The sequence below is a fragment of the Dendrobates tinctorius genome, unplaced genomic scaffold (genome assembly GCF_039654945.1).
Source record: "Dendrobates tinctorius isolate UK_male_01 unplaced genomic scaffold, ASM3965494v1 ptg000156l, whole genome shotgun sequence".
Lineage (NCBI taxonomy): Eukaryota > Metazoa > Chordata > Amphibia > Anura > Dendrobatidae > Dendrobates > Dendrobates tinctorius.
Window position 1 is genome coordinate 21,540,644 of NW_027361823.1, and position 144,179 is coordinate 21,684,822.

At 44.8% G+C, this 144,179-nt stretch overlaps 2 protein-coding genes across 2 annotated transcripts; one reads left to right on the forward strand and one right to left on the reverse strand.

Moving 5' to 3' along the window:
• Positions 1 to 25,298: 25,298 nt before the first annotated feature.
• On the reverse strand, positions 25,299 to 48,403 carry DNTTIP2 (deoxynucleotidyltransferase terminal interacting protein 2). The gene is made up of 7 exons (XM_073548251.1): positions 48,198 to 48,403; positions 33,283 to 35,201; positions 32,421 to 32,556; positions 32,090 to 32,185; positions 29,469 to 29,633; positions 27,589 to 27,698; positions 25,299 to 26,504 (listed from the first exon to the last, which is right to left on the reverse strand). Exons 1-7 carry the CDS (start codon positions 48,258 to 48,260, stop codon positions 26,411 to 26,413), a joined length of 2,583 nt encoding a protein of 860 aa, XP_073404352.1. The 5' UTR covers positions 48,261 to 48,403; the 3' UTR covers positions 25,299 to 26,410.
• A 47-nt stretch (positions 48,404 to 48,450) lies between these two features.
• On the forward strand, positions 48,451 to 77,095 carry TFAM (transcription factor A, mitochondrial). The gene is made up of 7 exons (XM_073548252.1): positions 48,451 to 48,676; positions 55,144 to 55,301; positions 56,730 to 56,800; positions 63,939 to 64,088; positions 65,190 to 65,285; positions 71,199 to 71,255; positions 76,488 to 77,095. Exons 1-7 carry the CDS (start codon positions 48,600 to 48,602, stop codon positions 76,734 to 76,736), a joined length of 858 nt encoding a protein of 285 aa, XP_073404353.1. The 5' UTR covers positions 48,451 to 48,599; the 3' UTR covers positions 76,737 to 77,095.
• Positions 77,096 to 144,179: the final 67,084 nt, after the last annotated feature.

Consider the following 144,179-nt stretch of genomic DNA (forward strand, 5'->3'; position numbering starts at 1 on the left):
GGAGACGAGGATGAAGGATGGACCGCAAACACTGTGCGTGGCAGGAATGACCCCAGCGTAGGATCTCCCCTGAGCGCCAGTCGATGACTGGCTCGTGCAGCCGGAGCCAGGGTAATCCTCAGAGGACAGCGTGGGACAAATTAGGCAGGACATAGAAGGCAATTCTTTCAACATGAAGCGCTCCAATTTGTAGGTCTACTTCGGCCGTAACCATGGTGACGAGCTCGGGAAGAGGTTTTCCATCGACGGAGGTGATAGCACGCGGATCTTTTAAGATGACCACCGGAATCCGGAGTTTATCCACCTCATCTTGCCGGATAAAATTACCCGCCGCGCCCGAGTCCACATACGCCTCCACAGATCTGCGCTCCCGACCTGAAATAATTAAAGCTGAAAGGGTAAGAGGCAGAGAGGAATTATGATCACCTAGGGAGACCCCTCTTACCTGACCTAGGTGGAGGCGTTTCCCGGTCTCTCCGGACAGGTGCGCACAAAGTGATTGGCTCCACCGCAGTACAGGCAGAGCCCGTTCGTCATCCTCTCCCTGCGACGCTGCTCAGTCAACCTAATCCGATCTACCTGCATAGGCTCGGGACCGGTACTAGTAGGGGGAGCTGAGGGGCGTGGAATGGGCGCTTGATACAGCCTGAAGGGTCTGCGTTCCCTAACCGATTCTCGAGCGCGTTCCAGGAACCGCAGGTCTATGCGCGTGGCCAGAGATATGAGATCCTCCAGGGTGGTTGGGGCAAGAGCTCAAAGTGTAGTCTGCACTGATTTAAAAATCCCCGACAAAGTTTAGGATCTCCGCCATACCGGGGGGGCGGAGACGAGGCTGCGTCCCTGGGTGGGGTAGCGACGGCCGCGGCAAACTGCAAGGCAAGCAGTCGGTCGTCAACGGACGCCATATAACCCAAAATGTGGGACTGGGCATCGCACTGCTGCGCGAGCTCCTGCTGAAGGCTGACTAGGAAGGGGGCGTGTCCTGGGTCTGAGGTTTGCAGAGCAGACAACTGGGTGTCCATGGACTTCATGAAGGACATTATCCGGGTCTGATTTTCCCGCAGGAACAGCAGTTCCCTCTGCGTGGCGGCCGCGGCACCGGCGGGGTCCATGGCCTGAGGATACTGTAACGGACAGGGAAGGACAATGTCCGAGAGTGGACCCTCTGGGTCGCAGATCTGGAGCCCCTGGGTCGAGTGTGCCAGGTGAAGACCGACCCCTATACAGGGATCGTTAGGGGCAAAACCGCAGAGGACAGAGCCGGTACCAGGAGGGACGGCTCGGGGACACGGAGCGACAGCGCAACCAAGATTACTGGACAGAGCAGGGTTATAGGATGAGGAGGCGGCAGGCAGCCGCTACTAGTGGGGATACAGGAGGAGGCACAGGAGCAGAGGAAGGGCACACAAGGAGGAAACAGATGGAAGCACAAGGACTGTAGCATACGAGACCTAGAGAGCGGGGAGAGGAGAGACAAGGAGGAGGCGACACAGAACTGAGACCAGCAGGGGGACAGAAGGAGGACCAAAACTAGATCCCTAACACGACAGAGGGGGCCAGAACAGAGTGTAAAGAAACACAATCCTCAGGCGTCCTCACTACGGAGAGAACGCCTGAAATATCATAGGACCCGGAAGTGGGCGGTGCGCACCGCCCTCAGCGCCGCCCACCGCTGACAGAAGAGAGAGCGCTGGCGCGCGCCCGCGACCTAAGGAGAGGGCGCTGGGACGTCGGAGGACGAAGGGGCACGGCCGCGAGCGCCACAACAACCTTGTTTCCAGTAGGGAGGGCGCCCCCATCTGTAAATGAGGCTGTGATAACAAGAGCCCCCACAGTGCCTGACCCCCATACTCTGCTGAATGACTGGAGGCCGGAACATAAGGTCTTTACAGTGATGTCAGTAATGTCTTCTTCAGCATCCTGGTACATCCAGATAGCCAGGTTTGGTTTGTATTCACATATAAGGGGAGCAGGTATACATTCACTGGAATCCCACAAGGGTACTGTGAATCACCTACTATTGTTTTCCAGGTAAAATCGGCTAACCTAGCTCAATGTGAGTCACCAGAAGGTAGCCAGATGCTCTTATATGTGGATGACATGCTATTGGTAAAAAAAAAAAAAAAAAAAAAAAAAAATTGGTAACAAAAGGGGTTATCTTTAAAGATGACCTATATGTATAAACTGCCCAGTAACCTCCTAAGATATGTCATAGTATTGAGCCATGGCATAAGCTATGTCTCAACAGGAGGGATGGTAGAGATCATATCTTACGTATTTATGATGTATGGCTTTACTAACTATTAACATTTTTGTTTAATCTGCAATACTTGTGCAAAAATAATTCCTAAGGGAACCTGAGACCAGAGAGAGGACAATGTCCTCACCGTGAATACTTATTCCAACACATTTGTATGGATTTTATTGAACAAGTGTGAGGGAAAAAGTCCAGACTTGTTATTATGGATGCATTCAGCATTAATGGTACCAAAGGCCCTTCTAAAGGAAGTCATACCCAGATTTGGGGTTCCAGAAAATATATAGTAAACTAAGTAATGTTATTATTACCTAAAACATTGCCAATTGAGTTGGGAAACCGCTGTGCCTGTCATCCTCAGTCAGCCGGACTGGTTGAAGGACACAGTGGGATCTTGAAAAATAGGTTGACAAAGACCATGCAGGAAACAGGAAAAATTGGTTGTACTGTTTCCTATTGGTTGTACTAAATATGTATGTCACACGGACATCGGTAGTGCTGACAGCCTTTGAAGTCATATACCGGAGACTTTTCTCTTACCTCAGCTAAAAACTCTTTAGAAGGATAGATGAGGAAGTTGATTGTACATTAGCAGAATATATGGCTAAGATATTAACTCACAAAGAAGTTTCTACTCGTAGTTTTGTTCCAGGAAACCCACTAACAAAACCTGAGATCGTGAAACCTGCAGACTGGGTCCTTGTGAAGGTGATAAAGAAGAAACACCAGCACCATCCTAAGTGGGAAGGTCCTTACCAAGTCCTGTGGACTACTCCTACTGCGGTCAAGATTGCTGAGCGCAGCTCCTAGATCCATCTCTCACACTGTAAACTTGTCAGACAGATAGGGACAGAGTAGGATCTGACTTGCTTGTCAAAGTCCAGCTACAAAGGGAGGTTTTCCACAAGGGAAAGCTTGTCTCAACTGGTGAAGTCTCCCATTCATCCCCCTACCCGGACAAGACTGTCAGATCTAGGATGTGTACATCAGGGTTAGTCACATGTATATTCTTCGTGACCATAGTGATGGCAGATTGGAGGGTAATAGACAGAGGAAAGTCCAGGGTGGTAGAATTGTTTCAGATTTAAGACTTTGAATCTTACTTTTGAAATTGGGCAGGAGGCCGCCATGTTAGTGGATTTCTGTCTGTTGTGTAAATGATACAGAGATAGGGAACAAGCTGTGAAACTAGCAGAGTCCGATAAGTATATTTGTGTTATGAGCTCTAATAGCAGAGGGGATGAATGCGTGTGACTGGAGTAAAGCAGCAAGGACAATTGTAGCCCGAGACTATAGGTATAAGCATTATGGCTACATAGATTTAAAGCCATTAGGAAAAAGGAGATCCCCTTACACAAATAAGAATAATTGTAGTCAGCTACTGAGAACTTTTAAAAAACCCTAAGATGAGGGATCAAAGGTTATAGGAGCTGATATATCAGGAGCAGACCCAATAGGACATTTCTACATAGAAGTTCAGAATAATAGCATACATAGACCCAAGGAAGGTATGCCAGAGAGAACCATAACAGAGTCCATAGGGTTCAAAGTTAGATTGTCTAACCTAACTTATGAAGATAAACTAGCTTTAGAGAGAGGCTGTGAGAAGAATGAATGGTTAGAATGACTTAAATACATTGAAGAAAGCTTAAAAAAAAATTAAGTTACATAGTAAAACTTAGGTCTCCTCAGAAAGGGAAGAAAATGTAAAATGTTATCATTTTTATATCCTCCACTTGAGAAACCGGATATCCCACCACAGGTGATTGCTAATCCTGGTAACTATACTTGTTTTAGTCTTCCAGGGCATGGGCACGACTTCGGAGAGCTCCAAGGCGACTCTTGTAGAGAATGGATCATTGTCTCCCACAGGGCCAAGTACTCAGCCATATGGTCAGACCAGACTACCCTGAGAGCGGATGTATGGTGGTTATGCGGTGATAAAAGCATAAGAGCCAGACTACCACATGGTTCCCGAGGGGATTGTGCGGTGGTCCAGCCAATTATGCCGTTCCACCTGTTGTCAACAGGGATATGGCCAAAGGTACGTAGTGGGAAGAGACAGAAGCGTGAAACTCCACAAGGATCCTTCCATTCTAGTATCTACAGAGATGACATTGGAGTTCCCAGGGGAGTGACCAACGAGTACAAGGCTAGGGACCAGGTAGCAGCCGGGTGGGAATCCATAATTTGGTGGGTGATTATAAAAAGAATGTAGATTGGATAAACTGCTTATACTATAACCAGCAGAGATTTGTTAATTATACCCGAGATGCAGTTAAAGGGATAGCTGAGCAATTAGGACCAACACCTCTCATGGCTTGGTAGAATAGGATGGCATTAGACAAGTTCTTAGCAGAAAAGGGAGGTGTAAATAAAATGTTTGGAGGATTTTTGTTGCACCCTTTATCCCTAATACAGATTCTGATGGAAGTATCTCCAAAGCTCTTGATGGACTGACTGCCCAGTCTAATGAATTAGCTGAGAACTCTGGATATGACAACATATTCACTTCCTGGACTGAAGGATGGTTTGGGAAATGGTCCGGATTATTCACTTCTGCTTTGACATCTCTTACTATCGTGTCCGGAGTGCTGATTGTTTGTGGATGCTGTATATTCTATGCATTAGAGGACTTGTTCAAAGACTGATTGACTCTGCCATAACAAAAATTATGTATCAAGGAATGGAGACCTTGGAATCCAATGAAAGAATGAAAATTTTGGACTTAATGATAAATATACTGAACATATTACTCTTCCTAGATTATATGAAGATCTTCTGTGAAATCTGATAAAAAGAAATCTGTCCCCAATGTGTACAGCTAGATGATTTTATTACAAGATGAGGGAATGTTATAATAATTGTAATAAAGTTCTTTTATGTGCGTGTATATATATATACACTCACTGGCCACTTTATTAGGTACACCTGTCCAACTGTGTGTTAAGACTTAATTTCTAATCAGCCAATCACATGGCGGCAACTCAGTGCATTTAGGCATGTAGACATGGTCAAGACAATCTCCTGCAGTTCAAACCGAGCATCAGTATGGGGAAGAAAGGTGATTTGAGTGCCTTTGAACGTGGCATGATTGTTGGTGCCAGAAGGGCTGGTCTGAGTATTTCAGAAACTGCTGATCTACTGGGATTTTCACGCACAACCATCTCTAGGGTTTACAGAGAATGGTCCGAAAAAGAAAAAAAATCCAGTGAGCGGCAGTTCTGTGGCCGGAAATGCCTTGTTGATGCTAAAGGTCAGAGGAGAATGGGCAGACTGGTTCGAGCTGATAGAAAGGCAACAGTGACTCAAATTGCCACCCGTTACAACCAAGGTAGGCAGAAGAGCATCTCTGAACGCACAGTGCGTCGAACTTTGAGGCAGATGGGCTACAGCAGCAGAAGACCACACTGGGTACCACTCCTCTCAGCTAAGAACAGGAAACTGAGGCTACAATTTGCACAAGCTCATCGAAATTGGACAGTAGAAGATTGGAAAAACGTTGCCTGGTCTGATGAGTCTCGATTTCTGCTGCGACATTCGGATGGTAGGGTCAGAATTTGGCGTAAACAACATGAAAGCATGGATCCATCCTGCCTTGTATCAACGGTTCAGGCTGGTGGTGGTGGTGTCATGGTGTGGGGAATTTTTTCTTGGCACTCTTTGGGCCCCTTGGTACCAATTGAGCATCGTTGCAACGCCACAGCCTACCTGAGTATTGTTGCGGACCATGTCCATCCCTTTATGACCACAATGTACCCAACATCTGATGGCTACTTTCAGCAGGATAATGCGCCATGTCATAAAGCTCGAATCATCTCAGATTGGTTTCTTGAACATGACAATGAGTTCACTGTACTCAAATGGCCTCCTCAGTCACCAGATCTCAATCCAATAGAGCATCTTTGGGATGTGGTGGAATGGGAGATTCGCATCAGGGATGTGCAGCCGACAAATCTGCGCCAACGGTGTGATGCCATCATGTCAATATGGTCCAAAATCTCTGAGGAATGCTTCCAGCACCTTGTTGAATCTCTGCCACGAAGAATTGAGGCCGTTCTGAAGGCAAAAGGGGGTCCAACCCCTTACTAGCATGGTGTACCTAATAAAGTGGCCAGTGAGTGTATATATATATATCTATATACATATGTGTATGTGTGTGAGTAGATATATATACATAGTATATACATGATTGCATAAGCCGTTTATTTTGCCTAGACTTTGAAACTCTTTTTAGCTTACGTATTGTGAATATATGGGTGTTACCTTTGGGTGTTACTTTTTGTGAACGTTAGCTGGTTTTCCTTCTCTTGCGTGACTTCTCTGGTAGCGCAGATAAGGATAGCTAACAGCTAAGCAAATTGTATGTGCCATTTCTGCAAACACAGTAGTTAGAACACCCTTTCGGCCCTGCTATTTAAACTCTTAAGAATATGTATTGAGTTAGACAGAGGACGGCCCACACCTGGTGTGGCCGTCATTCTCTCTCCATGCCGGCATGACCAAATAAAGAAGCATCTTATTCAGGTCTGGACAATTTCCAATTGGAACATAAAAAATCCCTGACAGTTCAACTTCATAAAGACAGCATAAATGTCACCACCATACTTGGAGACACAAGAACAGACGCTTCATTTCGAGCTTACAAGCTCTTAATCATTGCTTTTAAAAAAATTCTCTGCGGTTTGGAGAAACGCGCCGCATGTCCGTCTCCGTGGGTGAGCCGCGGGCATCTGTGCAAGCATAGTGGACATGGGATTTCTTGAAATCACATCCACAATGCTATAAGATCTGCACAAGTACGCAGCATCCAACCTGCAGCGTTTACTGACCGTGGGCACAAACCCTTACTAACAATGGACACTGTATTTCTTCTTTTAAATTTTATTCACTTCTGATGTATAAAAATGGATGCCATACGGATGACAAGACAGATGGAAAATCGTCTTTTTCTGGATGAAAATCATGATTTTTTCTATGGGAATGTAAATGTCGGAGGGAATGTCCTTCACTTCGAAAATACTTGCAGTTAACTGTAGTAATAGGCAAACACAGGCAACTATTGCTGTATGTAAAGTCATTGATTATTGTCTTCAGGGACCATGGATGGTGATTGAGTTCCTTTATTCTCTGGTAGATTTGTCTATATGATTATTAGGCTGGATAATTCCATAGCCAAAGTCATTGTGTTCAGTGAACCAACAATAAATTATGACAAATTTTACTTCAAATAATTTTGATGGTTGTAGTTTTTGTGGCACGCTGAAAATGTCTTCCAATACTTGAGGTACTGGATATACAAAATGATAGTGACTGTTTTCCTTATGTATAGTACGAATGTACAGATTAACAGACATTCACCAACTGGTATCTAAATCAATAACCATTAGATGCTACTGCGCAGCACCATCTAAATGGAGCCAAATTATTTTTTCTCTCTAGCAAAATGTCGCCTGCGGATGATGGTACTGTGCAAGCGCATCCGCCGGCGCCAGTTTGATTAAGATAATTTTTTCCCAACAAGATTATATCACAAAATCAAATTAGTTCAGGCATATTATCCACCTTATCATGCTACATCGCAGGCACCGGTGCCTGCCTGATGAATGATAATTTTTTTTTCGAACAATATTCTATGCAGTATGTAAAATAGGGGTCAGGTCACTGAAGGATCACTGACCTGTCATAAGCCCATACAGCTGCATATCTAAGCAGAGCACCACATAAAGACCCTCTCAGGCCGCCCCGAAGTACGAGAATCTCATTAACTGGAAACTACAAATACAGATTAAACAACCACAAGACGGATTTCATTAACCAAGATATAATTTTCATCAGTATAACAGTATAACTTTAAGTTAAGAAACTCATGAGATTTAGATGGTATTTTGCAGTTTTGCTGCTTGGTGGTACGTTGTTCTCCATGCTGGAGCTACAAACGGAAAATCAGTAAATATCCCCTGTACTTCAACAGGAATCGGCTCGTTCAGTTCCTCACTGCGCGGTGCTGGGATCCGCTGCCTCATGCTGTCATCCTTTTTCTTTTCTATTACAACAGGAGATGGTGCTTTTCCTGTCTCTATGTCTGTCCAGTTTAGACTTGAAAAGAAGGGGTGATTTCTGATTTTCCCATTTACCCCTAGCCGGACTGATTGGTCGTTGCAGAGGAGTCTTGACATAATGTCAACAGCAGCATGGTCAGTGAGGTCTTCATATGATGGTTCCTGGTTGATGACATTACTCTCAATCTCTTCATCGGTGTCTCCTTCAAATGGTGAGTGTTGGATCATCATGTTGTATAATATGACACCGAATGCGAACCAGTCTACACCGGCATTATAAAGGTCTCTCACGATCGTTTCTGGGGCGCCATACCCAGGTGTTCCACCGAAATTACTGGCATTAAATCTCTGATCAGACTCACATAGACATAGTCCAAAATCTGTAATTTTAATGTGGCCGTCGCCAGTCAGCAAGATGTTATCTGGTTTCATGTCCCGGTGAATGATGCCATTGGTGTGCAGAAATTGTAGGCCACAAACGATTTCTGCTGCCATAAATACGATAGAGTACATCAGAGGAATGGTACTATATATATATATATATATAGTCATGCAGATCCCCTCCACTGGCCAGCTCGGTGACAAAATAGGCATGGTTTTCAGTCTGAAATGCAGCATGGCAATGTGTTAGGAATCTGCTCTTGTGGGTAATCTTCAGGACATGGTGCTCTACAAGGCATGAGATTATTATTTTCTTCATTACAATTTTAAGGGCCACACTTTGTCTTCGTATCTTATCAGTGGCCAGCATAACCTTGCCATAACCCCCTTCTCCGAGTATACTGTGAAAGATAAACTTATCCCTGGTGAGAGGGACAGTGGTCTTTATGTTTGCTTCTGGGGCCGCTACATTCACCGGAGATGTCATCTTGAATAGCGGCTGGATCTTCCCGTTTCCTCTTTTTCCCAGTGCCTTCCTCTTCTGCTATACTCTCATTGCCTTTCGTGTTAATAATCCTGGTAGGACCCACAGTGGGGCTTTTCCTCTCTCTTGTACTCAGTCTTTTCAGAATGTTGTCAGCTCGATTTCTGATGTATACCACAAGCTTGCCACATTTGTTTTGTGCAGTTTTTAAGAAGAAAATATTCTTAGTGTCCTCATAGTCAGGTAATACTTGAGCAACCTGCCCAGATTTCTTGGGGTCCTTCTTCCTAACCTTTGCTGGAAGTTCCAGGTTATTTGCAAGGTCTTGTCCATCTGGTGTTGTCTGTTTCCTTTTCAGACTTGCTGTCTTTTTTCTCTTTCTTTTCCCTGTAAAGTCCATGTTGCGTCACGGAACAACAGGGCAATTATCCAAAAAATAGTATATAAAATTATCAAAATGCAATCCACATGTATATTGTAGTCAAAGCCAACCACAACTGAAGCTCAATGGCTGCCGTCAGTTGTTCATGGAACTTTGTGGAATGTGATATCAGTGGGAAAGTGAAAGCTGTGGGAAGGGGCGGGGCTTAGTCACCATTGACTATAATGGAGTCTGTTGAGTGGGTAATATTTATTGACCTGAAGCTGGAAATCAGTGACGCTTTAAGGGATAAATTACACCAGGAATAAGTAATAGTAGTTTTAAATTTGTTTTAATTTCTTTTATTTTTTGTTAGGTTATTTTGCGTAGGGCAGTGATGCACATTTTATCACTTCTTTTGTGCAAAATTTAGAGGAAAGTATATTAAATATAAGTACAAAAAATATTTCTGCTAATGTTACTAAAAACACAAAATTCTACTGCAGAGGGGCTAAGAAAATCTTCTTGTGAACAAATCTTGTGCAAATTACTCAGCTATTATGAGCTTCAAAAATGTAATTATGCCTAACTATGGTACATTGGGAAGTATATTATAAAAGGGAGACTCCTGTTTCACAGGTCTCTAATAGGCTACTTTCACACATCCGTTTTTTTAAATCCGGCATGATGCGGCGAAATTTGTGTAAACCGGATCCGGAATTGGATCCGGTTTTTTCACATAGAATGTAATGATCGCCGCATCATGCCGGATGGACATGCGGCGCCTCCGGGTTTTGCCGGATACGGCAAACATGCGCCGTCCGGCGTCTGCAAAAAACGTTGGCTGCAACGTTTTTTTGCAGCGCCGGACCAGCTTTTTCAACTGCGCATGCCCGGGCACTATGAGTTTTAACCCCACAAGTGCCCGGCGCGCATCTCTCTCTCTCTCCCCCTCCCCTTCTCTCTCTCCCTCTCTCTCCATACGCTCCATACCTTTCTTTGGCTGGCTCTCTCGTCCCCCTCTGTCTCTCTGGCTGCTCTCTCGTCCCCCGCTGTCTCTCTGTCTGCTCTCTCGTCCCCCGCTGTCTCTCTGGCTGCTCTCTCGTCCCCCGCTGTCTCTCTGGCTGCTCTCTCGCCTCCCGATCTCTCTCCGGCTGGCTCTCTCGACCCCCGGTGCTGCGGCTCCTTTAAATGTCCTCCAAGCCGCATCAGGGGCCGCATGTACATCCGGTGTCACCGCTGCAGGCCGGATCCGGCGGCCCGACCATTCGCCGCAGGCCGCCGGACCCTGACACCGGATGTCTGAAAGAGGCCTTATAGCTCCACATGGTGTATTCCACCTCTCTCAGGATCTTGTATGGTGAGTCTTCACAACTATGCTACAGTATGGAGATTTATGACCGCATAACTGCGCAGATGAGTTAATTAAAGCTTCATACAGGTCTTCACCCAGCGATTCTAAGCTTCTGAGTGGTAAGGTGACTAGTACAACTATTATACAAGATTAGACAATTTCTTAGTAGCTGGGCAGATATCAAGGCAATGGAAAAAACCAGATGTCTTGATTCTGCGCAGCAATTAGAAGTAGAATAACCGATACTAATCTAAGTAGTAAGTGTTTTATTCGTCAACGCGTTTCGAAGCACAAAGCTTCTTCATCAGGACAACCATGATCTTAGCTTTGCAGATCTGGCATTCTGCAGGCTGGAAAAGCTGGGCAACAACTATTATATAAAATGTATCTAGCATGCAGAAGCAAAGGAAAATATTGTCAGTGATCTAGAAAAACAGTTCATTTTTACAACCAAGGGGCTTGCTTTTTTGCGTGACGAGTTGTACTTTTGAACGACACCACTGATGTTAACATATAGTGTACTGGAAAACTCATCCCCCAAAAATATACAAACCTTTGGTTATATTAAAGGAAAAATGTAATAGTTACGGTTCTACAAAGAATAGAAGAAAAAAAACAAAACAAATACAACTTAACATGATAGGATTTTGAAATTGCACATTGACACACTGTAGCCCAAGGTAAGATATTGCCCAATTTCAGCTTCACATCATTTTGAAACTTGAAAGTGGTGGCCATTGGGGGACTTCTGGTTACCAAAAATATGATCTGCTATTTTATAATATTTTGTCTGTTGTCAGAGGGAGCTACAAGCGTATTATGAGTAGTCATTTACGGACCCTTATTCATCGCTTTGCAGAAGCACATGTCACTCCCCCATTTTCTTTCTCCTTGTTTAACCATGTGTTTATTTTGCCCGTTTAGTATTGTCCATTCAAATATCCAATCAACAATTAACCCTGTTCTGGCCAATTCTAATCTTACGTGTTAGGCCATGTTTAGTAAGTATTTTTATTTACCTATGTAGAGTTGAGCGAATATCTTCGGTTCCCCGCTTATTCGGCAAGCTATAGCGCTTGCGAAATAAGCTACAGCGGGAACCCGGCTTTCTGGATCGTGCCGGCTGAATAGCTGATCGCAGCTGCATGTGTCACGGCTGTGTCACTGTTATACCACATGCATGGAGAGCCTGTGTGCAGGACCGGCTTTAGACCAAGTGGGGCCCCAAATCCTCACATATTGCACCATCACACAGAAACATTTCAGTTGTATTTACACATAAGTAGATTAAATGCAAAAACAGCCAGCTCACCGTTTAGGATAAGGTGCTCGGAACTTCGACTTGATGAGACGCCAGTGAAGTGAAGAAAATGAAAAGTTCGTTCCAGCTCCAATTGGTATAAAAATTACCTCTTTATTTCTTGCATATAAAAATTACAAACAGCTTCTTGGACATCACAGCACAATGGAGGGCAAGGGACATGTTTCGACCGCAACTGCGGTCTTTGTCAAAGCTTCACATTACTGTGGTTACAAACATTATAAAGGCATCACACACCAATAAAAAAAAATCCCGAATTAATCATGTGATCCAAGGTCCTAATAAGACCAATATGTGTGCATACCCAAAACTAACAAAACAATTAAAATCAATAGCGCAGTTGAAAATACATTACAGCAAAATTCATCAAATAATTGTTGTACAACAATAAAGATAATTTGATCAATAATGAAACATGATTTCGTTTTTCTTATTAAATCCATCTGGAAATCTTGTTCCAAGATTAAAAATCCAGTATGCCTCACGGGTAAGCAAGGTTCTTTTGATTTCTCAATTCCTGTTACTCTGAATGCAGAAATATTTCGTGAATGATAATGTTTGGCAGCTGATGAAATATTGGAATTGCCACCTAAAACACTGGAAATATCATAGAGATGTTCATTAATGCGTATTTTTAATTTCCTAGAAGTACATCCTATATAGGATTTTTTACAAAAATCACAATCTTATACAGTGCCTACAAGTAGTATTCAACCCCCTGCAGATTTAGCAGGTTTGATAAGATGCAAATAAGTTAGAGCCTTCAAACTTCACACAAGAGCAGGATTTATTAACAGATGCATAAATCTTACAAACCAAAAAGTTATGTTGCTCAGTTAAATTTTAATAAATTTTAAACATACAAGTGTGGGTCAATTATTATTCAACCCCTAGGTTTAATATTTTGTGGAATAACCCTTGTTTGCAATTACAGCTAATAATCGTCTTTTATAAGACCTGATCAGGCTGGCACAGGTCTCTGGAGTTATCTTGGCCCACTCCTCCATGCAGATCTTCTCCAAGTTATCTAGGTTCTTTGGGTGTCTCATGTGGACTTTAATCTTGAGCTCCTTCCACAAGTTTTCAATTGGGTTAAGGTCAGGAGACTGACTAGGCCACTCCAACACCTTGATTTTTTGCCTCTTGAACCAGGCCTTGGTTTTCTTGGCTGTGTGCTTTGGGTCGTTGTCTTGTTGGAAGATGAAATGACGACCCATCTTAAGATCCTTGATGGAGGAGCAGAGGTTCTTGGCCAAAATCTCCAGGTAGGCCGTGCTATCCATCTTCCCATGGATGCGGACCAGATGGCCAGGCCCCTTGGCTGAGAAACAGCCCCACAGCATGATGCTGCCACCACCATGCTTGACTGTAGGGATGGTATTCTTGGGGTCGTATGCAGTGCCATCCAGTCTCCAAACGTCACATGTGTGGTTGGCACCAAAGATCTCGATCTTGGTCTCATCAGACCAGAGAACCTTGAACCAGTCTGTCTCAGAGTCCTCCAAGTGATCATGAGCAAACTGTAGACGAGCCTTGACATGACGCTTTGAAAGTAAAGGTACCTTACGGGCTCGTCTGGAATGGAGACCATTGCGGTGGAGTACGTTACTTATGGTATTGACTGAAACCAATGTCCCCACTGCCATGAGATCTTCCCGGAGCTCCTTCCTTGTTGTCCTTGGGTTAGCCTTGACTCTTCGGACAAGCCTGGCCTCGGCACGGGAGGAAACTTTCAAAGGCTGTCCAGGCCGTGGAAGGCTAACAGTAGTTCCATAAGCCTTCCACTTCCGGATGATGCTCCCAACAGTGGAGACAGGTAGGCCCAACTCCTTGGAAAGGGTTTTGTACCCCTTGCCAGCCTTGTGACCTTCCACTATCTTGTCTCTGATGGCCTTGGAATGCTCCTTTGTCTTTCCCATGTTGACCATGTATGAGTGCTGTTCACAAGTTTGGGGAGGGTCTTAAATAGTCATAAAAGGCTGGAAAAAGATAATTAATCCAAACATGTGAAGCTCATTGTTCTTTGTGCCTGAAATACTTCTTAATACTTTAGGGGAACCAAACAGAATTCTGGTGGTTTGAGGGGTTGAATAATAAATGACCCTCTGAATAAACTTTTCACAATTTAAAAAAAAATTAAACAAAGAAATAATATTCTCTGTTATGATTGAGTCACCGTAGGAGGCAAAAACAGAAATGCTAGCTAAGTCCTGAAAACCAGAGAAGTTGGCAACTATCAGATTGCAGACCCCTGAACCTATCAACACAACTAGCAGTAGCCGTGGGGGGTTCCTACGATGACCTAGACCCCTCGATCACAGCCGGAGAGATACATAGGCCTAAAAAAGGAAAGGGGAAATCTAACTGCCCCAGAGCAGACCCCAAAGCAATAGGCAGCCCCCCACATATAATGACGGTGAAGCAAGATGAAAACACTTACACAGACAGAAAGACAGGCTGAGCAAAGACGGGGCCCAAAAACGACCTAGATAGGAACGGATAGGAAGGCTGCTGTCTGCAATCTGCCAAAACCCTATCAGAGACAAAAGCCAACAAGCTGATATAAAAATGGCCCTGAAGCAACTAAGCTTCAAAAACTAAATCAGCACTCAGGTACTTTCAGAAGACAGAGCTCAAGGAACACTGCACACTCCAGCAGGGAGTGGCAGAATCCAAAAAGCAAGAAAAACAAAAACAAATCTTAGATGCAAAAAGGCAAAACAGAAAACTTAGCTTTAGGAGAGAAGGAATCAGACTGGTGTCCAAGAGTCCACAGAGAAATCACCCGCAGGGCAGAAAGGGCGTAGGCTGCCTTAAATCCAGTCAGTGACTCCACTCAGCCAATCATCTTCATTAGTCCCAGGTGCCTGATAATCAGGCTCACTACCTTCCTTCACTAGAATAGGGAGTTCACCAGGCCTCAGTGACGGAGGGGAAAATGAACTCACAACAGTACCCCCCCTTGAGGAGGGGTCACCGAACCCTCAACAACGCTACCAGGGCGATCAGGGTGAGCCCGATGAAAGGCATGCACCAATCTTTTGGCATGAATATCAGAGGCAGAGACCCAGGAATTATCCTCCTGACCATAACCCTTCCACTTAACCAAATACTGGAGTCTCCGTCTAGCCAGACGGGAATCCAGAATTTTCTCTACCTCATATTCCAAGTTACCTTCAACCAATACAGGGTCCGGAGGTGCCACCTCAGGCACAACTGGCTCAACAAACCTCTTCAACAAGGACTTATGGAACACATTATGGATCTTAAATGTGACAGGAAGAGCCAAACGAAAAGAGACCGGATTAATAATCTCCAAAATCTTGTAAGGTCCAATAAATCTAGGCTTAAACTTAGGAGAAGCCACCTTCATAGCAATATTTTTTGATGATAACCACACCATATCACCAATCTTAAACTGGGGACCAATGGTCCTATGTCGATTGGAAAACCGCTGGGCCTTTTCCTGGGAGAGAGATAACTTATCCACCACTTGGTCCCAGATCTGGTGCATTCTCTCCACCACAGTGTCAACACCTGGGCAGGCAGAAGGCTCCACCTGCCCTGAAGAAAATCGAGGGTGAAAACCAAAGTTACAAAAAAAAGGTGACATCAAAGTGGCAGAACTAGCTCTATTATTTAAAGCAAATTCGGCCAAGGGCAAAAATGAAACCCAATCATCCTGATCAGCGGAAATAAAACATCTCAAATACGACTCCAAGGTCTGGTTTGTTCTCTCTGTCTGCCCATTGGTCTGAGGGTGAAAAGCAGATGAGAAAGACAACTGAATTCCCAACTTGGAACAGAACGTCCTCCAAAATTTAGACACAAATTGAACTCCTCTGTCAGATACAATGTTCTCAGGAATCGCGTGCAAGCGAACCACCTGTTGGAAAAACAGAGGCACCAACTCAGAGGAAGATGGCAACTTAGGGAGTGGTACAAGATGAACCATCTTAGAGAACCTATCACAAATCACCCAAATAACAGTCATTCTTTGAGAGACCGGCATATCAGAGATGAAATCCATTGAAATATGGGTCCATGGCCTCCTGGGGACCGGCAAAGGCATCAACAACCCACTAGAGCGAGAACAAGATTTAGACCGGGAGCAAGTCCCACAGGACTGCACAAAATTCCTGACATCATGAGACAAGGTGGGCCACCAAAAAGAGCGACTCACCAGATCTCTAGTACCAAAAATACCTGGATGACCAGCCAATGCAGAGCAATGAACTTCAGACATCACTCTCTTCTTCCACTGGTCAGGAACATACAACTTTCCACTGGGGCAACGCTCAGGTTTGTCCTCCTGGAACTCTTGCAGAGCAAGTCTCAAATCGGGCGAGATGGCAGAAAGAACTACCCCTTCGCCTAAGATGGTGGCAGGCTTGGTCACCACAGGAGAAATCAGCAAAGAAACTCCTAGAGAGGGCGTCAGCCTTGACATTCTTAGTTCCAGGAAGGAAAGAGACCACAAAATCAAAACGTGTAAAAAACAAGGCCCACCTAGCCTGTCTAGGGTTCAAGCATTTAGCCGACTCTAGGTAAATCAAATTTTTGTGGTCAGTGAGGACCACAACTTGATGTTTGGCTCCCTCCAACCAATGTCTCCACTCCTCAAATGCCCATTTCATGGCCAACAGCTCCCGATTCCCCACATCATAGTTACGTTCAGATGAAGAGAACTTACGGGAAAAGAAAGCACAGGGATTCATTTTAGATGTTACCGGATCCTTTTGGGACAACACCGCTCCTGCACCAATCTCAGAAGCATCCACCTCTACCTGGAACGGGAGTGAGACATCAGGTTGCCGCAGAACCGGGGCGGAGGTAAATCTACGCTTCAGCTCCTGAAAGGAAGCAACCGCCTCTGGAGACCAATTCAACACATCCGCACCCTTCCTGGTCAGGTCAGTCAATGGTTTGGCAATACTAGAAAATTTTGCTATAAATTTCCGATAAAAATTAGCAAAACCCAAAAACTTCTGGAGGGCCTTCAAAGAAGTGGGCTGAACCCAATCATAAATGGCCTGTACCTTGGCGGGGTCCATTTCAATAGTTGACGGAGACAAAATAAATCCCAAAAAAGAAATTCTCTGTACTCCAAAAAGGCATTTTGATCCTTTGACATACAGAGAATTCTCTCTCAAGATCCGGAACACAGTCCGAATATGTTCCACATGAGAATCCCAATCCTTGGAGAAGATCAAAATATCATCCAGATAGATAATCAAAAATTTATCGACAAAGTCTCGGAAAATATCGTTCATGAAGCACTGGAAGACAGAAGGGGCATTAGTGAGCCCAAAAGGCATCACCAGGTACTCAAAATGTCCCTCCGGAGTATTAAACGCCGTCTTCCATTCATCCCCCTGCTTAATGCGGATAAGATTATACGCCCCCCTGAGGTCAAGCTTGGTAAACCAGCAAGCACCTCTGACTCTAGAGAATAGATCCGAAATCAGGGGTAACGGATACTGATATTTAATAGTAATGTTATTGAGGGCACGATAATCAATACAAGGCCTTAAAGAATCATCCTTCTTGGCCACAAAAAAAAAACCCGGCACCTAAGGGTGAAGAGGATGGTTTAATATGACCGTTCTCCAACGCCTCCTTAATATAGGACCGCATAGCCTCGTGCTCGGGTACAGATAAATTGAAGAGCCGACCCTTGGGAAATTTACACCCCGGGTTTAGTTCAATTGCACAGTCATAACTCCTATGAGGAGGCAAGGACGCAGACTCATTCTCACTAAATACATCATAGTAGTCCGCCAAATAGTCAGGAACCTCATGCGACTGAGGAGAGGTGGAAAAACCCGGAGCCTCACTAAAGGTACACCGGCAACCCCAACTCACCACAGACACAGACTTCCAATCCAAAACTGGATTATGAATCTGCAACCAGGGAAACCCCAGAACAACGGCATCATGCAGACCATGCAACACCAAAAATCTGCAATTTTCTTGGTGGTCTGGGGCGACCCGCATGACCAACTAGGTCCAAAACTGAGGTTTATTTTTAGCCAGAGGGGTAGCATCAATCCCCCTCAAAGGGATAGGCGTCTGCAGAGGTGTCAACGGAAATCCACAACGTTTAGCAAAATCCAAGTCCATTAGGTTTAGCGCTGCTTCCGAATCCACAAAAGCCTTGGCGGAAAATGTGGACAGGGAACAGATCAGAGTAATCGCCAAAAGAAACTTAGGCTGAACCCCACCAACAGAAAACGTGTGTGCAAAGCGTTTCTCACGTTTAGGACAAACAGAAATAACATGTGAGGCATCTCCACAGAAAAAACACAGCTTATTACGCCTTCTGAATTCCTGACGTTGCACCTTAGACAAAACTCTATCACATTGCATAGGTTCAGACGTCTGTTCAACTGGTGGCAACACCTCTCGTGTAATCCTGCGTTCACGTAAACGCCGATCAACCTGAATGGCTAAAGACATAGAATCGTCCAGACCAGAGGGAACAGGAAATCCCACCATAGTATCTTTTACGGCTTCTGACAAACCCTTCCGAAAGAGAGCAGCCAAGGCACTATCATTCCAGGCAGTAAGGACCGCCCACTTCCGGAACTTTTGACAGTACAACTCTGCAGATTCTCGACCCTGGTTCAATGCCAACAGGGTCTTTTCAGCCTGATCAATAGCATTAGGTTCGTCGTACAGCAACCCCAAGGCTTGAAAAAATGCGTTCACATTAGTCAGAATAGGGTCATCTGGTTTCAAAGAAAACGCCCAATCCTGGGGATCGCCGCGCAGCAAAGAGATGACAATTTTAACCTGCTGCGCGGGGCTCCCTGACGAGTTAGGCTTCAAAGCAAAAAATAATTTACAATTATTTTTGAAACTCAAAAATTTAGATCGATCCCCAAAAAATACATCAGGTGTGGGGATCTTTGGTTCAACAGCATGTGAACGAGCAAGATAGGCGGAAATTCCTCGCACTTCAGCAGCGAGCTGCTCCACACGATCAGACACTTGCTTTATCTCCATTGAGAGAAAAAAAAATTCCCCCTACGGCCTTAGAGATATAGAGGAAAGAATATACACACACCTTTTTTTTTTTTTTTTAAACACAATTCTTTCCTGCTATTGAGTACCCCAGGATCTGCGGTTTGGGCGGGTGATTCTGTTATGATTGAGTCACCGTAGGAGGCAAAAACAGAAATGCTAGCTAAGTCCTGAAAACCAGAGAAGTTGGCAACTATCAGATTGCAGACCCCTGAACCTATCAACACAACTAGCAGTAGCCGTGGGGGGTTCCTATGATGACCTAGACCCCTCGATCACAGCCGGAGAGATACATAGGCCTAAAGAAGGAAAGGGGAAATCTAACTGCCCCAGAGCAGACCCCAAAGCAATAGGCAGCCCCCCACATATAATGACGGTGAAGCAAGATGAAAACACTCACACAGACAGAAAGACAGGCTGAGCAAAGACGGGGCCCAAAAACTACCTAGATAGGAACGGATAGGAAGGCTGCTGTCTGCAATCTGCCAAAACCCTATCAGAGACAAAAGCCAACAAGCTGATATAAAAATGGCCCTGAAGCAACTAAGCTTCAAAAACTAAATCAGCACTCAGGTACTTTCAGAAGACAGAGCTCAAGGAACACTGCACACTCCAGCAGGGAGTGGCAGAATCCAAAAAGCAAGAAAAACAAAAACAAATCTTAGATGCAAAAAGGCAAAACAGAAAACTTAAGCTTTAGGAGAGCAGGAATCAGACTGGTGTCCAAGAGTCCACAGAGAAATCACCCGCAGGGCAGAAAGGGCGTAGGCTGCCTTAAATCCAGTCAGTGACTCCACTCAGCCAATCGTCTTCATTAGTCCCAGGTGCCTGATAATCAGGCTCACTACCTTCCTTCACTAGAATAGGGAGTTCACCAGGCCTCAGTGACGGAGGGGAAACTGAACTCACAACAATTCTTGTTTGCTGCAGTGCATTTCACGCTTCCAGGCTGATCTACAGTCCAAATGTCACAATGCCAAGTTAATTCCAAATGTGTAAACCTGCTAAATCTGCAGGGGGTTGAATACTACTTGTAGGCACTGTATATCACAAATTTGCTGTTGCAAGTAATAAAATTCTTAAATATATTGGAGTTGTTTTTAATCATTTGTTATCAATAAAGTCATCTGTTTTTATGATAGGAATGCACACTGCCAGTATATCAGTGGTCTGCTTTTTTTTTCTTTTTTTGTTATTAGGACCTTGGATCACATGATTAATTCAGGATTTTTTATTGGTGTGTGATGCCTTTATAATGTTTGTAACCACCGTAATGTGTAGCTTTGACAAAGACCGCAGTTGCAGTCGAAACATTTCGCTTGCCCTCCATTGTGCTGTGATGTCCAAGAAGCTGTTTGTAATTTTTATATGCAAGAAATAAAGAGGTAATTTTTATACCAATTGGAGCTGGAACGAACTTTTCATTTTCTTCACTTGTATTTACTGTACATATGTGGAGTTCAGGCCGCTAAACGAACGCTAGCGACAATATTGAAGTCATTTGACGCTTGTTTCCCGGCCTTTTTTAGGGTAGGTGCTCACGTTCAGTAATTGGCAGCGCTTTGGACGCAGCACATGTCCGCATTTGAATCCGCATGTGTTCATTGAACCGTGCGGATTCACAGCATCCAATACATTGAACGGGGGAAATTTATGTTGCGGAGGCTCGTGTCTCCACAACATAAATAGACATGTTGCAATCTGGAGAGACGCGCCGCACGCACATAGTGAATATGGGATTTCTTGAATCCACTATTTTCTTGAATCCACTATGCTGTAAGATCTGTGCGCTGCACAAGTACGCAGTGTCCAACCTACAGCGTTTACTGACTGTGTGCACATACCCATACTCCGGCTGAGGAAGAATGATTGGTACAGATAGTCCTCAATACAGTATAATGCACTTCCCATGGTCCTTGATAGAGTATAATGCAGCCCTAAAAACTGCAGCCCCCTCAGAGTATAATGCAGCCACACACTATAATGCACCCCCCAGAATATAAAACAGTCCCCCTCAGGGTATAATTCAGCCCCCCACAAACAGTATAATGCAGCCCCCATATACACAGTATAGTGCAGCAGACACACACAACACAGTATAGTGCAGTAGCCAGACAACACAGTATAGTGCAGTCCCCCACACACAAACTATAATGCATATATACACACACACACACACACAATACTTACCTATCCTCCTTCTACCCCCACTGCTCTGTGCTCTGGCTTCTGCAGAGCATCTCTTTAGCTGTCACACGCTCAGTCAGAGGCAGAGTGATGGGAGAGGGAGCGTCACATGACACTCTCGCCTCCATCACTACTTTCAACTGTATCGGTATCTATGCCAATAATTTGAATGCGCGATGGGTGGGGGCGGTGCCAGGCCCCTCTTACTCAGGGCCCCATAGCAGCAGCATAGTGTACCTCTATTAGCAGCACCCCACTGACTGGGGGCACCTGGAGAAGCGGGGGCCCTAGGCAGCTGCCTGGTCTGCCTGTGTGTTGGGTTCTCCATGCATGTTCGGTGACTGTAACGCATAAGTATTCAGACCCTTTGCTCAGTATTGTGTCAAGGTTGTGGACCGGGTTCTCTTCCCTGTCCTCGCAGGGTTAATTTGGTATGGCCTCCTTTTGGTTTGGGGAGGTCTATATGTACCAGCCTCCGCCTGGGGGTCCTTGTGAGTGGTACAGTCGTCCTTGGCTGTGTGGCTGACCCCCTGGTGTGCTTGCATACTGTTCTGTACAATTGCCTCTTAGGGTATGACCTGGTCTGTTTTCTCATTCTGTGCATTGCCTTGTGACTCTGTTCTGATTGTCTGTTTCCGGCTCTGAGCTTTGGCTTGATTATTCCTACTTGCCATCTGCCTGCCCCGTTTGTACTGCACCACTGTCTTAGGCTTCCAGACACTTTTCTACATCCTTACCACTCTGTCTCACCCCTCGGCGCTACATCGACCTCCTGGCTTGACTTCGGCACATTCTCATTACTCTTCGGCCTTGTCGGTCACCGCCACTATTCGGCGCCTGAATCGGACTTCGGCCACTCCCCTGGTGGTCACGTACTTCAGGTCCGGCGCAACGGCAGGTAAGTTCACGGCAGCTCTCCTCTCACACTCTGGGCGCAGACTCCTGCTTTAAGGCTGCAGCAGGGTTCTTGTTAAAATGATGCAACAAGTTTTTCACACCTGGATTTGGGGATCCTCTCCAGCTTCGTGAGGTTGGATGGTGAACTGTGGACAGCCATTTTCAGGTCTCTCCAGAGATGCTTAATTGGGTTTAGGTCAGGTCTCTGGCTGGGCCAGTCAAGAATGGTCAGAGTTGTTCTGAAGCCTCTTCTTTGTTATTTTAGCAGTGTGCTTAGGATCTTTGTCTTGTTGGAAGGTGAAACTTTATCCAAGTCTGAGGTTCCGAGCACTCTGGAAGAGGTTTTCATCAAGGATATCTCTATACTTGGCCGCATTCATGTTTCTGTCAACTGCAACCAGTTGTCCTGTCCCTGCAGCTGAAAAACACCCCCATAGCATGATGCTGCTGCCACCACCACGTTTCACTGTTGGTATTGTATTGGGCAGGTGGTGAGCAGTGCCTGGTTTTCTCCACACATACCAATTACAATTATCACCAAAAAGTTCTATCTTCGTCTCATCAGACCAGAGAATCTTATTTCTCATAGTTTGGGAGTCCTTCCTGTGTTTTTTAGCAAACTCTATGCAGGCTTTCATGTCTTACACTGACGAGAGGCTTCCATCGGGCCACTCTGCCGCAAAGGCCCAACTGGTAGAGGGCTGCAGTGATAATTGACATTGTGGAACCTCCTCCCATCTTCCTACTGCATCTTTGGAGCTCAGCCACACTGATCTTGGGGTTCTTCTTTACCTCTCTCACCAAGGCTCATCTTCCACAATTGCTCAGTTTGGCTGGACGGCCAGGTCTAGGAAGACTTCTGGTGGCCCTAAACTTCTTCCATTTAAGGAATATGGAGGCCACTGTGCTCTTAGGAAACTTGAGTACAGCACAATTTTTTTTTTTTTTTTTGTAACCTTGGCCAGATGTGTGACTTGCCACAATTCAGTCGCTGAGCTCCTTGGCCAGTTCCTTTGACCTAATCATTCTCATTTGGTCTGACATGCACTGTGAGGTCTTATATAGACAGGTGTGTGCCTTTACAAATCAAGTCCTATTAGTTTATTTAAACACAGCTGGACTCCAATGAAAGAGTAGAACCATCTCAAGGAGGATCACAAGTGTCTGAGCAAAGGGTCTGAATACTTATGACCATGTGATAGTTCAGTTTTTCTTTAATAAATTTGCAAAATTGTCTACATTTCTTGTTTTTTCCAGTCAAGATGGGGTGCAGAGTGTAAAGAGAATAAAAAACTTTTTTGCATTTACCAAATTGGTGCAAAGAAACTTAGAGTGAAACATTTAAAGGAGTCTGAATACTTTCCGTACTCACTGTATTATTCCATTACTTGCTCTGTTCCAGGTATTTTCTACTCCATTTGAGAGCAGCATGATGTAGGGGCAGAGACCCCGATTCCAGTGATGTGACACTTAGGGCACACTAGCGATTAAAATTCAGTCCGATTTTGACGCAGGAAAGTCGGGCGAGGGTAATGCAGTTGTCATACGTTCTTTTATGCGAGTATAATCCATTTACATGTGCTTTTACATAGAACACTTCTCTAAGGCTGGTTTCACACTTGCGTTTTTTTGCGCATGCGTTTTTTTCCCCCCTATATTTAACATGTGTGCACATTGTCATGCATTTGCACGCCTTTGTATGCGCATGCGTTTTTAGATAAAAAGCCAGCAAGTGATCTTCCAGGTACAGTATGGAATAGAATTAGTTACAATAGGATATATATATATACACACATACATACATATGCACAAACTGCTCAAAAAATAAAGGGAGCACTTAACAGAATATAACTCCCATCTGTGGACTTCGGGCACTCAGACCCATCCTCATTGAGTTGGTTTCTAACCGTTTTTGTGCAGACACATGCACATTTGTGGCCTGCTGGCATTCATTTTGCAGGGTTCTGGCAGTGCTCCTCCTGTTCTTCCTTTCGCAAAGGCTGAGGTAGCGGTCCTGCTGCTGGGTTGTTGCCCTCCTACGGCCCTCTCCACGTCTCCGGTGTACTGTCTTGTCTCCTGGTAGCGCTTCCAGGCTCTGGACACTACGCTGACAGACACAGCAAACCTTTTTGCCACAGCTCGTATTGATGTGCCATCCTGAATGAGCTGCACTACCTGAGCCACTTGTGTGGGTTGTAGAGTCCGTCTCATGCTACCACAAGTGTGAAAGCACAACCAACATTCAAAAGTGACCAAAACATCAGCCAGAAAGCATTGGTACTGAGATGTGGTCTGTGCGCCCCACCTGCAGGACCACTCCTTTATTGAGGGTGTCTTGATAATCGCTAATAATTTCCATCTGTTGTCTATTTCATTTGCACAACAGCATAAAAAAATTGATTGTCAATCAGTGTTGCTTCCTAAGTGGACAGTGTGATTTCACAGAAGTTTGATTTACTTGGAGACACACACACACTACCTAGAGATATAGCTAGATTAGCCCTTAATTCATTTGTTGGATTTTGTTAAATCTTTGAAGAACCCAACAGGATAGGAGCCATGGTTTACATACAGGAAACCCATGCAGAACAGTTAGATTTATAGATGTCAGTGATTAATACTGTTAGTAGTATGTCTGTGTAAAATTTGGGACCTGTAATAATAATCTTTATTTTTATATAGCGCTAACATATTCCGCAGCGCTTTACAGTTTGCACAAATCATCATCACATTCACAATCTGAATTCCCTATCAGTATGTCTTTAGAATGTGGGAGGAAACCGGAGTGCCCGGAGGAAACCCACGCAAACACGGGGAGAACATACAAACTCCTTGCAGATGTTGTCCTTGGTGGGATTCGAACCCAGGACCCCAGCGCTGCAAGGCTGCAGCACTAACCACTGAGCCACCGTGCTGCCCCATCTGTATTTAACAAAAGATTCTTTTCACGGGAAAAAAATTGAATGGGCTCCCATGCAATTTTCTGCACCAGAGAGGGAAAGCCAGTGACTGAGGGGAGATATTAATCGCCTAGATAGGGACCATGGTTATTGGCCCCCACCGGCTAAAAACATTTGCCCCCAACCACCCCAGAAAAGGCACATCTGTAAGATGCGCCAATTCCGGCACTTAGCCTCTCTTCCCACTGCCCTGTAGCAGTTGCATATGGGGTAATAAGGGGTTAATGTCACCTTTATATTGTAAGGTGACATTAAGTCTGGCTTAGTAATGGAAAGGCCACAGCATCGAGGCAATGGAAGTGCGGGGACTCCGGGCTTTCACAAAATGTCACCGGAGCCCCCACACTACTGAGTACCGCCAAACCTGCCGCACCATTCTGGGTCACATTATCGCACCCCCCCATCCGGATAAGCTGAATTTCATTTTCATTCTGAAAATTTGTGGTGTGTCTTATAGTCCGAAAAATATGGTAATTTATTTTTGTCCAACGACCTCCATCCTACCTGGTTATGTGGCCCTGTGACTGGGAAGGTCTCTTCACTATTATAGGAGATCCAAAAACAGCAGAGCAAAAGTCACTGAAGGGGATTCTGTATCTGGTCTGTGCATGCGTCTGATCAGGGGTGAACTCCCAGTATCATTTAAAATAGATTTTTGATCCTGTGTCTTTTGAAACCCCAGTATTCACGATTATGCTATATATTCCTGACAACTTGGTACCAAGAAAATTTTGAGATCACAGGGTCTCCGCTCACAGACCCTTATCATTAAAATTTGCACGCGTCTCAATTATTGGAAAGACTAAAAACCAGGTTGTTTTTTTTCCTCTAAAGCTATACTGCAAATGAGCGGTTTATTTAAGTTAGTGACACGGAGCAGATTCTTAAATCAATGGAAATATTGAATTTTTGCTAATCTGATCCAATATATAAAAATAGCAGTTTCTCATATTTATAGCAGACCTCACAAAAATTAGGGTCAATATATTTTTCCACAATGGGAGTGAAGTACAGATTTCTTCTCGCAGTCCTCAGGTTTAGTTGTAAGTGCAGTATACACACTGCCAGCCACTTACAGCAGGACAAACACTTGGCCAGGACACAGAAAGAAGGAAGGAAATTATGTCCGAAACTTTTTCTTCTTGCGAAACTTTTTGCCTTCTGCGCGGGCAGCCTTTTCTGCAATGATCTCCTTGTATTTCCTTTTATTATTTCTAAAAGTATGAAAAAAAAACCAAAAAGGTTAAAGATACCTATGCAGGTGCCAGATAACCAAAGTTTCTTTTACCCTACACCTTTAAGAGTTGTGCAGAAAACAAGAAAACCTTTTTATCGTGGTCTCAGACTGTGATAATTAAGAGGCTCTTTCCTGGCCCAGATGGATAAAATGAGAAGTTTCTATATTACAGGGACATTTAGGTTTTTCCTCTATTAACCTTCTGTCCAGATATATACTACAGTACACTATTCCTAACTAGTGAGGAGCGAACATGCTCGGATAAGGCGTTATCCGAGCATGCTCGGATGCTAACAGTGTCCTCAAACAATATGTTTGAGTTCCCGTGGCTGCATGTCTCGTGGGTGGTCAACAGGCGCAAAACATGCAGGGATTGCCCATTTCTTAGGCAATCCCTGCATGTGTTATGGCTGTATAATAACCGTGAGACATGCAGCCGCAGAGACTCAAACATTTTACAAGCACATCCATGCTCTGATAACACCTTATCTGAGCACGTTCGCTAACCACTATTCCCTACCAAAGTTAGTTGTCCTCTACTTTCAGTCAACGTCACATATACTGCCAATATTAGGCTGTGTGCACACGATGCAGATTTGCAGCGGATTTTACCGCGCAGAAACGTTGCATTTCTGCATTGTGATGTACAGTAGCCTTAAAATCAATGTAAAAAAAAAAAAACCGCTGTGCAGACGCTGCGGATTTTTCCACGGTACAAAATCCGCAGCATGTCACTTCTTTTGTGCGGTTTTCCATCTCCCCTGTCACCAAATCCGCAGGGAGAAAACCGCGATGGAAAACCCCACAAAAATCGCATGAAAAATGGAAGAAATCCGCAGGAAAAATGCAGGTCATTTGACCTGCGGATTTCTTCCATTCTGCACGGAAAATTCCGCAGGGCTCAAAACTCCGTCTGCACTCAGCCTTACAATGCAAGACATCTTGCCGGCAACGTGAACCAGAATCATAATAATGCCTTTACATATATCAAAGACTGATGTGACCCCCCCCCGTCAAAAAAGAAAGGATACAGATATTTCATTCTGTCAATTAATGATTACCTCCTAAACTCAGAATCTGCAAGAAGTTCTTCCACAATTGTCTTCTTCCTGTTCTTCTTGGGAATTCGGGAATGATAGAAATCTATTGGGTTGTCCACCACAGTACCAACCTATGGAGAAAATTGACAGAAAATAAAATGTGAGAAGCACTACAAACCACTAAGGAGCCATCTTATTCAACATTAGTAGTTGGGCTTTATAAAAGCTCTATGCAAAAGTAAACGTAAATTTACACTACTTGAACAACCCGTTCTTAAAATGCTGTAGTCTCCCATGTATTAAAAAAAAAAAAAAATATTACTCCCAGCTCCAGCATTGTTCCAACAATGTCAGACATCCTAGGACAGTGTAGGAACTGCAGTCCATTATTGTTATGCTGCTTGAGCGCTGTAGCGTAAATCAGGCAAGTGCCGGGTGACCTGACCGCCACGGGGTGGGAGATGATAAGGTTTCTTTTTTCCAATTTACACAGGGAATATTTAAGAAAGGGGTGCCGAAATAGTGGACAATCTCTTTAAGCCTATTTAGATTTTAAACAAATCGGCATTTTCTGCTTAAACTAAAAGGACTAAATAAAGGCTGTACTGCACAATCACAGGGGGATCACCCTCAGGACAGATACTTTATAATTATATAGAATAATTTTGTAGTAATCAGACAAGGGACAGCAGGCCCACCTGCATACATACACCGTGATGTACACGTGCTTCTCACAAAATCAGAATATCAAAAAGTTAATTTAGTTCTTCAACACAAAAAGTGAACCTCATTTGAAAATCAGAAATGTTGGCCTACTGAAATGTAAGTTCAGTAAATACACTCAACACTTGGTCGAGTCTCCTTTTGCATCAGTTACTGCATCAATGCGGTGTGGCATGGAGGCGATCAGCCTGTGGCACTGCTGAGGTGTTATGGAAGCCCAGGTTGCTTTAATAGCAGACTTCAACTCATCTGCATTGCTGGGCCTGGTGTCTCTCCTTCCTCTTAACAATACTCCATAGATTCTCTAAGGGGTTAAGGTCAGGCGAGTTTGCTGGCCCATCAAGCGCAGTGATACTGTTGTTTTTAAACCAGGTATTGGTACTTTTGGCAGTGTGGACAGGTGCCAAGTCCTGCAGGAGAATTACATTTCCATCTCCACAAAGTTTGTCAGCAGAGGGAAGCATGAAGTGCTCTAAAGTTATCTGGTAGACGGCTGCGCTGACTTTGGTCTTGATAAAACACAGTGGACCTACACCAGCAGATGACATGACTCCCAAAACCATCACTGATTGTGGATACTTCACACTAGACCTCAAGCAGCCTGGATTGTCCGTCTCTCCACTCTTCCTCCAGACTCTGGGACATTGATTTCCAAATGAAATGCAAAATTTATTTTCCTTGTGGAGTGTCTCAATGACTGCCTTCCAGACATCTGTAAAGTCAGCAGTCTTCCCCATGATTGTGGAGCCTACTGAAACAGACTAAGGGACCTTTTTAAATGTTTAGCAAGCCTTTGCATGTGTTTCAATTTTTCTAATTTACTGAGATAATGACTTTTGGGTTTTCATTGGCTGTAAGCCATAATCATCAACATTAACAGAGATAAACACTTGAAATAGATCACACTGTAATAACTCTATAATATACGAGTTTCACTTTCTGTATTGAAGAACTGAAAATTAACTTTTAGATATTCTAGTTTTGTGAGAAGCACATGTATTTTCTAGTGTATGCGGATGTCAATTATTTCTTTTAACGTAAGGCGTTTTTCCATCAAAACAACATTTGTGGTAATCACCCGTATACAAATATCTGAGGACATGATGCAAAGGATAGGATAATTGTAGCATATTTTATGTGACTGTCCACATAATATAGGTGAATTCACTTTTCCATACCTCAAAATATTTTGGAAATCCATCCCGATCGTTCTTTTTGTAGAAATGTTTAGAGTCCATCGCAGATCTCATTTTCAGAGCCTTCAGATCATTCTTCAGCTCATCTGTCAATTCTGGAGCTTTCATGTCAAACCAACCTCTTCCAGACGTTTTATCCCTTTCCTCCTACAAGTACAAGTGAAGGCAAGTATTCATAACGAGTAAATGTGCAAACTTATTGATTTGTTGATACCATAATATTCCCCTGCAGAAAAGAATATAACCGATGGGAAACCTTTTACAAGTGCAGCTAACAAGAAAAAAGAAAAAAACAAAACAGCCATTATTTTAAACACAATGTAAGTGAAGTGACAGGTGGGAGTTATACATAATATATATATATATATATATAAAAAATTATAACCCCTTAACGAGAACTGCATAATTATTTTATGGCAGCTGTTTAAACGAGAACCTCTGATGTGGCAAGTTTTTAGAAGACCGCTTCGGAAGATTGCGCTGCACCAACCTCAAGCCTGTCAATTACAGGGGATGTCCTCCGCTGCTCAGACAATCCCTTCTCAATCACTATAATTTCACCATATAAAATAATAACTGTTATACTCTCCTCTGGTGCGTGCGCTGTTCCAGTGGTGACGGCAGGACTTGCGTCACATCATCACTGGAACAGCGCACGCCCCGAAGGAGAATATAACGGTTATAATTTTACACAGGGGGAATAGTGATTTAGAAGGGATTGTCTGAGCAGTGCACAACCAGTGCAAACTATTGTTTAACTGTAGCGTTGATTGAGCACGCCAGCTTGAGTGCTCGGTACTCAAATTGAGAAGGTCGGACGCGCTCGACTCTAGTAGAGAGCATAATAGAAGTGAATGGCAAACGCAAACATTTTTACGGAGGATGAATAAATTCTCTCTGCGCCCAGCTCAGATAATTCACTTACGGGAAGCAGAGCACTCCGTGATACTCGGCACTGCTCGATACATGACTGAGCACCCAGATGCTCAATTTAGTACAGGGCAGTGCCGAGCACGCTCGATCATCGCTATTTAACACCCTACTGATCAGCTATTATCAGCTCCATTATACACATCAGAAATTAGAGAAATTATGTCCACCGAGCCGTCCCAGTACCCAAGTCACCCAACGGTCCCTCCTGCTCAGTCCCCCGGCCCTCCACGTCATCTTCCTGGAAAAAAAAAATGGAGGGCACATGCACGGCAATATGGAATAGGGAATTTTTTCCTATTGGATCCTTTTGATCACTGTGACAGACCTCATCACAGTGATCACAAAAAAAAAAAAAAAAAAAAAAAAAAAGTAAATCAAATCTTTTTTGGTCAATATTTTCCCCCCCATTCTTTGCAATTGGCTTTAGGACTGGAACTAGAATTGTGTTTTTTTCAAAACTTATTGTTTTTTTGTGATGGCTTGTGTTGCGTACAAATACTAGCTACTCACATTTTTTTTGGGTGTCCAACAGCCGCTACTAAACACGCGGGCCTGGGACGAGCACCCACACTATTAGGTTCATACCCGAGCACCCAATGCAAACTGGAGTAGAGAGCACTTGCGCATATCTAATGACGACGTATTCAATATGACGGCCTAATGTTATCAAATTCTGTGTTGGACCTGTGTGTTCAAAATGCTCACTATAACCCTGGATAAAATCGGTGAGGGGTGTGGTTTCCAAAATGGGGTCATTTGTGGGGGGTTTCCACTGTTTAGGCACATCAGGGGCTCTCCAAATAGGATACGGTAGCCTCTAATTATTCCAGCAAATTTTACAATCAAAAAGCCAAATGGTGCTCCTTCACTTCGGAACCCTGCCGTGTGCCCAAACAGTAGATTTCCCCCACAAATAGGGTATTGGCATACTCAGGAAAAATTGCACAACAAACTGTTGTCCATTTTCTCTTGTTACACTTGTGAAAATAAAAAGTTTGGGTCTAAAGTAATTTTATTATGAAACAAGTGAAACATTTATTTTTTTCTTCCACACTCCTGTGAAGCAACTGACGGGTTAATAAACTTCTTGAATGAGGTTTTGAACACCTAGAGGGGTGCAGTTTTTAGAACGGTGGCACTTTTGAAAATGTGGGAAATGTTATTTATGAACCATTTGTGTGCGCTCTCTCGGATTTAAGCGCACAAATATTAAAAGTTTACAAAACTTTTGCCAAATGTGAAGTACAATATGTCACAAAAAAATAAAAAAAAAATAAGAATCCATGGGGTCCGATGAAGCGTTCCAGAGTTAACCTTAAACTGACACTGGTCAGTCAGAATTGTAAAAATTGGCTCAGTCGTTAAGGAGTTTGCACAAGTCCTTATTTGTATAAATACATTGCTTTTATCATTAAAAAAAAAAAAAAAAAAATCACTGCATCTACATTGGTCTGATGGCATTTTTTCTAACGTACAGCAATGTGTCCGAACGAAACGGATGAGTGCTTCAGAGTCTTCCTGAGGATTTGTTGAAGACTGACCTCACTTTTGAACTTGGAATAACATGGATTAATTGAAGTGCTGGTAAACATAGATGTATACTGGGTGAGGGCGATAGCGTTGAAATAGAAGTAATAATCCTTACGCTCCAACCTTTGGGCATTACTCACCTTGTGCATTTTTTTCAGCTTGAAGCGAGATTCTTTATATGGCAAGACACATTCTTTTTTCTCAAAGTCGGGTGTTATGACACTTTTCTTAAGGAGCTAAACAGATAAACAGACTGAATTTAGGATTTCAATATATTTATGATCTACCCAATTCAGATGAAATAGAAGTCACAAGTGCCAATAAAGGATATTGTTGACATAAAAGTGAACAATGCATAAAATACACCATCAAGAATTCATCGTACAGATAAAGTAGAATACAATCTTTTTTTTTTTTTTTTTTTTTGCATTGTAGAGTCTCTTCTAGAGAGTCATAAAAATGTAAAAATACCTCATCTGTCTTATGTACTTTCTTCATTTTGCTGAGTAAACTTGGACCGGGATTTGGCTTTCCTGCATCAAAGTTGATATACAGACCTCCCATCTCTTTTATGTTGATTCCAGGATCTATACTGGTTGATAACACACTGCAAAAAAGACCAAATAAAAAAAACAAATTACTAACACAAAAAGGAAACTGCAAATAAGTATGGGAGTTTTGTGCATATTGCCCAAGTGTATTAATGAACCATGGTCACTTTACATAAACAGGCAGTGTGTGTAAAAAGCATTTGGGATTGGCGAGGACATAAATGAAAGTCGAGACCAGGTCATCAAGACAGTCTCCAAAACTAAAAGCTGCATACATCGTATGTATTCTTCTGGGAGGCCAGGGAGGCCCTGAATAGTTATTTCCCCTTTATAGGGGGTTTCCAGTTTCAGAAAACGCCTATTCCCTCAGTGTAGTTTGTTTAAAAAACAAAAAAAGTGCTGGATCCAGGAATATTGAGTAAATCACAGTCTCCACCGCTACTCCCAGTATCTGCTATTGGCTGCAGCACTGAGGTTACATCCGCAGCGCTGCAGCTAAAAAAACCGAGCCTAGCAGCCTCTGTCCAAGCTGCCGGCATGAGCCATTGAGCTCACTGACTTCAGCGCTGCAGACATTGACAGACACCGGGAGCAGTGGCGGAGACTCAGGACAAGACCCAGGGAGGGACAATAACGCCCTTTTTTTCCCCCAAACAACCTGCAGTTGGGGAAAAAGTGTTTCCCAGAATCTGAAATAAGTGGCTATTATGTTACATTTTTACATTTCTGAGTTTCAGCTTCACTTTAAGCACTGATACAAACAGAAAATTGTAAAAACTTACAATCCACTCTTCGGTCTGTTTAGTAATGTTTCCTCTTCATCCTCATCTTCTTCCTCCTCTTTATCAATAAAATCATCATCATCATCATCATCATCATCATCATCATCATCCTCCTCCTCCTCCTCCTCCAACCCAGGGACTTCCCCTTGTTCATCCTCCTCTTTCTCATCTTCTATGTAATACTTTTTACCGGCGTCCATTCCAGGAGCAGTGTCTATTACAAATAGCCCATCTCCCACGACATTGTGAAACTGATGTGATGACTTTTTGCATTTCTGTACATCAACAAATTCTTCAATGTCCTCCTCCATATTGTGCTCATCTTCCTCATTATCATCATCCTGATCGTCATCACTGTGCTCGGACTTCTCGCTTTCTTCACCATCAATGGACAAATGTATATTCATATTTTCAGCCATATCTTCACTTTCCTGCAAGTGCTGAGAGGTTTTATTTGCTTCTTCAGTTACATGGTTCTCATTCATGAAGTGGCTTTCTTCTATGGCCGACTCTTCATCTATTGAAGTTTCTGAGAGTCTAAGCACTTGGTCTGGAAGAATATTTTCTTCTGGATGAGTTTCTTTGGATCGCACTGAGGACACAGGACCGCTTTCCACGCACAAATCGACATTTATTTTGGAGGCTTCATCCACTTCTGGTTGGTCTACATCCAAAACTCGATTTACGGTATCACGACTTTGAGGCTGATCATTCTCAGACACAATCGCAATCTTATTTTCCAGCACTGCTGGCTGATTTCGTGAACTCCTACGCAGCGATGCTAAAACATTTTGGTCTTCCACAGAAGACTGGGCATCTGATTTTACAGTAGGTTTCTTGGGGCTCTGTTTCTTTAACGTCCTTTGACCTTGAGCATCATCTTTATTAGCGTCGCTAACAAACTCATCCTCATCCATCGTTGGCTGATATAGTGAACGCCTACAAGGGGAGGGAAAATCATTTTGATCTTCCACAGAAGACCAGGCATGTGATTTTACTATCTTAGGACTGGGTTTCATCAAAGTTTCTTGATCTGGAGGATCATCTTCATTATTTTCACTGATCATCTCAATCTCATCTCTCTGTACATTTGGTTTATTCCTCCTGCTTGAAAGGCTAGCGAGAGGCCGGAGAGAAAATCCAGAACTACAGGATTCAGCATCAGATGATGGCTCCCTTTGAGATGGATTCAAAGTTTCTTGATCTGGAGGATCATCTTCATTATTTTCACTGATCATCTCAATCTCACCTGTCTGTACATTTGGTTTATTCCTCCTGCTTGAACGGCTAGCAAGAGGCCTGAGAGAAAAGCCAGAACTACATGATTCAGCATCAGACGATTGCTCCCTTTGAGACGGATATCTTGCTCTAGAATTCCTCGTAGATCGGGATGCAATGATCTTCACTTCTGATAGAGAACAAGTGGATTCTTCATCCGAAACATCGGATGCAGAAAGCAAAAGTGACTTATGACCTCTTGTAGAGACTGTGCGTGAAGCAGTTCTGGGTTGCCTTCTCCTTCCTGTGGTAGAAACAGACGAACAATTCGATTCTCCTTCAGATAAATCTGAGTTTTCCTTGGATTCAATAATAGGTTCAGTGATCAATGCAGACCGCTGACTTCTCAGCTTTCTGGTGGAGTCTGTTAGTTGTCCAAGGTTTTGTCTACTACGAGATCTTGTTGTAGAAGCATTCGAGGCAGTAGACCCGGCTTCAGAAACCTCTGCATCTGACTGACCACTTCTGTGCCTACTTCTGGTGGTGATCTGTGTACTGTGTTTTATGGTTTCGCATGTTAAGGGGCTTTTACTGGTCTTCCCAGATATACTCTCATCTGTGCTATTTTCACCAGTCCGCCCATCTTTTCTAACAGATCTTCGGGTCTGAGTTGGGGAAGTCGGTGAATTAACTTCTGGTTTCTGCAAATAAAAAAAGAAGCCATTCTTATATAAATACTTCAGTAAAAGACTATGGATCATTTATTGGTGGTTTTAATAACTTTCCTTTTTAATCTTTTGATATTAGTTGCTGGTTTTGGCACCAATGTCTTCAAAATGGCACATGCGAATCAGGACTTGGTGCAAAGTCAAAAATAGTCTTCTAGTCTTTCAAACTAATTTTTGGGACGTTTAAGAGTAGAATGTCACGCATTTCACAAAAATACTGGCTTACTTAAAAGTACATTAAGGGGAGACACGAGTGAAGGCAGACAAAATTTTGCAATCGGGGCCTGCATGTTTCAGACCACGTGTGGCAAACTTTTATACCACAAGTTTGCAATGAACTCATGGCAAAATCTGCATGTATTATAGCTGCAAATCTCAACTTGTCTGGAGGAACTGGGAAAAAATTAAAGTCCCTTAACAGTCCTTTACCTGCTATAGCTTAAAAAGTTACCAATATTGAACAGAATATGCTGCATATTTGATAAATAGAAATAAAAAAAATGTATCTATTTGGGAGCAAATACAACTATTTCCAACATAAAAAGGAGTCCCATTGAGCAAACTTTTTAACATTTGCCGACACTTCTACTTGAGACTTGTTTTCAGGCTACTGCAGATTCAAGAAGCCAAATCAAGTTCCACCCTACAGGATTCACCAACGTCACAATAACCTATAATAAGTAATGCAGGACACCGAATGCAACAGCAGATATTGTAGACATGTTAAGCAACATTAAATTACATAGCTCATCAATAAACCCAGCAATGACCACGCTGCCACCTCACCGCCACCGGAGCTGATGCAACCCCCAACCTACTGTCTCCTTCCCCATCGTCCTGTAGAATGTAAGCCCGCAAGGGCAGGGTCCTCTTCCCTTTGTACCATTCTACCTTTGTTAGTTTATCTACTGCAAGAGATGTTTGTATTTTAATATAACCCCATCTCATGAACAGCACCATGGTATCAATGGTGGTATATAAATAATCATAACTAGACAACAAAAAGGGAAAGTGAGTGGGCCAAGCAGTATAGATATTACAAGTATAAAATAGAGGGCTGAAAATATACATGGCCGGCAATAGGATTAAACTTGGACATGCTGCGATTTATTGCTTGGGGGGGGAACCACATTGGACATTTGCACAGCTCCATAGAAGAACAACGGTCCAAAAATGCGATCCGACGTTTTGTTTGCTCGCTCTCGGACAGAAAATATGACGGTGTGAGCAAACCCTAATACAGGCACATATATATATATTACCATACTATGTATATCAATGTACATGGCTATATATATAATTCTTCTGAAAAAACGGTAAGGACAAGGGTCCAGCAATAGAGAATACATACAATATATAAACATATACATAATATAAAGTTTTGAACACAGCACTAAAGCTGCATTTACACTGCAAGATAATAGAGACTGAGCATTGTTAAAAATGCTTGTTTCAATATTATCTTTCTTTGCAAACAGGCTGCCAATCGCACGATAAAAACAATTTTTAGGGCAGAGCAAAAAAAAAAAAAAAAGATTCTCGGAGGTGCATTATCTGGGGCACAGCAAAGAATTATGGCACCCTTGGCGCACTGAGTAATCTAGAATAGATACTCCATGTGCATTGTTTAAGGTCCATTAACACAGATCGACCGTCAGCTCGATTTGACTGCCAATCGGAGGTCATTTAAATGCTTGTTTACACAGGCATACAAAAATAAACAGAGCGCACCGAGCGATCTATACTAGATCACTCAGGCCACATAGGCTGCCAAGTTGTTGGAAGTGCGAGTCTTGTTTACAAAAGATCATTTCACCTGATGAGCATTTCGCTTGTTCATTGGGGGATAGGCAACCTGTTTACATGGCAAGGTTTATTTATGTATTTATTTTTAACACTGTTCATGACCATCTTGCAATATAAATGCCCCCTTTACTTTGGCTTGCCTGTGTAAATAGGCATTCAAATGACTGCCGATCGGCAACGTTCATATCTATGGATCCCAAGGCATACTCAGATAAATATATTCTCCATTGAGGAATCATTGTTCTTTTTTTCAGAAGCATGAGATCTATACAGTCATATGACTCTGCATATGTATAAAGCTTAGAATATATCTGCCAGTATTACAGTGTTTTTTTGTGGTCAAGTGAGAAATAGGGCACGTTAGGAGTAAACCGACATTAAGCGGGGGCACCATACAGTATAGATTTAGTTTAGGATTTCACCATATGGCTATTGGTCCTATTAACAGTGATTACACTTGGTCCATCGTTCATATTTCATTTCATATTTCTCAACCTCACTAATTTATTGGTATCAATTTTGATTAGTATTTAATGCATAATTAATAAAATTATATTTTAGTCAATTAAAAAGCCTGTCAGTTTCTGCACCTACGGGACCCCTAGTGTTATTTCTGTATCGCTTGTTTTTACTCAACTCTGATGTCACATCCAAGACAAACTGCTCTAACTCTTTTGCACTAGTTATATAGAAATCTTCACCAATAGATCTGCATAGAAATTACTGAGAGGAGAAACATTTTGAATAACATTTTGTTTTTCACGATATTTATGTTTATCAAAACAAATAAGAAAAACAAACATCAAAATGTAAGTAAAAATAGGAAAAGCATTCACACACATTTTTTTGCACAGCGGGACATTCTTGTAATTCGTGCCGATTTTTCAGACGGTTGGATAAATGGTCAACCCCTTTTATATTCCCAGATACGGAATATTACCGACATCTTCCCATCTCATCCTAAAAGAAGACTTTAATAAGCTATATAGTTCCTTAAATGCGGAATTAGATAGATATTCGGGACTACACTGACCGGGTCGGATCGCTGGTGCATCGCTAAATGTAAAAGGGCCTATAGTGTAATCAGTGAGGATTATTTAGATCCTGGATATTAGTAACAGTAATTGAATTGTTGCTGTTGGTTTTTTATCTTCTTGTTGACTTATGAATTCCACTGATATTTGTCAAACTTCTTATAAGTGGGTAGAAATCCTTTGTGCTCCAGGGTTTATATTGTGTATAGTTCTCATCTGGTTTGTCTTTTTGTTTAAGAATTTTATGTAACATCATTATGGGACTTTATCCCATAGATACAGATATATTTTAAGATCTTGTCCTCATTGTAAGGCAGAATTGTTATTGACCATTTCATCTGATGGCTGGAAAGTTATTAAGATTGTACCAAGAGGGTATCCATGGAATGAAACTGGATATGGTCCTTTTTTATCAGGTACCCAGAGAGAACAGTCTTCAGATCAGATGTGCAATGTGTCCTTATTGGTAACTTATAGGCCTAAGGCTGGTTTCACATTTGCGTTTTTTAGCGCTGGAAAAAAACGCATATGTGCGCATGCGTTTTTTCCCCTATATTTAACATGGGTGCGCATACCTGCGCGCTTGTAAGCGCATGTATGCGATTTTCATGCGCTGCGTTTTTTTGGGGTGTGCGTTTGTATTTTCCAGACGCAGCATGTTGCATTTTTTGGCCCTGCAAAAAAGCGCATGCGCACATATGCGCACGTTTTGCGCTAAAAATGGCCATTATAGCCTATGGATGCGCATATGTGCGCACTGGCATGCTCATGTATGCGTTTTTTTGCACATGCGTTTTTTTTTGTTAACCATGGAATTTAGGGGTTTGGGTTAGAGTTAGGGTTAATTAAGGGGGTTTAGGGTTAGGGTTAGGGTCAGGGTTAGGGTTGGGGTTTGGGTCAGGGTTAAGTATGGTTTGGTTAAGGGTTAGGGTCAGGGTTAAGTATGGTTTTGTTAAGGGTTAGGGTTAGGGTCAGGGTTAAGTATGGTTTTGTTAAGGGTTAGGGTCAGGGTTAGGGTTAGGGTCAGGGTTAAGTATGGTTTGGTTAAGGGTTAGGGTCAGGGTTAGGGTCAGGGTTAAGTATGGTTTGGTTAAGGGTTAGGGTCAGGGTTAGGGTTAGGGTTAAGTATGGTTTGGTTAAGGGTTAGGGTCAGGGTTAGGGTTAAGTATGGTTTGGTTAAGGGTTAGGGTCAGGGTTAGGGTCAGGGTTAAGTATGGTATTGTTAAGGGTTAGGGTCAGGGTTAGGGTCAGGGTTAAGTATGGTTTTGTTAAGGGTTAGGGTCAGGGTTAAGTATGGTTTTGTTAAGGGTTAGGGTCAGGGTTAGGGTTAAGTATTGTTTTGTTAAGGGTTAGGGTCAGGGTTAGGGTTAGTTAGGGTTTGGGTTAGTGTTAAGTATGATTTGGTTAAGGGTTAGGGTCAGGGTTAGGGTTAGGGTCAGGGTCAGGGTTAGGGTCAGGGTTAAGTATGATTTGGTTAAGGGTTAGGGTCAGGGTTAGGGTTAGTAAAGTCATGGTTTGGGTTAGTGTGAGGGGCCACCTAATGTTGGAAAAAAACGCAAACGCGGTAAAAACGCACTAAAAACGCATACAAACGCTGCGTTTTTTTCATGCATGCTCATAAAAATGCTTGAAAAAAACGCAGCAGTTGTATGCTTTTGTATGCGTTTTTTTGCGGGAAAAACGCGCTGCAAAAAAAAGCAAGTGTGAAACTAGCCTAACTCTTACATATTACAACACATAGAGAGTGAAAATTCTATATCGCTGACATTGTCTTTTTTAGTCTTGAACACTAGGAGTAGGCACCACCCAGAGCAAACAGTCCTGAGGTGGGGAGATAAGCTAAGCTGTGAGCATGAGGATTGTTGTGGAATGTGGTTGTGGTTTTGAGATAAGAAGGGGCCACTAGGAGACCCTGAATGTGTCCCCGGACAGATGGGTTGTATTTTATGATAAACTTAATTCATAAAATGTGAAAATTTGGTACAAGAAAGGTGTAATGAGAGGAAATATTTAATTTGGCTAAAGTAGTAATACATTTATAAAAAACACTATTTCCAGAATTAACTCTCCTTGTGGGAAACCATGAGGTCACTTTTCTTGTTGATTCAGGAGCCACTAGAACCTTAGTACATCCAGAAGAGATACCTACTATTGGACTGTCTGCTGCCTGCATGATGGTAAAAGGAGCAAGTGGTAAGACACAGAGAACCATTGTCTACGCCTGTGGAGACACCGGGCCCTCAGCACAGGTAAAAGTGTAATTATACAAATTATATTATCAACTGTGTGGGAGGGATATGATGCAAGCCCTGAGCCTGAGAATAATTCCTACTGCTGCAGGACTATAGGTGAAATCCATGGCTGAGACAATGGCGCTCCAGGGGTATGGAGAATCCAGATATTATTACAGTCTAGATCTAATAACTGCGGGACCATCCTTTATTAATGAGTTCTTCATCAAGGAAGCAATAGATAAAGGTATACAAATGTAGATGTTCACACACCTGAAGAACTACACTGCACCATGTACTACAGGTATTTTATGGGTCCTGATGTAAAATATGAGAATTTACATGCTCTAGATTGTTCTTTGCACACCATATACTGGAAATATAAAGGGAACTGTGCCATCAGTTGTAAACTGTCAGAACAAATTAAATTGTTGTTTTTGCTTTTTAGAGGCACCGTGCCACATGTTTCCCTCTCCAGATGTAAAGGTAGACCATGGAAATTCCTTGGTGATTTTGTTGGAGTGTAAGGAAAGTAACGATGGGAGGATTTGGGTGATGGCTCACTTTACAATGCCAGACTGCAAGCATATTCACAAGTACTAAAGTGGAACACCATTTCTAAACCCAGTGTCCACCTGCAGCGAGGCAGGGGAACGAGTGAGAAATGCTGATCCTTTCCTAGAATTAGAGGAAGAATTGACCACATACCCAGAATCTTTGAGGTCCTCATGACCTGCAGATGTGGGATTGATAAAAGGGGTGATTATACCCTGTCCAACACATCCTTGTTTCCAGTAGAGAGGGCGCCCCCATCTGTAAAAGAGGCTGTGATTCCAAGAGCCCCCACAGTGCCAGACCCCCATACTCTGCTGAATAACTGGAGGCCGGAACATAAGGTCTTTACAGTGATGTCAGTAATGTCTTCTTCAGCATCCTGGTACATCCAGATAGCCAGGTTTGGTTTGTATTCACATATAAGGGGAGCAGGTATACATTCACCAGGATCCCCCAAGGGTACTGTGAATCACCTACTATTGTTTTCCAGGTAAAATAAGCTAACCTAGCTCAATGTGAGTAACCAGAAGGGAGCCAGATGCTCTTATATGTGGATGACATGCTATTGGCATTTAAAAAAAAATAAAAAATATTTAGTGACCTCCTAAGATATGTCACAGTATTGAGCCATGGCATAAGCTATGTCTCAACAGGAGGGATGGTAGAGATCATATCTTACGTATTTATGATGTATGGCTTTACTATTAAAAATTTTTGTTTAATCTGCATTACTTGTGCAAAAATAATTCCTAAGGGAATCTGAGACCAGAGAGAGGACACCCTGGATACTTATTCCAACACATTTGTATGGATTTTATTGAACAAGTGTGAGGGAAAAAGTACGGCCTTATAATTATGGATGCTTTCAGCAGGTGGATTGAAGCTGTCCACTCTGATGCATTAATGGTACCGAAGGCCCTTCTAAAGGAAATCATACCCAGATTTGGGGTTCTAGAAAATATATAGTAAAGTAATGTTATTATTACCTAAAACATTGTCAATTGAGTTGGGAAACCACTGTGCCTGGCATCCTCAGTCAGCCGGACTGGTTGAGAGACACAGTGGGATCTTGAAAAATAGGTTGACAAAGACCATGCAGGAAACAGGAAAAATTGGTTGTACTGTTTCCTATTGGTTGTACTAAATATGTATGTCACACGGACATCGGTAGTGCTGACAGCCTTTGAAATCATATACGGGAGACCTTTTCTGTTACCTCAGCTAAAATTCTTTAGAAGGATAGATGAGGAAATTGATTGTACATTAGCAGAATATATGGCTAAGATATTAACTCACAAAGAAGTTTCTACTCGTAGTTTTGTTCCAGGAAACCCACTAACAAAACCTGAGATCGTCAAACCTGCAGACTGGGTCCTTGTGAAAGTGATAAAGAAGAGACACCAGCACCATCATAAGTGGGAAGGTTCTTACCAAGTCCTATTGACTTCTCCTACTGCGGTCAAGATTGCTGAGCGCACCTCCTGGATCCATCTCTCATATTGTAAACTTGTCAGACAGGTAGGGACAGAGTAGGATCTGACTTGCTTGTCAAAGTCCAGCTACAAAGGGAGGTTTTCCATAAGGGAAAGCTTGTCTCAAACTGGTGAAGTCTCCCATTCATCCCCCTACCCGGACAAGACGGTCAGATCTAGGATGTGTACATCAGGGTTAGTCACATGTATATTCTTCGTGACCATAGTGATGGGAGATTGGAGGGGTAATAGACCCAGCAGGAGAGGAAAGTCCAGGGTGGTAGAATGGTTTCAGATTTAAGACTTTAAATCTTACTTTTGAAATCGGGCAGGAGGCCGCCATGTTAGTGGATTTCTGTCTGTTGTATAAATGATACAGAGATAGGGAACAAGCTGTGAAACTAGCAGAGTCTGATAAGTATGTTGTGTTATGAGCTCTAATATAGCAGAGGGGATGCATGTGTGTGACTGGAGTAAAGCAGCATGGATAATTGTAGCCCGAGACTATAGGTATAAGCCTTATGGCTACATAGATTTTAAAGCCTGATTCTCCATTAGGAAAAAGGAGATCCCCTTACACAAATAAGAATAATTGTAATCAGCTACTGAGAACTTTTAAAAAACCCTAAGATGAGGGATCAAAGGTTATAGGAGCTGATATGTCAGGAACAGACCCAATAGGACATTTCTACATAGAAGTTCAGAATAATAGCATACATAGACCCAAGGAAGGTATGCCAGAGAGAACCATAACAGAGTCGATAGAGTTCATAGTTAGATTGTCTAACCTAACTTATGAAGATAAACTAGCTTTAGAGAGAGGCTGTGAGAAGAAAGAATGGTTAGAATGGCTTAAATACATTGCAGAAAGCTTAAAAAATTAAGTTATATAGTAAAACTTATGTCTCCTCAGAAAGGGAAGGAAAATGTAAAATGTTATCATTTTTATATCCTCCACTTGAGAAACCGGATATCCCACCACAAGCGATTGCTAATCCTGGTAACTATACTTGTTTTAGTCTTCCAGGGCATGGGCACGACTTCGGAGAGCTCCAAGGCGACTCTTATAGAGAATGGATCATTGTCTCCCACAGGGCCAAGTACTCAGCCATATGGTCAGACCACACTACCCTGAGAGCGAATATATGGTGGTTATGCAGTGATAAAACCATGAGAGCCAGACTACCACATGGTTCCCGAGGGGATTGTGCGGTGGTCCAGCCAATCATGCCGTTCCACCTGTTGTCAACAGGGATAGGGCCAAAGGTACGTAGTGGAAGAGACAGAAGTGTGAAAGGATCCTTCCATTCTAGTATCTACAGAGATGCCATTGGAGTTCCCAGGGGAGTGACCAACGAGTACAAGGCTAGGATCCAGGTAGCAGCCGGGTGGGAATCCATAATTTGGTGGGCGATTATAAAAATAAATGTAGATTGGATAAACTACTTATACTATAACCAGCAGAGATTTATTAATTATACCCGAGATGCAGTTAAAGGGATAGCTGAGTAATTAGGACCAACTCCTCTCATGGCTTGGTAGAATAGGATGGCATTAGACAAGTTAGTAGCAGAAAAGGGAGGTGTATATAAAATGTTTGGAGGATTTTTTGTTGCACCCTTTATCCTTAATACAGATTCTGATGGGAGTATCTCCAAAGCTCTTGATGGACTGACTGCCCTGTCTAATGAATTAGCTGAGAACTCTGGACATGACGACATATTTACTTCCTGGACTGAAGGATGGTTTGGGAAATGGTCCGGATTATTCACTTCTGCGTTGACATCTCTTACCATCGTGTCCGGAGTGCTGATTGTTTGTGGATGCTGTGCTATTCTATGCATTAGAGGACTTGTTCAAAGACTGATTGACTCTGCCATAACAAAAACTATGCATCAAGGAATGGAGACCTCGGAATCCAAAGAAAGAATGAAAATTTTGGGACTTAATGATAAATATACTGAACATATTACTCTCCCTCTAGATTATATGAAGATCTTCTGTGAAATCTGACAAAAAGAAATCTGTTTCCAATGTGTACAGATAAATGATTTTATTACAAGATGAGGGAATGTTATAATAATTGTAATAAAGTTCTTTTATATGCATATATATATATATGTGTATGTGTGTGAGTATATATATATATATATATATACACAGTATATACACATGATTGCATAAGCCATTTAATTTGCCTAGACTTTGAAACTCTTTAACTTACGTATATATGGGTGTCACCTTTGGGTGTTACTTTTTGTGTACGTTAGCTGGTTTTCCTTGTCTTGCGTGACTTCTCTGGTAGCGCAGATAAGGATAGCTAACAGCTAAGCAAATTGTATGTGCCATTTCTGCAAATGCAATATGTTTCAACACCCTTTCGGCTTTGCTATTTAAACTCTTAAGAATATGTATTGAGTTAGACAGAGGACGTCCCACACCTGGTGAGGCCGTCATTCTCTCTCCATGCCGGCATGTCCAATAAAGAAGCATCTTACTTATTCAGGTCTGGACGATTTCTAATTGAAAAACAAAAATCCCTGACATATCCCTTTAAAAATACCCAGGTCATTAATTCAAAAACTACAATCGCTTATCGGGAAATTTATTTGGGCAAAGAAGAGGGCCAGAGTGGTTTATAAATCTATGGTTTGCAGTTATACCCGGGGAGGACTGGGTGTTCCCAATATTATGGCTTACCACAGGGCAGAAATACTTGAGAGTGTGGGGTCTGGTGGTCTCAGACGTCCTCACATAGATGGCTCCAAACTGAAAATTGTTTTGCATGGAGTGGCTCTACGAGACTTCTTTTGAAAGTTGAACTTTTAACGATGACTAATTTGAATCCAATTCTCCCAACTATGAAGTCATCACTGTTCGTATGGAGGCTCTGGGTGGGATCCGGTGACTTTCCATCTCGCAAAAAAAATTCCGTTAAAGCAGTGGAGGCCCATATCCCACACCTCAATTTGAGCAATTGGTATAGGTTGGGGGGGTCACTTCCTTAGCTGACTTATTTAATAACAAATGACTTATTTCCTTTGAATCCCTGGTGAAGACCCATAAATTAGAATGGAATTTTTTTTTTATCAATACCTCCTGGTCAGACACTTCATTGCTCCCCTCCAATTATTTAATAAGAAACCTAGTATATCTTTATTTAAGAAGTACTTTGATCGTAATGATACTATTTCAAGAGGCATGTCTATAATATATGGGGTTTTGACCTCATCTGCTCATGTGGAAAGCTGGCAGCATATTGCGAGATGGGAACGAGATCTTGGCCTTTCTTTTTCGATTGGGGATTGGCGGGAAGCCTCTAGTTCCGTACTTGAATCTTCACATTGCATAAATCATTTAGAATAATTGAAAAAGGTGCATATGAGATGGTATTTGACCCCAGATAGACTTGTTCATAGTTCTCAAAGTCAGTCTCCTTTGTGCTGGAAGGCATGTGCCTCTGTGGGGACTTTAGCTCATAACTTCTGGTATTGTCACCTGATTCAAGTGTTCTGGGTGAGTGTTTTTGATTTGATATCGGAGCTAATAAATGTCTAAACTGCCCCTTCCCCTGCAGCTCTAATTATGGGCACTGATTGCTTTCCCAGAGACCATAGGAATACGATGGTACATGTCCTTATTACTGCTAGACAATGTATTGCTGCTACGTGGAGAGCTCCGTTTCCTCCGTCCCCGTCTCAACTCTGGGATAAAATCAATACTCATTTTCATCTGGAGTTTCATCTTGCTCCAAACTATATATCCAGATCCAAAATCACCAAGTTATGGAAACACTGGCCCTCTTCGAAATATGCTATTCCTTTCCCTCCTTCCTCTATTTAAGACTTAGGAACTTTATATTGGTTTTACATGATTAGATATAATACCAGGGATTATCGGCCAGGTTTTTTCCCCCTCCCCTCACTAATGGCTCCCCTATATTCCCCTTCTTTAAATGTTAAACTGTACATGTTCTTTATCTCCTTATGCTGAGACCCGTGAACCTACATTATTTTGTATTGTCTGTTCGTTCTATTGTTCTTGTAATGTTTGATGTCCTTCAATTTGAAAAATGTAAAGATTGGAAAAAAAATAAATTTAGAATTAGAATATGCTCACAATTTTACCCCCCTTCCCCCATTCCTTTAGTCAGCCAAAACATGGCTCAATACACAACCTGAAGGTCAGCAGTAGAATGCTCATATGTTAGCTTCTCACGAACGGTGAGGGTACGTGAGAAAAACGTGGTAGCACTGCAGTTATTGGGGTGATGATTAAATAGATGCATTCTACATCAAAACCATGCTGTGGATAGTGATGGCCACGTGGTTTCCACTGAGTGGAATTTTTTTTCGGGCAAAAATCACAGGCTTAGCAACAACCAGTCCTCAGAACCACAGTTGCTGTGTACAGGTGCAGTTTTGTTCAGGACAGCCTTTTCCTGTTTGGTTTTTAAATTGCAATAAATGAAAAAGTGAAGTTTGTAATTTTACAACGACTTTAAATGGTGCTAAGTGAAAGGCAGCTGTAAAACCCTAAATAAAGTTCTGACTTAATTATGTTTTAAGTAGCATTATCATATTCTGCAGCACTTTACAGACATTATCTTTGCTGTCCCCATTAGGGCTCACTATATATATATATATATATATATATATATATTCTCAAGACCTGCAGATATTAGATAGATAGCTAGATCTATCTATCATTATGTCTTTAGAATGTGGAAGGAAAACCATGCATACATGGGGAGAACACACAGATGTTGTCCATAGTGGGATCTGAACCCAGGAACCAAGTGAGGCAAAGCAACATTGCTAACCATTGAGTCACCTTGCTGCCCTGCGTTTAAAGCACAACTCCAGCATTTTTTTTTCATGTCAGCGCTTGAATGATGCTTACTAATTTCCCTGCCTCTAGCCTTGTACTTACCAGCCACTGACTTCTATTTGTATTGCTCCGGTCGGTCTCCAACAGTTTGTGACCTACCGGATGGCTCACGTACTTGCTGTGTGATCCACAAGTCATAACTCAATGCTACTTCTGGTCTAAGAGAGCAAGAACGAGGCTCTCAGACTTGCATTGAGAGTTTGTGACTGTGACTTCTGGTCAGTTAGAAGTTGCAGTCATAAAATGGCACCGCAGGACTGGAGCGATGACGGGAACAGCTGAAGTGAGCGGCTGGTAAGATAAGACTAGAATGGGTCAACTTAGATTAGGAGCGCCATTCCAGTACTGAAAGGGGAAAAAAAACAAAAACACGCTGGAGTGGTACTTTTAAAGTGTAATTCCCAACACTGAAAGTCATACAGATCCACATGAGAGGCCAAATAGCGGATCCAATCCCAGCATCAGAGTACGAGCACCAGTTCACAAAATGAACGGAAGAGCACCGCACGTACCCAGTACACTGTAAAGATGCATGAGCGTCCGGAGTATCGAGTTACTGCAGCTTCATTCCCCCTGAAGAGAGTTTGGTAAACATAACAGGTCATCTCTAGCACATGATCACTGCAGATTTCACCCCTTTAATGGCAAGAAGTAAAAACCTTGGAGAAACTTGCAGTTTAGAGAGAATCGTGATCAGTAACCATTGCTAGGTAACTCCTATCCATAGAGACATGACCATGGATCACACTAGGGGGAGACCTCTGCGGAACCTACGTAGGTCTCGGGGGGTCCCCCCCCCTTAGTTTAGTCCTTTTAATGGATTAAGGATAAAATAACGACTTTATCTCCAATTAGATCTGCCGTAGTTATGCACACTGTCCAACCACCGGCATCCTGCGGTATGGCCGCACCAAGGGAGACATATGGCTCTACACGGCCATTCACCACGGCTGGACGTGGCCACACTCCCCGCCACATTACCTGCTCCTCCAGGCTCACAGCTCCCTCGTCCTGTCCACGCGTGCCTCGCCTGGTCGCCACCATCTTTCTTCGGTAGAAATCAAACTACGCATGCGCACATCTCTTATCCGGACGTGCATCCGTGAAAATACGCCGACCGGAAACATTTCCTTTGCAAGAGCGTTCCGTGGGTATTCACTCATACGAACCAATTCTACTAAAAGCAATCTAACAAGCCAAATGTCACACAAGCCCCGTTATCGCTGCACGTGCAATGCAGGCTCATCCTGTAACTATACATAGGCTGCGCTTATAGTCTATGCACTGCCCATATACGGCAAGCGGAAGTGACGTCCGTGGCTCAGGTGTTCCGGCATGCAGTGCGGCTGAGCGGGACTCCAGGAGCGTGTTTGTCCGTCAGTCATGGTGTCCGTGCTGTCCAGAGGCGTCGGTTTCCTTGCTAAATCCTTGGCCGGGCTCAGCTGCACACAGACTACCAGGTGTCGGCAGGGGGATGTGTGTGTCGGTGTTCATGGCTGGCTGCTGTGTGTGCAGCGCTCTAGTAGTGCACACTGTATCTGTTACTGGGTGTAGATGTGTGTCACACACACATAAGTATGGCAGCCACCTTGTGGGGTCATCCTGGGTTGGGAAACATGGCCGCTCTGCTGAAACAGCGCCACCCCTGACTGTGGGTTGTGTCTGGTATTACAACTCCACTGCATTGAGGTGAATGAAGCTTAGTCGTGATGCTGCCATGTCAAATGGTGGCGCTGTTTCTTACAGCTGCCATGTGTAACCTAATCCACGAAGACCCCTTTATTATCTGACTCTTGTGACATTAGAAAATAAAAATCCGACCCCTGATTGGCTGCTCCGGACGGCTGCACTGATCTCCCTTTGCACTACCACTAATAATTAACCTTCCACTCCTTTCCATCTCCGCTCTGCGAGCCACGCAGTAAAGAGACATGGAGCTCCATACTGGTAAAGGGTTATCCCCAACAATTGCACCTTGCTGATTGGTGGGTCCTGAGCGCTGGGACCCCTACTGACCCCTTATATGTATGTGCAGCCTCCACTCCATTCCTTGTCTATGGAACTGCAGATAAAAGCTGAGTGCTCCGCTATATCCGGCAGCTCCTGTGACCATTAATTGGGCGACCTCTGATCGATTCTTGGCAATAACCACATACACTGCTCCTTTCTTATGGTGCTCTGCAGAACCCTGTTCTTGGGATCAGTGGGGGGACTGGTGGTTGGACTTCCAGCAATCAGCACGTTCTCACCTATACTGTTATGTGATAACCTGCAACTCAGGGAATAAACCGTAAAATTGGTTTCTTAATCGGATGAGTCGCCCAATGAGCTAAAGGGGCTTATACACTTGGTTGAATCAAGACGTCAGTGATTTCAGGTCAGCATACCAACTGCAATAAAAAAAAAAAAAAAAAAAAAGGTAAACAACTCACCGCTCCAAATGGTTAGTGGATTAGTACACACCCACTGAGATATAATACTGGTGCACAGATCAGTAGGTCAGGTCCCACAATTGTAGAAAGAAGAGCAAAAGGTAGATCCAGTTCCAATGGAAGTATATTGAAAAATGCTTGAAAATGTCAAGTTTATTTCATGTTCAATTAAAATCACATGTATGTTGAAATCCAGATGCCTTCCCTGGAATCTGCCATAAGCAGGGGGCCCATTAGCATATGGCATCTAATGATTCTCATGCGAGAGCATCGAATGCGATGTACTAATGACCCTCGGCTGCTGCAAGCGGGAGCCGAGTGTCAGTGCTCTGTGCGTTGATCCCCTCGCACAACAGGATTGCAGCACAGCTGTGGATGAGGCAGGGAAAGTAATTTCTCTATCTCCGCTGCTGCTGGCAGGAATCTCACTGTGTCGGGGTGATATCCGAATGCAGTGCGATGTTTCACAAGCACCCATATAAGTCTATCCGATTCTTCAGTTCCATCACAGCATTCTGCGATTGTTTTCGCACGCCGAATCGGCATGAGAAAATCGCAGAGGTGCGCTGCACCATAGAGAAACATTGGGGTGAGTGCAATCTGATTTTTTATCAGATAGCATTGCAAGTGGGAATGAGCCTATAGAGTGAGAATCATAAGGCGTCTGAACACATTAGATCTACTTATTATTTTTATATAGCGCTGTAATATTCAGCAGAGCTTTACATGTCGATTAGCCATTAGATGTCACTCGGTCATGCCAAAAACATTAAAGGGGCTCTTGGGTGAAAACAAGAAATCATCTTTCCGCAGGATCAGTGATAACTGATATTAATCAATTGGTGTAAGTTTCAGCGGTCAGTCTCCCCATCGGCAGAACCGGAAATTGTTATCCTCGACACTGGACAGCCCCTGTAATGTAAGAGTATAGCCAGCTCAGTCTTTTGGTCTTCATAAATTCCACATCATTTTATCACGTTTGTTGGACATTAGCGCCAAGTGATCATGTGTTTTCAGCTTTCAAAATGATACATTAGAATGCTAGTACCGCAATCCTAGTCTAGCATCACAGATGCAGAATTTGTATCCAGATACAAAAAAAGAGATGTTAGGCTAGGAGCAGACTGCATTTGTGGCCACTAGCATACACAGACGTCCAGGAGATATATGCCCCACGGCTGCCACAGTCTGGATGGAACAAAAGGCATCTGCCCACTAGAGAGTGCAATTGCAAAAAATACCGTATAAGGGATTTTGTAGGTGTTCTCTGCACAGGAAAGTGTTGTTTTTCTGCTTTCTAATACAGTTAAAGGAAATCTGTCAGAAGGTATTTATGTAATCTGAGAGCAGCATGATGTAGGGGCTGATACTCTGATTCCATCAATGTCACAAACAGGTCTGTGTGCTGTCATTTTGTTACCTTGTTTTATCTGCTGCAGATCTAGCAGTTCTCTGAATGCTAAGCTCTGTATAACCCTGCCCACACCACTGATTGGCAGCTTTCTGTGTACACTGTGCATGGACAGAAAGCTGCTAATCAGGGGTGGAGGCGGGGCTATACAGAGCAGTTTGCTAGGAGGCACAAGACGCCTAGTCCTGTAGTGATAAACTCCTAATGACAGCACACCGATTTTTTTTTTTTTTTTTTTTTTTTTTTTTTAAACCAACACAGCCTAGAAATTAAAATATCGCTGGAATAGGGGTCTCTGTCCCTACATCATGCTGCTCTCAGATTTTACATAGCAAAAATCATGCCGACAGATTTCCTTTAAGTAACTGGTTTGTAGACTTATACCAGTCATGGAGGCAAAAAGGATGCACGTTTGGCCTCTGGTGAATCATGACCTATGGGAATATATCAAAACGGCTATCTGCGTAAGGCGAATCACTGCTACTGCACAGTGACTCGCCTGTGCAGAAGCACGATGAAGACTGCCCATAGAAGGACAGATAAAACACTAAGAACAGCCTGAGTGCACTGCGCAGATGCGGGATTACAGCGCCACATCTGCACAACACAGGATAGTGTGACGTGCATGATAATGAAGTCAGGAGGAAGAGATTTCTATTACCTGTATGCCTATAGTAATAGCTTGAAAACGTCCAGGGGGTAACAGATTCCCTTTAAGTGCACAAATGCAGTGTGCAGTTTATCCTAACCTTTTTGGGATACATTCCTGACTTACACTTAAAAGTGCTGTCTACTGACACAATCTCTGTTCGTATTCCTTATTAGCGCATATGGACAATATTGGCTGTGGATCCCCCCCATTCTGGAGACCGCTCTATGAGCCATAGTGGAAAGCTCTTTTGTGGCAGCATCTCCTCTTCTTACGGACTTGATCTATTGTATTGCATTGACGAACTTTCACTAGATTGACTGCCACGTAATGCAACATTAGTAGTGTTGAGCATTCCGATACCGCAAGTATCGGGTATCGGCCGATACTTGCTGTATCGGAATTCCGATACCGACTTCCGATATTTTTTCAATATCGGAATTCGGCATCGGAATCGGAAGTTCAAAGTTGATTGACAGACTGACGTCATCATGATGCGCGGTGTGTGCGAATCATGATGCGCCGTCATTTCGGGCCTTCCGGGCGTCTCTGCCGGCCTGCCGGGGGGCTGTGCCGGCCTGCCGGGGGGCTGTGTGGACTGCCCGGGGTCTGTACCGGCCTGCCGGGGGGCTGTGCCGGCCTGCCGGTGGTCTGTGCACCCTGTGGGGGTCTGTACCGGCCTGCCGGGGGGCTGTGCCGGCCTGCCGGTGGTCTGTGCACCCTGTGGGGGTCTGTACCGGCCTGCCGGGGGGCTGTGCCGGCCTGCCGGTGGTCTGTGCACCCTGTGGGGGTCTGTACCGGCCTGCCGGGGGGCTGTGCCGGCCTGCCGGGGGGCTGTGCTGATGCCCGGGGGTCTGTGCAAGCATCGTCCGATGGGACTACAAGTCCCATCGGGCGATGCCTGCTACCATGACAGTGATTGACACATTAGCCAATGATGGGACAGTAGTAGTCCCATCATCCGGCTAATGTGTTAAATGTAAAAAAAAAAAAAAAATTACATGCTACATACATACAACATGCATACTACATACATGCTACATTCATACTACATACTACATACATGCTACATTCATACTACATAAATACTACATGCAACATACATACTACATATATACTACATGCATGCTACATACACACTGCATGCTACATACATACCACATATATACTACATACATACTACATGCATGCTACATGCTACATACATAACACATATATACTACATGCATGCTACATACATACTACATGCTACATACTACATATATACTACATGCATGCTACATACATACTACATATATACTACATGCATTCTACATACATACTACATGCTACATACATACTACATATATACTACATGCATGCTACATACATACTACATACATACATATATACTACATACTACATGCATGCTACATGCATGCTACATACATACCACATATATACTACATGCATGCTACATGCTACATACATACCATATACATACTACATGCATGCTACATACATACCACATACATAACACATATATACTACATGCATGCTACATACATACTACATGCTACATACATACCATATACATACTACATGCATGCTACATACATACTACATGCATGCTACATACATACTACATGCTACATACATACTACATATATACTACATGCATGCTACATACATACTACATGCTACATACATACTACATACATACTACATGCATGCTACATACATACTACATGCATGCTACATACATACTACATGCATGCTACATACATACTACATGCATGCTACATACATACTACATGCTACATACATACTACATGCTACATACATACTACATGCTACATACATACTACATATATACTACATGCATGCTACATACATACTGCATGCTACATGCATGCTACATACATACTACATACATACTACATGCTACATACATACCACATATATACTACATACATACAATACATTCATACAATACATACATAGACATACAGTACATATAACAGAGTAACATACTTACCAATACTTGTCACATTGTTCCCCGAAGCCATTGTCTTTTCCGGAATAAATATTAACATAACAAACCACAAAAATACTCACCCACGATCCGAAGCAGTCCACGAGTGTGTCCCACGACGATCTTGGGTAGAGAACTGCAGCATCAGCTGTTGCTGCCGTTCTCTACGGGCTGCAGGAATCCAATGACGGAAGGTAGGTATCCTTCCGCACTGTATTCCTCCGCCACTTAAAAAAAAAAAAAGTCCCTAGTCTCACTTTATGCCATTGCTGTGTGGGAATTTCCCACGCAGCAATGGCATAAAGTGAGACTAGGGACTTTTTTTTGTGCAGACGATGCCTGCACAGACCCCCGGAGCCTGCACAGACCCCCGGCAGGCCGGCACAGCCCCCCGGCAGGCCGGCACAGCCCCCCGGAGCCTGCACAGCCCCCCGGCAGGCCGGCACAGCCCCCCGGAGCCTGCACAGCCCCCCGGCAGGCCGGCACAGCCCCCCGGCAGGCCGGCACAGCCCCCCGGCAGGCCGGCACAGCCCCCCGGAGCCTGCACAGACCACCGGCAGGCCGGCACAGACCACCGGAGCCTGCACAGACCCCCTGGCAGGCCGGCACAGCCCCCCGAAAGGCCCGTACAGACCCCAGAGAGGCTGTACAAGGGCAGGAAAGGGTTTTTCTTATTCCGATACCGGAAGTCCCATAGACTTGAATGGGACTTCCGGTATCGGAATCGGCGATACCGATACTTTTTTTAAAGATCGGCCGATACCATCCGATACGATACTTTGAAGTATCGGACGGTATCGCTCAACTCTAAACATTAGCTTTACCTACAAAATGCTCAGCTGGTTGTTGCTTTTTCCAGAAAAATTATCTGCTTGGTCGCAGAACGACCCGCAGTCAGCAGTCTGAATTTAGAAGGAGGTTGACCTTTTTACAGGGTAGAGACTCGCAACTGTTTTTCAGGGCTGTGGAGTCGGTAAGCCAAACCTCTGAACTTCTCAATTTCCCCAACTCCACAGCCCTGCCTCACTACTGAGCATGTACATAAAGTGCAGCACAGATTCATCTCAACTAAAAGCAAAGATCTTTACATCAGGAACAGAACAGACATTTATAGGACATTTCATAACTTTCTCAAATTCTTGTGAAAACTTCGGCACATCCTGCATTGTACTACTTATCCTGTTTCTCAAACACATTTATTTTTAATTGAACTAATATGGCTGCACATCTTCACATTGACAATTTCTGCACTGTCTTTACAAAAGAAAATCATTCATTTTAATCTCCAAGCCGCCTGGTCTTTTGTTCCTTTCTTTAAGTAGTAGCATTTTCTTTGAAATAGATTTTCCAAACCTTTGTGGTTTCGAAGTAAGCTACTGATGGAAAATGGCATTAACAGTTACCGATCCTCTCATTTTCAGATGCAGCAGCCTTCCGGGGGCACTGCCGGCCTTACAGTGCTTCACAACGAGATGGTTCTCGAAGCGGCACTCTCTCGATGACTTACCAAAGCGTCCTCTGACATCCTATTTTCGGTTTGTGGGTCAGCAGCGACCAAAGTTGGTGAAAGACTATCCTCGTGAGTGTAGTGTAATATAACTGCTGGGGAAATGGCCTCCAGGCCACGCCATACTGCCAGACATTTTGGCTATGTTCACATGTTGCGGCTGGAAAGTAATTCTATATTGCTGAGGTCTTTTCACCTTTTCTGTGCAAAATAACTCAAGTTTGCAGGGAAAGCTTACAGAACCATGTGGCCACTGTATGTGAACTTGGTCTTACCACATAGCCTGACATGTTTTAAATGTCTTTAAAGAGGTTGTCCACTTTGTCCACTACTTTTTCATTGATGACCTATCTTTAGTATAGATCATCATCAATGTCTGATCGGTCGGGGTTTGACAACCCGGATCCCGCCCCCATTATTAGTGTTGGTGGCCGCCAGCTGGAAATACTCACTTGCTGAGCTCCTCTGTCTTCTGGCCGCCACAGGCTACTACACATCTGCCTCCTATCCACATTAATAGGAGGGTGATGTGCAGTACCCAGCCACGGCCACTACCAGATGTCGGACAGCTTAAGATTATTGAAAAAGGCCCGTTTTACTTCTACTGCGTGTCCCCTGGACATTCAGATGGGGTGGGATTGATGGCAGCTGCCTTCTTGGAATCCTGAAGTGTGCACTTAATAAAGCATATACCTTTTTGCTATATAAAAGTATTTTAAAAATGTTAATATTTTAAATATCTATTTATTTTAGTGTATTTTTCAGACGTCTCCTTTAAAATAGCCAGCTTCTAAGCGGAAGCTGGCCACAGGTTCAACATGCTACTTATTTCATCTACTTCCCAGCATTTGAAGGCTGAAGCAGTTAAAAGAGGAGACAGAAGATGGGACGTGCACAGCAGTGACATTTTTACATGGCTGTGCATTATGTTCATTCTCTGTAGCAGTTTTCCAGTCACAATCTTGCTGAAAAGATGTTTTGTGTGCCCACCCTTATATAGGTCCACCATGTAATGCCCAGGGGGAGTGGATTATTGCAGCAGTTGCTGCATACTGATGGCTAATCGAGGGGTGTCACTGTTATAGCTGTGGAATGGGGCATCTAAATGGCAGCTTAAAGGGGTTTTTACACAAACAAAGTTCATTTTAATCAAAAGATCTTGGCATAAAAATAAGTTTCACATTTGGATGTGTTAAAAAAAAAATAATCTTAAAAAAATGTTCCCTTGCTGTGTACTGTGTAATGGCTGTGCCTGACTGTGCAGGAACATGGGCTGATCATACCACTGTTCCTGGGCAGGGAAGGATGGGAAGGAGTATTCAGACCTCCTCCAATAGGCAAGGTTTCAGGAAATAAGCCACAAGTGGCGGTGAATGGCACTACATGTGAGTGGTGCAGCAATAGTCTGTGTGTAACCCGTCTGGATACATGAATATGTTTTATTCTTTTATTTTCATACTTGTCTTATCTTTCTATTTATGAATGTTATCTTTTCTTCAGAGGCAAAGCTGCCAGAAATTTCTAAAATGATTGCACTGGAATGGAAAGGAATGTCAGAATCGGCAAGAAAAGTAATACAGATAAGTTGTAGCACAGAGGTTGATTATATTCTATCAATGTTCAGCAGCAAAAATAATAATTAATTTATATAGCGCCAATATATTCCACATCATTGCACAATTGAATGTCGGTGATTTTGGATCACACAATATGATTTTCTTATTACCTTAATCCCTGTAGTTTATACGAAGTGTCAGCACACTGATTAATGAATACATGAACTCCAATATTGCTAAAAACTTTGCGGCTGGGTGGACACGAGCCGGAAGTAGCAGCGATTTGGACTCAGTGCATGTTCGCTGCATCCAAAGTGCTAGCATCTATTGAACGCAGGTGAATGCGCATGTGATCACTGAACTGTGCGGATTTACTGCATCCAGTACATTCTATTGATGTAATTTCTCTTGCTGAGAATAGCGTATCCGCAAGGGAAATTGACATGCTGCGGTCTGGAAAGACGTGCCGCATGTCAGTGTCCGAGGGTGATCCATGGGCGTCTGGATACATATTGGACATAACATTTCTTGAAATCCCATCCACTATACTGTAACATCTATTCACTGTGGGTATCACGCTGCATAAATACTCAGCATCAAATCCCATCAGTTCCTGATCATGGGCACATGTCCTAAAACGTAGAGGTACTTAGCATTTTTTGATTAAACAGCGCAAAAGCCATCCAACCACGTCAAGGTGTACCTTTTAATATGAATAGTCTTTTCACATTTTTTTTTTTCTCTTGAGGACTAATTGTCCTCTAAAAAAAAAAAAAAAAAAAACCCAGCGACATCCTACTTAGATCTGTGTTGTGGACCAAACTTACTAAGGAAGTAAATGGCTTCATGAAATAAATTAAAAAGCAAACAAGCAGCACTTGGATGTCACTCATGTGCTGTCTGTCATTTGCGATTTAATGGGTAGGAGTAGCTAAGAATTTTATTTTCTCGTTCGCCTTATTGGGGGACACAGAGACCATGGGTGTATGCTGCTGCCACTAGGAGGCTGACACTATGCACAAAAAAGGTTAGCTCCTCCTCCGCAGTGTACACCCCACCGACCGGCAGGGAATTCCTCAGTTTAGCTTAGTGTCAGTAGGAGGTGGACACGGGTCTTTCATTAGACCCATATCTACCTCGTCGTGCGTCGTTCCTTTACAAGTTCTACGGAGGGATACAGAGTGAAAAGTCACATCTGTACTCCCACATGGAGTCTGCGAGTACGGCGTGTACTGCCACCCCGTATCCTTGCAGTTCTCCGCGGCAGGACCAGCCAGACGGACGCCGACACCAAGACGTGCCAGCGACTCCAGGGGTCCTTGTCGCCAGTCTCCCTCCCACTCGCCTACCAGAGCCTGTAGGTTGGATGAGACGCAGGAGTTCTTCAGTCCCAGGTAACGGATCGGGGATGGGTGAGTATGGATTTTTTATTTTTATTTACCTGGCTGCCCATTCCCGACGGACAGGGGGTGCGCCTCTTCAGTGGCACAGGGAGCGGGCGCTGCGGTCGCTCGCAGTCGCCCTACGCCCATAGGCACACCATGCTCCATATTGCTGGCCCCCGCGTTCCCCCCTTCCCTCCCCCCTTTCTGGGGACAGGGAGTACAGGGCCTCTTCCTCTCCTTCTTCCCTTGGACGCGGCTTCCGGCGGCGGCGTCCTTTTTCCGACCTCCGCGCCGACCCCCTGCTGACAGGCGGCCGCCGCAACTAATTTAGGCCCCGGCTTTAGTTCGGGCCTACCGCAGCGTCGCGGCCACGCCCCCCGCCCCTTTCTTCTAAGCGGGCTTCTCTCCCGCTCTTCCCAGGCCCTCCCACCGCCTGTCATTCACCTGCCCAGCCTGCTATTGGCCAGAGGGCAGAGAGTTTTAACCCTGTGGTGTGCTCCGCCCTCCCTCCTCTCCTGGACGCGCGCTCTTACTCAGGCAGGCGCCATTTTCCCAGCCTGTCAGCCGGACACAGGAGGTTTCGTTCACAGCTCGTCACCGGATATCACCATCTGCCAGCTGGTTTTTCGCTCAGGTGGTCTGTCGGCCGGATTTCGCTCTGACCCGCATCCACTGACAGGTCGCAGAGCATCGCTTCTGGGACACCGGACCGTGAGTAGCTCTGCACTGCAGACTGACCCTTCTCCGCCCTCTGTCCCCCAACCTTCCGGCACTACCTCAGCTTTTCACTATGTCTAACTTCAGCCTGACGCCGTCCAGGGGCCATCTACTGCCCCAGGTGAGGGTGAACCCCCCCACGCCTGGCTGGGCCTCCTCTCTATCTCAATCAGTGGCAGACCTCACCAAGGTGTCTCAGTCCCTGGTGACCGTTCTGGATACGTTGCCCCTGGACTCTTCGGCAGGGCCAAGCAGGTCCCAAGTTATTCCATCTGAGTCAGCCAGCGTTAGTCGCAAAAGACCCAGCCGGAATCCTCTCCTCGCCCCATCTCACCGCATAGCCCTTCTCAGCAGCCTCCCACTCGGGCCTCCTCTCCCGAGTCAGGTGAAGCGCTTTCGGACAGGTCATCTGAGGGGATTTTAGAGCTGGATTCAGACCAGGATGCAAACATGAAGTTCACAGTGCAGAACCTCATTGCAGCGATCCATCATACCTTCGATATTGCTGACTCCCCTGCGAAATCCTCAGATCAGGAGGTTTCGTTCAGACGGGCAGAAACTCCCTCCAGGGTATTTCCTTTCCATTCCGAGTTTGGAAAGATTTTTACCAGGGAAAGAGAGGATCCGACCAGACGCTTTCAAAGAGGAAAGCGTCTCGGCGTACTCTATCCATTCGCTAAGGAGCTCACGGACAACTGGTCTGCTTCTCCCTCGGTGGATCCGCCCGTGTCCAGGCTTTCCAATAATACGGTTCTCCCGCTTTCAGGTGTGGCGTCCCTAAAGGATTCTAATCACAGGATTATAGAATCCCTGGCGAAGTCTGCCTTCGAAGCGGCTTCAGCGGCGGTATGTCCAAGCTTGGCTTCTTCCTGGGCAGCAAAGGCCATAGCCACGTGGGCAGACTACCTTCGTCAGGGCATCTTGGATAAAGCGCAACCGGAGCGTTTGGCCGATCTCGCCAATCAGATCTTCCATGCGGGGGGTCTATCTTCTTTCCGCTTCCTTGGATGCTGCATCCTGCGCAGTTCAGGCGTCAAGCAACGTAGTTGCAATTCGACGTACAATTTGGCTAAAGGCCTGGCAAGCGGACTTGTCTTCTAAAAAGTCCCTCACTAACCTGCCTTTTCAGGGGGTGCGCCTCTTTGGGTCCCAATCGGACCAGATTATTAAGGACGCCTCTGGAGGCACGAGTTCACTCCTCCCTCAGTCCAAGCCTCGCAGTCCTCCACTAAGGCGTCAGTTTCGACCCTTTCGGGCTTTCCGCCGTTTCAATACGGCAGACAACTCCAGCCAACAGAGACCGCAGGCTCGCCAGGATAGAAAGTTTCCTTCAGACCCACTCCTTCCTGGTGATCCCACTCTTCCCAGGGCAGACCGTCCAGATCTAGATCTGGACGGTCTACTTCAGCATGACTATCGTTGGGCACTCGAGGGGTCCTTCCAATTGGGAGATCGGCTTCCTTCAGGGACGTTTGGCTGGCCTCCGTAGAGGAAGCTTGGGTCAGGGAGGTCGTATCCTCAGGATACAAGATAGAGTTCGTCTCTCTTCCACGGGATCGTTTCTTCGAATCCCAGCCTCCAAAAGATCCAGCCTTGATCTCGGGGTTCTCTACGGCTATCGCCTCTCTCCTCAGTTCCGGGGTGATTGTGCCCTTTCCCGAATCGGAGCGCTTCACAAGGTTCTATTGGAACCTGTTTGTACTGTTTGTAGTGCCGAAAGGAAAAAAAAAAACAAAAAAAAACGGCGCAGCTCGACCCATCTTGGTTCTCAAGCCGCTCAACAAGAGGGTCCGCCTTCACCACTTCCGCATGGAGTCGCTTCGCTCGGTCATCGCATCCATGGAGGAGCAGGAATTCATGTGCTCAATAGACATCCAAGATGCCTATTTACATGTTCCAATTTTCTCCGGACATCAGAAGTTACTGCGTCTCACGATTCGGCAGCACCACTACCAGTTCGTCGCACTGCCCTTCGGTCTTGCCACCGCTCCCAGAGTCTTCACTAAGATCATGGCTGCGTTGTTGGCTTCATTGAAGGTCAGAGGTCTCGTTCTTTTCCCGTACCTCGACGATATTCTGATCAAAGCTCCCTCATTTCAACAGGCTCACCAAAGTTTGTCAATCGTCCTGGACACTCTTTCCAATTTCGGGTGGATCATCAACAGGAAAAAGTCCTCTCTGATTCCTACCCAACCTCTTGTCTTTCTAGGCGGCCTACGGTTCGACACTCGTCGGTCAAGGGTCTTTCTCCCACAAGAGAAGATTCTCTCCCTGCAGCAGGAAGTACGATCGCTGCAGATCACACGACTCCCGTCCCTCCGTAAAGCCATGAGGGTCCTGGGAAAGATGGTGGCGGCGATAGAGGCAGTTCCCTTTGTCCAATTTCACGCCAGACCTCTCCTGCAGGCCATTCTGTCGAGGTGGAACAGATCGCCTCTGTCCCTGGATTGCCCTGTTCATCTTTCATACCGGATCAAGCGGTCCCTCAACTGGTGGTTGACGTCGCCTCTCATTCTATCGGGTCGTTCCTTTCTTCCCATTCACTGGCAGATAGTAACAGCAGATGCCAGTCTCCTCGGCTGGGGGGCAGTGTTCCGCAACCACAAGGTTCAGGGCCGATGGTCGTATCGGGATTCAGCTCTGCCGATCAACGTCCTAGAGATTCGAGCGATCCATCTGGCTCTCGTTCACTGGGAGAAACTCCTCAAGGGACTGCCTGTCCGGATTCAGACAGACAATGCCACAGCGGTGGCGTATGTCAACCGCCAAGGGGGGACACAGAGTGTCTCAGCTCTGGCGGAGGTGTCCAAGATTCTTCTTTGGGCGGAGATCTCCGTTCCGACAATCTCCGCGGTACACATTCCCGGCGTAGACAACTGGGACGCCGATTTTCTCAGCTGGGAGGGCCTCGCGGCGGGGGAGTGGTCCCTACATCCGGAGGTGTTTCTTCTGCTCTTCCGTCGGTGGGGCACCCCGGACGTAGACCTCCTGGCGTCTCGCCTCAACAGGAAAGTCCCACAGTTTGTTTCCAGGTCTCGAGACACTCTGGCAGTGGGCGCCGACACTCTGGCCATTCCTTGGTCGCAGTTCGAACTCCCCTACCTGTTCCCTCCCCTGCCTCTTCTGCCCAAGCTGTTGAAGAAGATCAAGGCAGAAGGAATTCCAGTCATTCTCCTTGCCCCGAATTGGCCCAGAAGGTCTTGGTTCACGGACATTGTCAACCTTCTCGCGGACGCCCCCTGGAAGCTTCCAGACAGAACAGATCTGCTGTCTCAAGGTCCGATTTGCCACCCCAATTCTCGGCCGCTCATTTTAACGGCGTTGCTGTTGAGACCGAGGTTTTGAAACAAGCAGGATTTTCCAACCAAGTAATTCAGGCCATGATCCGAGCCAGAAAGCCATCTTCTTCCAAGATCTACTACCGTACTTGGAAGGCCTATTTCACTTGGTGTGAGTCCTATGGCTTCGCGCCCATGTCTTTTTCGCTCCCTTCAATCCTAGCGTTTCTTCAGGCAGGACTGGATGCGGGGCTTGCCCTCAGTTCCTTGAAAGGTCAGGTTTCGGCACTGTCCATTTTGTTTCAAAAGACGTTGGCTTCCTGTCCTCAGGTCAAGACCTTTCTTCAGGGCGTGGCTCACACGGTTCCGCCGTACCGGGCGCCCGTGGATCCATGGGACCTTAATCTGGTTCTAGGGGTTCTGCAAGGTCCTCCCTTTGAACCTATCAGATATTTCCCTTTCTCTCCTTTCTTGGAAGGTAGCCTTTCTGGTGGCCATCACTTCCGTCCGGCGCGTGTCGGAATTGGCAGCTCTTTCTTGCCAATCTCCCTTCCTGGTACTTCACCATGATAAGGTGGTTCTACAGCCTCCGCCCTCTTTCCATCCGAAGGTGGTGTCTTCGTTTCACCTCAAGGAGGAGATCGTTCTGCCGTCCTTCTGTCCGAGTCCCGCTCATTCCCGAGAGCGGTCCTTCAACAAGCTGGATCTGGTTAGGGCGATAAGGGTCTATCTGTCTAGGACGACTCCCTTCCGAAAGACAGTCGCTTTTCATTATTCCAGACGGGGCGCGGAAAGGTCTCCCGGCGTCAAAGGCCACTGTTGCTCGCTGGATCAAATCGGCAATTTTGGAAGCCTACCGAGTTAAGCGTCGCGGAGCCCCTCCGGGATCAGGGCCCACTCTACTCGGGCAGTGGGTGCCTCCTGGGCGGTACGCCACAGAGCTTCTGTGCTGCAGCTTTGCAAAGCTGCATCTTGCTCATCGGTTCACACGTTTGTGAAATGCTGCAGAGTCCACACCTACGCTTCGGCAGACGCCAGCCTAGGTAGAAGGATTCTGCAGGCGGCGGTGGTGAGTCCGCTGGCCTGATGGAAGTTTGTTTCCCACCCCAGGGACTGCTTTGGGACGTCCCATGGTCTCTGTGTCCCCCAATAAGGCGAACGAGAAAACAGGATTTTTAAGTTGCTTACCGTAAAATCTGTTTCTCGGAGCCTTCATTGGGGGACACAGCACCCTCCCAAGTTCTACAACTCCTGTCCTTATGTTTGTTGGTTATTTACAGTTGAGTTGTCTGTTCTGTTTTTCAATCTATTCTGTTGCTTCTCCTACTGCTTTCTCACTAACTGAGGAATTCCCTGCCGGTCGGTGGGGTGTACACTGCGGAGGAGGAGCTAACCTTTTTTGTGCATAGTGTCAGCCTCCTAGTGGCAGCAGCATACACCCATGGTCTCTGTGTCCCCCAATGAAGGCTCCGAGAAACAGATTTTACGGTAAGCAACTTAAAAATCCTGTTTTTTTTGTTTGAGACACACCCGGACCAAAAGTGGGTCCAGCACACCAAGAGAAACACGGACTGTTCCTCATGTATGAGAAAAAAACTGATGTGCGAAACCAGAAGCATCTTACGTGTTATATATTACATATTGCATCTGCTTTAATATTATCCTTAAAGTACAAGTTCACCGTCAACATCACTGATATCCCATTAATGTTTTAAACCATTTTCTCTATAATTCTCTACATTCTCTTCAGTCAAGATTTCTGCTTTATTTTAGCCATTTGTGGATGCAGCTCATGAAGAGCAATTGAAATACAAAGATGAAATCCGGAAATATAAAGAGAAGTTGAGTCCCCTTGAGTTAGAGCTGCTGAAAGAGAGAAAGAAGCGAAGACTGGGGAAGAGGAAGCATATGAGACATCGGAGGGTACGCCCGGATGAGATGCTCCTGAGTTTTGCAGGATAACATAAAGTTTTCACATTCTTTTTTAAGAACTAGTAACATATCGCAGATCACATGGCACGGAGGTTGCAGTGCCGCTTCTCTGGTGTTAAGCTGCCCATACACATGAGATCATTGTCAGTGTCAGACAAACGTTCATTTGTTTTAAATGTGGAGGTGAAAGACTCCCTCGGACTCCTCTGGCAGCGGCTTCTGACAACAATGGTTAGGGCAGATGAAATTATAGTATGTCCCTGGCATTTTCTGTCAGGGGAGAGTTGGGAGACCTCCATACACTGCAGATGGTCATCCCGTCCTGCCGAAATCATCCAATTCGGTGCTCTTTCAACTGTTGCTTTTCAAGACTTTAGTCAGTCTTGGAGCAGTGCACCACTGAGTAAGACTGGTTTCACAATTACAGCTTTTATATGTGTTTGTCAGCCCCTTATAGTCCCTAATATCCAGTCCGCTGTGGGCTATTAGATGAAAGCTGTGTTGGAGAAGAGTTTGAATAGGCAAGCCATGCCATGTGTTATTAAAATGAGTCACCCATGAATACAACATGTTTTCTGTGTAGAGCAAACGTTCTATTAGGAAGCCATATTTGCTGCTTTAAAGCTTGATTAGGGGAAATGTTTTATAGGTGCACATTTGCCTCCATTGTCTAATCTTCTCTATCCTAAAATAGGTGCAAGCGCTAAAAACTAGGATAAATATAACACGAATATTGTACTATTCTTCCCATTAGAAGTTTGCTTTGATCTTGCGCTGGCGCTCTCTTATGGATTAGACTTCATTGTTTGTGCAACAATAGTCATGTAACGTCAAAAAATCACTATGACCAATTATCAGAGCACGGTGATGTTTCTTACATGGTACTGGTACACTGAATACACAATGCTGCCTTAGTCTGATTAGATTTCTCATTTGTGTTCTGTGATGTTTCTCTGTACACCTCCTGTAGCTTTCTCCCCTCAGCGTTTAGTGTGATCAGTCATAACCGTAATTGATTCATTGATATTTTTTTGTTAATTTTGCTTTCTTTTTTTTAATTACAGTATATAAATTTTTATTTTTCTCCTCCAGGAGTTGACATTACTTGGAAGACCCAAAGGACCCCGAAACGCTTATAATATTTTTATGTCTGAACATTATCATGACGCTAGAGGCAGTTCCCTTACGGTATGTACTTACACTGTATATACCAGGTGATGTGTGATAGCAGCAGTACCATAAATTATTGTTTTGTGCTGTTATATTGATTCTTCTCTGCTTGACGTTCGGGTCAGCAAGCTTGTTGCTGCATATTCGGCTGATTATAGTTTATTAGGATCTTGCATATCAGCAGTCCCCAACATTTTAGCAAAATAATGACCAAACCAAAACATTTCATAACAAAATTGAATAAAACTGTATGTAAGTGCACACGATATCCTCACTCATCAAACTAGGCTAGATACACTCTGCTTGTGGCTACGATTGGTGTATATGATCAGGATGTATGTGGCCGATAGGAGCCGGCGTCTGGATGAATTACAAGGTTGACTTATTTGCCACAGCAGGACACTGTTTAGGAATTTGTGGTTTGCAGAACTTTTTATACAGCTAAGTAAGTGATATGCAGGGGCATAGCAGTCAGACGGAGGACCAAAAAACACATTTTTTGGCCTCTCGTACATGAATGCCTATGGAGGCAGTAAAGGCTCATCTAGAAAGCGTCTGATGTACACTTTTGGCTAAGGACACAGACATTCACCTATTCTTTATTAGTATGCACAGATGCCCAGGTTTTCTCAGGAGATGAGAAAAGCAGGTGGCACTTCAATGTCACAACTTTTGGCGTGCCAACTTTTATTAGATTTGCTACCATGCCCTTGGTTTAGGAGTCCTGAATGGATTTAGCTGACATCGTTCCCTTTTATGTCTTAATCCCTTTTCTTTTGCAAGTCCTTTTCTGCAGTCTTATATAATTGGGGGATGTCGATGGCTGGATACTATTCTTTCTCCTACGCCTCATTGGGGGATACAGAGAGAGTGGGTGTTATGCTGCTGCCACTAGGAGGACATTAAGTAAACCAGAAAAAAGTTAGCTCCTCCCCTGCCGTATACACCCTCTCGCTGGCTGGGATTTCTCCAGTTCTCTGCTTAGTGTCTGTAGGAGGCACTTAGGTCTGGTTTCAGACCCCACCGTTATTTTATTTTTGAATTTTCTGTAAATTTTTATTTTTTAATTAATGGAGTGAAGGGGGCGACGGTTCCTTTCTACGGCCTGCTCTCCCCTGAACCAACAACAGGCAAGCACGTGGAGTAACCCTTCACGTACACTTTCCTGCGACGAATGGGGCTGATTCCTCTGACAATGGTTCCCGTACGGTACTCCACGGATACGAGGGCTAGTGCAAAAGGAAGGAAGCACAGGAGTGCATGGAGAAGGACTTGAGCAGCGCTTTCCGATGCCCTGAATCAGCCCCACAGCTCTCCATCCCCCTACCACAGGGTGGTTCGATTGAGCAGTACCCCTTTAAGACCTCCTCCAGCTCTGCTGCATCGCCCGGAGGATGAGACCCTGCAGCTGGAAGAACACGGAGCGCGACCTGCCAGAGCTCAGGAGCGCTAGGCCTTCTCTGGACAACCGGATACCGGGTGACACCACAGGACCACCGCTATTCCTCCCGGGGGACGCAGCACAGGACCGTGGGTAAGCTGCATCTGCCCTCAGATTAAAGCTTAACCAACCCTTTTCCGGCACATTCTCTGCAGACAGGCTCTGCCGTTAACCCTTTCAGGAGCGCTATGCCTCAATCTAAGGAGGCTAAACAGGTGGTTATTAAGCACACTGCGTTTTTATACCGTGTGTACCATTTGCAAGTCTGCATTACCCAGTGGACAGACTAATCCGTTATACACGGACTGTGACCTGGCCTGCGCCCTGACCTGCGCTCCAACGCCTCGCCGCGCGGCTGACAGGCCTCCTGCGCTTAGTACCCCTGAGGGGGCCGCGTCCCTCTCACGGTCGGTGAAGTCTCTGACCCAGGCTATATTCTCCCTCCAGGAGGACTCTTTAAGTCAGAACCACCAGCAGGGGCCATCCTCGTTCAAGGGATGGTCAGGTCTCTGAAAAGCTGACCCATGACGCGTCCAGTCACGTTCGCGCCTCAGCATCGGCACCTCCTGCCTCTCGCTCGCCTTTTTCTGAGTTTCACAGCGAGCATGACTCTGAATTTGAATCTGACTCGTCAGCCCCTCAGAATCCCACATCTGATCAGGAGTATCTTGATTCTCTTATAGATTCAGTCAACAGGATTCTGAAGTTGAATGAGGAAAATATTCCCGCTCCAGCACACGCTATCTCATTTAACAAAAACCAAGCGTGTGCGTAGGTTGTTTACCAGCCATCCAGAAACATAGGGACCGGCCACATAAATGGTTCTCAGGGCAACAGTCTACTCAGACTAAATACCCTATTGATACAAACCTAATGAAGGATTGGTTACAGTCCCCTCCGGTGGACCCTCCTGTATCGCGTCTTGCTTCTAAAACGTTCCTATCTGTTTCTGAGGGTTCCTCAGTCAGAAACCCCTCCGATCATCAAATTGACTATCTTGCCTTCTTTCGCGGCAATTTGGGTCTCTAATGGCCGCTTGGGCAGAAGCCTTAATTACTTCCCTCCAGGGCACCATTCTTCCTCTGGAGGCGACCACTGTCGCCAGACAGATAATTCACGCAGCAGACTTTGTAGTAGACGCTTCTGGTGATGTTGCCAACTGCGCGGCTCAAACTACCGCTAATGCGACCTCTATTACAGGAGCCTTATTGCTCCGCGGCTGGCGGGCGGATGCCACATCTAAAAGAGCATTGTCTTTTCTCCCCTTTCAAACGGGTCGTCCTTTTGGAGAGAAACTGGACCAGCTCTTTTCTGATACTACCGGAGGGAAAAGTAAATTCCTTTCTCAACACAAGGGCTGTTTGGCCGTTTCGCATCCAACAGCAGACGTGTCTTCTATCTTCTCGCAACAATTCCGGTTGGTCCTTCTCTACCAGATCAGGTCGGTCCCTGCGAAGAGACAGAGGCTCCCAGGTCTCATACAGACCTAACCGCTCTTGGAAACCCAGGTCTAGGGCTTCTGGATTTAGGGGAGCCAGATCTCATAGATCTACCCAATGACTTGTTGTGGTTTCCGGTAGACACCGACAAAGTTGGCAGCCGCCTACTTTCCTTCAGCCACACTTACCTCACAGTTGCCCACGACAAGTGGGTCAGGTAACTGGTGTCCTCCGGATACAAGATAGAATTTTCTCCCCTCCAACTTGTTTTTTTCCTTTCCTATCCCCCAAGGAAAGGACAAGAGCCTTCCTTCGGGCTGTTCAGGCTCTGATAAGGGATGGAGTAATCATTCCGGGCCCTCATCACGAGAGGTTCAGGGGTTTTTATTCAAACCTCTTTTTGTGGTTCCCAAAAAGGACGGGACGATCCGACTCATTCTGGATCCCAAACTGTTAAATCAGTTTGTCAAAGTATGGCGACTCCGAATGGAATCCCTCCGGTCAGTTGTCACTTCCATGGAAAAAGGAAAAGCTCCTAGCATCCATCGACTTCAAGGACGCTTACTTTCACATTCTGGATCTGCCCGCCTCACCAGCAGTTCGTGCATTTTTTTGCAATTCACGAGCAACGCTTCCAGTTCGTTGCCTTGCCCGTCGGACTCGCCAACGTCCCCAGTGTTGTGAGTGCATTCTCTGGTCCACCAGTAGTGAGTTCTCCTTCCAGTCTCCCTCTGGTGGTAACAGGAGGTAGTGAGGCTGATTTAATACCACCTGATAATGAGGATGACGATTGGACCTCAGGAATCTTAGACTGGATTTAAGACAGCCGACGCCCTAAGTCAGTGCTGGTGATTGCTTCTGTCTTCTGAGGTCTTGGTTTTCAGCTCTGTTCCAGCCTTCTCAAAGCTAAGTGTTTTTGCTAATGTTCACACTTGATTTTGTTGGTCTATTCAGTTTTTTGTGTGTTCAGCCAGCCCCGGCTGGGGCTGTGCTGAAATTTCACTCTTATTTATCTGTATTTGCCAATTTGCTTTTTAGTCCCTTATTAGATTGGCCTCTTTTTTGCTCTGTCTCAGAATATTTCAGAGTGCTGATATAGTGGGAGAAGTCTAGTGACTTCAGGGTTAATTTTGTTATTAGAAGTGTTGGACATTATTTTTGTAGGGTTTTTGGCAGATTGCAGACAGTGTCTTTTCTTTCTTATCCTTTATAGTTAGTTTGGGCCCCATTGTTTGCTCGGCCTATTTTCCTGCCTGTGTTTGTGTTTTCATCTTGTTTCACCGTCAATACATGTGTAGGGGCTGTCTCTTCCTTTGGGGTCTGCTCTGGGGCAGTTAGTTTTCCCCTTTTCTTGCTTTATGCTTATGTAGTCCTCCGGGGGTGACGAGGCGTCTAGGTCATCGTAGGAACGCTTCACTGCTACTGCTAGTTGTGTGGATAGGATCAGGGATCTGCAATCTGCATAGTTACCAACCTCTCTGGTTTTCTGGGACTTGGTTTTTTTGTTTTCCTCCTCGGTGACCCATTCATAACACCCCAGGGTCTTTACTAAGTTCATGGCGGCTGTTATGGCCATTCTCCACTTGCGGGGAGTGGCGGTGTTACCGTATCTGGACGACCTGCTCCTCAAGGGCGTCCCTTCCAGCCTGCGAGGAATCCGTGGACATAACAGTAATACACTTTCTCGCCTGGGCTGGAACATAAATTTCGAAAAGTCTTTCCCAAAACCGGCTCAGCAGATGTCCTTTTTAGGGATGATCTTGGACACTTCCTGCGAGTTGGTCATTCTCCCTCCAGAAAGGCCCCAAGCCTTACTACAGGCAGCGCGGACTCGTTAGCCTCCGTTTTTTTACTCTGTTCATTTCAGCATGGGAGTTCTTGGAAAGATGGTGGCAGCGATGGATGCAGTTCCATTTGCACAGGTCCACCTTTGTTCCTTACAACATGCGTTGCTGTTAGCTTGGAACAAGAACCCGTTCTCCCTGGATCGTCAGATCCTTCTGTCCCTGCAGGTCAGGCAAGCCCTCAGGTGGTGGACACTGAAGTCCTCCCTGAATCACGGGAAGTCTTTTCTCCCAGTAAATTGTTTTGCCTTCCTTTTTGTCAGGCACCAGTCCATCGCATTCAGAAGGCCCTCCACACCCTGGATGTGTTTAGGGCGCTGAGACGGTATATCTCGCGGACAGTTCCCTTCCATAAGTCAGATGCCCTGTTCATGCTTCCAGAGGGGCATAGGAAGGGTCTAGCCGCGTCAAAAGCACACTAGCCAAGTGGATTCGCTTGCCGATTCATGAATCCTACTGTGTCAGGAACGCACCTGTGCCAGCGAGGATTAAGACGCACTCGATCAGTGGGCACCTCTTCGGCCATTCGGCATCAAGCCTCGACAGAACATGTCTGCAAGGCTGCGACTTGGTCCAGTCTGCATACTTTTTACAAAACATTACCAAATTCATTCTCAGGCCTATTCACAAGGCTGCGACTTGGCCCAGCCTGCATACCTTTACAAACATTGCCTAATTCATTCTCAGGCCTCTGCGGATGCAGCTCTCGGCAGACGCAGCTGGCAATCGACAGTACCTCAGTGGTACATGGGGTATTAGCAGATGTATGCTCCCCACCCAGGGACTGCTTTAGGACGTCCCACTGTCTGTGTCCCCCAATGAGGCGTAGGAGAAATAGGGATTTTGGTGTACTCACCGTAAAATCCTTTTCTCCGAGCCAATCATTGGGGGACACAGCACCCACCCTGTTTAGCCTATTAGCTCACTGGCTTTGACCTGGTTATGGTTATTGTTGACTGTTTATGCTGCTCCTGCTTTTTTCACCGAACTGGAGAAATCCCAGCCAGCGAGAGGGTGTATACTGCAGGGGAGGAGCTAACTTTTTTTTCTGGTTTACTTAGCGTCCTCCTAGTGGCAGCAGCATAACACCCACTGTCTCTGTGTCCCCCAATGATTGGCTCAGGGAAAAGGATTTTACGGTGAGTACACAAAAATCCCTATTTTATAGTTAAGGATGAGTCTAATTTTATTTTTTCATTATATACAGGGAAAGATGAAGACTCTCCATGAGGACTGGAATAGATTGCCTCACTCACAAAAACAGGTAATTATAGCATGCCTTTAAAGGGAACCTGTCAGCAGGATTGTGCATAGTAACGAACACAGTGTCATGTCGGCGCCTTTATACTGATTACAATGATACATTGGTTGTTGAAATCCATATTGTGATTGTTCTTTAATCTTTATTTTCAGTATTGTGTTAATGATATGGTCGTGTTCTAAGCCGGGACTGGGGTATGTGGTGCTCTGATTAGGTATTCATAATGCAGACTGCTGACAGGTCACTGATCCCTCACTGACCTGCCCCTTAGTTTGCATAATGAATATCCGTATATTCTTCAAAAAACGCTTCTGCAGGCAGATGCCAGCCGTGGCACCTGCTCTGCAGCAAAATGACATGTTTTGTGTGCCAATAATACCTTTTATTCAGGTTATTCAGCTAGGAGGAAAAAAAAAAATCAATTTGAAAATGGCGTCTGCCGCTATCAATGAAGGATCCGTAACCTGTCAGCAGTCTGTATTATGAATATCTAATCAGAGCACCACATACACCAGCCCCGCCTTAGGACACGAGAATCTCATTAACACAAAACTGAAAATAAAGATTAATAAACAACCACAAGACGGATTTCATCAACCAAGGTATCATCTTAATCAGTATAACCAGGGGAAGAGTCTTGAGGAGATCATTTGCATATTCCCAGTGCCTTCTGGGATAAGTGAAGAGTCTCCGCGAGCTCAACGATCACTGGGTTTTGGCCGTTGCAGCTGAAAAGAGGAAATTGGAAAAACCGCGCGCCGATATTTTGGCTCATCTTTCATCGTTTTTAAGAAATCTCAAGATGGAAGAGGCCAGGAGCCATTTGGTGAGCTGCATTTCTTGCTACATGTTCACAGATTTACCAGTGGAAAAGCCAAACTTCACATGCCACAAATGCAAGCTTGTGTCCCTGTTGGAGGAAAAGTTGCAAAATCTCGAAGAGAGGTTAGCTACGTTGAAGATTAAGGAAGGTGAAGAGTTCTTGGACAGAGCAGAATTATCTCTTCATGTTACAGAAAGAGAAGAAATTCGAAGTGCACCTGAAGAAACAGAGGAATGGAGACATGTGACCCAGAGAAGCAGGAGGATCAGGAGGCAGTCAGCACCCATACTGCTCAGAAACCAGTACCAGGCTCTCACGCAGGAAAACGATGAAGAAATACATCAGGATAAGACTTTGCCAACAAACAGCAGCCTTGTACGCCTTCAGAGTCCTCCTGGATGGAGAAAGAAAAATGTTGTGAAGAAGAAACGGAGAGTGGTGGTCATGGGGGATTCCCTGTTGAGAGAAACAGAGGCCGCTATCTGCAGACCGGATATAACCTCAAGAGAAATGTGCTGTCTTCCAGGTGCAAAAATTAAAGATGTGTCTGACAGGATATCAGGACTCTTCAGACCTACAGATGACTACCCATTCCTGCTACTACATGTGGGGACAAATGACACCGCAAGAAACGACCTGGAAACCATCTGCAGAGACTTTGAAGACTTAGGCAAGAAAGTGAAAGAACTGGGAGCGCAGGTGGTCTTCTCTTCCATCCTCCCAGTGGATGGCCATGGAACAAGGAGGTGGAATAAGATTCTGCAGGTGAACAACTGGCTACGTCGATGGTGCCGTCAGCAACGATTTGGATTTCTGGATCACGGAGTGAACTACTTATACGATGGACTACTTGTTAGAGATGGGGTGCACCTTACGAAGACTGGAAAGCATGTATTTGGAAGTCGCCTTGCTACACTTGTAAGGAAAGCTTTAAACTAGAACAACATGGGAAGGGAAGCAAAAGACCAGAAAAAGCCATACACCTGACAAATGCTATTGAGAACTCTATTAGAATTGGAAAGGAAGAAAAAAGACGAAAGAATCTAATTAATAAAAATATTGGAGAAAGAGAAACCAATCACAAACTAAAATGTTTCTATACTAATGCACAAAGCATGGGCAACAAACAAGGAGAATTAGAACTACTAACACAGGAAAAGAAATATGTCATTGGAATCACTGAAACTTGGTGGGACGATACACATGATTGGAATACAAGGCTAGAAGGATACAACTTATTTGCAAGAAACAGACTTGATAAACGAGGAGGAGGTGTCGCATTGTATGTTAGAAACGCGTATATCTGCACAGAGATTGAAGCTTCAGAGACAGGGAGTTCTGTGGAAACTGTTTGGGTAAGAATACAAGGACAGAACAATGGAAAGGACACCATTGTAGGCATTTACTACAGGCCGCCTGTGCAAGCTGAAGATATGGATGAACTCTTTATGCATCAAATGGCCAAGTTCTCCAAAAAATATGACACAGTTGTCATGGGAGATTTCAACTATCCAGACATTTGTTGGGAATCTCTCTCAGGCAAAACTAAAAGGTCAAGGAAATTCTTATCCTCTCTTGCTGACAACTTTATCTTCCAAAAGGTAAGGGAGAAAACAAGGGGAACTGCTACCTTGGATCTAATCCTTATAAACAGGGAGGAAATGGTTGAGGAGGTAAAAGTGGCTGGGACCCTAGGAGGTAGCGACCATGCTATTTTATAATTTTGGATAACTAGAGGCGGAAGACCTATGAAGACTTAGACGTCAAGGTTAGATTTCAGAAAGGCAGATTTTAAGGGATTCAGAAAGAGAATTGGAGGGATCCAATGGCTGGATATCCTTAAGGACAAAAATGTCCAGGAAGGATGGGAAATCTTGAAAAATGAAATTCTCAAAGCACAGTTGTTAACAATTCCGAAAAGAGGGAAGAATAGGAAGCATTTAAGGAAACCAGGATGGATGAACACAGAACTTAAGCACATGCTAAAAAGGAAGAAAAAAATGTTTATAAAATGGAAAGAGGGAGGCATATCTAAAGAAGAATATAATGCTGTCTGCAGAACCTGCAGGGCACAAATCAGATTAGCTAAAGCTGAAAATGAATTGAGGCTTGCAAGAGATGTCAAAAGAAATAATAAAGGATTTTGGGGATATGTCAAAAGTAAAAGAAAAGTCAAAGATGCAAAGATGCTATAGGATTTTTACAGGATGAAAATGATGAAATGGTAAGACAGGATGTTGAGAAGGCTGAACTTTTAAATTCCTATTTTGCATCTGTTTTCTCTCAGAAAGGAAATGTAACATCAACTGTTATTCACTGTCCTATTAAGGGAATAGAAGAATCCAGGATATCTATAAACAGAAAGACAGTGAGGAAACACTTAGCTAACCTAAATGAATTCAAGTCTCCAGGTCCAGATGAATTACACCCCAGAGTACTGAAGGAGATAGCAGAAGAAATTTTTGAACCCCTCTCTATAATCTTTGAAAATTCTTGGAGAACAGGAGAAGTGCCAGAAGACTGGAGAAGAGCAAATGTTGTTCCTATCTTCAAAAAGGGGAAGAAGGTGGACCCAGGTAACTATAGGCCGGTGAGTCTGACTTCTATACCAGGAAAAATCTTTGAACAAATTATTAAACAACATGTATGTCAATACCTGGATAAGAATGAAGTGATTAAACAGAGTCAGCATGGGTTTGTAACTAATAAGTCATGTCAGACTAACTTAATTTCCTTCTATGACGGTATCACTGATTGGGTGGATCAAGGAAATGCTGTAGATATAGTATATCTTGACTAAAGCAAAGCATTTGACAAAGTCTCTCATACAATCCTTATTGAAAAAATGACTAAGTATGGAATGGACAAGGCAACTGTTAGGTGGATTCATAACTGGCTTAGTGATCGGACCTAAAGAGTGGTCGTAAATGGCTGCACATCCAGTTGGAAGAATGTCTCAAGTGGGGTACCACAGGGCTCTGTCCTGGGCCCTGTATTGTTCAACATCTTTATCAACGATTTAGATGAAGGAATTGAGGGTAAACTGATTAAATTTGCTGATGACACAAAGCTAGGAGGGATAGCTAATACTAGAGAAGAGAGAGAGAGGATTCAAAAAGATATAAATAAACTGGAGAAGTGGGCAGCAACTAACAGAATGGTTTTTAACAGGGAAAAATGCAAAGTACTACATCTGGGCAATAAAAATGAAAAAAGCAAATATAGAATGGGTGGAATAGGGCTAAGTGGCAGCACATGTGAAAAAGACTTGGGTATACTAATAGATCACAGACTGAATATGAGTCAACAGTGTGATGCTGCAGCAAAAAAGGCAAATGCAATTCTAGGATGTATTAACAGAAGCATACAGTCTAGATCACGTGAAGTCATTATTTCCCTCTACTCCTCTTTGGTCAGACCTCATCTGGAATATTGTGTCCAGTTTTGGGCACCACATTTTAAAAAAGACATCAACAAACTGGAGCAAGTTCAGAAAAGAGCGACCAGAATGGTGACCGGTCTGCAAACACTGTCTTATGAGGAAAGGTTGCAGGATTTGGGAATGTTTAGTTTGCAAAAGAGAAGACTGAGAGGAGACTTAATAGCTGTCTACAAATATCTAAAGGGCTGTCACATTGTAGAAGGATCAACTTTATTCTCATTTGCACAAGGAAAGACTAGAAGCAATGGGATGAAACTGAATGGGAGGAGACACAGATTAGATATTAGAAAAAACTTTTTGACAGTTAGAGTGATCAATGAGTGGAACAGGCTGCCACGAGAAGTGGTGAGTTCTCCTTCAATGGAAGTCTTCAAACAGAGGCTGGACAGACATCTGACTGGGATGATTTAGCGAATCCTGCTTTGAGCAGGGGGTTGGACCAGATGGCCCAGGAGGTCCCTTCCAACTCTACGATTCTATGATTAATGGCGCCGACCTGACACTGTCTGTAGGTTACTATGCACAATCCTGCTGACAGGTTCCCTTTAACTGGTTAAGGACCATGTTCCAATAAAAGGATTGTGTAGCATCTCTCCCTTTTGAGCCTTAACTGACATTGGGTGTAGAGAGCCACTTGTAGAGGTGGCATTCCTACAAAGTCAGATATCCTGCACGGGCCTAAATTAATTGGCTATATGCATGATATTTGCAGACGTCCAGCTGGGTCCCGTCAACGGTGTCTCTTCATTTCTGCTATGAGATGTGCAACGCAACCCATAAAACTGTGCATTTACTGATTATATTTATATTAGCTATAAATACATGGGGCCATAGTTTTTGAAGGTGTAAAACTCCTTTAAGAACGATCATGGACTGATGATTAGACCTTTGAGGAATGTTCTACCACCTCACTCTTTATTTCACGTGCGCAGTGTCCAGTGAGATTGTTCTTTTCGGTGTGTTCTTACAGATGTATATCCAGCTGGCTCAAGATGACAAGATCAGGTATGAAAATGAAATGAAGGCTTGGGAGGAGCAGATGCTCGAAATTGGGAGAGAAGATCTTATACGACGGAAGTCTAGAAAGCGGTTTATTAGAGATTCAGCAGAGATGCATGAAGCAAAGTCTAAAAAGGAGCCGCACAATAAAAGTGTCGGGAAGGTCATGAAACCTGCCAGAGAAGGTAAAAAGGCAGACAAATGGGAGAATGAAGAGTAAAGCTGGGGCTTGATCCAGGTGTGTATCCATGCCATGCAGAAAAATATTGTTCTATGCCTTGGGGTTGCCTCATCATGATGGCAGTGACATGACCTTTGAGCAACCAAGGCGGTTTCCAGTAACTGTATGGACATTTCTTCCATGAGTGATGCTTTCAGGCTTTTTCAGATTCAGTCCAGACCACATAGGACTGTCCCGTTGTCCAAATAACTGACTCCATCCATTTCAACAACTTTGTCAGTCCATTAAATAATGTCCAATGTTTGATTCTCCGTCCTATTATTAATCTGACTTGTTTCAGTGCTTATGTTTAATTCTTTTATATGGAGAGAATAATAAATGTATGGTAAATCTTTGAACAGATGTTTTCCACCTATAGACATTTGTAGCCATCTGACCAGTGTAGTGGAAATATCTGCAGGTGAATCCACATTGATCCTAACAATGAGGGCGTCCCAGGCGAAAGGGGAGATCTGTGAACTTTATGAATCATTCACACCATTGAATTGAGAATGATCACCTGTGTTATGTGCGATTTGTCTCTCTAGTAAAAATGGGGACAAGGACATATTGTCATTGCCCGGCTATCGGAATTTATCAGTAAAAACATCCCTTTAATGATAGTCAGTCACATCTACCTTTTTCTCAAATGTAGTAAACTTAAAAAAAAAAAATCTCGCTCCCACAAAATGATCATAAATTGTCTGCTGTTTGGAGTAGGTTGCATTTTTTTTTTTTAGCGTCAGCATGTTCTATCCCTTTCAGGGAAAAATGCAGCATAAAAAGTTGTGCTCAGTTTTTCCATCAGTATATTTGAGGTTATATTGAGGGCTGACTCCACTCTTACGTGAGTAGGCCCATATAACAGATATCGTGGGGATTTACAGTATGGTGAACATATATTCCCTTAAGAACACTTTTTAATAATCATTTAAAAAACACACCTCCCCAGTGAAAAAGGGCCTTTGCCCTAAAAAAAATAGTCTTTGACCAGAAAAATCTAGGAGGCCTGTAAAGGGTCGATCTGTCAGCCTGCCTTGCTGTGGAGGTTGGCACCATAAAATGATATTTGGCACCCCCACTCAACGAAGGCTCTCTCCTCTATCTCAACCTGATTGCAAAGGTGAGAAAACAATAATCAAATAGGATAGAAATGAAGAAAGCAAAAAACTGGTCATAAAATATATCACATCAAAAAGGCCATAGGTATTCAAATCACCGGTATGCCTAGGTTGTCAATATAATAACAATTCAAAATGCATAATTATGTAAACAAGCTGCACAAAATTTAGCACATTAGTGGTAATTCATCCCTCAAAAATCACCACATAGAGAAGATTAAATAGGCTAAATTGTTCAGCCCCATAGATACATACACAGTTATAGTGGTGATTTAACATTTGCAGGATGTGCCCCAATGATGTAAGTAAGCTGCACAATAATACTAGCACAATGGTGGTAAACCATCCCACAAAAAAAGTCGCCAGATAGAAAAGATCAGGCTCAATTAATTAGCCCCATAGATAAATATACAGTCATAAGGTGACTTATCATTTGCAGGACGTGCCCAGACGCGTTTCCCCGCACTGACGGTTCATCAGGGGGCCATGACAATAGCAGAAAGTTGCCAGATGCCATTGATGAGAAGACTAATTTTTTAGGGCAATGGCCCTTTTTCACTGGGGAGGTGTGTTTTTAAATGATTATTATTAAGAAGTGTTCTTAAGGGAATATATGTTCACCACTTTGATCTAATGCCTTAGATTACCGTATATTTTCTTGTTAGTTTCTGTGGATTTACAGTATGGACTTTGACAGCATGTCATCTTTCTGTGAATTTTCACCAAGGAATTCACTCTCTTACAATGCATACTGTGACATTTGCAACAAAACCCACAAGTAATAAGTACATGCAATTTTTTTTTGCTGTGCGTTTGGATGTCCCCTAGAGCTAAAAACAATTAGATTTGGTGAAATTGCTATATACAAATAGAACAATCTATTCTAATAGGTTCCATGTCAAGAAGATATTGTATAACCCTACCAAAAAAAGGAAATCCCAAAAAAATATAGCCAAAGAAAAACTACCATGTAAAATAGAAAAAAAATATTCCAGTCAACATTAATATACCATATATACTCGTGTATAAGCCAAAATTTTTCAGCCCATTTTTTTGGCCTCAAAGTCCCCCTCTCGGCTTATACGCGAGTTATATACCGGGGGTCGGCGGGAGTGGGGGTGTCAGATCATACTGAACCACCCCCCCCCCTGGCGCGGTCTCTGCAGTCCCCCCGACGCTCCCACGGTGTCAGGCACCCTCCTTCAGCGGTCAACATAGTACCGCTCATTAAAGTCATGAATATTTCCACAAAAATGATCTTTTCACACCCAATTTATCTTTTCCCAAGGGTAACAGGACCCTAAAAGTTATTGTGCTATTTGTCCTGAGTGCGCTGATACCCCACATGTGGGGCTAAACCACTATTTGGGCACATGGCAGAGCTCGGAAGGGAAGCAGCGCCATTTGACGTTTTTGGCTGGAATTGAGATCGGACACCATGTTGCGTTTGGAAAGCCCCTGATGTACCAAAACAGTAGAAACCCCCCACAAATGACACCATTTTGGAAACTGGACCCCCCAAGGAACTTATCTAGATGTGTGGTGAGCACTTTGAACCCCCCAGTGCTTCACAGAAGTTTATAACGCCTGGGCGTGAAAATAAAAAAATCATATTTTTTTTTTTCCACAAAAATATTTTTGCCCCCAATTTTTTATTTTCCTAAGGGTAAACAGGAGAAATTGGACCCCAAAAGTTGTTTTGCAATTTGTCCTGAGTATGCTGATACCCTATATGTGGGGGTAAACCACTGTTTGGGCACATGGCAGAGCTTGGAAGGGAAGGAGCACCATTTGACTTTTTCAACGCAGAATTGGCTGGAATTGAGATCAGACGCCATGCTGCATTTGGAGAGCACCTGATGTGCGCAAATAGTGGAAACCCCCAATTCTAACTCCAACCCTAACCCCAACACACCCCTAACCCTAATCTCAGCCCTAGCCCTAACCCTAATGGGAAAATGGAAATAAATACACTTTCTTTTAGTTTTATTATTTTTCCCTAACTAAGGGGGTGATAACGTGGGTTTAATTTACTATTTATGGCGGTTTTTATTTTTGGCAGCTGTCACACGCTAAAAGACGCTTTTTAATTGTAAAAATAGTTTTTGCATCACCACATATTGAGAGCTATAATTTTTCTGTATTTTGACCCACCGAGTCATGTGAGGTCTTATTCTTTGCGGGATGAGTTGACGTTTTTATTGGTACCATTTTCGGGCACGTGACATTTTTTGATCGCTTTTTATTCCGATTTTTGGGACGCAGAATGAACAAAAACCAGCGTTTCATGAATTTCTTTTGGGGGGTGCGTTTACACCGTTCCGCGTGCGGTAAAATTGATAAAGCGGTTTTATTCTTCGGGTCAGTACGGTTACAGCGATACCTCATTTAGGTCGTTTTTTTATGTTTTGTCGGTTTATGCAATGAAAACTATTTTATATAAAAAATAATTATTTTTGCATTGCTTTATTCTGCGACCTATAACTTTTTTATTTTTTTGCGGATGATGCTGTATGGCAGCTCGTTTTTTGCGGGACAAGCTGACGTTTTCAGCGGTACCATGGATATTTATATGCGTCTTTTTGATCGTGCGTTATTGCACTTTTTGTTCAGCGGTATGATAAATCACTATTTTTTGCTTCATTTTTTATTTTTTAAGGGGTTCGTTAATGGGACAGTTTTATAGGGCGGGTCGTTACGGACGCGGCAATACCAAATATGTGTACTTTTATTGTTTTTTTTTGTTTTTTTTTATTTTCAAAAAATGAATTTATTGGGGAATAATTTTTTTACTAATTTATTTAGCGATTTTTTTATTTTTTTTTTAAATTATTTTTACACTTTTTTTTAATTTAACTTTATTACATTGTCCCAGGTGGGACATCACTGTCCTGTGACAGATCTGTCACAGTCATAGACGCAGACTTCCTCATGCCTGCGCTTTGCAGGCAGTGAGGAAGTCAGCTCCCTACAGGCCCCCGAGGTCCCCGTCGCCATCTTGGATCCGGGGGCCTGTAGGGAAAGAGCCCCCTGCAGCAGCGCTGCACATTGCGCTGCCGTGGGGGGCTCAGGAAAGCACTGAGGGAGCCCCCTCCTTGCCGATGCTTCCCTTTAACCCCCGGTACACCGCGAACGTGTTTGATCGCGGTGTACAAGGGGTTACCGTGTCGGGGGCGGTCCGTGACCGCCCCTGACACATTGTGCCGGGTGTCAGCTGTGATAATCAGCTGACACCCGGCCGCGATCAGCGGCGCTCACCAAGTGAGCGCCGCTGATCGCTATGACGTACTATCCCATCCCTGGGAATTAAGTCCCAGGGCACATGGACGGGATAGTGCGTCATATAGGATTAAGGGGTTAATGAGCTGTACCACGTGACCGCTGAAGGAAGGAATAGCTGCCGGAGACCGTGGGAGAAGCAGGGGGCTGCAGAGACCGCGCCAGGAGGGGGTAAGTATATGCGATATTCACTTGTCCCCGGTCCACTGCTGCGGCCGCTCTGTCCTCCGTGTCCTCTGGCTGTGATGATCAGGTCAGAGGGCGCGGTGACTTCAGTGCGCGCCGCGCCCTCTGCTGCCTGAAGGTCACTGGCAGACATGCTGCAGCGATGGACCTTGGACAGGTGAATATCGCCAGTGCCGGGGTCCTGAGCCAGCGGCGACACCGGCAACTGTCCCCCATAGCTCGCCGGTGTCACCGCCTGCTCAGGACACCGGCACCTGGCCCCCAGTGAGGAGAGTTGAGTATGCTTTTTTTTTTTTTATTTGCAGCAGCAGCATATGGGGCATAATGTATGGAGCATCTTAGGGGGCATAATCTATGGAGCATCTTATGGGGGCATAATGTATGGAGCATTTTATGGGGCAGCATATAGGACATATTCTATGGAGCATCTTATGGGGCCATTATTAACCTTTGTGCAGCATTATATGGGGCGTATTTTGTGTGGAGCATCTTATGGGGCCATCATGAACTGTATGGAGCATTATATGGGGCTCCTGATTCAATATGGATATTCAAAAAAAATTTAACCTACTAATGTCTCCACTAATTTTGCTTTTATTGGTATCTATTTTTATTTTTGAAATTTACCAGTAGATGCTTTTTCCAGCCTAGGCTTATACGCGAGTCAATAAGTTTTCCAGTTTTTTGTGGCAAAATTAGGGGGTCGGATTATACTCAGGTCAGCTTATACACGAGTATATACGGTAATAATTATACCAATTAGATCATTAAGTTGATACTAAAAAGATAAAATGAAAAAAACAAACAATATAACTGCGACATTAAAAATGGAAATGGGCTAGAGGAGCAAAAAGTTGCCCAAAACAACATATTTTGGATAGCATTTGTAATACAGAAATGAAAGGACAATGGAAAATAATACAAAGACCATACCAGGAAAAATGGTGCATATACTGTGTATAATAGTGCAAATATGTAATTGCAGATAAGTAAATATTTAATAAGTAAACTTTGTCCTTTTTTAATGGGGATATGTATATTTGTATTATTTAATATGTATTGCACTATTCTTATTCAAAAGTGGAATAGCTGTTTTATGTACTTTTTAGTACTTTAGAACACATTCCTAGTCAATATCAATTAATGAAGGCTGGCTATAGGAGTTTTGTGGATCTTGTCTCCCGAGATCTGCTCATGCATTGCATCCGGCAGCCATTTTCCCGAAGCCCACAGCAGGGATATTATAGGGAAAAGGGACTCCGCTCACCAGCGTTGACAACTTTTTTGCTCACAGACACCGCAGCATCACCCCACTTTTGCTGCTGCTGACGGCCTCCTGAAGTGGTGACCCCGCCTCCTTTGAACCTGTTCCACTGGCTCCCCAGGGAATCTAAATACAGATAAAAAGAAGCATCCCCATTTTCCTGCTGAGGTGTGTGTGCGCTCAGAGGGCACTGCAGAGGCCAGAGCAGCTAGGGAACGAGTAGGGGAGGTGACTATTGTTAATTTTTTTTATTAGTGCATTATATTTTTTTTGGGGGGGGAGTATGGGGAGTGCATTATACTATATAGAGGCCTATAGGGAGTACATTATACTATATAGAGGCCTTTGGGAAGAGCTTTATCTTATATAGGAGACTATGGAGAGTGCATTATACTGTATGGTGGCCTATGAAGAGTGCATTATACTGTATGGAAGCCTATGGGGAACACATACTATATAGCGGCTATATGTTGGCTATCATGCAGTGTGGGGATTAAAGTGAGTAGACCATCATATAGTGTGGGAACTAATGTGGGGTCTTTGTACAGTGTGGGGGCCATTATACAGTGTTAGCGCCATCAAAAAGTTTGGCTACTAAGCGTTCAGTATACTGTGCAGGGGTATTATATAGTGCTGGGGGCATTATATTGTGTATAGGGGAGTGTCATACTGTAGAGAGGAGCTGTACAAGGGGAGACACGGGACATTAATAAATGTTAAGTGGGCACTTATTGTTATAGGGGCACTCTGGTTATTGTGACTGTCAGAGGGGAACACAGAGGGCATTTTTACTTTCTAGGGTGAAAAATGTGAGCTCTTTTCTACTGCACTTGGACAAGGCATTAATATATTCTAAAGGGTTATTTAACCATCTAGAGGGCACACAGTACCACACATACAACAGCAGCGGATCAGCATTGGTGTATCAGCAGGATGAGGAGTTTGTGCAGGTTGAGGATAGATGGAGACGGTGCTGGAAATGTGAGAAGTCGTATATGTCTTTTTGTCATCTCTGCAGTCGAGTCCTGGCTGGAGAAGTTGTCGTGTCGGTTTAGGCCAGAGTGAAATGACGGTAAAAGTGAATGACTCCACCAGAAAGAACGTCATCTATAAGTCACTATCTATAACTGTACTGTAATCACTTACATGGTCTGCAGGACTGGTATCTCCCACTATATGGTCACCATATGGCAGTAATATCAGTGTTGGTCTTTGTATAGAGATTTTTTTTTTAGTAACACCATGGTCATCTGCTGAGGTTCTCCTACATCCACTATTAGGGTGCTCCACCATAGTTGTAATTAGGGTTATCTGGTTAGTTGCCTACTCACAAGTTTCGCCCCCCTTCCCAATCTGAAAACCCTACCTACACCTTTGCACCTGGGAATGTCCCCTAGGACCACTATATAAACCTCATATATGCAATGGTAAAGAAAAAGTCTAGATGCAAATGTTCAAAATGAATCTTTTAAAGACATGTTACAGCCAAGATCCTTATATTTTGAGGAGATTTTCCTCCAAATCTTCATAGTTATTTGCGCTTGAGTTTCCCAAGCAAGCAGTTATCACTAATGTGAATGCTACCCATGCAGCCTTTTTTTTTGCCCTGCAACAATCAAAGAAACTCCTCATCTTGAAGAAGCTTACAAATCTGAGTTCCAATAAAGACTCCTTCCTTTATCTTTGCTTGACTCAACCTTGGAAATGAAATAATTCAATGCATTTGCGTTTTTACCCATTGCCTTTACAAAGGTCTTCATTAGGCCTAACTTGCAATGGTGGTAACTAAATCTTATGTGGCTCAACAAGTGCTGGTTGCAAGACATTTTTACTACCTGGCTGAAGTGAATGTTGGAGAGGCCCAGTCTGTTTTATTGCAATGATATTCTCTTACAGGACTATCCCACTCACACAGTAAGCAGCAGTGCTTTGTGGGTCCACCTTGGAGACCAAGTTAGAGGGCAACCACATTTAAGTCACCACAGTGGGGCCACAAATGTTGGTCAAAGTTCAGGCACCTCAACAGCTCTTTCATGTTGTCATAGGTTTATTTCCTGTGGACTGCATAACCAACTGGAATTGAAGATGGCGCATTGCCATTATGCAGCAAGACTGCTTTTGGGCTTCTTTTGGACGAATCGATTGAACCGGGTCTATTCCTGTATATTATGACTTATCGTCAGAGATTAAATTGTTGATGTTGTTGCATACCACCAAATCACCCTCCATGAAGAATTCATGGACAATATCTTTATCACGGTTGCCGAACAAAGAAATCCGAACATCGCCTGCTAGGTTTCAGGCCACAGCAGTGGAACCTCCTAAGAGGTCAGCCTTACTCTTGGGCAGATCCAAATATCTAAGCAGATCGTTCAGCTCACTTTGTGTTATGAGGTGTGATTCAGTTGAGGTTTCTGACAGAGAGGTCGCGAGAGGAAGATGTTTCTTGACACCAAGTACCACCTTCTTCCTCTCCTTGACGCCACTGAAAATGTTTCTGGTGCTTTTGGAATCGGCAATTCTTCTGTATGTGGTACTGGGAATATTGCAGATGGAATGTTTGGATGCTGTAAAGTCCACTTCTTCATCTTTGAAACTCCTTTCCTAACGGGGGCACCATGCTGAAATATAAATTGGTAGCGTGATCGGTTGGCTCTCTCCAGATCATTGGGACTGAAAAAGTCATAGATTGCCTCTTCCCATGCACCCACTGGGTAAGATGTGATGCACTTCTATTGCAGCATGTATGTGGAGACCAACTCTTGTCCTGATCTCCAGCCAAAGTACAGGTTGTAGGCTTTCCTTATGATAGTAATCAGGTTTCACCTTTGTGATGCAAAAGTGACTTCTTTGCATAGTTAGCAAAAACTATCCACTTTGTTAATGCAAGAACGAGGCATATCTGAAAAAACATACAGAAATATGTTAAAACTACAGTACATACCTTACACATTTTGTAAAAGTGATGCAACTGCAGTTAGGATTACGTCATTAGAGTGGAGTTGGCGTTTTTTGATTGTTCGCCCTAAAATTATAGAATACTGAAGGCTCAATAGACTAAATAAGAAATAGAAGAATCTTCCAGCTATGAAGCAGGGTAAGTAATACAACTTCAACTATTTTTACATTTGCACATTTAAAAATGATCATGGAAACCTTATATCACTCGCTAAAACAACGCGTTTTCGCATAAAACCTTACTCATAGTCTAGAAAAACGTCCATGAGCCACCATTAAGTATTGTAGGTTACAAATAACATGCTAATCATTTGCCAATAGCAAGAGACATACAAGTAATTAATAAACCAAGTAAAACCTTTTTGCGTGCTATATAATCAACCAAATGAAGCAACAAATAACATATACTGGAGGCTAAGATCCTGTCTTACATTACGGTAAGTCCTAAAGGAGTTCTTATAATTACTGTAATTTAAAATCCAATATGATTCTCTGCTTTTCAGTTACCACCCCTAATCTGTCTATGGGCTCTTTCTATTCCAGCAAATTTAAGAGTAGAAGTATCACTTATTTGTGCACACAAAAGATGCCTACAAACCGCATAGACGTTTACAGCTGTTGGATTTACCGCATCATAGTAACACAGTTAACAAAGCCGAAATAAAGATATTTGTCCATCCAGTCTGAACTATCTTTTAATCCAGAATACCCACTGCACCCCAGAACCCCATGTACTTCTGTTCCTCTGTTTTAACTGGTACGCTGCATCTTTTTCCCTGACTTTAATTCCATGTACCATACTTCAAATTTACTGAATGCATATTGCTATGTCCGTTCTCCTCACACCTAGCCCCATCTTTCCATCTTCTTCTGTCTCTTTCTTCAGCTTTGATACTAGTCAAATGTTCTCTTAACTGCAATCTGTTAATTGCTCCCTTCTGTGAACTGTCCTCCTGCTCCATCCTCCTCCCTCTCTCTCACCTGGCTTCATTTCATGGACATTTGAATGGTATAAGTTGAATGGAGCTGGTCAAATATGACCTTGGTCAGATGTGATATCATTTGAAGTGTGACATCAGAAATATACCGGAAATCGGTCAGAAGGTAAGAATAATCACTGTCTTCTAATTTTACTTGCCTCTTTTCTTACCCTGCCCTTTAACCATGCTCACAATTGCCCTCACAGTTTTTGCTCCACTAGTCCTCTTTCCTTCGCTATCCCCAAACCCCTGTACCTTCAAACCAAATCACTATCTCCCCCTCTCTCTTACCCCCCTACCTTACTTCACCTGCAGACCTGCTCCTTAACCTCAGACCTCTCCTACTAAAATATAACATAAGCCGGTCACTCTCTTTCACCGACCTGCTTTCCCAATTCTCCACCTGGCTTCTTCACTTTCTCTCTGCTGACATCCCCACCAACATCATGGGTGACTTTAATATCCCTACTGACACCTGCAGCCTCCAAACTCCTGTCACTTCATCATTTGGACTTAGTCAGTGGTCCTCCACAGCCACCCACACAGATGGACATACATTAGACCTCATCTTCACCCGCCTCTGTTCCCTATCTAATCTCACAACCTCTCCCCTCCCCCTATCTGACCATCTCATCCCTGTCCTCACCTGACCCTCATGTCCAGCCACTAGCACATCATCGCAGAAACCTCGCACACATAGACATTTTCAGACTCTCTTCTACTTCTGTCCTACATATCTTCAGCCCACGACATGGACAGCGCCACCCTCACATCAGCCATAGACTGTCGCCCCTCTCTTGCATGGCAAGTGCGACGAATCAATAGACAACACTGGCACAAAAATCTCACCAAAAAACTTCGACAATCATCCAGAGTCGCGGAGCGGCGTTGGAAGAAAACACGCCTGCCAGACCACTTCATTGCTTTCAAACAAGCTACACTTGCCTTCAAATTAGCCCTCACCTCTGCTAAACAGACCTATTTCACAATCCTTGTGTCTTCATTATCCTACAACCCAAAACAACTGTTCAGCACATTCAATTCTCCTTCGCCCACCACTGCCACCTCCAACTCCCCTTATCTCTGCCGAGGACTTTGCCACCTACTTCAAAAATAAGATCGACCAAACAAGGTAAACCTTTACTGTTCCACCACCCCAATTGCTCAATATACCAGACCTCTGCCCTTTCCTAATAACTTCCCTCTCCAACATCATTGAAGGAGAGATTACTCATCTTTCCAAATCACCTCACCACCTGTGCACTTGACCCCATCCCTTCCCACCTGCTCCCCAACCTCACTAACACGCTCATTCCAGCCTTAACCCATCTCTTCAACCTATCGCTATCTTCTGGTACCTTCCCCTCTGCCTTCAAACATGCCACCATCACACCCATCCTCAAAAAAACAAACCTAGACCCAACTGATATGCCCAGCTATCGCCCCATATCACTGCTCCCGTTTGCTTCCACACTCCTTGAGCAGCATGTCCATGCTCAACTTTCCTCCCACATCTAACTCTACTTGACAACCTCCAATCTGGCTTCCACACCCACCACTCCACTGAAACTGCCCTGACCAAAATTACTAATGACTTACAGCCAAAGCAAACAGACAGTCCTCGACCTGTCCTCTGCCTTCGACACAGTCGACCACTGCCTACTGCTACAGATTCTTTCTTCCCTTGGCATCAAAGACCTTGCCCTGTCCTGGATCGCCTCTTACCTTTCCGACCACACATTTAGCGTTTCCCACTCCCGCCCTCTGTTGGAGTCCCTCAAGGCTCTGTCCTGGGGCCCCTACTTTTTTTTTTCCATCTTTACCCTTGTAGCCTTAGCCTAGGACAACTCAAAGTCCCATGGCTTCCAGTACCACCTGTATGCGGGCGACACTCAGATCTACCTCTATGGCCCAGATGTCACCTTTCTGCTGTCCAGATTCCCAGAGTGTCACTCAGCCATATCCTCCTTGACCTCTCGTTTCCTAAAACGCAATGTAGACAAAACCAAACTCGTCATCTTTCCTCCATCTCACATATGTTCCCTACCTGATCGATTATGCTAAACGGTATCACGCTCTCCTGCACCTGAAATCCGCTGCCTCGGAGTAACTCTCGACTCTGCCCTGTCCTTCAAACCACATGTCCAAACTCTTGCCACCTCCAACTCAAAAAATTTCCAGAATTCATCCCTTCCTCAGCTCTCAATCTGCTAAAACTCTTATGCATGCCCTCATCATCTCCCACCTTGATTACTAGGAAACTCTCCTCTGTGGCCTCCCCGCCAATGCTCTTGCATCACTCCAGTCTGTCCTCAACTCTGCTGCCTGACTAATGCACCTCTCCTCCCCTGTTTCTCCCCTCTGGAAACCCCTCCACTGGCTCCCAATTCCCCAACGAATCCAGTTCAAACTACTCACACTGACCTACAAAGCCATCCACAACCTGTCCCCTCCCTATATTTCTGATCCCAATATCTTCCTTCACGTACTCTTGGTTCCTCCCAAGACCTCCTACTCTCCTCCACACTTATTCGTTCCTCACACAACCGCCTCCAAGATTTCTCCCTAATATCCCCAATCCTCTGGAATTCGATGCCTCAACACGTCCGATTATCCACCACCCTTGGAGCCTTCAGACGGAACCTGAGAACCCATCTCTTCAGGAAAGCTTACAGCCTGCAAAAATCATTCTGCTGCCTCACCACCACCCAAGCTGCCGCCTCACCACCACCAGAGCTGCTACACCCCCAACCTGTCTCTTCCCCATTATCCTGTAGAATGTAAGTCCGCAAGGACAGGGTCCTCGCCCCTCTGTACCGTCTGTCATTGTTAATTTGTTTACTGTAAATGATATCTATAACTTTGTAACCCCTTCTCATGTACAGCACCATGGAATTAATGGTGCTATATAAATAAATTAATCCAGTTCTGCCCATATTCCATCAAAATAAATCCCCAGATCTACGTCCTTCTAAAGAACCTAATAACTGTAAGATACAATACTGTTACGCTCCAGGAAGACATCCTGGCCTCTCTTGAACCCCTTGACTGAGCTCGCTATCACCACCTACTCAGGCAAGGGATTCCAGATTCTCACTGCCCCAACAGTAAAGAATCCTCTTCTATGTTGGTGGAAAAACCTCCAGATGCGGAGAATGTCCCCTTGTGACCATTCCTTGGTATAAACAGATCCTCTGAGAAATATTTGTGTCGTCCCCTTATATACTTATACATGGTTATTAGATCGCCCCTCAGCTGTCTTTTTAAAAAAACATCCTAAATTTGATGATCTCTCTGGGTATTGTAGTTCCCCCATCCCTTTTATTAATTTTGTTGATCTTTTTTGTACTTGCTCTTGTCCCATTATGTCCTTCCTGAGCACCAGTGCCCAAAACTATACACAGTACTCCATGTGCGGTCTAAACAGGGATTTGTACAGAGGCAGTATAATTCTCTCATCATATGTATCCAGACCTCTTTTAATGCACCCCATGATCCTGTTTGCCTTGGCAGCCGCTGCCTGGCACTGGCTTCTCCAGGTAAGTTTATCATTAACTAGGGTCCTCAAGTCCTACTTCCATGTGCCTTCTGATACTTTTAATTAAAGATCCAATTGTACAGCCCACATATTGAATTCTATAGGCAGAGCATTCAAAAAGGTAGAAAACTTGCAAGTAATAAAATTTTTTGTTGAAACTGACCTGTTGCCTATGATGCAAAACTAGTGCATTTTTGAAAATGTTCGTGTTTGCAGATGACCTAGTGCAACGCAGAGAAGGCATGAGGCAGGAACAGCAAATGAACGGTTTATTTCTTTAAAATACGGAGGGAATTTACAGTAGTTGGGACAGTCAGTGATATCAAACAGTGAAAATTATCAATAAACATACAATACAATTATAATTACGGAGAAAGTTTTTCTATATATTATACTAATGTTCTTCATACAAGGGTGGTATGCCTGTTCATGGGAGTGACCACATTAGTTTTTTCTGCAATTCTGGCCCTAGCGGGGGTCCCCGGTTTTCCCGCTAGGTCGCACGTCTTTCTGACAAAGTCTACCAAGGAGCGTTGAGCCTTCTATGCACCAAACGGCCCCCACCTGTTGTCAACCCAGGTCAACGCTGGTACCGTACATTATGACTGGAAGTGATGTCCTTGCTCACTCATGCCATCCTTCTATAACCACAGGCATGATGCTCTGGTCGATGTTTCTTCATAGATCTTCGGGCTTGACCGTCGGCGGCAGTCTCCTAGGCCTGGGGCAGAGAGGACTGGGTCCTGACCTGGAGTGACCACATTTGTGGAAGCCTTTTAAAGTGAGCCAAGTGTAAACTAGGTGATAAAATTGGGCAAAAAGTAGGGGCTTTTTTGGCTATGTACCGTATTTTTGTGTTATGAATAATACAGGCTAATTTGGGATCTTGTTTTAGGATGGGTAGATATTTTTTCACCATAGAAACACCTCAGCAGTGCCACAGGCTTATCGCCTCCATGAATTGATGCAGTAATTGATGCAAAAGGAGCCCCAACCAAGTACTGAGTACATTTACTGAACATACATTTCAGTAGGCCAACATTTCTGATTTTAAATTAATTTTTCAAGCTGGTGTTATATATATATGTGTGTGTGTGTGTGTGTGTCACTGACATCTATGTATTCTATTTGTATATATCTATTCTAACCAGTCACTCTGATTTTACTGTAAGTGGCACATAAATTGCCGGCTTTTATGCTATCTATCTATTATTTATATATACAGTGGGGAAAAAAAGTATTTAGTCAGTCAGCAATAGTGCAAGTTCCACCACTTAAAAAGATGAGAGGCGTCTGTAATTTACATCATAGGTAGACCTCAACTATGAGAGACAAACTGAGAAAAAAAAATCCAGAAAATCACATTGTCTGTTTTGTTTTCATTTTATTTGCATATTATGGTGGAAAATAAGTATTTGGTCAGAAACAAGCAATCAAGATTTCTGGCTCTCACAGACCTGTAACTTCTTCTTTAACAGTCTCCTCTTTCCTCCACTCATTACCTGTAGTAATGGCACCTGTTTAAACTTGTTATCAGTATAAAAAGACACCTGTGCACACCCTCAAACAGTCTGACTCCGAACTCCACTATGGTGAAGACCAAAGAGCTGTCAAAGGACACCAGAAACAAAATTGTAGCCCTGCACCAGGCTGGGAAGACTGAATCTGCAATAGCCAACCAGCTTGGAGTGAAGAAATCAACTGTGGGAGCAATAATTAGAAAATGGAAGACATACAAGACCACTGATAATCTCCCTCGATCTGGTGCTCCACGCAAAATCCCACCCCGTGGGGTCAGAATGATCACAAGAAGGTGAGCAAAAATCCCAGAACCATGCGGGGGGACCTAGTGAATGAACTGCAGAGAGCTGGGACCAATGTAACAAGGCCTACCATAAGTAACACACTATGCCACCATGGACTCAGATCCTGCAGTGCCAGACGTGTCCCACTGCTTAAGCCTGTACATGTCCAGGCCCGTCTGAAGTTTGCTAGAGAGCATTTGGATGATCCAGAGGAGTTTTGGGAGAATGTCCTATGGTCTGATGAAACCAAACTGGAACTGTTTGGTAGAAACACAACTTGTCGTGTTTGGAGGAAAAAGAATACTGAGTTGCATCCATCAAACACCATACCTACTGTAAAGCATGGTGGTGGAAACATCATGCTTTGGGGCTGTTTCTCTGCAAAGGGGCCAGGACGACTGATCCGGGTACATGAAAGAATGAATGGGGCCATGTATCGTGAGATTTTGAGTGCAAACCTCCTTCCATCAGCAAGGGCATTGAAGATGAAACGTGGCTGGGTCTTTCAACATGACAATGATCCAAAGCACACCGCCAGGGCAACGAAGGAGTGGCTTCGTAAGAAGCATTTCAAGGTCCTGGAGTGGCCTAGCCAGTCTCCAGATCTCAACCCTATAGAAAACCTTTGGAGGGAGTTGAAAGTCTGTGTTGCCAAACGAAAAGCCAAAAACATCACTGCTCTAGAGGAGATCTGCATGGAGGAATGGGCCAACATACCAACAACAGTGTGTGGCAACCTTGTGAAGATTTACAGAAAACGTTTGACCTCTGTCATTGCCAACAAAGGATATATCACAAAGTATTGAGATGAAATTTTGTTTCTGACCAAATACTTATTTTCCACCATAATATGCAAATAAAATGAAAAAAAAACAGACAATGTGATTTTCTGGATTTTTTTTTTCTCAGTTTGTCTCCCATAGTTGAGGTCTACCTATGATGTAAATTACAGACGCCTCTCATCTTTTTAAGTGGTGGAACTTGCACTATTGCTGACTGACTAAATACTTTTTTTCCCCACTGTATATATGTGTGTGTGTGTGTTTTGAAGAATATTTCCTTTGAAAACGATGTGTAAATGGCATAGAGAATTGCGCTATGTAAAAGCTGATATTAAAATCGCAATTGCAGTCTGATAGCAATCACACTGCATTTGGATATAAATCGGATGCTCGGACCCGTTTTTCATACATTTAGTGTGACTACGGCGTAACACAGTGTTGCAGCTTTCAGGACGACTCTGGTCTATTCAGGCTCAGTGTAACACATCTGAGTAATCACATCTTCATACACAACAGGGCATAGAATAATGCAGTAATGAGGCAAGTGACATGAAGCAGACCTGTCACTGTGGGAAGGGGAGAAACATTTCTGGCAGTAAATATTGGAGCAGTTCATACATAAGGAGGGTGAAAGTCTTATTGTCCAGTGATCAAAGTCTGATCCAGGGTTGTGATGCCTACTCCAGGTCTGAGGAACTCATTCCTTATGTAGAATGACCTAAATCCATGCTACACATTCATTCCTTCTCTGTATGTGTCACAGGTTGTCATGAGCTTCAGAATCTTCTGTCTCTGTTGTGATACCTGTTGTCCTTCTACAGTTTGACCACTAGTGGTTGCTATTGTTCACCTTTAATAACTGCTGCAATTCCACTTTCTTACCACTGGAGGCTGCTGTTGTGTTCTGCAATTGCCCTTTACTAAGGCTAGTTTCACATTAGCGTTTTTTTGCGCAGCGCATCGTGCGCATAAAAAACGCAAAGAAAAACGCAAAACAAATGTGCGTTTTTTTTTCTTCATGCGCACGCTGATGCGTCAAAATAACGCAGTGTTACTTGCGTTTTACATGCGTTTTTGCATGCGGTTGCGTTTTTTATGCGCATGCGTTTTTAGGTGTGACATTTCACAATAGCAAAATCTTTGACCACCAATGGGTCACCAGTGGGCGTGTTTCATTGGAATGTTTTATAGACCCTGTACTGCTGAATTCATCAGATTTTGCTGCTGTTTCCGGTGTCAAGATGGACTTGCGTCTGGATAATTTCCGCTTCAAGCTGGATCTTGACATTGCGCTGTCTCAGGCGTATGTCTTTTGTTGCCAGCAAGAAAGGGAGAGGGAGAGACAGCAGAGACGGCAGCGGCGTAGGTTTTGGAGACATCCAATCATCGAACTCCGGCCAAGCCGTGGAGCATATCACACGCTGTACAGCGAGCTACAGGAAAACCCGGAGAAATTTGCTGACTATACACGGATGTCCCAGGAAAGCTTCCTTGACTTGCTGGGTATGGTTGAAGGAAACATCCGGAGAAGGGACACTCAGCTCCGGCGTGCCATTCCTCCCGAAGAAAGGCTCCTTGTCACCTTACGGTATGTATGTTGTTATGTTTGCATAATTTTTTTGGCTTTTTAGTTTTTTTTTTTTTTGGTCCAAAAAATTAGGTTTTTTTTGGCTATTGATTTTTAACATTATTTTTGTGAAATTGCTTTTTTGCATAATGGTTTTTCTTCTGGCATGTACTAATCCCAAGCCTTTATAAAATGTTTTTTTGCTATGTTGTATTAAAAAAACATGCAAAATAGTTAGGCCATGTACTTTTTTATTTTCAGTGTTTTTAGTAATACCCAAGACAGAAATATAATTATTTTTTCTTTTTATGTTTGGCAGGTTCCTGGCAACTGGAGAGAGTCTTTCATCCCTGCATTTCCAGTACCGGCTGGGAATCTCAACTTTATCTGGGATTGTTGCCGACACCTGCAGGGCTCTGTGGGATGTTCTGTGTCCGGAGTTTCTGCCATTGCCCACTGCCGAAAAGTGGCTTCAAATATCGGAGAAATTCTGGGCAGTCTGCAATTTCCCGAACTGCCTAGGAGCGGTGGACGGGAAGCACATCCGCATCACAAAACCCGCAAGAAGTGGCTCCGAGTACTACAACTACAAGAAGTACTTTTCCACAGTCCTAATGGCCATTGCGGATGCAGACTGCCGGTTTGTGGCGGTGGACATAGGGGCATTCGGACGGGGCAACGATTCACAGACTTTTAAGAACTCTGATATGGGCTGGAGGTTGTACGGCAACCATTTCAATTTTCCACTGGCACGGCCTCTTCCCCAAACCCAAACTCCACCACTGCCATTTGTAGTGGTTGGGGATGAGGCATTTCAGATGTGCCCAAACCTGCTGAAGCCGTACTCCAGCCGTGACTTGGACCACCGCAAGAAAATTTTCAACTACAGGCTTACGAGGGCTCGCAGGACTGTAGAGTGCGCCTTTGGCATTCTAGTGGCCAGATGGCGAATTCTCAGCACCGCCATCAATCTCAAAATGGAAACAGTTGATGAGGTCGTGAAGGCATGCGTGGTTCTCCACAATTTTGTTATGGCAAAGGAGCGGCCGAACTTTGACATGGATGAGCCTGCTGCCAACCCTTTGCCAGATTTTACTCAGCACCCTCTTCGGTCCTCAGTCGAAGTTGCCCAAATGAGGGACCAATTTGCGGACTACTTTTTATCCGATGTTGGTCGTGTAGCATGGCAGGATCAAATGGTTTAATAGTTTTGTTGTTTGTTAAAAATAAAATACATGGTTTTTTATACCTGTACCCAGTGTACTGTGTCTTAATAAACTCCACTACTCATCTGCCCAGGTTAAATTGAAGAAAGGGAAACCACCATAAAAAAAAATATATATATATATATATATTATAATATATATATATATATATATATTATAATATATATATATATATATATATATATATATTATTATATATATTATTATATATATTATTATATATATATATATATATATTATTATATATATATATATATATTATTATATATATATATATATATTATTATATATATATATATATATTATTATATATATATATATATATATATATTATTATATATATATATATATATATATATATTATTAAATTATTATTATATATATATATATATAAAAAAAAAAAAGAAATATAGTATCCCTTTCAGAGTTGGATGGCTGACCATCCGGTATAAAGTAAAGAAAAACAAACCATAGTGTAGGGCGCAGTGTGTGCAGGCGGCGAAAGACACAATAACCAAACATTATTTTGAAAAAAAAATATAACATTTATTTAAATTATTTTTTAGTTGCTGGAAACTGGGGGGTGTGGAGGGATGAGGAACGGCTTTGGGTGGAGTAAGGGGTTCTAGGGGAAGGAGGAACCAAAGAAGTGGGGGAAGGGAGCTGAGGCAAGGAAAGTTGTGAAGTGGGAGGTGAGGGAGGAGGGAGGGTAAGAGTCCTCCTCTTTGTTTTTTTAGGACGGTGGCCCGTCGTCTTCCTGCTGTCCTCGCTTGAGCCTGAGGACTGGCTAGACCCCGGGGACCGCCTTGAGCCTCTGGACCGCCTTGAGCCTCTGGACTGCCTTGAGCCTCTGGAACGCCTGGAGGCTGGGGACTGGCTGGAGCTGGGGGACCGCCTGGCACTTGTTGACCGCCTGCCAGGATCTTGTTCCAGCTGTGGCATGCTGGAGGTGGTGGATGTCCTGGCAGGGGCCGTAAATATTGAATGCGGGTCCCCCAGCTGATGCTGCTCCGAGGTGGTGGTGGTGGTGGAGGCGGTCCATGCAGGCGTGGTGGCTGTGGCGGTCCATACCGGGGTGGTCCTCCCGCTGGTGGTGGTGGTTGCGGCGCTCAAGGCAGGGGTGGTGACGACGGGCCATCCAGTGGTGGTGGCGGCAGCAGTGGTGGGCCAGGCAGGAGCAGCGCTTGGCATGGTGTTGGCGGGTAAGTGTCCAGCTGCACTCGGACTTGGGGCGGTATATTGGTGTCCGGCGAGGCTTGGAAGTGTGGTGGCTGTGCAGTGATATGCAGCAGAAGTAGGTAATGCTGTAAAACGAGTCAGTGGTGGCACCGGTGGAAATGCCACCACTGACTGCTGCATAATCCTACTCTGCTGCATAGCCTGCATAAAAGCATTGTTGCAGGCCTGCATGACAGTCAACTGGAGGTCAGGGGTAAGGTGTTCCGCCGTGTCCCGAGCTATTTGGGTATAAAAATGATGCGCTGGTCTGGCGAGGTCGACTTCCAGGCGCTCAAGGCGACCCTCGATAGACTTGTAGCGTTGGTCCAAAAGGAGGAAACCACTCTCAAGTCTATCGGAGAGTGCCTTGAGGCTACTCTGAAAGACCGAGCTCAATTCAACGAACTCGGGCATGAGAGGCCTGTCCAAGGTCCTCTGCCGCTGCTGGCGGGAAGTGCCCGCAAAACCAGTGGCAGAGACCTGGGACAGGGGAACACCTGAGCGACCAGCTTCCTGGTCTCCAGATGACTGTGGTGCAGACCTGCAAGGTGCTTCCTCGCTGATGGATGGCTGGGAGGGGTCCGGGGCAGCTTGATGAAGGACCGCTTCGGGACCAGGTTGCAGGGTGCTGCTCCAGGTGCTGTGAAAAGAAAAGAAAGAAATTACTACCATAAATTAACAATCGCCAACTCCTGTGGAATAGAAAAGCACAGAATAAAACACAATACAACTAGAAAATACTTACGTTCGGGAGGCAAGGACCGGTCTTAAAAATGCCAAGGCACGATGGTATCGGTACTTCGTGCCGGTCCTTGCCGCAGCACCACTGCGAACCTTATTCTCCTGACGGATATCCCTGTTGAAGCGGTCCTTCATCGAGCGCCAACGGGTTCTGACTTTGTTCACTGTGATGGAAAAAAAAAAAAAAAGAAAAAAAGTAAGACTATGCACTGGAGGCTGTGATCATCCAACTGTGTGTGATGATAGAAACTCCATGGAGTTAATAGCATCACACACAGTTGGGTGATCCCGGCCAAGATCACTGCTGCATCACACTGCATTTAAATACTTACGAAAATCCTTGCGGACCCGGGGAGAGGCATTGTCCCAGCCATCCATCAGCGATGCGGCCACCTCGTTCCAGAGCCGCCGGATCACCACGTTGTCCGAGTGCAGTTGGTGACGGGTGTCCCACAACGGGACTCGCTCCTGGACTAGACGGATGAGCTCGTCGTTGTCCAGGGCGAGGTCCTCCTCCCGCTGTGGAGCCTAGAAAAGAAAGACAAACATTAATCTTTGAAAGATTTAAAAAAAAAAAAATATCGATAACTAGCTGAAGAGCCCGGCGCTGCCCGGGCATAGTAACTAACTGTGGTTAGTTATATAAATTTAAAATTATCCTCCATCCCATAGTCCCGTGCCCATATTCCATCATACATATCCTCCATCCCATAGTCCAGTGCCCATATACCCATCACACATCCTCCATCCCATAGTCCCATGCTCATATACCCATCATACATATTCGCCATCCCATAGTCCCGTGCCCATATACCATCATACATATCCTCCATCCCATGCCCATATACCCATCATATATATCCTCCATCCCATAGTCCCGTGCCCATATTCCATCATACATATCCTCCATCCCATAGTCCTGTGCCCATATACCCATCATACATATTCGCCATCTCATATGCCTGTGCCCATATACACATGATACATGTTCGCCATCCCATAGTCCCGTGCCCATATACCATCATACATATCCTCTATCCCATGCCCATATACCCATCATATATATCCTCCATCCCATAGTCCCGTGCCCATATACCCAAACAAACAAACATACACACACACACACACAAACACACACACACACATACACACTTTGAGCCCTAGATATTGATAAACAATCCATGAAAAAATTATTTGTTTTAAATGGAAATAAATGGAAAAAAAACAACAAACATCGAAAAAAACAACCATGAAAATTTAAAAAAAATAAAATTAAAAAATACAAAAAAAAAAAAAAAAAAAAAAAAAAACCAGACTAGAAAATAAGTAAAAAAAAAAAAACAAACAGTCCGTCTGTACTTACATCACGTCTACCCGCCCGCACTTGGCCTTGCTGCTCCTGCCGTTCCTCCGGTGGTGGTGGCGTGATGGAGGATGAGCTCTGAAAATTAAACCAAAAAAATTAATCACATGTGTTTATTTTTTCAAATCCATACGGAAGCATAGTACTCACTTCTTCTGCCTCTTGCCCTGTCCCGGGGACATATTCTTCACCAGATGAAGACATGCTGCAATAAAAAAAAAAAGAGACATAAGTACATAGAAATGTATTGAAATTTCAGCCAGACATTAGGTTTTTCATACTTACATTGGTGCAGCTTGTGCTGTGTGTCCACTAGTGAGCAATCCTTAAAGTATTGTGGAATCCCAGTGCCCACACCATTTTATCACCTTGGTTCAATTTTGTTTTTTTACTGTCTAGACCAAATTTCAGTCATGTTTATGTAAAAAACGCATGCGCATAAAAACGCAAGACCATGCGCAAGTATTGCGCTCCCATAGGCTCCAATGTGGTGTTTTTGCGCATTCCGTGCGCATTCCGTGCGCATGCGTTGTTTTAACGAGACAGGGCGGAACCAAAAATGCAACATGTTGCGTCTGACGCGCCTGGCGCAAAAGACAAAAAAACGCATGCGCACGAAAGCGCAAATATGCGCAAGACCATGCGCACATCATGTAAAATATAGGTGCGCAGTGCGCATGCGCACTGGTGCGCCCGATGCGCTGCGCACAAAAGCGCTAATGTGAAACCAGCCTAAGATGGCAGATTCTGAACCTGTGGAATCCATCTTGTTTCCTGTCTGGGCCTACTTAAAGCCACATGGATCCCTCACTCCTTGCTTGAGAATTGTGTCTAGCTGCTGAAGTCACACTTGCGAGAAATTTGCACGAGTCTCGCGTTTCAATACCCAGCACTGCGACCGGCACTCAGGACCGAAGTGTGCAGCAGCATATATTTCTATGCAGCTGAGTGCTCCCGTCCAAGTGCCAGCAGCAGTGCCGGGTATTGAGACGCGAGACTCGTGCGAGTTTCTCGCAAGTGTGAACCCGGCATTAGTCTGGTTCCAGTCTCCAGCTCCTGAACTTTCTTATCCAGACTGTTCTCATTTATCTCCGGATTGTTTCCTACAACCCTTTGCTATCTCTAAAGGGTACCGTTACACCTAGCGATGCACCAGCGATCCCGACTAGCGATATGACGCGGTCAGGATCGCTGGTGCATCGCTGGGTGGTCGCTAGTGAACTGCCACACAGGCAGATCTCACCAGCGACATCGCTGGGGACGGGGATCGCTACTTACCTGTCAGACGCGGCGATCCTGCGTCCTCCCGCCCGGCTCCACGCTCGTCGCTCGGCGCCACAGGAAGCCCAGCAGGAAGCGCCTGATGAGGAATGGTCCTGGAGCTTCTCGCGGGACCAGCGATGAGCAGCGGGGGAGCCGGTCGGAGGTAAGTATCACATGCAGCGATATCGCTAGCAATATCGCTGCAACGTCACAATCGGTGACTTTACAGCGATATTGCTAGCGATATCGCAGTGTGTAACGGGGGCTTTAGAATGTCTATTACTGCTTGCTGTTCCTGCTCATGCTCCTTCGGGCATTGGTTTCCAGCACTGCTACTTCATTATTATAACACTCTCTTGGATTTAATATTTTCATGTCCACGATGCTGTGGTTAAGGTTAGAAAAATGCTTTGCCACAGAAAGATCTATTTGATTGTTTATTGTATGGCGAAGAGAATCCATCCATATTCTAATCTTTTCTTCCATTACCCTACATATGCACCGCCAGTCATACATTTGGTACATATAATTAAAGTGATAAGAAAAAGTTTTTTCACTCCGGCAAAGCGAATTTAAAGCAAAAATACTTGTATTGAGGCTTCGTTAAAATAGTAGCATAGGCATAAAAAATATATGTGACGCATTCCAAATTTGGCTGAATCTTAATCATAGATGTGAGTTAGAAATCTTTATGTTGTCTGTGGTCAATGTTATAGTTGAGTGGATCGATTCATGGGACTCCAGTCCATCAGCCAGGTGAGTAGTCTCTGGACGCTTGATGGGAAGCATGCAAATCTCTCCTACTTAATGGAATCTCCTGCAAAGCTTTTGATTAGATGAGTTGGCACAATGTCATCTTTGTGATGTAACACACAGATGATGTTACACCAGCACAAATAATCAAAAACTGGAATCCCAGAAGGTAAGAGATTCGCAAAGCTCCCGTCCAGCGGTCACAGAGCGCTGACCTGGCCTATAGACCGAAGTTTCCCAAATTGATCCACCCATCTAGTCATCACATATGGACAGGTTTTACCTTTTTTTTTGGTAGCAGGGAAATGTTCCTGTTGATGCTTGAGAGGACTGCCTGAAATACATAAGAGGGAGGTGAGGAAATATGGATTTTACTTATTGTAATAAAGGTTGTAGATTCCATGCAGCTCCCCTCAACACATCCAGATGTAGATAGTAGGTGACTAATAGAGAACCTGGTGGCTTTCCTGTTTATATTTTCTATTGTAGGAGATGGTTTCTTGATATTCTGGTGGCTCTTACAATTTGGTTTTCAATTGTTCTTTGATAGTAGATCTGATTAAAAAAAAGTCATTATGAGGCCAACATAGTGTTTTGTTGGAACATATCTGATTGTACCTTTTGGCCGAACTATAGACAATAGCGTGTATCTGTGATTGGTACATAGACGTCTCTATTTTATTGTTCTGTATCTTAAACATTTTGGACGCAATCATTATTTCAGTACCAGGGTAGGTCAGGGATAAGTTGATAATGGGGTGAAACTGATTAAAGTGCTTATGGAACATCTCTAGTTGTCTCTCAGATGATTAAAATACCTTCAGTAATAAAGGTTTATTAGAAATAGTAACGTCTCTGGAGGAACATGTCTGTTCTTTTTTCAACTCCTTTCTAAAATGTCGGATGTGGTCCGCAGATATTATGTTATTCTTTAGAATAAGGTAATGTGACCAATCATATGAAGACAAAGTTTGATTTGGCTGCTATTTCTTTAGATTAGATCTTATAGGTCTATTAAAGGGAATCTGTCACTCCTTTTTTCGAATATGAGCTGCCGGCACCGACATCAGGCCTTATGTACAGCATTCTGTAGTGCTGTAGATAAGCCCCCGATGTAACCTGAAAGATAAGAAAAAAGAGATTATACTCACCGGGGGGGGGGTCCGGTCCAGTCCAATGAGTGTCACGGTCCGGGCCGGCGCCTCCCATCTTCTAGCAATGACGTCCTCTTCTTTCCTTCCTGTTGTGACTCCGGCGCAGGCGCACTGCTCTGTCCTGTTGAGGGCAGAGCAGAATACTGCAGTGTGCAGGCGCCGGACCTTTCCCAGCGCCTGCGCACTGTAGGACTCTGCTCTGCCCCCAACAGGGCAGAGCAGTGTGCCTGCAAAGGAGGCACGACAGGAAGGAAAGAGGACGGCATCGTATGAAGATGGGAGGCACCTGGATGAGTATAATCTAACTCTTTTTTCTCTTATCTTTCAGGTTACATCGGGGGGGGCTTATCTACAGCATTACAGAGTGCTGTAGATAAGCCCCTGATGTCGGTGCCGGCAGCTCATATTCGAAAAAAAGGGGTGACAGACTCCCTTTAAATGAAGTGTGCACAAGCACTTCCACTTGCCTAACCCAGTGCAAAAATCTGCATGAACTAACACCGACTGCCTACGCGTCACACTGGGACCATAGGAATGCCGGGGAAGAGGGACCCTATATTTGCCCTAATTTAGGGAAGCCCAAGTCTATTAACTCTGGGGTTACTCTGGAAAGTGGAAGGGTGGAGATGCCCGGTTCTCATACCTTTCATTGCTGCTACAAAGTTGTTACGTCGCGAGTGACGGGTGCAAGAGTGGACCCACTGGACCGTGACGCCGAACCCTCCCTATGCGAGCGCGCCAGGTGGGACCAACACCTATACAGGGACTGTTAGGGAGCAGGCACAGGGCGTTCAAGCGCCACGGCAGCCAGGACCAGGGGTCTGCTCGAGAAGATGGCCAGATGATGCAGAGCAGCTGGGGATCCGGAGAGGGGTCCGGGATAACCAGAGTCCAGAGGGAGGAGATAGTAGGATGCAGGATGGTGGAGGGAAGCGGAAGGCCAGAAGGAGATGGGGCTGGAGCAGGAGCTGGAAAGCAAAGGACAAACAGCGGTTAGCAAGGAACAATGATGGGAAACAATGGGGACCAGGGGTAGTGAGCAGGGCCTGGACACAAGGAGAATTAACTCAAAAGTCAGGCACCTCCACTGAGGGAGGGCGGCCTGAAATACCTGGCGGATGCCTCTGATAGGTCAGAGGGGGCTTCCGAGTCAGGTCGCATCAGAAGGCACATGAGCTGCAGGGATGAGCGGCCTGGCCCTCCGGCGCATGCGAAGAGGCACAGTGCGCGCGGCATATGGCAGAGGAGGAGGAGTGCGCCGGGAAGCCGCCTGCCTGAAAGGAGGACAGGAAGCGCGCGCCAGAGCGGAGAGCGTGGGGCGAACGCGGACCGGAGGCGGTGAGTATCGGACCAGGGGTGGGACCCGCAGCAGGGCCAGAGGCAGCGCTAACAGTACCCCCTCTCACACCCTCCCCTACCGTGCTTAGATAAAAACCTAAGAATATGTGGGGCATTGATATTCTCCTGCGGCTCCCATGATCTCTCCTCGGGACCAAAACCTTTCCAATCGATTAGAAAAAAGGTTTTACCCCTGACCTTTCTCGAGGCCAAAATGTCTTTCACCTCGAAAACATCATACAAACCGACTGGTAGAGGAGAAGAGCTTGGGGCAGGATGGAACCGATTCAAGACAACTGGCTTAAGAGAGTCATGGAAGGTGTTGGGATCACGGAGCGAGGCGGGCAACTCCAACTTGTAGGCCACGTTGTTAATGCGCTTGAGAATTTTGAAAGGCCCAATGAAGCGAGGTCCCAGTTTGTAGGAGGGGAGCTTCAACCTAATGTACTTAGCCAAAAGCCATACTCGTTACCTTGGGAGGTAAGTGGGAGAATCCAAACGCCTTTTGTCAGCGTGTCTCTTCATGCGCTCTCCAGACATTTTGAGAGCCTCTTTAGTCTCAGACCAGATATTGGAGAACTCTAAGGTCAAGGAATCTGCTGCAGGCACACCGGAAGTAGCGGATATAGGTAGAGGAATACCAGGGTGCATCCCATATACCACAAAAAACAGGGACTTGTCTGAGGACTCGCTGGAATGATTATTGTAGGCGAATTCTACCCAGGGAAGAAGATAGACCCATTTATCTTGGTGAGCATTGGAGAACAGACGTAAATATGCCAGCACCTGGTTAACGCGTTCCACTTGACCGTTGGACTGAGAATGGTACGCTGAAGAAAAGTCCAATTTCACCTCCAGAAGTTTACATAAGGCTCTCCAAAATCGAGAGGTGAATTGTACACCCCGGTCTGAGACAATATGTTGCTGGAAGCCGTGAAGACGGAAGATGTGCTGGATAAAAATCTTCGCCAACTCAGGAGCGGAGGGCAGCGCTGGAAGAGGAACGAAGAGGGCCATTTTGGAGAAGCGATCTATCGCTACCAGGATAGTTGTGCCTCCAGACGAGCAGGGCAAATCCGTGATGAAATCCAAAGCTATATGTTGCCATGGAGTCGAGGGAATCGGCAGGGGAAGCAGAAGTCCGGATGGTGGCCGTCTAGGAACCTTGACCCTGGCACAAGAGGGACATGAGGCCGTAAAGTCAGTCACATCCTGACGAAGAGATGGCCACCAATAAAAACGAGCAATAAGATCCAGTGTTTTCTTGACTCCAACATGTCCCGAAACTTTAGAGGAATGTCCCCAACATATCACCTCTTTCCTGTCAGACTCTGGAACATAGGTTTTGCCTGGAGGCGGAGCAATCAGTCTCACCGGGGCCACAGTGATGATTTTGGCCCGATCAATAATGTGAGTCACTCTTCTAGTGCCAACTTTATGGCTAGCAAGTCACGGTCCCCGATGGAGTAATTACACTCTGCAGGAGAGAAGGCCTTTAAAAAGAACCCGCATGTAACCAAGCAGCCGGACGGGGACCTCTGAGAGCACTGCACTGGCTCCCGTGGAAGTAGCATCAACCTCCAGAATGAACTGTTTGTTAGCCTCGGGACGGCATAAAACAGGGGCAGCCGCAAAGGCTTGTTTCAAACAAGAAAAGGCCTCTTCGGCCTCCGGGGGCCAGATCGAGGAGTTGACTCTCTTACGAGTGAGGCTGGAAATGGGTTTGATGACAGTTGAAAAATGTGGAACAAATTGACGATAGTAATTGGCAAAGTCGAGAAAACGTTGAATCGCCTTGACCCCCACTGGACGTGGCCACTGAAGAATTGCCGACAGTTTTTCAGGATCCATTTCCAGTCCAGAATCCGAAACAATGTAGCCCAAGAAGGGCAAGGAAGACTGCTCAAAGAGACATTTCTCAAGCTTAGCGTAGAGGCGATTCTCCCGCAGGCGCTGCAGCACAAGACGAACACTCTTCCTGTGGGAAGCCAGATCCGGAGAAAAAATGAGGATATCGTCTAGATACACCACCATGCAGGAGTACAGCAAGTCTCGGAAGATATCGTTGATTAACTCCTGAAACACCGCGGGGGCGAAGGGCATAACAAGATATTCGTAATGCCCATCCTGCGTGTTAAAGGCAGTCTTCCACTCATCGCCAGGGCGAATGCAGATGAGATTATAGGCTCCGTGTAGGTCCAACTTAGAGAAGATGCGGGCTCCACGTAGACGGTCGAAGAGTTCAGGGATGAGCGGCAAGGGATACTCATTCTTCACTGTAATATCGTTCAGTCCCCGGAAGTTGATGCAAGGCCGGAGTGAACCGTCCTTCTTTTTCACAAAGAAGAACCCGGCAGGAGAAGAAGATTTCTGTATGAAACCTCTGGCTAAATTCTCACGGACGTACTCGGACATGGCCGAGGTCTCGGCTGGAGACAAGGGATAAATTCGCCCCCTGGGCGGGGTAGTTCCAGGTCGCAAATCGATAGCACAGTCGTACGGGCGATGCGGGGGGTAATGTTTCTGCCTCCTTATCAACCACATCCGAAAAGGACCAAGGTACGGAAATGGATGGCGTATTGTCCGACCGTAAGAGTACCCTGAGTGAGGCAGAAAAGGGACTCTGTTGCGGAAGCCAGCCGTCCGGGCTCATCAAAACCTTTTCGGAAAGTGTCCATGAACGCCTGGAGACTATGGGATCGTTCCGCTCCAACAGGGGGTTCACCCAGGAGAGTGCCTCTCCCTCCAAGTGGGACACGATAAAGGCTACCTTAGCCCGATCGGTAGGGTACTGATGGGGCAGGAGTTCAAAATGCAGCCGGCACTGATTAAAAACAAACCCTGCATAACTTTGCGTCTCCGCCATACCGAGGCGGTTTCCCAAGCCTAGGGGATAGAGTAGAGACAGAATCAGGATTGCGGGGGGGGGTCTCGCGAGGGTCTTACCCCGCTCCCACCCTTCCCGCAGAGAGGAAAGGACAAACTGGGGAAAACCAAGGCACAATCAAATGACAGGCTCACATGATAAAATACGAAGGGAACATGCAAGCACAGTAACAAGACAGAAAAGCAACACGAAGGAACGCCAAAAAGGGAAAGGAGGAGATATTCACAACAAGCTGCATACAACACTCTCATAACAACAAGTGTGACTCTTCAGAGCACCTTTTCCAATGCAGGCAAGAGCAGAATGAAGATTCTATTGCTCGCATAGAGGGAAGCCAGACACAGGTTTATATAATTCAAGAGTGTGTTTCCAATAAGCAGCACAGCCAATAGACCAGGAGGAACTATAAACCCTTTCCATGCCACAAAAACCTGTTAACTCCTAAATGGCCGTGTACATTTAAAGAGAACCTGTGCTCATCTAGACGCCACGATCTTCTCATATGTACCACAGGTCCCAGCAGAATGTGGCGCATTGATGACACTGCATGTGTGGATATGCCAAAAGATTCAAATAAATCGATGCGCTAATATGCACGATTAGCCCTGATCAGATATCTGTATATGACAATATGATATATATTACATATGTCGGTATTAATTAAATGAGAGCAAAAGTGTGATTTAATTGGCCCTAACTAATGAGGATAGAGTGGGTCACACTATAGTTGTGTTCCAGGCAGTTGGGTGATTCTCCCAACATCGAAATATGAATACTGTGTCAGATGTCAAAGCCTGTGATTTAGTTCTCAGTTTGTGTTCTTTGGCTGATTCAGCTCCCGCTTTTGCGGAGGGGGTTTGGGGATAGGTGCTCCTCCTGGTTTTTTGTCGCCGCGATGGTGTGTATATACTGTGGGACATTTAAGGACATGGTTTCTGGGTGTTTCTATACGATAGCCTGTTTTGATTGATTCCATCGTAATTCCTAGGGTTTTTTTTTTCATATTTCATGCATGCTTTTCCTCCTTCCTTTTGGACTATGGTTTTTTTTTCTCTTTTTGTGGTAATATCATATGTATTTGGCTCAATATAACTAAAAGACTCTTTACAGTTATTATCAGGCATATGTCATGCTCCCTATGTCCTGATGTTTTTGGACTTTTTGATTTTTAACCTTGTACTAATCTCTACCTATTATCCATTGAAGTTGTGTTCAGACACAACTCAAATGTTGATGTTTTACCTTCGCATGACGAAACATGGTCTTTTTGACCCAACACATTTTCCTTTAAGTGTTTCTGTATGAGAGCTATATGTAAATCATTCTAATATGAATATTATGCTCAACATAGCCCTCTTTATATCATAGTCCTAGTCTGGATATACAATCTGACATATCTTGTTGTTTTGTTTTTTTTCATTTTGATACATGCAGTCTATTGTTGTGAATTTGCTTTCTGGCCTGCCTCTGGTTACTAGTGAAGATAGTGGAGCTGGTTATATTGACAGAGGGGTCACGAGTTCTCTTTCCGGCTCCCTCTGGGGGTTACTGGAGGTAATGGAGCTGATCTAATTAACAGAGGCCTGCCACCTGATAATGAGGAAGATGACTGGAGATCTGGAGTTTCTGACTGGATTTAAGACAGCCGACTCCCTCTATCCCTGCTGGTGATTTTTTCCTGCCTCCTGAGGTCTTAGTTTCCAGCTCAGTCCCTGCATGCTCAGTTAAGTGTTCTTTTGCTATTGTTCACATTTGATCTGGTTTTGTCTATTTCAGTTTTGTGTGGTCAGCCAGCTCCGGCTGGGGCTGTGCTGAATTTCCATCCTTATGTTATTGCTTATGCCAGTTTGTTTTTGTCCCTTATTAGATTGGCCTTTTTTTATTCTGCTTTCAGAATATACCAGAGTGCTGATATAGTGGGAGAAGTCTAGTGACTTCAGTATTTTTTCTATCAGACGTGTTGGGCATTTTTTGCAGGGTTTTTTGCGTGATTGCAGACAGTGTCTTTCCTTTCCTGTCCTGTCTAGTTAGTGTGGGCTCCATCGTTTGCGCAGTCTATTTTCCTACCTGCATTTGTGTTTTCATCTTGTCTCACCGACAATATGTGTTTGGGGGCTATCTATTCCTTTGGGGTCTGCTCTGGGGCAGTTTAGATTTCCCCTTTCTTGCTTTAGGCTTATTTAGTTCTCCGGCTGTGTCGAGGCGTCTAGTATCATCGTAGGTATGCTCCACGGCTACTGCTAGTTGTGTGGATAGGATCAGGGGTCTGCAATCCGCTTAGTTACCAACCTCTCTGGTTTTCTGTGGCTTAGCTTGGTCTTGCTTTCCTCCTCAGTGACCCAATCATAAGTCTATTCTTTTAAGTACCACCCTATACACAGGTTTATTGGAACGTGAGTAATGACTATGCCTTGCTCCCTATGCCATGTTGTTTTGGGATTTTTTTTTTTATTTTTAACCTTGTACTAATAATTTCTACTTATGATCTATTTAAGCTGTGCTCAGATACAACTCAAATGTTGATGTTTTACCATCGCATGATGAAACGTGGGCTTTTTGATTCAACACATTTTCCTCTAAGTGTTTCTATATGAGAGCTATATGTAAATCATTTCAATATGAAAATTATGCTCAACCTAGACAGCCTTTATCTGGATATTAAATCTGACATGTGTTTTTTTGTTTTCTTCTTTTTTTCCCCCTATCTTTTTGGTACATAGTCTTTTCATTTGAATATTGCCCTATACACAAGTTCACCGAAACGTAATTAAAGGATATCTCATGTCTAATTGAATCGTGCTTCATTTGTCCTTCCCCTTTTCCTGTTTGCTATATATACAAATCATTTGGACACACTCATTGTCAGGATTATTAGCTTTACTTCTTGAAACGCGTAGACCCGTGTCCTTTTATCTTTCCCCCACCTCCCCTCCAGTGTTTACCTCACCTTCTCCCCCATTGTTTTGACATGTATTTGTTGTTATAATTGTAATTTTTTCTAATTAAAAGTCATGTTTTAAGTCTATATAATTATGCGGATGCTGGAACCCCCTTGTTTTTTCTCTGCTTGTTGCCCAGTGGCCGGTCTGGAGTTTGCGCACTGCATTCTCTTGATGGATGCCTCAATTTTGCTGCACCCGGTGAGCTGAATAATCTCTCACTTTTATTTTTTCAGTACTCATTGGAGTTGCGCTCAGCGATTCAAGACCTGTTCGATCTGACGATCCGTAGGGCAGTGTTTATAGCACTTTGGCTTGTAGCACTTGTGCAAACTCTGATAGAGAAAAAGTGCTGCTTATAGCAAACATGACATCACTAGCTACAGGCTGCATCCATGGGCAAAAAAGGCAATCCTACGCGATTTAGAGGCACTGTCCTCCTTCATCAGGGTCTACACCTCCCAGGCACCATGTTGTATTTATAGGTAAGTATGATTGATCTAAACCAATCCCATTTCAGCACTTGAAGCACTCACTACTTCTCAAATGCAAACAGTTCAATTTCACTATTTAAGCCCATTGGCTTAAGGGAATTGAACTGAAAAATCCAGTTGCTTTCGGCCCTTGATAATTGATGTATAGAACTGCCCCCCTCCAATGGTTGTTTATAATTTCAATGCCCCAGAAGGAACTGTCCATTAAATACAATAGATCACTCCTTTTCTGTTCTCCTTCTGCTCTGTCAAAAGTATCTATGGGTTTATGATTTCCAGGTTGACAACACATTTGACATTTTTTACAAGGCAAGAAGCGCACTTAAAATGTAGATCCGTATAATTTTTTGAGGAATCCTTACCAATGTAGGGGCTATATAGTTAGCTAAATGTTTTGGTTTTCTGTACACAAAACTAATACAAGCAAAAAAAAAAAGCAAATAAAAAGACGTCATCTATAAAGCGTTTCCAAAGGGCTAGGTTCGCATCAAGGTCGCCATTTGTCGGGAGGGCATAGTGTTCCAACGAACATCTAATCTAAAGGTCCTTTAAACAGGCATTAATAATCAGAAAATTCCTCTAAAACAAATTAATTTAATTAAGGAGGCCATTATGTTTAATTTAACTCATAATTATTTTCCATATGATGTTTGATTTTCTTTACAGTCATGTGGGGCTGAGATGGGGACGAAGTTCGCACCAAGTTTGCTAATTTGTAGGTCGGTTGGTGAGAACATGGTTCCCTTCTGACAATTGGCCACCTTGGTGAGAACCTTGTCATTTGGAAACACTTCGTCAAAGATGCTTTTTTTCATTTGGTCCTGGGATGAAAAATCACTTTTACATTTTTTTTTTTTTTTAAAGTATTAATAAAAATTATTTTAACCTAATTTGCTTCTAGTTTTAATACTAAATAAACTAGTAAAATGAATAAATATATTCTCATTTTCATACCCATCTACATATGATCTCTAGAATACAATAAATCCCCTACAAAATAGATATGTATGATCAAAAGCAATTCCAATGGGAGAAATAGCAACAGTAGCCTAAATGCACACAAATAAGTAATTAATGAGGTATAAGTTTATAAAAAAAAAAATATCAATAGAAAGTGTGGGAAGAGTCAGAACAATGTAGATGGTGTAATATTCCATAAAAGGACAAAAAATATCACCTCTTATCATATATGAGGCGAGAAAGACATTATATGCCTTCTTTTTGGTCCATGTATGTCACGTCGGGGCCCGCCGCCGCCTTTACCTGCGCTCGCCGCGCCGCTCTGTGCCCGCCTCCTTCCTTCTCCGTCCTTCTCCTCCGTCCAGCGTGTGCCGGTTTCCTGCGGGCGCCTTAGGCCGCGCGCTCTGCAGATCCGTTAACCCTGCAGCGCCGCCCAGCGGTCTGAGCGCCCAATCAGCCAACTTCTGTAGGGTATATCAGGTGTCTCCAACATGGTGGAGACGCCTGATTATCGTGTGGACTTCCCGTACGGTATCCTGGCCTGGGTGTTTAGGGGTTTCTCCCCTTCTCACTCCTTACACTCCTCTGCCCAGTCCTGTACTCCGTGCCTTCCTCCTGTACTCCGTGCCTCCGTCCTGTGCTCCAGTGCCCAGTCCTGTACTCCGTGCCTCCCTCCTGTACTCCGTGCCTCCGTCCTGTGCTCCAGTGCCCAGTCCTGTACTCCGTGCCTCCCTCCTGTACTCCGTGCCTCCGTCCTGTGCTCCAGTGCCCAGTCCTGTACTCCGTGTCCCAGTCCTGTACTCCGTGCCTCCGTCCTGTGCTCCAGTGCCCAGTCCTACACTCCACTGTTCAGTCCTGTGCTTCGTGTCTCCGTCCCGCACTCCGTGTCTCCATCCTGTACTCCAGTGCCCAGTCCTATACTCCAGTTCTCAGTCCGGCACCCTCCACTCAGTCCTTCGAGCCGCCCCTCTTGGTTCTAGCAGTCACGGTATCTGTCTTCTGAGGGTCTGCCCCTAACAGCCCCTGTATAGGGGTCGGCACCACCTGGCGCGCTCACCCCTGGGAGCTCCAGTGCCGCGATCCAGAGGGTCCACTCGGACGTAACCTATTTTGTTATCACAGCATACGTCACAATGTATGACATTGTGTGCCCAACAGGGGGCTCTGCTGTTTGTACACTTGCACAGTGTATGGCACTGTTATTGACATACTCTATTAGATTTCTGGATCTGCATCTGACTTTTATGGAAAGTGCTCAGTTCCAGTTTGTAACTGTTCAGCTAAAGTGTTATATGTACTGTTGCCTGAAAGGACCAAGCTTTTGGCTTTCTTAGCTGCATCCCAGAGATGACTATAAACATTTGTGAAAGGCCAACATTTTAATGCACAACGGGATTGTGCTCTTTTGTGTGACCTATTGCATCATATGAATTGGCTTAGAATATCAGGCATTTTGCACCAGTAGTTTATCAAACAATTTGCTGCAGCCAAATACAACATCAATGTTTTCAAATCTGTAGATCTTAATGAACCTCACAATTTATTTTTATGGCGTTCACAAACCCTCAACCTCACCATGCGTCCATAGCTGCTGAACTGACAGAGGTGGAAGGGTTATCAGTCTCCCTCATGTGTACTCTGTTGCCTTTCAGGGGGATCTTGTGCAAAAAAAGGCCTGGTCTCTTGGATCTACAGTTAGGTCAATATATATTTGGACAGAGACAACATTTTTCTAATTTTGTTTCTAGACATTACCACAATGAATTTTAAACAAAACAATTCAGATGCAGTTGAAGTTCAGACTTTCAGCTTTCATTAGAGGGTATCCACATTAAAATTGGATGAAGGGTTTAGGAGTTTCAGCTCCTTAACATGTACCACCCTGTTTTTAAAGGGACCAAAAGTAATTGGACAATTGACTCCAAGGCTATTTCATGGACAGGTGTGGGCAATCCCTTTGTCATTCTTAATTAAACAGATAAAAGGCCTGGAGTTGATTTGAGGTGTGGTGCTTGCATTTGGAAGGTTTTGCTGTGAAGGAAACAAGCGGTCAAAGGAGCTCTCCATGCAGGTGAAACAATCCATCCAACAGATCCACCTTCCAAATCTTACCTATTAGAGGTTAAAGCAGGATTTTGCAGCCCATTTAGTGGCTCTCCATCAAAGCTGAGAAGTCACCTGATGTGTAATGAATGAGTCACCGTAGGAGGCAAAAACAGAAATACTAGCTAAGTCCAGAAAACCAGAGAAGTTTGCAGCTATCGGGTTGCAGACCCCTGAACCTATCAACAACAACTAGCAGTAGCCGTGGGGGGTTCCTACAGTGCCCTAGACCCCTCAATCACAGCCGGAGAGCTAAATAGCCTAAAGACAGAAAGGGAAATCTAAACTGCCCCAGAGCAGACCCCAAAGCAATAGGCAGCCCCCAACATATAATGATGGTGAAGCAAGATGAAAAACCACTCACACAGAAAGATAGGCTGAGCAAATGATGGGGCCCAAGCTAACTAAATAGGAAAGGACAGAAAAGCTGCTGTCTGCAATCCGCCAAAACCCTATCAAAACAAGAGCCAACAGACTGATAGGGGAAAAAAGCCCTGAAGACGCTAGGCTTCAAAAAGACTATATCAGTACTCAGGTATTTTCTGAAGACAGAGCAAAAAGGAATTCAGCTCACCCCAGCAGGGAATGGCAGAAATCCAGAAAAACAAGGCAAAACAAAACCAAAACACAGGCAAAAAGCAGAGCAGAAAACTTAGCTTTTGAGGAGCAGGAATCAGACTGGTCTCCTAGAATCCCTCAGAGAGATCACCAGCAAGGCAGAAGGGTGTCGGCTGCCTTATATCCAGTCAGCAATTCCAGTCACCCAGTCATCATCATCCTGCTCAGGTGCTTGGTAATCAGCCTCACTACCTTCCTTCACCAGAAGAGGGAGTTCATCAGACCTCAATGGTGAAGGGGAAAATGAACTCACAACACTGATGCCTTTCAGAATGTCCCAAGCTCTGTAGGATTTTTTTTCTAATTAACCCCTTACCTACAATTGACGTAATATTCCGTCCATGTGACCATGGACCTAATTACCATGGACGGAATATTACGTCATCACGCCCACGTGGTGAGCGCCGCTGATCGCGGCCGAGTGTCAGCTAATTATCATAGCTGACACCCTGCACAATGTGTCAGGGGCGGTCACGGACCGCCCCCGACACGTTAACCCCTTGCACACCGCGATCAAACACGATCGCGGTGTACCGGGGGTTAAAGGGAAGCATCGGCAGGGAGGGGGCTCCCTCCGTGCTTCCCTGAGCCCCCCACGGCAGCGCAATGTGCAGCGCTGCTGCGGGGGACTCCTTTCCTGCAGGTCCCCGGATCCAATATGGCGACGGGGGCCTGCAGGAAGCTGGCTTCCTCAGTTCCTGCAAAGCGCAAGCATGAGGAAGCCTGTGCAGTGCCTGTGACAGATCGCTGATCTGTCACAGTGATCTGTGATGTGACAGATCAGTGATCTGTCACCGGACAGTTATGTCCCCCCTGGGACATTGTAATAAAGTAAAAAAAAAAAAAAAAAAAAAGTGTAAAAATAATTTAAAAAAAATCGCTAAATAAATTAAAAAAAAAAAAAAAATTCCCCAATAAATTCATTTTTTGGAAATAAAAAAAAAAACAATAAAAGTACACATATTTGGTATCGCCGCGTCCGTAACGACCCGCCCTATAAAACTGTCCCAATAGTTAACCCCTTAAGCGAACCTCTTAAAAAATAAAAATAAAAAACGAAGCAAAAAATAATGATTTATTATCATACCGCCGAACAAAAAGTGCAATAACGCGCGATCAAAAAGATGCATATAAATATCCATGGTACTGCTGAAAACGTCATCTTGTCCCGCAAAAAACGAGCCACCATACAGCATCATCAGCGAAAAAATAAAAAAGTTATAGCTCACAGAATAAAGTGAGGCAAAAATAATTATTTTTTATATAAAATAGTTTTCATTGCATAAAAGCGCCAAAACATAAAAAAAGACCTAAATGAGGTATCGCTGTAACTGTACTGACCCGAAGAATAAAACCGCCTTATAAATTTTACCGCACCCAGAACGGCGTAAGCGCACCACCCAAAAGAAATTCATGAAACGCTGGTTTTTGTTCATTCTGCGTCCCAAAAAACGAAATAAAAAGCGATCAAAAAATGTCACATGCCCGAACATAATACCAATAAAAGCGTCAACTCGTCCCGCAAAAAATAAGACCTCACATGACTCGGTGGGTCAAAATATGGAAAAATTATAGCTCTCAATATGTGGTGATACAAAAACTATTTTTACAATAAAAAGCGTCTTTTAGCGTGCGACAGCTGCCAAACATAAAAACTGCCATAAATAGTAAATCAAACCCCCCGTTATCACCCCCTTAGTTAGGGAAAAATAATAAAATTAAAAAAATGTATTTATTTCCATTTTCCCATTAGGGCTAGGCTTAGGGCTAGGGTTAGGGTTAGAATTGGGGGTTTCCACTATTTGCGCACATCAGGTGCTCTCCAAACGCAACATGGCGTCTGATCTCAATTCCAGCCAAATCTGCGTTGAAAAAGTCAAATGGTGCTCCTTCCCTTCCAAGCTCTGCCATGCACCCAAACAGTGTTTTACCCCCTCATATGGGGTATCAGCCTACTCAGGACAATTTGCAAAACAACTTTTGGGGTCCTATTTCTCCTGTTGCCCTTAGGAAAATAAAATTTTTGGGGCAAAAATATCATTTTTATGGAAAAAAATTTTTTTGTTATTTTCACGCCTGGGCGTTATAAACTTCTGTGAAGCACTTGGGGGTTCAAAGTTCTCACCACACATCTAGATAAGTTCCTTGGGGGGTCTAGTTTCCAAAATGGGGTCATTTGTGGGGGGTTTCCGCTGTTTTGGTACATCAGGGGCTTTCCAAACACGACATGGTGTCCGATCTCAATTCCAGCCCAAAAAGTCAAATGGCGCTGCTTGCCTTCCGAGCTCTGCCATGTGCCCAAATAGTCATTTACACCCACATATGGGGTATCGGCGTACTCAGGACAAATTGCACAATAACTTTTAGGGTCCTGTTGCCCTTGGGAAAATAAAAATTGGGGGTGAAAAGATCATTTTGTGGTAAAAATATGATTTTTTAATTGTACCGCTGTACATTATAAACTTCTGTGAAGCCCTTGTGGGTTCAAAGTTCTCACCACATATCTAGATAAGTTCCTTAGGGGGTCTAGTTTCAAAAATGGGGTCACTCATGGGGGTTTCCACTGTTTAGGTACATCAGGGGCTCTCCAAACGCGACATGGCGTCCGATCAGAATTCCAGCCAATTTTGCATTGAAAAAGTCAAACGGCGCTCCTTCCCTTCTGAGCTCTGCCATGCGCCGAAACAGTGGTTCCCCCCCACATATCAGGTGTCAGCGTGCTCAGGACAAATTGCACAATAATTTTTGCAGTCCAGTTTCTCCTGTTACACTTGGTAAAATAAAAAAAATTGAACCTGAAGTAATTTTTTTTGTGAAAAAAAGTTAAATGTTAATTTTTTTTAAATATTCAAAAAATTCCTGTGACGCACCTGAAGGGTTAATAAACTCCTTGAATGTGGTTTTAAGCACCTTAAGGGGTGCAGTTTTTAGAATGGTGTCACTTTTGGGTATTTTCTATCATATAGACCCCTCAAAGTGGCTTCAAATGTGATGTGGTCCGTAAAAATAAAATGGTGTTGCAAAAATGAGAGATCGCTGGTCAACTTTTAACCCTTATATCTTACTAACAAATAAAAATTTTGGTTCCAAAATTGTGCTGATGTAAAGTAAACATGTGGGAAATGTTACTTATTAACTTTTTTGTGTGCCATATCTCTGTGATTTAAGGGCATAAAAATTCAAAGTTGGAAAATTGCGGAATTTTCAAAAATTTCGCCAAATTTCCGTTTTTCTCACAAATAAACGCAAGTTATATGAACGAAATTTTACCACTAACGTGAAGTACAATATGTCACGAGAAAACAATGTCAGAATCACCGGGATCCATGGAAGCGTTTCAGCGTTATTACCTCATAAAGGGACAGTGGTCAGAATTGTAAAAATTGGCCCGGTAGTTAACGTGCAATCCACCCTTGGTAGTGAAGGGGTTAAAATATTAAGTTGATTTATTAGATTACATTCCACTCAGTAGCGTAGCTACCGGGGGGGCAGAGGGGACGGTCGCCCCGGGCCCCACGCTCTGTTACAGTGCGGCAGTTATAGTGCGGAAGGGCAGGGAGAATCGATCTCCCTGCTCTGCCACCCGGCCGCTATGGGGCCCCTGAGCAGGGGGGGACCCGGTGCTAGCAGTGGGCCCCCCGCCCGTCATCGCAGGTCTAACTGTATCGGCTGCATACCGATACAGCTGACCACATTGATGAGAAAAGGAGCGCTATGCTCCTCCCATCATCCCCCTGTCAGCATCTGACGACGTTGACACTGACAGCGGGCTCGATGATGTCACTGCTCGGCGCCCACGGTCCGGAGATGTGCGGGCTGTTATGAGCTCATTTTCTGCTCCACCAGTTGAGTTCTCCTTCCGTTCTCCCTCTGGTGGTGACAGGAGGTAGTGAGGTTGGTTTAAGTGGTAGTGATCTGCCACCTGATGAGGAGGATAACGATTGGATCTCTGGAGTATCAGACTGGATATAAGACAGCCGACGCCCTATCCTGGTGCTGGTGATTCAGTCTGCTTCTCAGGTCTTGGACTTCAGCTCTCTTCCAGTCTTCTCAAGTTAAGTTTGTTTTTTGCTAATGTTCACACTTGCGTTTGTTGGTCAATGACTCTCGTTTCAGGGGCTGGGCTAGTCTCTGCGCGATGTGCACAATGACAGCGTGCTTTTTCAACTGCTCAGATCAGCAGTAACGTGCCGGCACCAGAGCGCACTCTTAGTGTGTGTTCTAAGGCTGCCCAGCGTGATGCCACTTGTGGGGGCAGTGCTGGGGACTGCACGTTGGGTAGTCTTAGAGCACATACTAATAGTGAGCTATTATGCCGGCTTGTTACTTCTAATTTGAGCAGGCAACAGAGTGCACTGTCATTGTGTACATTGCACAGTGGCTAACCCAGTCCCTGGAACAAGCATCAATGATGACTCATTCATTTCATGGAGAGGGCAGGGACAGAGGCATCAAAAAAGGAAGTAGTAAAAAAGTTGTTAGTGTAGTTTAGGAAGGATAGAGAATTTTTAATTCAAATCAGTTTAGATTATAGCATTAAGTAGACCGGGATTAGGATGAAAATTACTTTATATGTTGAACCACCCTTTTGATCTACCTATATCTAGAGAGGAGTGGACACCTGGATGTTCGGGTCCAGCAGATTTGGCCAAACAGTTTCAAAAAGTTCGGGTTCAGGTACCAGAACAGTACCCGAACCCGGACCCCATTCACTTGAATAGAGGGCCCAAACATCCAGTATTTGCCACGCTGTAATGTGAATGACAGGGCAAACTACGCTTCTGATCGACGATGATATCATTCCCATCAGTCAGAGCCGTGGTTCCCACACTGTCAAACGACAGAGTGAGCGCATTTGTCATCGGAGGTATAAAGTTTCCCTCCAGTCACTGGTGTCAGCTGACGGGACTACAGCTTCCATCATCCAACGCCTGCTGCTGCTAATAATAATGAGAGCAGGAGCGGCTGATGGGTGTATTCATAAGCCGCTCCTGCTCTGTAAATAAATTAAATAATGAAAAAAAAAAAGATGTGTGTTTCACTGCATTTTTGATAACTAGCCAGGCTTCAGCAAGGTTGGTTATCAAGAATAGAGGGGTCTCCACACCATATTTTTTAAATTATTTAAATAAATCATTTTAAAAAAATGGCGTGGGTTCCCCTCCATTTCTGACATCCAGCCTTGCTAAGGCAGACAGCTGGGGGCTGGTATTCTCAGGCTGATAAGGGGCCATGGATATTGGCCCCCCCAGCCTAAAAGCAGGAGCCCGCAGCTGCCCAGAAAAGGCACATCTGTTAGATGCGACAATTCTGGCACTTTGCCTAGCTCTTCCTACTTGCCATGTAGCGGTGGCAAGAGGGGTTAATATTTCTGGGGTTGATGTCTCCTTTGTATTGTCCAGTGACATGAAGCCCACGGCTTATTGATGGAGAGGCATCTATAAGACACCTATCCATTACTAATCCTATAGTATGGTAAATAAAGACACAGCCAGAATAAAGTCCTTTATTAGAAATAAGACAAAACACACTTTTACTTTTTTATTTAAAAATAACAAACAGTTGCACTCACCTAATGCCTAATTCCACTGAATCCCTTGTCTTCTGTAATAAAACTAAAATAAAAAACAACTATCCCTCACCAATATCCCTCACCTATCTGTTGTTCTGTCCCATTCTATAATACAAGTCTGGGAGATAAACAGTTTTCAACCAGGATGGTGCCAAGATGTGACTGTCTAGGCTTAGAACCACTGGTGACTGAACTGCAGCGACAGTGACCGGCGGTGACATCATCGAGGTAACCTCCGGTCACTAAGGCTGCGTTCCCAGCAGGGCTGAACTGCGGTGACCTCGGTGAGATCCCCGCTAGCAGCATGAGAGTGTGGCAGAACAGTCCTCAGACAACCATGAATAACCTCATTCAAAGCAGCCAAGGTGTGGAAGTGAGAGGATTTCTATGCATGGGACCATTACCAGTATTGAATAAATCAAGATATTTTCTTAAATTTTGTTGAGAAGTTTAGTATCATATTTTAAGGAGTTTTTCACCCCTTTTTAAAAAATTTTTTTCATTAACACATTGCTCAAGTGTGCTATAAAAACATTGCACATGCTTGCCCAGAGATATCTCAGCGCTCCTGTGTACCGCTGTCGGATCCCCCATCTATCTCCGAATCAGGCACAGTCCGAATCAGACACAGACTAGGATGCAAAAGAAATAGAACAGACCGAAGGAGGACCTGGCAAGGTACCAACTTGCAATAAGAGCTTGTGTTAATAGTCAGAGGCTCCATCTGCTATAAAGACAAGCAAAATTTTGGAAGTCAGGGGTCAATATATTAGAGAGGGAGATAGTGATAGCACACCTACACTGCCAATGGCAGCTTTGTGGTGTCATTGCGCACTTACAATAACATACAAGTGGTTCCCAGAAGGAGACTTTTCATGTGAGCACTTAAGGCCCCGTCACACACAGTGATATCGCCAGCGAGATCGCTGATAATGTGACGCCCAGGCTCGGTCTGGCTTGGCGGGGTACCGGGTTAATGCCCGGTGGGCCCCGAGCAGGGCCGGCGTCAGCACCTGGGCAAATGCCGGGGCCCTGGCGAGACGAGGGGGCCCACTCGCTGTCTGGGAATTGATGCCCGCGTCCGCCACCCCCCCCATGTACCGACCTCATCCTCACCCTGCCAGAGACCCCACCAGCCACAGCAGCCCTGATAAATCCCAGCAATGACAACGCTCCTGCTGGGCTTCTCTGCACGCACAGGACCTGCGATGAGGATAAGGTGACAGGAGGGGAGGAGTTGGGTCACATGATCAGGGCCCTCAGTGTATGCAGGATTTTGCTGTGCTGGTTGTCATGCTGCTGGATGAGGTGAAGTTTATTATGTGTGGGGTCAGGAGGGGTTTACAGGGGGATGTAGCAGAGCTGTGTGTGTACGGAGCAGAGCTGTGTATGTATACGGGGTCTGGGGAGTGGAGGTGTGGGGAGCAGAGCAGCATGTGTACGAGGTGTACAAAGCGGAGCCACATGTTTACGAGGTGTGGGGAGCGGAGCTGCGTGTGTACGAGGTGTACGGAGCGGAGCCGTGTGTGTACAAGGTGTGGGGAGCAGAGCCGCACGTGTACGAGGTGTGGGGAGCAGAGCTGCGTGTGTACGAGGTGTACGGAGCGGAGCCGCGTGTGTCCGAGGTGTACAGAGCGGAGCCGCTTGTGTACGAGATGTGGGGAGCGGAGTCACGTGTGTATGAAGTGTGGGGAGCGGAGTCACGTGTGTACGAGATGTTGGGAGCAGAGCCACGTGTGTACGAGATGTGGGGGGCGGAGCAGCATGTGTACGAGGTGTACGGCGTGGAGCCATGTGTACGAGGTGTGGGGAGCGGAGACGCGTGTGTACGAGGTGTGGGGAGCGGAGACGCGTGTGTACGAGATGTGGGGAGCGGAGCAGCGTGTGTACGAGGTGTACGGAGTGGAGCCATGTATACGGAGCGGAGCCGCGTGTGAACAAGGTGTGGAGAGCGGAGCAGCATGTGTACGAAGTGTACGGAGCGGAGCCATGTGTGTACGAGGTGTACAGAGTGGAGCCGCATGTGTACGAGGTGTGGGGAGCGGAGCCGCATGTGTAAAAGGTGTGGGGAGCAGAGCCGGAAGTGTACTGAGCTGAGCCGTGCGTGTACGAGGTGTATGGTGGGGAGCATTCATACCTCTCAACCGTCCCAGGTCCAGCCAGACAGTCCCGATTTTGAGAGAGAGACTGCCCCAGCCGGGAGTTTGCTTTTCCCACGAACACAGTAGTACACGGCGGAGCCCCGAGGAGCACTTTAAAACTCGTACGTGACTTTCTACCGGAAGTGTCGTGCTGGAAACTGACCGGAAATGACGTAATTTTGGGAGGAGATTGTGACGGAACCATGGAGGCACTTCAGGGAATAATTCAGATCCATCATCGTGTCCTCCGACAGCGTGAACAGCGGGATCGCCTTGGACTCGGGGATGTCGGCCATGTGAGCGGATCATGATATGTCCTGCATAGGGAGGCTCAGGTGGGCACTACAATGGGAGCCGGGCTGCTATGGTATCTCTATAGAATCTTTCTCTCTGCTTCTTTCTCTCTCTCTGTTCTTTCTTTCTTTCTCTGTTCTTTCTCTCTAATCTTTTTTTTTCTTTCTCTCTCTCTGTTCTCTTTCTTTCCCCTCTTTATTTCTCTGTTCTTTCTTTCTTAATTTCTTTCTTTCTCCGTTATTTCTTTCCTCTCTTTCTCTCTGTTCTTTTTTTCTCTCTCTCTCTGTTCTTTCTTTCTTTCTCCCTCTTTGTTCTTTCTTTCCCCTCTTTGTTCTTTCGTTCCCCTCTTTCTTTCTCTCTCCCTCTCTGTTCTTTTTTCCCCTCTTTCTTTCTTTTTTTCTGTTCACGCTGTCTTTCTCTCTGTTCTTTTTCTTTCTTTCTCTCTGGTCTTTCTTTCCCCTCTTTCTTTCTGTCTCTCTGTTCTTTCTTTCTTTACACTCTTTTTCTCTCTCTGTTCTTTCTTTCCCCTCTTTCTTTCTCTTTCTCTCTTTCCCTCAGATCTTTCTTTCTCTTTCTTTCTTTCTTTCTCTCTATTCATTTTCTCTGTGTTCTTTCTTTCCTCTCTTTCTCTCTCTTTTCTTTCTCTCTCTCTGTTCTCTTTCTCTTTCTTTCTCTCTGATCTTTCTTTCTTTCCCCCTTTCTTTATTTCTCTTTCTTTCTCTCTACCTCTCTGTTCGTTCTTTCTTTCCCCTCTTTCTTTTTTCTCTCTCTCTGTTCTTTTTTTTTTCTGTCCACTCTTTCTCTCTCTCTAATCTTTCTTTATTTCTCTCTTCTTTTTTTCTCTCTCTCTCTGTTCTTCCTTTCTTTCTCTGTGTTCTTACTCTCTTTCTCTGTTCTTTCTTTCCCCTCTTTCTTTCTCTCTGTTCTTTCTCTTTCTCTATGTTCTTTCTCTCTCTCTCTGTTCTTTCTTTCTCTCTCTCTGTTCTTCCTTTCTCTCTCATCTTTCCTTCATACATACACTACTAATCAATAGCCTCCTTCACATGAACGTGTTTTGCCACAGAGCGTGTGTCCGTGTGGATCACATGCGTGTCCATGTGATACACACGGAGACAAGTCCGTTTTTTGGCCAGCACCACGGATGCCACACGGCATGAATCGTGGTATGTGTTAAAGGGGGGCCCACTGAGACTCTTTCGCCCAGGGCCCTCTCAAACCTGGAGCCGGCCCTGGCCCCGAGGGTCACGGGAGGCCCTTTAAAATTGCTGCCCCTTTAATGATGATGGTGATGGCCCTTTAAGAGCTGCAGCCTCGCGCCGTGAGTGTGCACATACCTTAGCGTGCGGCGCGGTCAGGCGGCGACGGTTCCTGGCTGTGATGACTCACCCGCTCACCCTGTCTGCAGCGCCACTGCATGACTTTCAGCAGCCTGTTCCTGATGGGCGGTGATAACCGCCCCGCACGACTGAGTTCCCGTTCTGTAACTGGCTGCTGCCTGGCTAATAGCAGCGCCAGCACACAGACAAGAGGAGGAGGCTACCGCGCTCTGCAGTGCACTGTGCTCACCCTGCTGCTCCCGCTCCCTCTGCGCCTCAGTGTGTGTGTAAACACAGCCCTCCGGTCCGGTGAGTAGTAGATGGGATGGGAAGTTTGGGCTCTTTTTTTAAATAGATTCCACAGTCCTCGTTCTAGCCTGTTCTTTGCCTGTAAAGTGAGAGCCTCATTCATTATACATCCATAGGATCTAGTGACGCAGTGTAGACTGTTATTCAGCATTGCTTTTTCCTCAGATTGTCAGCTCTTGTGACCAGGCCCCGGCTCCTCGCTCCGGTCTCTCCTGTACAGTGAGGCCTCATTATACCCCTGGGCCCTGTATAAGGATCTAGTGACACAGTGTAGACTGTTATCAGCATTGCCGTTTCCTCAGATTGTCAGCTCTTGTGATCAGGCCCCGGCTCCTCGCTCTGGTCTCTCCTGTACAGTGAGGCCTCATTATACACCTGTATAAGGATCTAGTGATGCAGTGTATACCATGTGGGGCTGTGCAGTATACCATGGTGCTGTGCTGTATACCATGTGAGGCTGTGCTATATACCATGTGGGGCTGTGTTATATACCATGTGGTGCTGTGCTGTATACCATGTGGTGCTGTGCTATATACCGTGTGGTGCTGTGTTATATACTGTGTGGTGCTGTGTTATATACTATGTGGGCTGTGGTAAATACTATGTGGCTGTGTTATATGCCATGGGGGGTACATTATACATTATATTCTATGGGGGAGGCTGTGTTATATAATATGGGGGTGCTACATTATATTCTATGGGGAGGTGGGCTGTATTCTATTCTATTCGGGGTTACATTATATTCTATGGGGGGCTGTATTATCTTTATTAAATTCTATGGGGGGTGATCGCATCATACTCTATGAAGGGGCTACATTATACTATATGAGGAGGCTACATTGTATTTTATGGGGGCTGCATGATATTGTATGGCGACTTTATTATACTTTTTTAGGGGGCTACATTATATTCTATTTGGGCTGCATTATACTATGAGGAGGGCTACATTGTATTCTATTGAGGGGCTACATTATACTATGTAAGGGGCTGCCATATATTCTATGGACGGGCTGCATTATACTATATGAGGGGGGCTGCATTATATTCTATGGGGGGTTACATTATATTCTGTGGGGTGGCTACATTATGCTCTAAGGGGTGGCTGCATTATACTATTAGAGGGGGGCTGCATTATATTCTATGGGGGTTACATTATATTGTGTGGCGGGGCTGCATTATACTCTGTGGGGTGGCTGCATTATGCTCTATGGGGTGGCTGCATTATACTGTATCAAGGACTATGGGGAATACATTATACTATATGAAGAACTATGGGGTGCATTATACTATAGGAAGTGAATTGTACTACATGGATGACTGGCGGTGTATTATACTATATGGAGCACTATGAGGAGTGTATTATACTATATGGAGGACTGAGCAGTGTATTTTAATATATGGAGGAGTGTATTATATTCTGTGGAGGACTGAGTGTATTTTAATATATGGAGGGCTATGAGGAGTGTATTATACTATATGGAGGACTATGGGGAGTGTATTATACTATATGGAGGACTATGGGGCACATTATATTATATTGAGGACTATGAGGTGTAAACTGTAGATGTGCTGCTGATAACATGATACTTTATGTGGACAGATTGATCCATTAGTGATTGTTCTGGCTCCATCATACTTTCTCAGATGGTGGAAAGAGGCAAGTGTTGAACGACTTCAATATTGTCGATCACACTCATTTAGCGTCCTGAACTCAGCGCATGTGAATACAATTGAAATGCTTCTGTGTGATGTGCAATATGTTAGCATTTGGGGCCCCATTTTAAACTTTGCCTAGGGCCCCACTTTACCTAAAACTGGCCCTGCTCATACACATGACATGATGCAGCATCACAGATCACAATTTCTGCCAGTGCCTTCTATATAAGATACACACACACACACCACACTCTTATATGGCCTAATATGTCATATGAGGCCTGTATACCAACCATACAGGTCGCACTATCATCCTCCTGTATGCCGTACATAGGCAGAGAGTGCGGTCTGTACAGTATCTAAGAGGCCAATACTCTGTATGTCTTATAGGGGCCTAATAGGTGGCCGACACTCAGTATGTCTTATAGGAGGCCGACACTTTGTATGTCCTATAGGAGGCCTAATAGGATGCCGACAGTCTGTATGTCTCATAGGAAGCCTAATAGAAGGCCGGCAGCCTGTATGTCATATACGAGGCCAATATGCCTTATATACCACAATATCGGCATCCTATATACTGTACATACCACATTCTCAGCCTCTTATAGAAAGTATCTGTTATAAGAGACCGAGAGTGCGGTCTGTATGTGATATAGGATGGCAAGAGTACAGTCTGTACGATATATAGGAGGCTGAGAGTGTGGCCTGTATGATATATAGGTGGCTGAGAGTGTGGTCTGTACGATATATAGGAGGCTGAGAGTGTGGTCTGTACGATATATAGGAGGTGTCTGTACGATATATAGGAGGCTGAGAGTGCGGTCTGTATGATATATAGGAGGCTGAGAGTGTGGTCTGTACGATATATAGGAGGCTGAGAGTGCGGTCTGTACGATATATAGGAGGCTGAGAGTGTGGTCTGTACGATATATAGGAGGTGTCTGTACGATATATAGGAGGCTGAGAGTGTGGTCTGTACGATATATAGGAGGTGTCTGTACGATATATAGGAGGCTGAGAGTGCGGTCTGTATGATATATAGGTGGCTGAGAGTGTGGTCTGTACGATATATAGGTGGCTGAGAGTGTGGTCTGTACGATATATAGGAGGTGTCTGTACGATATATAGGAGGCTGAGAGCGCGGTCTGTACGATATATATATAGGAGGCTGAGAGTGCGGTCTGTACGATATATAGGAGGCTGAGAGCGTTCTCTTTTGCTCTTTTGCACACTGTACAGCTTGCTAAAAGGCACACGTTTTAGTGGGAGAGGCCAAAAAATGAACACGTAATAAAACCGTTTATGGTAGCCATAGAGTGGGCCCCTAGAGTCAATTCCCCTGGTGGGCCCTAGGCACCCCAGTCCGACCCTGGTGACGCCACAGCGATCTCGCCAGCGACATCGCTGTGTGTGACGGGGATCAGCGACCGGCCCCCCTGCCGGGTATCGCTGATCGTGCTTGACCGTCCTGGGCCATTTTTTGATCGTTGGTCTCCCGCTGGCCAGTGCGCATCGCTGCGTGTGGCAGCGAGAGACCAGCGATCAGTGACGCTGGACGCTGGTTTCCAATGTAAACATCGGGTATCCAGGAGCCGCGCGGCTCTTAGATACCCGCTGTTTACATTGGAAACCAGCTTGCTCGCTGGTCCTGATCGCTGGAGGGGCTGTCTAACGATGTCCCAGTGATCCCATCCATGTCGGATCGTTGGTGGGATCGCTGGGACATCGTTATGTGTAACGGGGCCTTTAGTCATAGTCTTAATACACTCTGAACGAAAAATCTAGATTTGATAACCTAGATTCGCTGTACAGACGGTGAAAAGAACACTCTTATCAATAAGTTACTTTTTAATATAATTTAATAAAGTGGAATGTTGTTAGAGAGTTCGTCAAGAGGAATTTCTAGAATGTTTATATTGCTTACTGCTGTCTTTACACATTTTGCTTGATTTTTTTGTTTAAACTGGCATCCAGGCCGATGAGATAAGGCAATGACCTGCGGGTAAAGACAGGTGAGCAGGATAGTAAGAATAATGTTTTATTGTTTTCAATGACTTTGAATAAACATTTACTTACTATCACTCACCTCCCATACTGATAGCAGCAGAGGATAGTATGGTAAAGGTAAGTTCAAGTGAATATTTGCATTTTAACAAATTCATGTAAGAAAATAAAACCTCAAATCAAAAGTTGTGCTGTGTACATGTAGGGATATGAACTGTTTAACGCTGTTCCTGACCCTGGAGACAATTGCACTGAGTATATAGTGTCATGCGGTTTTTACATGTAATGATGATGTGTCTTATACCATGTGTTATGGTAATCTACAGCATATAAGTCATGTAAATTATTAATATACAATGTGAGTAGTGTATAGGGCCGAGTAAGCATAGGGTTAGCTTGGAGATAGCATAAGTACAGTAAATATAGCAAGTGGTTTAGTAACAGTATAAGAATAATAGGTTTAGTCTATACAGGCCCATAGGGGAACAGGGGAATCCCCCGATGGGTCCCTGTGCAGACCTGTGCCCCCAACCCCACTGTATGGGCAGTACTTGGCATAATTCACTTGATTCACTCTGTACGGAAAAAAAGCAGCATCTCATCATTCGGTAACCAAACTACTTAGTTTATTATTATATAAAGGTGTAGGTACATAGGGGAGTGTAATATTTGTATGCAAGTGAAAAGTGGACCCCCAAAGTCAATGTTACTGGTGGGCCCTTGACACCCCAGTCCGACACTGACTCTATAGATTAGAAAATAGTTAATAATAGAATTAGCCCAGTGGGTGGAAACTAGTGTTGATAAAAGGGGTCACTTCCTCATAGTGTGTGGTTAGAGAAGTGCAGTGTCAAGTTCAGGTGCAGTGGGCTGCTAGAGGCATCATGGGCTAATCGTTCGAGGCCGTACTGAAATCCCTGATGGACATTACTGTAACATCAGGAGCCTAGGGCTCTGGACAGGTACCAAGGAGTGGGCCTAGTGTTCTGACATCTGGAGGTCGGTGGACATGGAATTACGTGGGGGGGACAAGTGGCTGGTCCCAGGTGTGCTGCTGAAGTGGACAGAGAAGCCCTGAGCCTGATGGAGTCAGTGGGCTTAGGGGCAGTCCAGGATGAATGGGTGACAGGGCTGAAGAGGTACTGATGTTCACCACCTGATGAACTCGAAATTATTTGTAAATATTTGCATGTTGTAAAGAACTTGGTGTCCCCTGAATTATGTGCAGCGGCTCCTGAGAACGAAACCTTGGAGGCAGCAGAGGCCTGCAGCCTACAAGTGAATGCGATGCACTCACACTTGACAGCACATTGGGATTGGGTCAGAGTGTAACCGGACAGCAACTCAGTCATGACTACCACTCTGCAGACCTTTACATATAGGAGTCCTAAAATTAAATAATCTGTGATAAAATATCACATCCATATAAAGCAGTCTTTATTTGTTGTTGTAGCTGGCTCATCTGCACAGGGTGCCATATGAGAGAGGGGGCTGAGTCACAGTGCACTACTGTAATCATTCTATTTTCTCCCCATGTAGTTTCCAAGGGTTCAAACTCACAATCTGTAGCATGGCAGGCAGAAACTTTTGTAGTAAGTCACTACTATAAATAGGTGGATTTTCTCTGCCTAAAGATCTAAATAGGAGTCTTCAGCTTTACAAGCATATTGTACTGGTACATATAGATACATTCTTATACCAATACCTGTATTAGGGGTTAAATAATAGTGCAATATATTTATATACATGTAAATGTGCATGTGTTTATGCACTTGTGACAAGACAAGTCCTGCTCACTGGCTCCCAGCTGTGTCACTTAAAGGGAATCTGTCACCCCATTTTAGCGCTATAAGCTGCGGCCACCGCCCTCAGGGGCTTATGTACAGCATTCTGTAATGCTGTAGATAAGCCCCCGATGTAACCTGAAAGAGAAGAAAAACGCATTAGATTATACTCACCGGCGGCGTGGTAGGGTGCGGTGGGTGTCACGGTCCACTCCGGCGCCTCCCATCTTCATATGAAGATGTCCTCCTCCTTGCTTCTCCCTCGGCTCCTGCGCAGGCGTACTTTCTCTGCCCTATTCAGGGTAGAGTAAAGTACTGCAGTGCGCAGGCGCCGGGAAAGGTCAGAGAGGTCCGGTGCCTGTGCACTGCAGTACTCTGCTCTGTCCTCAACAGGGCAGATAAAGTACGCGTGCACAGGAGCCAAGGGAGAAGCAAGGAGGAGGACATCATCGTATGAAGATGGGAGGCGCCGGACGGGATGGTGACACCCATCGGACCGGACCGAACACCGGGGTGAGTATAATACAACTCGTTTTTCTTCTCTTTCAGGTTACATCAGGGGCTTATCTACAGCATTACAGAATGTTGTAGATAAGCCCCTGATGGCGGTGGCGGCAGCTGATAGGGCTAAAATGGGGTGACAGATCCCCTTTAAAGAAGTCACAATAAACTTTTTATTTAATAAAATGTTGCAATTACTTATGATGTATTTCTATACTAACTGATCAATAATAATAATAATTTTTATTTCTATAGGGCCAACATATTCCGCAACACTTTACATTTTAGAGGGCACATGTACAGACAATAAGATACATTACAGAATAACAATCACACAAATTAACAGATACCAAGAGGAGTGAGGGCCCTGCTCATATGCTTACAACCTATGAGAAAATAGGAGAGACACTGTTAGGGTTGGCGGAACGCACCAAATTATAAAATAATAGTAGGTGCGTTCGCAGCCCGGGGTCCACCGTGCAGAGGTGGTACACTGCTGCTAGGTAATGGCGGGAGTATAAAGCGACGTGGAAAGGTCACACGTGGGGGGTGACCCACTTCTTGACGCAAACAGACTGGAGACTGAGACAGGAAAGTGCATTCTACAGGTCCGTGTTTTATTCACCAACTTCCTTGACGACTTCCACAAACCTTGACAGGACTTTTGGCAATCCCTTTTCACACAGACCAGGGTACCTTCTTTTTCTGTCTGTGTCACCATCGTGGTGTCCTCTGCAGTTCTCCTCACTGTGGCTGCCCTAGGCACTTCCACCACAGCGTTTCCCTGATCAGAGTACACTGTCCCTTAATTCGCCCAGACTGTCTCCGTCTGATGCTTCTGTGTTCCTGGGTCACCCCCCGTGACCATCTCTACTGTCTGGTGCTCTCTGAGTGCTCTCCAATGCGCAGCAGACCCTCCTTACTAGTGAGCTCCCCTGGCTGACTGACTTTCTGGAAGCTTCTCCCAGCCTTTATACTCCCAGCCTAGGTAGCTCCGCCCACTGTCACCTGAAAGTCACCTTTGACCAATGAGTGTGAACATGACCTGTGGCAGTTATGTAACCACTCTCTTCTGTGCTCCCCACTGCCCTCTAATGGTCACACTCAATACGACACCCTTTTTCCTTCTTCTAAGTGCCTCTATTTCTACACTGAATTATTCCCTCTGCCTTTACTAAAAGCAGATTTCTCTGTCAGGTCAACCTCCCCACAGTGTGAACAGGAGCGAACTCTGTTAACTCACAGAGCCGCGCTACCGCTGAACATAAATGCCGGAGCCAGTTTAGCTCACAGAGCCCGGCCAATGAGCGCACAGAAAGTGGTCACAGAACTCTGCCCCAAGGACACGGGGTCAGTGTCACTCTAGACCTTCTGAGCGCGCAGCGTCACAACTGCGGACGCCGCTATAGACGCTGAGTACGGAGTGCGTGCCGAGTCACTGATGGAGACTGATACCTGTCTCAGACTCTGTCCTTCCTTCACCTAAGCCTGGGCGCTTAACAGGCTAGGCTGCACAACTCATGCGTACCAAGGGTAGGGGTTTCTTAATGAGTCATTCACCAGAGACATTCATACATGCATACAACACTCACTCCTCATAGTCTGATAATGCAGTCTATACTAGCGCATGGCCATGCGAACCTTTTAAAGCCGCGAAACGGTCACCAACCAATATGCGTACAAGTACAGACAGAGGTGTTATGAATGGGTCACTGAGGAGGATGGCAGGAACAGGCTAAGCCACCAGAAGACCAGAGAGGTTGTTAACTAAGCGGATTGCAGACCCCTGATCCTATCCACACAGCTAGCAGTAGCCGTGGAGCGTTCATACGATGCCCTAGACGCCTCGTCACAGCCGGAGGACTAATTAAGCCTAAAGACAAAGATGAAATTTAAACTGCACCGGAGCAGATCCCCAAAGAAATAGACAGCCCCCAAACATATATTGTCGGTGAGACAAGATGGGACACAAACACAGGCAGAGAACAGAGTGAGCAAACGGTGGGGCCCAAGCTGTCTAGACAGGACAGGATAGAAAAGATACTGTCTGCAATCACACACAAAACCCTGAAAAAGTCCAACACTACTGATATTCAAAAAACCTGAGATCACACAATCTCACCCCCGCTAGATCAGCACTCTGGTATAAACTGGCAGCAAGTAAAAAAATACTTACATAACAGGGGACTGAACAAGCTGCAACATATGAAGCAGGGCCCAGGGAGCATGCTGAACCCTAGCAGCAAAACAGAAAAAAAAACCACAACCAGATTAGATGCAAAAGATTAGCAAAATAATCACTTAACTGAACCATGCAGCTCAGGCAGGGGACAAAAGAGCTCCAAATGCAAACTGAGGAAATCACCAGCAACCTCCAAGAGCAGCCAGCTCAATTATATGCTCCCAGCCAGTAATCCCAGGTTTCCAATTATCGTCAGGTGGAGAACTTCCTTCCATCTGGACAGCTCCACTACTCTCAGCAACCACCAGAGGGAGCAGAGGGAGCTTTGGCTCAGAACTCCGAGCAAGAGAATTCACAACACAGAGGGCTATTTGCATGGGGGGTGAACAGATGATATGCCTGATTTTGAAGGAAATTTTGTTTGTGAAAAACAGGGATAGTTAGACAAGTGTAGAGAGGCAATAGGTGTAGCGCTGGCATCGCCGCCCCTCTTCCCCTGCAGAAACGCCAACTTACCGCCACAGCTTCTGTTCCTCACTTCCTGCTCTGACTGCTGAAGCTCGGGGGCGCGCACTGCATGCAAATCCACGGGCACTGCATTTAGGGAGCATGTGCGGTCCCGTCCTCTTAAAAGGACAGCTTGCAACGTCCTAAAAACGGTGCCCGTGGATCTAAACACTCATTAATTAAGGCACCTCCAACTGTAGAGAGTTGCCTGTGCAACATTGTAAGTTTGTTCCTAAACACTCTTGTTATTTCTCAGTTCCCAGTGCTCGTATTCCTGTATACCTGCCTGTCTACCAGCCATGCCCGCCTAACCATCAGACGGTTGAGCTGCACTTGCTAGTGCTCATCATCTCTACATCAGCCAGTTTTGCTGCACCTGCCAGTTCGCATCTCTACGTCAACTGGTCCCTCCACACTTGCTAGTTCTCATCTCTCCATCAGCCGGTCCAACCGCACTTGCTAGAGCTCAAATGTACATCAGACAGTCCCGTCTACATCTGTGGCTCTTTCGTGTTCTTACAGCCCCTGTCTGCATCTACTGAATCTTCCTTCAAGCCGTCTCAGCTCAGCTGCCACCTTTCCAAGATCAGTTCTGGAGAAGCCTCTAGTCCACCTCCTTAGTCCCTCCTCGGATCACGCTATGATATGTCGCTGTGTATCACACCTAGTCACGCCCCTTCAGGCTTTTTTTGGCCCATGGCCCAGTGGTTCCACCACCCAACATATTACAATATTCCTATCTAAAGAATGCATCTTTAGGGCACGCTTGAAAATGTGGGTATTGGGGATAAATCGATTTGTCCTGAGTAGTGTGTTCCAAAGAATTGGCATAGCATGCGAGAAGTCTTGGAGACGGGAGTGGGAGGTTTGGATTACTGAGGATGTTAATCTTAGGTCATTAGCAGAAATGGAGGGCACAGGTAGGGTGGTAGACTGAGACGAGAGAAGAGCTGTAGGGTGGTGCTGAAGCATGGAGTGCTTTGTGGGTGAGAGTGATGAGTTTATATTGAACTATGCAGCAGATGGATAAGTGCAATGACTGGCACAGGGTAGCGGAATCGGTGTAGTGGTTGGTGAGGAATATGATCCTGGCTGCAGCATTCAGGATGGATTGGAGAGGGAAGTGTTTTGTAAGAAGGAGAATGGTTAGTAGTGGGTTGCAATAGCCTAGATGAGAATGAGAGAAACAGTAAGAATTTTTGCAGAGTCAAAGGTAAGAATAGGTCGAATTCTAGAAATGTTTTTGAGGTGTAGATGATATGAGTGAATGGGTGATCAGATGTAGGGAGTAAATGAAAGATCTGTATCAAGTATGACCTCAAGACAACTGGCATGTTGCTGGGGAGTAATGGTAGATGGCAAATTGGTATATTGAAAATTAAAACATAACTTTTAATTATCTGTTAAAATCAAAAATCAGTGCAAAACAAAGTGTATAAAGTGCCTGTGCAATCGTGCATAAAAACACAAACCGTAATATACTGCCTCAAAAGTCCTGTAACAAGGACCCACAATATCACACGAGAGTGCAATAGTATCCTGTCGCACCCTTTTTGGAAATTCAGGTATAATAATAATTATTTATACACACCTAAAACAGCCATCTACAGTTTGGGACCAATTGTGTGCTGCAAACAATCTACAGCTCTATGTCTCCAGTGGCAGCAAAAATTATACCTTGCATGTATGTCAGATGAACCTTCAGATACATATAGATTCATAGACGCCACTTAGTAAGCATAATTTGCATGACACACATAGAACACAGTACAATGGGGTATAACTAACCCCCTTGGAACAATGCTAAATTTTTGTTCCAATGGTGCTCATTATCGCAGATTAACTGTACCTATCTTATGGCATACCGGGTTCAGCATATCGTCATGCCCATTAAGGCGACCCTATCCCTTGCCTTCATCACCCAACGAGTTTCATCTTATTAAAGAATCATCAGGGGTGTCCTGACTTCTGTCCCGAGGCATCCCAATTTGTGACGGTTCAGTTTCAGAGAGAGGGAGCACATGATGTTAGAGACAGCAGAAAGACAATCACTGATGTTTTGTAGTAATGCAGGCATGATGGCAGGAAAAGAGGTGTATAATTGGGTGTCATCGGCATAGAGATGGTACTGAAAATCAAATCTGATTGTTTGTCCAATTGGGGCAGTATACAAGGAGAAGAGAAGGGGATCAAGTACTGATCCTAGATGAACCCCCGACAGCAGGGCCGCCATCAGGGCATTACTGCCCTGACTGGCGAATGGGGCCCGGTGGGCAGAGGGGGCCCGCATCGCGCCCTGTCTCATCTGCTCACCGGGCCCCTACCGGCAGGTAAACCGGGCCTTTAACGGTGCTGTGGCAGCTGAACGCTATTGACATGCGGGCCCGTCGGCCCGCACGTCAATAGCTAACAGCCGCCAGCCAATCGGAGTCTGGCAGCTGATGTCAGCCGCAGTGCGCATGTCGCCGGCGTCTGACGTCACTGTCAGTCGCCGGGGAGTGCGTGCTTCAGCAGCGTGGAGGGAGCGCAAGCGTTGCTGCTGGAGCGCGGGGAGGTAAGAAGAACTTGATTTTTTTTAAATTGAAAGCGGCGATCCGAGGGGCCCGGGGCAGACTGAGACACGGGGGCAGAAGGCAGATGGTAGATATGGGGGCAGAATGCTGGACATGATGGGGGCAGATGGCAGATATGGCGGCAGAATGCAGACATGATGGGGGCAGAATGCTGGACATGATGGGGGCACAATGCTTGCTAGACATGATGGGGGCAGAATGCTGGACATGATGGGGGCAGAATGCTGGACATGATGGGGACAGAAGGCAGATGGCAGATATGGGGGCAGAATGCTGGACATGGGGGCAGAATGCTGGACATGATGGGGCAGAAGGCAGATATGGGGGCAGAATGATGGACATGATGGGGGCAGAATGCTGGACATGGCAGAATGCAGACACGGGCAGAATGCTGGACATGATGGGGGGCAGAATGCTGGACATGATGGGGGCAGAATGCAAGACATGATGGGGGCAGAATGCAGACATGGGGCAGAATGCCGGACATGGCAGAATGCAGACACGGGGGCAGAATGCTGGACATGATGGGGGCAGAATGCTGGACATGATGGGGGGCAGAATGCAAGACATGATGGGGTCAGAATGCAAGACATGATGGGGGCAGAATGCAGACATGGGGCAGAATGCCGGACATGGCAGAATGCAGACACGGGGGCAGAATGCTGGACATGATGGGGGCAGAATGTTGGACATGATGGGGGCAGAATGCTGGACATGATGGGGGCAGAATGCTGGACATGATGGGGGCAGAATGCTGGACATGATGGGGGCAGAATGCTGGACATGGGGGCAGAATGCAGACATGATGGGGCAGAATACTGGAAATGATGGGGCAGAATGCAGACACGGGGCAGATTGCAGACATGATGGGGGCAGAATGCTGGACATGATGGGGCAGAATGCTGGACATGATGGGGGCAGAATGCAGACATGGGGCAGAATGCCGGACATGGCAGAATGCAGACACGGGGGCAGAATGCTGGACATGATGGGGGCAGAATGCAGACACGGGGGCAGAATGCTGGACATGATGGGGGCAGAATGCTGGACATGATGGGGGCAGAATGCTGGACATGATGGGAGCAGAATGCTGGACATGGGGGCAGAATGCAGACATGATGGGGCAGAATACTGGAAGTGATGGGGCAGAATGCAGACATGGGGCAGAATACAAGACATGATGGGGCAGATTGCAGACATGATGGGGGCAGAATGCTGGACATGATGGGGCAGAATGCTGGACATGATGGGGGCAGAATGCTGGACATGATGGAGGCAGAATGCAGACATGATGGAGGCAGAATGCAGACATGATGGAGGCAGAATGCAGACATGATGGAGGCAGAATGCAGACATGATGGAGGCAGAATGCAGACATGATGGGGGCAGAATGCAGACATGATGGGGGCAGAATGCAGACATGATGGGGGCAGAATGCAGACATGGGGGCAAAATGCAGACATGATGGGGGCAAAATGCAGACATGATGGGGCAGAATGCAGACATAATTGGGGCAGAATGCGAGACATGGGGCAGAATGTGACAGTGACACACAGGAGGGGGCAGAATGTGACAGTGAGACACAGGAGGGGGCACAATGTGACAGTGAGACACAGGAGGAGGCAGAATGTGACAGTGAGACACAGGAGGGGGCAGAATGTGAGACACAGGAGGGGGTAGTATGGGAGACACATGGTGCAGGATCATGGGGCAGGATGGATACGATGGAGACAGATGGGGAGATCATATGGGGCACAATGGATACTCATGAGGGCGGGATGGGAGAACATATAGCTGAAGCCAGGAGTGAGACACACGGGGCCAGGATGGGGAATATTATTACCATAGGGGCTAATAAGGGCTATTATTACTCCAGTGATGTATTTATTTTTTGAGTATACTGTTATAAATGGGGGGCGGTCCTGTTACTGTGTAGAGTGATACTATGTCGCCTTTTTTTCTTCATGTGATGTAATGTAGAATTTGGGGATAAAATAAGTAATGTGTTCTGCAAGCGGAGCTCTAGATAACTGTTATTTCCTGCAGAGACGAGCCCTGGCTGGAAGACGTGATGGCGATCTGTGCTGGATGAAAGATGAAGAGCAAGGATGAAGGACTTCACCTAGAGACATCACTGGTGAGTTAGTGTGTTACCTATTCACTGACACTATACACTGTATACTATATACAGAGGTCCTGTGTATAATGTCACCAGTGATCACTGTATTACCTGTACATTATATACAGAGCTCCTGTGTATAATGTCATTGATCACTGTATTACTTGTAAACAGACACTGCATACTAAGTACAGATCCCCTGTGTATAATGGCACTTATGGTGATCGTATTGTGTTTTTTTTATTACTGATCAGTATTGTGGTATTCAGTCACTATGTGGTGGTAATATGTGGTCTGGACATGGTGTTGCGGTATTTGTTCCTTGTAAGTGATATTATTCGGTCACTATGGTAGTAATATGTGGTCTGGTCATGGTGTGGCGGTATTTGTTTCTTGTATGTGGTATTATAGGTCACTATGTGGTGGTAATATGTGGTCTGGACATGGTGCGGTGGTATTTGTCCCTTGTATGTGATATTATTGGTCATTTTAAAAATTGAAAAATAAATGAAAATATACCTAAATTGTATTGCATATTTTAACAAATATTTAATAGGTTAGCATAGAGTAGAGCTCGGCCAAAAGTGTCTACAGTGTTGTGATGGCGGCTTAAAAAAATCTTTTGGCCAAAACAAAAGCTGCCGGCTATATGTGTGATCTGGTGATGGGAACTGTTAATGTGTGATTGGTGAGAAGTGGAGTTTTTCCAAGAGAGGGTGATGGGACTGTGGACAGTTTGAGGGGTGGAGGTGGGGCTGGGGTGGAGCCTGGGCGGAGTCTAAAGAGGGCCCCGAAAATTTTGCCAGTATGGGGCCATGAAATTCCTAGTGGCAGCCCTGCCCGACAGTAAGGGGAAAAGGAGAGGAAGAGGAGCCTGCAAGAGATAAAGTGAAGGAGCAGTCTGAGAGGTAGCAGGAGAACAAAGAAATAATGTTGTCCTTGAGGCTGATAGAACGGAGCATAGTGAGGAGAAGCTGGTGATCCACAGTATCAAATACTGCAGAGAGATCCAGGAGAATCAGCAGAGAGTAGTGACCATTACATTTAGCTGCTAGTATGTTGTGAACTCATTTTCTGGTCTGCCTCTGGTTTCTGGTGAGAGAGCTGGTTGTGCTGACAGAGGAGTTTTGAGTTCTCTTTCCGGGCTCCCTCTGGTGGTGGCAGGAGGTAGTGAAGCTGATCTAATTAACAGAGACCTGCCACCTGATAATGAGGAAGAGGATTGGACATCTGGAGTCTCAGACTGGATTTAAGACAGCCGACTCCCTATTCCCATGCTGGTGATTTTTTCCTGCCTCCTGAGGTCTTAGTTTTCAGCTCAGTTCCTGCCTTCTCAAGCTAAGTTGTCTTTGCTAATGTTCACATTTGATTTGGTTTGGTCTATTCAGTTTTTTGTGTGGTCAGCCAGCCCCGGCTGGGGCTGTGCTGAATTTCCACTCTTATGTCACTGTATGTGCCAGTTTGCTTTTTGTCCCTTATTAGATTGGACTCTTTTTGCTCTGTTCTCAGAATATGCCAGAGTGCTGATATAGTGGGAGAAGTCGAGTGACTTCAGGGTATTTTTTGCTATCAGAAGTGTTGGACATTTTTGCAGGGTTTTTTTGCCGTGATTGCAGACAGTATCTTTCCTTTCCTGTCCTTTCTAGCTAGTGTGGGCCCCATCGTTTGCTCACCCTATTTTCCTACCTGTGTTCGTGTTTTCATCTTGTCTCACCGTCAATACATGTATGGGGGCTGTCTATTCCTTTGGGGTCTGCTCTGGGGCAGTTTTAGATTTCCCCTTTTCTTGCTTTAGGCTTATTTAGTCCTCTGGCTGTGACCTGGCGTCTAGAATCATCGTAGGTACGCTCCATGGCTGCTGTTAGTTGTGTGGTTAGGATCAGGGGTCTGCAATCTGCATAGTTACCAACCTCTCTGGTTTTCTGTGACTTGGCTTGGTCTTGTTTTCCTCCTCGGTGACCCATTCATAACAGAATCACCAGCCATACCGCAGATTCTAGGTAACGCAAAAGCAGGAAAAATTGTTAAAAAAAAAAGTGTCAGAATTTTTTTTTTATATATGTATTTTTTCCTCTTTTTCTCTGGGGCCATAGGAGGATTTTTTCTCTAATGGAGATTAAGTAATTGTCTGATCGTGTGGAGCAGCTCGCTGCTGAAGTGAAGGGAATTTCCGCCTATCTCGCTCAGTCACATGCTGTTGAACCTAAGATCCCTACTCCTTGATGTGTTTTCTGGGGATCGGTCTAAATTTTTGAATTTTAAGAATTGTAAATTATTTCTTGCCTTGAAGTCTAACTCATCGGGGAGCTCTGTGCAGCAGGTTAAAATTGGCATCTCCTTGCTGCGCAGCGATCCTCAGGATTGGGCTTTTTCTCTGACACCTGAAAATCCTATTCTGACTAATGTGGATGCATTTTTTCAAGCCTTGGGTTTGTTGTATGATGAACCTAATGCTATTGATCAAGCTGAGAAAACCCTATTGGCATTGAACCAGGGTCAGGATTCTGCAGTTATACTGTCAAAAATTCTGAAAGTGGGCGGTCCTTACTACATGGAATGATGGTGCATTGGCAGCTCTCTTTTATGATGGTGGGATTTCCTGTTCCCTCTGGTCTTGATGATTCTATGTCATTAGCCATTCAAGTTGATCGGCGTTTACATGAACGTAAAGCTACACGAGAGGCGTTGCCACCTTTTGAACAAACGTCTGAACCTATGCAATGTGATAGGGTTTTATCTAGGGCGCAACGTCAGGAGTTTAGAAGGCGTAATAAGCTGTGTTTTTTCTGTGGAGACGCCTCTCATACTATTTCTGTCTTCCCTAAACGAGAGAAACGATTTGCACACACATTTGCTGTGGGCAGTGTACAACCTAAGTTTCTTTCGGCAATTACTCTGATCTGCTCCTTATCCACTTTCCGCTAAGGCTTTTGTAGATTCGGGAGCAGCTTTGAATCTGATGGATTTGGACTTTGCTAAACGTTGTGGTTTTCCTATGATACCTCTGCGGACGCCTATTCCTTTGAGGGGTATTGATGCTACTCCTTTGGCGGAGAATAAACCTTAGTTTTGGACCCAGGTGATAATGCGAGTTGCCCCAGACCACCAAGAAAATTGTAAATTTTTGGTGCTGCACAATTTGCATGATACTATTGTTCTGGGTTTTCCCTGGTTGCAAACTCCTAATCCAGTTTTGGATTGGAAATCTGTGTCTGTGGTGAGTTGGGGTTGCCAGTGTGTTCTTAGGGACACTCCTGTTTTCTCCACCTTTCCTCAGTCTCATGATATTCCTGATTATTTTGCTGATTTTTCTGATGTATTTAGTGAGAGTAAGTCTGCGTCTTTGCCTCCTCATAGGAGTTATGACTGTGCAATTGAGTTGATGCCTGGGTGTAAATTTCCCAAGGGTCGGCTTTTCAACTTATCAGTACCCGAACATGATGCTATGCGATCCTATATTAAGGAGTCGTTGGACAAGGGTCATATTAGACCATCCTCTTCACCCTTAGGTGCTGTTTTTTTTTGTGGCCAAGAAAGATGGTTCATTAAGACCTTGTATTGACTATCGTTCCCTTAACATGATGACGGTTAAATATCAGTACCCATTACCCCTGATGTCTGATTTATTCTCCAGAGTAAAGAGTGCCTGCTGGTTTACTAAGCTTGACCTCAGGGGGCGTATAATCTTATTCACATCAAGCACAGGGATGAATGGAAGACAGCGTTTAATACTCCGGAGGGACATTTTGAGTACCTGGTGATGCCTTTTGGGCTCACTAATGCCCCTTCTTTCTTCCAATCCTTTTTGAATGATATTTTCCGGGACTTTGTGGATAAGTTTTTGATCACCTATCTGGATGATATTTTGATCTTTTCCAGTGATTGGGATTCTCATGTGGAACATGTCCGGACTGTGTTCCGGATTTTGAGGGAGAATTCCCTGTTTGTTAAGGGATCGAAATGCCTCTTTGGTGTACAGAGGATTTCATTTTTGGGATTTATTTGGTCTCCGTCGACTATTGAAATGGACCCGGCCAAGGTACAGGCCATTTATAATTGGGTTCAGGCCACCTCTTTGAAGGCTCTCCAGAAGTTTTTGGGTTTTTCTAATTTCTATCGTAAGTTCATAGGTAATTTTTCTGGTATTGTCAAACAACTGACTGATCTGACCAAGATGGGCACTGATGTGTTGAATTGGTCTCCAGAGGCTGTCTCGGCATTTCAGGAGCTTAAGCGGAGATTCACTTCTGCTCCGGTTTTACGGCAACCTGATGTCTCACTTCCATTTCAGGTGGAGGTAGATGCTTCTGAGATTGGTGCGGGAGCTGTTTTGTCCCAAAAAGATCCTGTGGCTTCTAAAATGAATCCCTGTGCCTTCTTTTCTCGAAAATTCTCCCCATCTGAACGCAACTATGACATGGGGAATCGGGAATTGTTGGCCATGAAATGGGCATTTGAAGAGTGGAGACATTGGTTGGAGGGAGCTAGACATCAAGTTGTGGTCCTCACCGACCACAAGAATTTGATTTATCTGGAGTCGGCCAAACGCTTTAATCCTAGATAGGCTAGGTGGGCCTTGTTTTTCACGCGTTTTAATTTTGTGGTCTCTTTTCTTCCTGGCACTAAGAATGTTAAGGCAAACGCCCTTTCTAGGAGTTTATTTGCTGATTCTCTTATTGTGACCGAGCCTACTACCATCCTAGGTGAGGGGGTAGTTCTTTCTGCCATTTCGCTCGATTTGAGACGCGCCCTGGAGGAATTTCAGGAGGATAAACCTGAGCGTTGTCCTATGGGAAAATTCTATGTTCCTGACCAGTGGAGGAAGAGAGTGATGTCTGAAGTTCATTGCTTCGCATTGGCTGGTCATCCAGGTATTTTTGGTACCAGAGATTTGGTGAGTCGGTCTTTTTGGTGGCCTGCCTTATCTCGTGATGTCAGGAGTTTTCTGCAGTCCTGTGGGACTTGTTCTCGATCTAAACCCTGTTCTCGTTTTAGTGGGTTGTTGATCCCCCTGCCGGTGTCCAAGAGGCCATGGACCCATATCTAAATGGATTTTATTTCTGATCTTCCTGTCTCTCAGAGAATGACTGTTATCTGGGTGATTTGTGATAGATTTTCTAAGATGGTCCATCTTGTACCACTCCCAAAGTTGCCATCTTCCTCAGAGTTGGTGCCCTTGTTTTTACAACAGGTGGTTCGGTTGCATGGGATTCCTGAGAACATTGTGTAGGACAGAGGAGTCCAGTTTGTTTCCAGATTCTGGAAAGCCTTTTGTTCCAATCTGGGAATTCAGCTATCTTTCTCCTCTGCGATTCATCCTCAGACCAATGGGCAGACTGAGAGAACAAACCAGACTTTGGAGTCCTATTTAAGATGTTTTATATCTGCTGATCTGGATGACTGGGTCTCATTTTTGCCCTTGGCCGAATTCGCACTAAACAATAGAGCTAGTTCTGCCACTTTGATGTCGCCCTTTTTCTGTAACTTTGGGTTTCATCCTCAATTTTATTCAGGGCAAGTGGAATCTTCAGCCTGTCCAGGTGTGGTCACTGTGGTAGAGAGAATGCAGCAGATTTGGGACCAAGTGGTGGATAAGTTGTCACTCTCTCAGGAAAAGGCCCAGCGGTTTTCCAACCGGCATAGGACCATTGGTCCCCGGTTTAAAGTGGGTGATATGGTTTGGTTGTCGTCAAAGAATATCTCTATGAAGGTTGCGTCTCCAAAGTTCAAGCCAAGATTAATTGGACCTTATAAGATCTTGGAGATTCTTTATCCTGTTTCTTTTCGATTTGCTCTTCCAGTTACGCTTAAGATCCATAGCGTATTTCACAAATCTCTGTTGAAGAGGTTTGTTGAGCCAGTAGTTCCTGTGGCATCGCCTCCTGACCCTGTATTGGTTGAAGGCAATGTGGAATATGAGGTAGAGAAAATATTGGATTTTCGTTTGGCTAGACGGAGACTCCAGTATTTGGTCAAATGGAAGGGTTATGGCCAGGAGGATAATTCTTGGGTCTCTGCCTCTGACATTCATGCCAATAGATTGGTTCGTGCTTTTCACCGGGCCCATCCTGATCGGCCTGGTGGCGTGGATGAGGGTTCGGTGACCCCTCCTCAAGGGGGGGTACAGTTGTGAACTCATTTTCTGGTCTGCCTCTGGTTTCTGGTGAGGGAGCTGGTTGTGCTGACAGAGGAGTTGTGAGTTCTCTTTCCGGGCTCCCTCTGGTGGTGGCAGGAGGTAGTGAAGCTGATCTAATTAACAGAGACCTGCCACCTGATAATGAGGAAGAGGATTGGACATCTGGAGTCTCAGACTGGATTTAAGACAGCCGACTCCCTATTCCCATGCTGGTGATTTTTTTCCTGCCTCCTGAGGTCTTAGTTTCCAGCTCAGTTCCTGCCTTCTCAAGCTAAGTTGTCTTTGCTAATGTTCACATTTGATTTGGTTTGGTCTATTCAGTTTTTTGTGTGGTCAGCCAGCCCCGTCTGGGGCTGTGCTGAATTTCCACTCTTATGTCACTGTATGTGCCAGTTTGCTTTTTGTCCCTTATTAGATTGGCCTCTTTTTGTTCTGTTCTCAGAATATGCCAGAGTGCTGATATAGTGGGAGAAGTCTAGTGACTTCAGGGTATTTTTTGCTATCAGAAGTGTTGGACATATTTGCAGGGTTTTTTTGGCGTGATTGCAGACAGTATCTTTCCTTTCCTGTCCTTTCTAGCTAGTGTGGGTCCCATCGTTTGCTCAGCCTATTTTCCTACCTGTGTTCGTGTTTTCATCTTGTCTCACTGTCAATACATGTGTGGGGGCTGTCTATTCCTTTGGGGTCTGCTCTGGGGCAGTTTTAGATTTCCCCTTTTCTTGCTTTAGGCTTATTTAGTCCTCTGGCTGTGACGAGGCGTCTAGAATCATCGTAAGTACGCTCTACAGCTGCTGTTAGTTGTGTGGTTAGGATCAGGGGTCTGCAATCTGCATAGTTACCAACCTCTCTGGTTTTCTGTGACTTGGCTTGGTCTTGTTTTCCTCCTCGGTGACCCATTCATAACACTAGTAGATTAGAGACTTTAGTGAGGGAAGTTTCATTTTGTGTAAAGAGCGGAAACCTAGTTGTAAAAGGATCAAGAAGAGAGTTATCTGAGAAATAGGGGATTAGATGAAAGTGGACTAAGCGCTCCAGACCGTTAGAATATTAGAAACAGATCTATAGCTAGCAGCACAGTTTTGGTAGAGGGATAGTTTTTAAGTATTGGGTATTTGAAAGCTTGTTTGAAGGAGGAGTGAAAGATACCAAATTAGAGCGAGAGATTCAGTATTATAGTTAGGTGAAGGATGGCAGCCTGGGAAATGGACTGGAGGAGGTGTGAGGGAAGAGGGTCACTGGTGCAAGTAGTAGGGCAAGAAGCCTGATCACTACTTCTTCCGTGACTGGTTCAAAGGCAGAGAGTGAACTAGATGTAATAGGGGAAAGAGGATCATGCATGGTGATTGAGTGAAAATTTCTTGTTTAATATGGTCAATATTTTCTTTGAAATAATTGGCCAGATCGTCAGCGCTGAGGTTGGTGGTCGGGGTCTTCACTCTCGAATTGAGAAGGGAGTGACACGTGTCAAAAACACGTTTAGGACTTTTGGAAAGTGAAGTGATAAGGTTGTTGATATTGATTTGTTTGGTGAGGTGAAGGGCAAAGTTGTATGTTTTAAACATAAGCTTATAATGGATGAAATCTTAGCCAGATTGGAATTTCTCCACAGATGTTCGGCGCACCTGGATCACCGCTGGAGAAAATGTGTTTGCAGTGTGTGCCAGGGTTGTTGCTGTCTGTGCTGAGTTATTCTATGTGTATGAGGTGCAGCTTCATCCAGGGCATTTTGCAGTGTTTCATTATAATGCTTCAGTGCAGTGTCAGGACATGAGAAGGAGGATATTGGAGCCAGTGATGACTGCAAATTCATCA

Bases quoted from the DNA above. Each gene is read 5' to 3' on its own strand.
- DNTTIP2 (XM_073548251.1), bottom strand. From the start codon at position 48,260: ATGGTGGCGACCAGGCGAGGCACGCGTGGACAGGACGAGGGAGCTGTG. The intron at 32,186-32,420 runs GTATTTTTACAT...TTATCTGTTTAG, and splicing joins AAGTACATAAGACAGATGAG to CTCCTTAAGAAAAGTGTCAT. The intron at 26,505-27,588 runs GTAATCATTAAT...TCATACTTTTAG, and splicing joins GCAGATTCTGAGTTTAGGAG to AAATAATAAAAGGAAATACA.
- TFAM (XM_073548252.1), top strand. From the start codon at position 48,600: ATGGTGTCCGTGCTGTCCAGAGGCGTCGGTTTCCTTGCTAAATCCTTG. The intron at 55,302-56,729 runs GTGAGTGTAGTG...TCTTTTCTTCAG, and splicing joins GTTGGTGAAAGACTATCCTC to AGGCAAAGCTGCCAGAAATT. The intron at 71,256-76,487 runs GTAATTATAGCA...GTGTTCTTACAG, and splicing joins TGCCTCACTCACAAAAACAG to ATGTATATCCAGCTGGCTCA.